Source organism: Uloborus diversus, chromosome 1, assembly GCF_026930045.1.
Source record: "Uloborus diversus isolate 005 chromosome 1, Udiv.v.3.1, whole genome shotgun sequence".
Lineage (NCBI taxonomy): Eukaryota > Metazoa > Arthropoda > Arachnida > Araneae > Uloboridae > Uloborus > Uloborus diversus.
In genome coordinates, this window is record NC_072731.1 from 235,135,885 (window position 1) to 235,280,063 (window position 144,179).

Consider the following 144,179-nt stretch of genomic DNA (forward strand, 5'->3'; position numbering starts at 1 on the left):
TTCGAATTTCGTAAAAATTCTGATTAAAATTTATGTAAGCAATTTAACTGGCTGGATGTTTTCGTTACAACTTATTGAACTTCAATATATTTCCCACTCTTTGAATGTAGCTCCAGGGATAAAAAGACATTTTAGATGACAAAATAGAATGTCACGATTTATTTTTAGTAAAGTAATAAGTTTCTTGTACATTTTCGTTTTCTATACTTGCTTTGCTTTTAAGATGATAGCCGTATATAAGTTTACGCTTATACATGATACAAAGAATAAATAAAAATATATATTTATGTACTTATTCAAGTATGTGAGTGTGTTTTTTATAAATAATGTCACTGAAGACAAAAATAAATATGAAGCCACTGCATCAGGTTTAAGTTTGAAATTCGCATCGGGAAGAAGAAACAAAACTACCATTTAAATGTCTGGTTGTAAGCAATACTTAGAAGAATAAATTTCTTAGTGTCAAACTTACGACATTAGTGTGCGAATCTAAATATTTTGTTTGCATCCTAAAATAAACTAAAGTTAAAAAAAAAAATAAATAAATAAAATAAAATACAAGAATGTGCAAAATCTGAATTTTTGATATGTTTACATCTAACGCGAAGGTAGTACTTATGGAATCATTTAACACGTGTTGTATTATAACACGAGTTTCATCACAAACCTTTATAATACTCGTATTTGTTGTGTTTTTTTTTTTTTTTCATTTTGAGGAAAAACTATTATTTAATGAGCGCAAATTGGTCGACTTTAGCTTTATACGAAAGTGCCTCAAAAGTAAGGTAACAAGGGATCTGACGATTGCGCAGATTATCTACATGAATAAAAATCAAGCTGATGGTAACGAAGATAATCACAGCTTTGAAGCGATACTAGTGGATGGAGTTAGGCGCCCGCTTACAGGACAAATTGTCAGTTAGAAGATGGCTGCGTTGTCGGAAACATAGTACGTCATCGAAAGATGATAAACTTTTTTCGGTAGGAGAATTTGGACCACCTTTCTTACAGTCCTAACCTCACAATAAGTAATTTCTATCTCTTTGGACCTTCAAAGAAACATGTCTGGAGGTCAACATTTAAAAACCAATGATGCGATTCAGCAAGCTGTATTGGTCGTTTCTCTTGTGGTTTTCTATTCTTGACGATGATTTGTTCTATGGCGTGTTTCGATGATTTGGTGCAATAAATGTCTCGATAGGTATGGTGACTCTACGATTTATACATTTCTATATGCTGCATGGGCATAGAATTACAAAAAAATGCATAAATTATAGAAGCTCACGCAGCTTTTTTTTATGTTGCATGGGCTTCTTACATTACGTTTTCAACCCCCTTCGGACTTACTCTTTGGATTGAAAGTAAAGTTTATTCGACAGAAAAGAAAAAACATGTTTTCGATAATTTGTTATGATTACTCCGTCAATATATATTCATTTCCGTAATTACTACACATTAAAATAACATTTGAAGAATATTCTGTGAAATGTTCAGTATTTCTTGAAGACAGGAGGGACATACGCAGCAGCGACTTTCCATGAACGTCCCAAAAATAAAGAAAAGAAAACGTTAATTCTTTCTTTTTATATCTGGAAAATAAATGCAAAAGGAAAGACTGCAAACAATTTTGCATATCATTAACTACTTTACATTTCAAATACTGTTGCATACCTTTTTAGGGGAAAAAAAGTTTTTTTTTTTTTTTTTCAAAAATAACTTTGAATTTTTCATGGAGCACCGCATGAATTTAAAAAAATAGCTTACACAAGATATTCAAGACATTGCACATGCAATGAATTGAACAAATAATCGATATAGAACAAAAGCTAGTGCCAGTATAAAAATGCGTCCAAGTAAGGTAATTTGTCCGCAAGTCTTCGCATATTTCTCAAGTTCCTGAATTTCAAAACAAAAGAATGTTCTACCTTCTGGCATAGAATTCTCCAAAAAATATACCCTGGTATTCTAGTTGGAAATAGTTCACATATATATGGGAAAAGTAGACCTAAAAACCAATACGCGAAAGCAAACTTTTTACCCAGAAGCTGAATAAATCTGTGTTATGTTCTTTATCTGGAGAACCTTTTTCGTTCACCTACCTGTGTTAGGTTGAAACCCAGACAACCTTTGTTTTGGAAGAAAAATATACTGCAGCGAATAGGAAATAAACAATTTTGTGTAAATTCAAAAAAAAAAAATATATATATATATATATTCTCAATGGTTGTAAAATAAACACAAAATATGCTTAAATCTTACATTTCAAAGCGAACTATGTTTTGAATCACTCTCAAATGTTCCTAAACAATGCAATATTTTTAAGGAGTTCTTAGGCGCAAAATTAAAAAAAAAAAAAAACATTTATATTCTTAATAATGCATTAAGTAAATAATAAAATGTATTGTAACACGCAGATCATGTATTGTAAAAAAGTAATACAATACATGATGCACACAACACGAACAACGTGTATTGTAAAAATACAATACAATACATGCTGTGTACAACACACGAACAACCTGTAGTGTAACTACATGATGTGTGTTTGTTCTTTCAAGTATTTGGTTTAGGACATGTTCTGAGGTCGAAGAATAATATACCACATAAGAGGGCACTACGAGCGCCACCAAATTTGAATCATTAAGCGATTTTTGTCTGCATTATTAATATGCTTAATGCTGCCCTTTCCGTCGTGATAAAGTGTGAGAGACGACCTGAGATGTCCGTTTTCAACAGTTAATAAAAGGTTAATTAAGAAGTGATACAGTCGTCCCTATTATTCTATTGCGTTATGTGTATTTATTATTTCAAAGATGATTGCACAACGTTATAATGCAAAACAGCAGGAAATATTTGCAGAATGATTATATATTTTTCCATAAAAATATACCTTTTAAAATGAATAGCCCAGTAACAATATCTAATACATATTTTGCGAATCGTATTAACCAACGTGAGAGATTTGAACATATAAAAAAAGTTGTTACATTTCAAACAGAGTCGATTATGAGTTATTTCGAATGTTAATGCAATTTTTTTTTGTGAGAGCTGAACTGTTTAACTGCTAAATAATAATTCAAAGTAAAAACATATTGCGCCAAATAATGAAAATAACAAAAAATAACGTTGAAGTTCTCTTCAAGTTTATTTATTGTCAGATATTTTAATTGATAAAATTATGCAAAAAAGTAATACTAATAACTAATTAAAGAACAAATAAAAATTGTCATTCTAAAATGGAAAATGACATTATATTACAAAATGGGTGCAATAATAAAGTATGAAATAAAATTATTTTTAGACGAAAACACATTTTTTTTATTATTATTTGTATTTATTTATTATACTTGGAACTCAAACAACAGTACGGTTTAAAAGCTGCTTTATTCAAATGAAATTCAACTTTACAATATGATATTTATTGTTTTCGCTGGCTATTCGTTTCGCAAATTGCAATAACAATAGAAAAACTGAATTTGAAAAGGACACAAGAAACGATTACAGCTTGCAAGCGTGAGAAGAGGATCATTTTAAACTACTCGCATCTCTTAACTAATTTCGAACTGCACAGAAGTACAGATAAAGTTGATATATGTAGCGCCAATAGTTTAATATGAGAATCTGTATAAACTATCACCAATTATCTCTAAAATGACATACAATTTGGAATTTCAAAATGTTTTTTTTTTAAATAATCGCCAAATGGTTTTGTTGATAGTGTTAATACAAAGTATTTTTAAAACCTACATTTTGTACCAACATTTAAATTTGTCATGTTATGAACTTAATTAAAACACACTTTCAAAAAAGAAATAAATAAATACGTTCGTACAAGAAGTAAAAATAAATTACGCATCTGCGCAAATTCGCAGATGCGTAATTTTCAATGCTGGCATTACGAGTTTTTTTTTTTTTTTTTTTTTGAACGTCATGGTTTAACACCGTCAGCTTCTTATGGCCTAAAGTTTTGAAGAAGCAAAATTTTATTGGGAAGAACTGTTAACTTTATAGCTTAAAAGTTGAACGACTCTATCTTCTTACAAAAATTCCGAGTCATCATATATCAGCATGCGCCACCACGACTTGAGCAGAGAATATTTAAAGTATCAGAGATTAATTATTACTTTGAATAGACATGCAATAGATTCTATTTTGCAAACCTTAAAAGCATAGTTTGTAAAAACCAGATTCTAAGAAAAGCGGAAGATACTACACAAAAATGATCTTAGAATATTTTTCAAAAGTATTTAGTCTCTAATAAAAACCCATAAGTAGTATGTTTCTTAAAGAAACGATAAAGACTTACTAACGATTTCCGTAGAGGAGGGAAAAATGGAACATCAATAGAACGATCTGACAAAGAAACTTCTGTTTGATACAGGTCTAACGAAGTAAGGATATTTATAACCTGCAGGAAATCTTACGAATTAAGGTAACTTGCTATTGCCGAAGTGATTCGTTCGGTAACGAATGATTTTAGGACCCATTAAAGAAAAGCTGGATATTTATAACGATATGCTTTAGCAATTCACTAAAGATGTATTTACCATGTTTTACATTATATATTAGTACAGAAGGCGACCAGTTTTATGCATTGATAAATATTCCTAACATCATAATTTAATAAAATTATCAATGCGGTTAGCAGATATAATTTTTAAACCTGATGTGTTTATTCCGTTTAAGAAGTTTTCAAAAAAATATATTTTGGCTTCTCAATTGTTGTTAATGACATAAATTGCAAGCATTTGTTAGAACTGTAATTTTAAGAATTCAATATTTTTCTCTTTATGTAAAGGAACAACTTGTGTATTATAATCTTAATAATGCATAAACATATATTTTAGAAGGATTTAATATATTTAGAAATTAAATGAGAAATGCATTTTATGATGAAAGGATTTACTTGTTTACGGACATTGAACAGTAGGAATTTTTTGATTTTGCTGCAAAAAAAGGTAGTTTTTGTTAGAGGAATTTTTCGTTACATATTAACCAACCATATATATTGTTGAAAACATTTTAGGATTTAAGTAAGTTTAATTGCAAGGCTAATTCAAAACAGAAAATGATACAAATAAAAGAAGAGAGCATTGATTGCTATCTTGTTAGATCATGTTGAGGTTCTTAAAAGTAAATATCAGTGTATAATGAGCCTGATATGAAACGCGTAAGTGATGAAAACAAGTTTTGGAAAACGCTTATAAATCTATGAATTGTATAAAGGAAAACCTTGAAATTCTGGGGTAGTTAAAACGCTTCAGAAGACGATAATCCACGATTATAGTCACAATTATGTACAGTCTTGAAATTAGGCTGTAAATTCTATTCTCAATAAACTTTATAGTTACCATTATTCATTTTTTGCCTTCAGCTGCAATGAAAATGCTCCACCTACCCAAAATAAGGTAAATATATACAAGCTAACAAAAAGAAGTTTATTTGTAATCTACGATACATAAATTATGCAAATGGTTTACTTATGTGTCAGTCTAAATTCTAATTTCATTAATTCTGACATTTCTTGCGAAAACCAAGTCTTTTTCTGCATGGAGTGATTGCTAATTGGGCACATTTCTTCAGAGTCAGACGATACATTAATGAAAACAATTTCACGCACACATTTTGGTCAGTATTTTATTACAATGAACATTTTAAAACGTATTATAAAGTTGACTTTTTTTTTTACTTTTTGCAAAAAAAGGAAATTCACTGATAGATTCATCTGCTTTCTTTAAATTACGTACTTCTGCAAGGAATTTATTTTAATACATTTTCGTGACAGAGTTAGTTGCCAGCATAAATATCCATCACAAATTGCTGAATTCGTTGCGCAAAAATTGAATAAAATAAAACAGACATTTTTGTTGTAAGTGAAAATCAGTTATTTTTATAACAATACATGATTTAATTTCTCATCTTGTAAACCAATATCTGGATGTCACTCAAAATTTTAATTTCCGGTTATAGGAAGCCGCAGATATTTTTGCGGAACATATGCTTTTTACGATGTCTGACTGCTAAGCTTTTAAAAGGTTATGCAAATTAATGCTTATAGCTATCACATTTGTCATGTCTTCCTTAATAACTGTCAGCATTATTCAGTAATAGATATTGGGGATGTAAATATGTTTTCATGCGGAAAAAAGAAAGCTTACCATCACATATAAATGAACACAACTGTAAATGGAAAATGTCTAAATGATGTAAAAATGATTCCTTAAAAGTGTTGCTTAAATAATTTATAGTTAACGTTGTAATAAGGAATAAAATCAAACAATTTATATTTAATTTCATGTAGTGCTAATAATTCAGAAAAATAATTTGCAATTATGTGCAATTAACTTGTTGTTTCAAATTCCTTTAATGTTTAACTCGTGTTTAAAATGTCTTATATGAGTTCTGAAAACAATCTAAAACTATCTTAATTTTATCTTACAAACAGAGGTTCTTTTTTGTTAAGAAATATTTTGTTTTAGCCAAAACTTTACAAGATCGTTGCATTTTTGGGTACAATACTTTGTTCTTGTTCAACGGTATACAAAACCGAAAAATGTTTTTTTTTTCTTCTTAAAAACAACTACATTATATTTTAGTTATATTTTTGACTTTTACGTAGTAATTCTTGTTAAAAAATCAAGATTCAACAAGATATTACATAGTTTTTTCAATACATAATCCAGCAATTAACTCCTCTTTGGGAGTTTAACCTGATTTTTTCTGAGCGCATTTGAAATTGCTATACTACGAGTACTAATGTTTGTACTACACGTGATTTTATGGAAGATAATACCTCATAATATGTGTTTAACATTCAATGTTTTGTAATATTAATGTGGAAATAAAAAACAAATCGTGTGGCTACACGAAAATTTGAACAACAGATGTAAATGTCACATAATATTTGTTTAACTTTCATGCCTGTGAAACATTAGTGTGGATATCTAGAAAGAAGTATCGTGGCTGAACTAAAAATTGCAATTTGTTTTTATTTTCCTGTATATCCTCAGATTCAAAAAAATCATGGGCGGACTGTTGTCTGCTTTTTGTGTAAAAAATATCACTTCTGAGCAAACAATATTTTTTTCTTTTTTTTCCAGTAGGCAAGATTGCTTATTGTTTTCTCTTGACCGTGGCGTTCTATCCTTTTTGAGGTCCATCTTCTAATGAGCGTTTGCTTCTCCTGGTAGTACACGCCCACCGGAATCAACTTTGTTCTTGCCCAACTCTTTTGACTTTTTACATAATTATCTATAGAAAAAATCGCTTATTACACACTTATTACACAATATCCAGCACCTGGCATTAGTTTGAATTCTGACCGTTTAAATTCAAATTATGTTTTCCGCAATTATGATTGCGTTAGAATCCTTTTATAGAAATAAGAACTCAACGAGTTGGGTCATACTGCTTAGGTCGTGATCGTGAAAAACATAGCTCGAACTCAGTACTTAAAATAATGCCGTGTGCTGAACGAGTAGAGAGGGATGCTAGATGTTCTGTGTATTACATTTTTTAAATAATTTTTTATAATTTCTATCACTTTTCTTATTTAGATGATTTTTCAAATTTATTAACTGATAACATAAATAAATTGTTCCATTTTGATAAAGACACAAGTGTATTTGTTGCTTTTTTCTCTTTTCAGAATTTCTGAGAATTTGGTCTGTCTTTATTTCAGAAAATACTATGTTTTCAATAGCTGTGTAAAAAAATAATAGGTGGATTATTTACAGATAATTTCAATTCAGTTACATTTACCAACATGAATATGATTTTATAAAGCAGTGATTTGTTTCGCTTGTCTAAGCGCACCAAATGATTAAAAATGGAATGAATACACATACTTACTCAATAAATGAGTATTTATAAAAGAAAAACTTTATTTCCAACGAAGAAAAAAAAAGTCAGTATTTCATATTTCAATAAAAGTTGAAGTCTTCGCTTTTATACTTGAGGATTTTACTCGAGTTACTTTCTTCCATTCGCCAACCATTATTCGATCTCAATATGAAGAAGGTAAATTTCTTCTTTTCTCAGTACCCCCTTTCAGTGTAGAAGAAACTCCATTTGTCTAGCAACACGGAGATGTTAGCTTTCAAGTGAACGGTTTGGTACTACAACACGTACAAGATTTATACGAATAACGTCCAATATATATCAAAGATATATACACAAGATTCTATAGCATTACGTTTTATTTATTTCAAAGAAAAACAAACTAACTGAAAAATGAAAGTATTTTTATCAGTGTTTATTTTTCACAACACACAGAACGTGAATTATACACAATTGAGTACTCTAATGACAAATCATTTGCAAATACATTTTTAATTTATATGCATCAAAAGAGAAGAATATATTCAAGATCATCACGGGCCGACTATTGTCCGCTGTTGGTTAGAGAGAGAGTATAGTCCGTTTTTAGTTGCTACAGATCTGATCATTTTGTTCTCTAATTATTTTATATTTATAAAAAACATATTCAGAAACATGAAGTTATATATTTTTTAAATATTTTCCACATATATGGCAAAGAACTCTATGAAAATCATTCAACATTTCGTGATAAGAAGAAAAATACAGGTGACTTAAAGATACTAATGGCACATATCAATGAACTCAAGATAGTAAGAAATACATAAAAAAAACTATCTATGAGGTAATTGAAATTTATTAACAATGGAAATAAGACATTTTGCTGTTATAACACATTTTGTTTTGTTTGCTGCGTTGTCTTTTTTTTTTTTTTTTTGATCGAAAGTTGTGGACCGGTTTATTTTAAGATTATACACTTTTTTAATCCTCTATGTAAGAAATAACAAGCGGAATAGCAGACTCGTTTCATTAAATTAAATTTTTAAGCATAATGATGGCCTTATAAGGCAGTGATCCTAATTTCTACACACTAGCTTAAGTGTACCGAATTTTAAAAAAAAAAAAAAAATGCGCATACTTTTTCAATACATTCTTATAGATAAAAAAGAAAACTTAACTTATCACATAGGAAAAAAAAAACAGTCATCAGCATTTTAGCTTTCAAACACAAATTGATATCTACGCTTACATGTTTGATGATTTCACCCCGTTAGTTTCTTCCATTTGCCAGTCATTATTTGATCTGAAGATGAAGAACGTGATGTTCTTCGATTCCCAGCACGTGATTTTGTTCCAACTTAAATCCTTGCCCCCTTCCAGTGGGGAATCAATTCCATTTCTCTAGCAGTACGGCGATGGAAAGATATGATTATTTCCCTCCCTTCATCTTTAGAAAATTTCTTTTCCTTTTCGTACCTGCCATCCAACACTGCACCACTTTTCTTCCGTGTTTCACGATATGGTGATCACAGAATTTCACAAGATCAAAAGTTGGATACATGATGTTGCTACATATATAACATGGACGTTTCTTCAGAAGATGCCTTCAAGGTGTGAATCCAATTTCAAAACCGTAAAATATTTTGAAAGTATTGCCACGATTCTTGCAATTTCCTACCGAGCGACTCATGGAGGGATATCACTTTAGGCAATTGGATCTGGCATTTATTTTAAATCTATTTTTAGTGTGTTACAAATCGATTGAAACTACTCTGTGCAATCAGGGAAAAAACGAAATATTTTATTAAATAAGAAAAAAATACATTGCCAACACCTTTCAATAAATAATTTATGTCTTGATAATGTCAATCTAAATAATTTGTTGCCCACTCAATATAAACAAGTTCGAAAATATCATTTAATTGTTTACTTGTGAAACATAATGGAATCAACTACATCCTCATTAGTTGTACTTTATTGCAGAAAAATTAATAACATTAAACAGAATCATATAATTTAAATATAGAATATATAGTTTATAAAAAACTAATTCAGTGTTTATTGTCTTTGTTTAAAACATATCACGTATTTTGATGAAAAGTAACTAAACATGTTATATATGTTTATCGTATCGTATTGCTACAAATTCTGTAAATAGTATGTTTATGATTAATTTGTTGTAATCTAGCTAAATTTGGCGTTTATTCCATTATTTTTTATCTAATATTATCTTAGTAACGTAACCTGTTAAATAGTTTCTTGTAATGTACATACGATGCCCTAACATTCGACTGAAGTATATGGTAAACGGATAACATTTGTGAATGAAATAAAAAGTAAATACGAGAAGCATTTTGAATTTTGTGGAAATTTCTCTAGGATTTATAAATAGCCTCCGCGCGTGATAAAGTTGAGTTTTGCTTTTTTGAACTGTCTGAGCCGTTAGCTCTGTTATTGTGCCTTCGCACTGTGTTTTCGCGTATTTCGATGTAAATACGTGTGTAACCGTTGAATTTACGGTGTTAATTGATATTTGCCTAATTGCTATGATTGATTTAGCAGTTGCAACTGCATTTCCTGTACATAGTTGTAAATAAATCTCCTGTGCTTTTCTCAAGAACTGTGTCGTCATTCCAAGAAAGTTTGAAGTTGTATCACGAACTCGCAACAGTATTAATTGTAAAATCGAAATTTTATCACTTACATCGTCACCTCAAAGGAACGGTAAGATATCTTAGTGTTATTTCTGGGATTAGATATCATACTGATGCTCTGAGGCGACGATATGTGCCTTAGTCAAATGTTTTTAATGCATAATTATTTCAGTGGTTTGATAACGTTAATTACGTTTTGCTGACTTGAGCCATAATAAAAGTGTTTTGTGGTCTGAATCTTGAACGCACATTAAGTGTTGTAATATATACAAAATATTGCAAACAATGTGTTTATGACATAAATAGGTAATTATTTAAAGTTCGTAAAATCAGGCTGCTGATAAAAAAATTAAAAAAAAAATAAATAAACGAGTTATTTCTTTCTAAAAATAATGCCGTTTGGAAACACTAGTGATCAAACCGGTATAAATTCAAACACTTGTTCAAGGTATGAAAATTAAGTCCTGTATTATTATTGATTTAATTCGGAAAAAAAGGTAAGTATCGTTATTTATACTGCTGCTCTGACTTTTTTCCTTTGCATTTGGTTTGCCCAATTTAAGAAGGAAGTAAAAAAAAAATATAAGCACACATTCAATTTTGTTTTTAAACGAGCTAAAACGTATGAGAGAAAAGTGTTAGGTGGAAAAATTTCTTTTCCTTTTTATAAGTAATTCCTTAAACTAACAAATTGAAATTTTGCAAAAAAAAAAAAGTTTCATTACATATGATACGTTTTGTAAGTATATAAATAAAACTGAAGCATATTTCATGACCTTAACTTCATGACTCATTTTTTTTTTAATCTACAGTTGAAAAAAAAAACAACTAATTTCCACTAGAAGTTTCCTTAAGGCATTAATCTTGTTTATTAATTTAAATTTTTTGATTTTCATTAAAGAGGAAAACATTAATTTAACTTTTTTGTTAATTATAAGGCGTAGGAAAAACTTCTGATTAGAGTTAAGCGAACCCTTTTTTTTCCTTCCATTAAAAATATTTTTTTTTCTTATTTCAAAACTTTACGTTCATTGAAAATAGTCAATAAAATAATTTAACTTGTACCTATGCATTAAAAATTTGTTGCGATGATGATGGAATTACAGAATACTGCCCACAATTTCAGACAATTACGACTCTTAAATGCTTTCCATTAGCAATACACACGACATAGCGTTTAAATTGAAATGGAAACCACTTTATATGTAACGCCTTTTCACGAACAGTGTTGAAAAATATTTTAATTTCTCTCCATGAACAAATGTATAAGCTACTCCAGCAAGAGTCCTCAAACATTTGTGCCTGTTAATCCTCACCAGGGAACGTTGTTTTCTATTGCTCCAGCATAGTTTCCCTTATCGCCTCTGGAATCCTACTCTAACTTATCCCCCAGGAGATGAAAATTTCCTCATGCTCAGCGAAGCGTCGAAAGCGACATAAGTTCAGCGCCGGTAACGCAGTAGTTTGAGACTGATTGGTATTCTACTCCTGGCGTGATTTGTCATTAGCTAAGGGTTTCCGCTTACTTAAATATATGCTTGCGAAAGGAAAAGCGAAAACTCTGACCTGTCATGCTCATTTTCGCATACCCCGTTTCACCAGGATTTCGGCGCTGGTCATTTGATTCGTGCCGGAAAACCCGTTGAAATGTTTCTTAATTAATCCTGTATTTCAAATGAGATAACAGAAAACTGAATAAAGAATTTGAATCGAGTCTGATTTGCTGTTGGGGTGTAATGAAGTAAAGGAGACTTTTGAGCTTATTTAATAGGACTCCATTCGTGAGTATTTTTATGCACCTCATGGATGAAAGTGATTTTTAATTTTAATGCGATAAATATAATTGTTTAATATAATAGCTAATACATGGGAAGGTGATGTACCTTTGGTCCACTTTGTTTTGTAATTTTACCTGGATTTTTGATCTGTTCATTTCATACTGGCCAGAAAAATCGTTAAAATATTTAGCTCATCCTGCGTTTTGAAAAAAAAAAGGAACATAGATCTAAACAAGAAGTTCTGTCTAGAACTAGACGAGCCTACTTTCCCGTATACCCATACTACATTCTAGTACCCGATCAATGTTCTCAAAATAGCTAAAATCGCAAATTGTTTCAAACATATTTTTCCAATATTTTAAGCTACTTTCTAGGAATAAAATATTCCTCACTCATCTAAAAAAATTAGATGCGTAAAAAAAAGAAAAAAAAAACGAACAAATAAAATAGCAGCAACTTTTAAACAAAGCAGCTATTACACTTTTTTCCATTTAAAAAAAATTCTTCAACAGCTTTCAAAACGAAAAAAAAAATAATAAAAATTAATAAGCTCATTAAAATAAATACATCCTATCAAAAAAAAATCGTTTCTTTTTCCCCGGTTGCCAAAAATATTTTTTTAAATGAATTAATGCACTTATCAAGATAAATAAAAACAATAAAATGTCAACGTAAAGAAATACTTTTCATTGTCAAAAAAAAAAAAAAAAAAAAAAAATCGTCTGCGCGTATCTTTATGTAGAAACATAAATGACTTCGAGTTTATTCACCGAAGACTCAATGCCTAAATAAAAACTTTAGCGTTAAAATAAAAACAAATCACATCAACAATAATTATTTCACAGTTAAAACCATAGCGTCGGAGTCGGAGTCAATCTAATTTTGGCATGAAGGAGTCAGAGTCGAATATCCAAGAATCGGAGTCAGTCATTTGTCCGTGTATAAATTTTTGCCAAAGCTAGGAAGTCATAGTCGAAGTCGGGGAGTCGGAGTTCGATTAATTGTCGGGCACAGGAGTCGGATTCGGATTCAGGTGCCCCCAAATTCTCGGAGTCGGAGTCTGGAGTTCGGCGTCAAGAGCTATTTCCAACAAAATTTGTTTAAAGTAAATCCGCCTTCAAGTACGGAATCTACATTGACTTTCAGTTTCCCCGTAGGCGCTAATGTTAAGGGATTTGAACTGTTCAAAACTGAACAGAAAATTGTTCAAATCTAAAAGATATTTTATATACAAGTTTTTCATCAAAAGATTTTTCCTACAAAGTTTGTTTGAAGCAAATTCGCCTCACAGTTCGGAATTGCCTTGAATTTCCCCGTAGGAGCTAATGTTAAGTTTTTTTGAACTGTTCAAAATTGAACAAAAAATAGTTCAAACCAAAAAGCGAAATATGGGAATGAGGTGTCCTTGCCGAGATCTTTCGAACAAAAAAAAGTTTGTTCGAATCGGACTATTCATTCAAAAGTTATTAGGGGGGGACAGACAGACAGACCGACAGACAGACCGACAGACAGACAGACCGACAGACAGACAGACCGACAGACAGACAGACAGACCGACAGACATTTTTCCCCATCTCAATACCCTACTTTCCAATTTTTAATTTTTCGATATTTATTTAATTATTTTATTTATTTTTGACTTTTTTTTGTTTTTCGGGATATTTTTAAGATGCATTAAGCCTTCTTTCATGCTTTTTTCTTCTTTTTCTGACTTTTACTGGGAAAGTAGGCTAAAAATGAAATGATTCGGTTCTGGTTTGCTTTTGTGGTGTAAAAAGTGAAGAAAACTTGAGAACTTATTTAATTGTACACCGCATGGGGGCGCAATATTTTTATACATCTAATAGACAAAACTTTTTTTTTCTTGCAATGCAAGAAATATAATTGTTTTATGTAACTAATAACTAATAAATACAAGATGGTGTACCTTTGGTCCACTTAGCTTTGTGTTTTCACTTTGATTTTGGATCTGGTTATTACTGGATCTTATTGGATCTGTTTAATTTTTCCTGTATTTTGTAAAAATGTAACATAGAACTGAGAGAAAAAGTGAATCGGTTCTGATTTTGTGTTAAAGGTAGTTTAAAGTTTTTAATTGGACACAATAAATAGAATTAAAATTTTATACATCTATTTCTTTTTAAAATTAATGTGTTTTTCTATGCACAATGTAAAAATGATTTTACATTTTAACTCTATCTTCTGCCAGCAGTAAATTAGGTTCCAAACAACAGTTGTTGTTTTTTCGTTAAGACCTTTAGCATTGGCTTGACATAGGTCGCTCGCATTTGAAAATCCTTGTATTTGTAGGCTGCTAAAAGGACGGTTCAGGTTCAAAACATCGTACACACACTTCTCGTTGTCATTAGCCCTGGCCATTTCTGGACGTACGGAACTATTGTTATCGGCAAAGAATTCTTGACCCTTCTTGAAAACCGTATAATTTGGACCACTTGGGATCTTGCAATTAATCATCTTTTAAGACATGCTAAAGAATCTGGTATATTTCGAAGCAATCTTCCCTAGTTGCATCCAAAATATTATTCCTCCTCGTTATTTGAAAAAATCCTCCGTGTTACAACTTGCAGAAACAGGTTTTTCACGGAGAGGTTTCCTGAAACTCCAGCTGGAACGAGCTAACAGATCTTGCTTGTGTTTGGAAGGGCAGACACCGTCCCTTACTGCTGTTTCCCGCTGGTTGGAGCTTGCTACAATGAAGAATCAGGTCAGAAAAAACGTGCTCATCACTTTCATAACGCACCATGAATTTCCTAACTTATATACGAGTTGAAACTGTTCTAGGAAAGAAACAAAATGTTGATCCCCTGTTTCGTCCAAGTTTTCTGTATGCATTTAACTCCAGTGGTATATCGTCATCAATTTTGGCCACCGCCACTGGTAAGTTCTGCTTTGTTAGTTAAAATTTTAATCAGTGTGCATGTTACCAATTCTTGCATTTTAATACTTAGGCTATTTTTTTTAAGTTCTAAATTCATTTCTAATACATTAAAATAGATGTCATAAATCCCCCATTAATCATTTTAGATTTTGATAACGATAGTAATGATGATTATTCTTGCTGATAATATAAAAAAAAACTCAATATCAACAGTCTAACCAAATTTATTACAAATATAAATTAATAAAAACATTCGTTTTAACCGATATTTTTTTCAAGAAAACAAACAAAATTGTATTATATCAAAAAAGGTAAGATTATCTTTATTGAAAATAAGGGTCATTCCATAGTGACTAAGGTAACATTCGCAGCTGATTTTCAAACTCTTTTTACTTGCACTGGGAATAAAAATAAATGTTTTTGTTTAATATGCAGATTTAAAATGTACAAGGTGACTATTTTTCATTTCTATCAAGAATTTGAAGCAAAATAAGCGCTGACAAATGTTTTTCACCAAAAAAGGCATCGTCACTAACGTAACATTTTTGCAACCCTGAGAAACAATGCTTGTGTTACGAGGCAAATTTTTCTGAAACTTACGCGGACATTTAAAATTGGCCAATATATTTGTAAGAAGTAAACAGTCTATTTTCAAAATTGTACTACAGATTCGTTACAAACGAATCTTTTTTGGTCTTAAATGGTACTTTTCCGAAAAACTGTGTGTGACTAACGTAACCATCGAATAACAAGCAATGGATGCATATAAAAAACTTTTTATAGTTAATTTCTTGCTCCTATATTACTTTTACACTTTTAAGGAACCTTCTTTGTGTTGTATTATGGTTCTTACTTTACTTTTTTTTTTCTGTATTAGTGTAAGAAAATTGAATGGAAGAATTCAGTTCAATTAACTCAATTTGAAAGTGCGAAAAAAATAAACAAATAAAAAAACAATGCTTTTACAAACTGAATAACATCATTCTTGGGCCCTAAATATAAATCCTAATAATCTCTCTTTTAAAAAAATTAACTTTTTGCAAAATTGGTAGTTTTACTGAATTCTAGTATTCTGCTAATATACTAGTTATCGTCATAAGAAACTCCGTGGCATATCATTTTTAAGGCATAGTATTTTTTAAGGTTTACTGATTCATCGAACGAATAGTGTTGTGCATCCTTTTGAATTAAAATGTAATATTGAAAAAAAATATTCGAACGTTTTTGCACAAAGAATTTTAGTTCCAGATAATTGAATTTCTAAATAATCGTTCTTGCATTTTCTGAAATATATGGCAGCAGCGCTTATTGTCACTGTATCATGTAACATCTTCAAATATTTTCCAACGTTCAGCCGTTACCTTATTTCAATAATAGGTGGAGATGTATTTTCTAAAAATAGGGACGTTCTTCTTTGTTAAGATTGTATTTCTATTATCTTAATTCTTAAGCTTGAATGCACATTCAGCAGAGTACTCATTTTGCTTTACTCACCTTTTTTTTTCTTAATAGTTCTTTAAATTGGAAGTATCTTTATAAAGACCTTTAAAAAAGTATTTTTCTAAGTAAACAGAAGGTCTGCAATGTAATATTACTGGTATTTTTCACCCTTTGTATTTTTAATCCATATAGAAGGCCTACATATTCAAAATTGTTCATGAAAATTTACATTAAATTAAATAAGTTTTAAATATTAGCAGTAATTTTTAAAATGTTACATTAGTCACATGCAAACAGTTACGTTAGTCACAGCTTAAATGTTACGTTAGTAACACTAATTATTTTATATCTACTGATACTAAAATAAATATTTTGCACTTTTTAAGTAGATATGACACAGATGTAAGAAAATAAAAAGTGCTATTGGGTTCAATCATCTGGTTTAGTTTTTAAGCAGAAAATAGTACATCTTCGTGACTAACGTAACGTAAATATTTTCAGTGAAATAACCAAACTAATTAAAAGACTTATCTTATAATGTATGCAAAAAGAACAGTCAATTTTATTGGGCGAACATCTATTCATTTAGAATAAACATAGTTCATTTAAAAATTTGCAAAAAAAATTACATTACACAAGAAAATGTAGACGCATGTTTTTTGCACATGCTAAGCCTTTTCTACAACCTCGCACGTTTAGAGCCAGAAGAAAAACACCAAATGAAATTTTTTCAAACTGTTATTGGATTTATGTACTAGAAAGTATGCTGAATGAAATGATAGGTCACAATCAAGGCTTTGTGGGGCAAAAAAATTCTGAGGTTGAGGTTGACATTTCTATAAAATGACCCATAACTAAAAAAGGTTCTATTTGTCTTTAAGCGTGTCCTGTCAATAGAAACATATTTACAAATGTTCAAGCATTTCTAGTTACTATAAACTCGTAAATGCAATGCTCCATAATTCTCACGGTCAGTCTAAAATAAATTAGAAGCATGTGGAGTCACACATAATTTTATTGCGGTGTAAACTTAACGTCATTGTTTCTGCTATACGCGTGGGCGATTTAATATCTTAAAAGATTGAATAGCTAAGTGAGAGTTGCTGTGAACTATAAAAAGCAATAAATTAAGTACAATATTTATCCAGGAATGGTAGTTAACAGCTAAAAGTCCCATAACGATAGATAAACGGATGCCAATGCAAGTGCTTCTTTTCTATATTTGCCTTTTTTTTGGTCACTGAAGTACAAAATATAGAAAATTAAGTGCGGTTTTTTTCCTAACTTCCGGGTCTAGTCATTCTGCAAAATAAACATCTGCCAAAGGAAATACAATTTAGGAAAAACAAAATTAGGTTTTACGTTACAATTTTTTAATTTTACTTTCATTTTCAAGGTAAGAAAATGTTCCGCACTTTATGATTCTAAATTTTGAAATACGTCTTTTTTTAACCCATTTTCTTGTATGTGGAAAAAACGAAGAAAACAAACACGATGGCTAAATGAATCTTAAAAATATTATTAAAAAAAAGTCAAAAATAAAATGAGTAATTAGGTTAATGCTAAAAAAATCTATTAAAAGTAGGCTTTTAAGATGAGGGAAAATGAGAGGTTTGTCCGTCTGTCGACTAATAACTTTTGATGAACCTTATAACTTTTGAGGGAATAGTCCGATTTAAACAAACTTTTTTCTATTGTTTGAAAGATCCCTGAAACTAATATCTTTTATTGCCGTATTTCACTTTTTAATTGGAATAATTTTTAGTTCAATTTTGAACTGTTATAAAGTTTAACATAAGCGTCCACGGGGAAAATTAATACGAACATATATCCTGAACTTAAAGACGGATTTGCTAAACATAAACTTAGTTGAAATAAGCTCTTGATAACGAACATGAAAATAAATGTTTTTATCATCATTTAACTATTATAAAGATATTTTTAAAGATTTCAAAAAATTTTAACATTGACCCTTACGGCAGAAATTCAGACCTTTTTTTTTTAAAGTAAACAAACAGCACCAAAAATCATTTTTCATAACAAAAATATCGGAAAAAATGTGCCAATTGAGAAAATATTCTTAATTTTTGGTCTCAAGAAATACAAAAAAATGGTTATTAATAAAAATCAAAATACCATCCCTTGTATACTTTAAGATTGTTGCAAGTCAGGGAAAAATTTGACTGAAATTAAAAGGAATTCTAAGTGCTAATTCCCAACCCTGACTCCAACTAATACAGTTTCAGACCTTTCGCCTCCGATTTCGTCAGACTCTAGCATTCAACTCCTAATTGCGACACCTTTATCCCAAAATCAGTCTGATTTCCACTCAAAGACTCCGACTCTGACTCTGCTGTCCTGTTTTTTTTAATTATTTTTTTTCTTATTTTATCGATGAGATAATATGTTTTTATTTTCATTAACAAGTGTAGAATATATATATATATATATATATATATATATATATATATATATATATATATATATATATATATATATATATATATATATATATATATATATATATATATATATATATATATATATATATATATATATATATATATATATATTTCAAACCCAATATGCTTTATTTTTATCCAGAAGAAAACGCTACAAACGATTTTTTACTAATTTCTATCTATATTAGCGGTTTATTTCTTTTTATTTCTTTTTTTAATATTTTTTTTTGTTTGAAAACGATTAAAGAAAGTTATTGTTGGAGAAAACAAAATATATTAGCAGCTCGGTTTAAAAAGTAAGACCACTTTGAGTGTTTGTTTATTTTTCTTTTACGTATCTATTTCATCAGATGATAGCAGTGCATTGTTTTTAGTAATCGGCCTGAAATGTTACAAAGCTGTGCTTAACATAAAGATAATATAGACTAGATATTAGAAAGTCGATGTGAGTATACGGGGAAGTAGGTTCGTTTAGTTCAGGAAGTATAGTCTTGTTATGTCTTTTTACATAGTAAAGGAAGTGTTGTATTTGCGAAAAACATTTCACTCAAATATCGGCCTTAATTTCCATTTAGCTCACCCTCTTTCCATTTTGCTCAATTTATTCTTTATGCCTACTGCTCTAAGTAATCTTAAATAACTGAACAATAGCTGAAGAATTGCGGTTTTCAGCTAGTACTTATTTTAAATAGAATTGATATATAACTAACTTTAAATTACTACACCATCTAATTAGAGTAATAGTAGCAAAAATATTTTTGACAATACTAATTGCAGAACGAATGAAAAATCTTTAGACAAAACGTTGAGCATTTGAATTCGAAATAATAAAAGCTAAAAAATTCAATTGCCGAAATAGTACAAAAACTTAATATTGGATGAAGATTCTCTTCAAAACTTTATTTGTTTTTAGTGCTGTGTAAGGGAAAAATCAGATGTATTTCACCAAATTTAGCTAATCAGTTAAACCATTTTTAATTTATTTTGGTTAAAGATATGCAGTTTACAGAATTCGATAAGTTAGAATAACCAATGGTTAATCAACTAAAAGAAAATTATACCATACAGTTGTGAGCATCGAATGAATGTTGAGTATTCTTTTAGGCCCGACCGCACGTGCATATATACGTAAGAACGTATTAATCTCTGAAACATCCATTTTGACAATCACCGAGTCAATTACCACGAGTTTTCTCGTTACGTATGTATGCGCGTAAGTACTTACGTTGTACGTATATCACCTAACTCAAAAACGGTGTGCTGTAGGAAGTTGAAACTTGGTATGTATACTTCTAGCGAAGTCCTGTAGCGCACCTTTTCTTTTGGTTGCATTCAGATGTTCCAAACGGATCCCTTTACACCTTTTTGGGAGAGAATCAGTATTAATTTCAATGCAAACTCAAGTGCTGTTAAAAAATGGCGAACACTTGACAATATGTCCCTAAGCTTTTGGTAGCCAAATTGGTCGCCAACTTTGCGGTATATCGCCAAGATGGCGGCAAATTTGAAAATTTGGTGAAATATTTTTTTTTTTTTTAATTTGGTTTCAATTTGGTGCTAGTTAACCATCGAATCACGTTAAAGTTGTCGTTATAGGAAAACATTATCTCTGTAAAACGCTTTTTTACTTTGGTTCAAGACAAACTAGGAGAAGAAATAATTAAAGTGTTTTCTTGCTTACTCTAAGGTACTATTCTTAAAAGTAAGTCATGCGAGGCACACATTAATTCATTTTTACTTGACGTAAATATTAATTCTCAGCCCCGGAGCTCAATGCCTTGCGGCGATTTATAAATCTGCTGCAAAAGGTAAAACGTTGCGTTTCATGTGTACCTTTTGGGTTAAACATTTATGTGGTGATGAGATATTTTCTAAGACATTTTATTAAGAACACGAACTCTTGTGAACTATGTTTTTATTATTCCTACGCGCGTAGAAAGATTGAGCACGACGCGACAAGTGTTGGCGGGAAGAGTGAAACAGAATGATGTGGTGTGTGATGGATGAAGTATGGATGTGTTGATGTATTTTTGATTGATGCTCTATGTTTCTGTATTCGTCTTGTGCTGTCAATTATTAAATGTTTATCAGCGTACGATGTCTTCATATTGTTGTGTTATGAAATCCCCTAGACCTACCGAAATTATTGCATTTATATGCGTAGACAGATTTTTTTTTATTTACATGATTTATTGTTTGAAACATAATCCGCAGTATCATGATCTACAAATAAAATTTTTTATGGCTACTGTTCTAAGTAAACTCAAATAACTGAACAATAGCTGCAGGATTGCGGCTTTCAGCTTGTGCTTATTTGAATAGAATTCATATATAACTAGCATTAAACTACTACATCATATAATTAGAGTAATAGTAGTAAATAATATTCTTGACAATTCTAATTGCAGAACGAACGAAAAATCTTTAGAGAAAACGTTGAGCATTTGAATTCGAAAGAATAAAAGCTGAAAATTTCAATTGCCGAAATAGTACAAAAACTTAAACTATTGGCTGAAGATTCTCTTCAAAACTTTATTTTTGAGTTTTTAGTATTGTGTTAGGGAAAAATCAGATGTATTTCAGCAAGATTTCGCTCATCAGTTAAATCATTTTTAAGATGATTTGGTTAAAGATATGCAGTTTACAGAATTTGATAAGTTAGAATAACTAATGGTTAATCAAACAAAAAGAAAATTATACTATACAGTTGTGAGCATTGTATTGACGATTTACATAGTACGACTGAACTAAATCATTTAATTGAACTACATTTGTACGCTTCCTATTAAAAAAATAAAGAAAAGAGCAAAATAGATGTAGTCTAGTTATGTTTTTCTGCCTCCGTTTTGACATTTAAACTTCGGCCAAAAAAAAAAAAAAAAAAAAAAAAAAAAGAAAAAGAAAAAGAAAAAATAAATAAATAAGTAATCTCAATAGAAATTTAACGACAGCAACTCTAGTTTAAATAGACTATTGCAATTTATCAAAACTATTCCTTTTTTTATTTTTTGCTTCATTAGGTAACGACCTTATCTCTTATATCAGTAGATTTCTTCTTCCCAGCCCATTATCTCTAAAAAGCACTCCACAAGGAAGTATGGCATGTGGAGCACGAATCTAAGCTTTGAAATCCGATCAACTGCTCTTCAGTTTTACCCATTGGTAACATGCTTCTTTGAGATGAGTCGAGTAAAAAAGTTTCCACTGCAATCTTTTGTCCTGCCATAAAGAGAAGTGCACACAAGCCTCGGGATAGAAGGACTTTCTGCCCACTTTTAAAAATAGCCTGCGGCCAAAAATTTCTATATTTACTGATAAAGTCTTTTTCTGTTCACGTGTAACCATCTTATCATCAGACTGCCCAAGAAATGTAGGAATTCGGTTACTTCAGAAATTATCCTCTCAGCTGTTTTCATCGGTTATTTAAATATTTTCTTAAATTGGATAAGAAGGGACACTGTCGGAAGTTATTTGGAACATAGGAAAATGAAGGTGTTTTAATGAGTGCAAATAAATAACATTTTAAATACTTTTTTTAAAACTATTTAGTTTTATGAACGGTACTTAAGATGAATTCAACAGTAATCAGAATTTATTATTATTATTATTGTTATTATTATTATTATTATTATTATTACTGTTATTGTTATTATTATTATTGTTGTTGTTGTTGTTGTTGTGTCAATTATTATTCTTAAATATTTTTACGATTATTTTTAGTATTATTATTTTTATTTTGATGTTTAATAGGGCACATATGGAGGTGGAATTTATGTTCAAAACTAAAAAAGAACCGGGTTCTTTTTTTTTCTAATGATTTTTTTTTTCTTCAAATATTTTAACGTTGAGAAGGTACGTATTTTCTAATTATTTATTCACTTAACTATGCTTTATTAAAGAAAAAACAAACATAATTGTGAATGCAACTAAGATTTTGTAACACCAAGAAGAAACAAGTCTTAAAGTTATTGTTTCAATATGTTAATGCAAAGCTCAGGTTTTTTTTTTCTTTTTGATTGAATAAAACAGATTATTTTTTCCTTTTTGATACACATTTATTATTTTTTAAGTTTAATTCTTAAAAAAAAAACTTTTTTTTTAAAGAAAAATGGTTGGTAAAAAAAAAATAGTTTTACTTCTTAGATAAAGTAAGTTACCCCACATATGAATAAATTATGGAAAACAATTTGACAACGTTCCTTTTTAAAGTTCATTTGTTTTTTAAGCACAGCATGTTCTCATAAAAAAATTCAAAAACGTAATGAGGACTGTGCTGAAGCGCTGAAAATAGCATAATAAGGGCTGCGGACGTTTTAAGATGCAGTTTGTATATGTGACGTTTAACTGGATTTTTCTACGAAACAAATATTAAAAATACTAATTATTGTTCAGAAAAAATGCTTTAGTAAGAGAACATTACTTCGATGTTACATGTAGTTTTAATGAACCTATTTTCTTTCTTTTTTTTGCGACCTGTTTTTCTTGCTGACTATTAATTTAAAAATATAATTGGTCATCAAAATGTTAAAAATAGCATTGATGCAGAAGTTGCCCAATAACACTGTTGAGAAACGCAGAAAAATTGCTATTTCATTTGTTTTTTTCATTCGCACACACTTATACATTATACAAACAAGCACATACATATTGCTACGTCGTAGGTACGAAGTATGTTACTGATAATTACTATTTTTAGCATTTTCCACAACTGTGTGTGTTTTGCTATTTCTGCAGGAGAAATGTATTTCGAACGTATTCTTTTTATATTTTTATTTTGAACGTTTTTGAGGAATATATTTTAGTAGAAGCTCAGAAATAAGATATTTTTAAAGATATAAAATTGTTTTGGTCAAATACCAATAATAACTTAAAAACAAGTGTATATTAATCACGATATCTATGTTAGTTTTTGATCTACCTGAGATCGTCTATCATCTTCTACATTAAAGTAGTTACCGAAATTTATGAAACACCCTGTATTTATAAAGTTAAGTAAATACCTTTGTGCATCTTTACTAATAATAAAACTGAAAGTCTCTCTGTCTGTCTGTCAGGATCTCTGTGACGGGCACAGCGCCTAGGCCGTTCGGCCGATTTTCATGAAATTTAGCACAACGTTAGTTTTTAGCATGGGGGTGTGCACCTCGAAGCAATTTTTCGAACATTCGATGTAGTTCTTTTTCTATTTCAATTTTAAGAACAAAATTATCATAAGAAGGACGAGTAAATTACGAAATTATCATGACGTGCAACCGAAACATGGGCACAAGCCAATGGCGAGAAAATTCACCATGCATTATTTGTAAATATCCAGGCGAACCAAAAGACCTTTTAATTTTTTATTACGGGCAAAGCCGTGCGGGTATCACTAGTAAAACATAAAGTAAGAAATAGCAAAGTATAATAGCACAGTATAATAGCAGATTACTGCAGATACGTGTTGTTGGCGGTCATATCCAGAGCTCACTTATCTTGCATTAGAAAAGAAGTTCCTTGTTACCCCGAAAGATGTGTCTGTAGTAATCTGCCATGTGTATTTGTGTGTAAGTACTGTTATACGTCGTTATTTCTTATTTTACCCTAAATATAATATAGGAAAGCACAAAAAAATGGTTTTCTAATTTGTATTGAGTTTTAATAGGTAAACGAATAAAAAGCACAAAACATTACTCATGAATTATTTTAAATCCATCATGAAACGTAAAATAGATGAATATATATATGGATAATTAAAACAATGTATCAAACTTAACAATATAACTAGACCAGCAAGAATCAAAATTTATCGTCAGTATTAATGGTCCTCGAAGATTATATTACATCATAGGAGAATAAGTGGACGAGACTTGATATTGGGGATTTAGAGAGAGATAAAGTATCTGAAGAATGAATAAGGTGATTTCTGATGCAAGGCTTAGTAACGATTTCCGCAAAGGGGTGAAGAAACATCAATAAAAAGATCTAACAATCTAGAAGAGCGAGATCCGCTGATCAAGATATTGGGCTAACGAAGTAAAAAGATTTATTGCTCTTAAAGGGAAGAATGAGTTTCAGCAAGTTCACCTTGGAAGGGCTTGGAGTGAAAAAAGATCATGCTGATCTCTAGAAATTTTGACTTTTTTTTGCGACGGAAACTTGAAGAGTTTTATCTATCACAATGAGATGTTTCCAATAATATGATCTAAAAAAAACTGAAATTCAAGATTTGTTTGCATTTATTTATTTTTTTTCTCTTTTTAAAATCTCTTTCAACAAATCACTTTTTGCAAACAAATAAGCATCGTGCTTTTTTATATTCAGCAAATCACTTTTTACGTAAACTCATAAAATGTATGAAGTAGAGAATCTTTCCTTCTAAAATCCTTCTTTTAAGTTTTTAATAAGAGTTATTTTATTTACGTTATAATTTTTTAGCAAATCAAAATTTTCAAACAAATAAGCATCGTGCTTTGTTATATTCACCAAATCAATATTTAAGTACGAATATAAAAGTTATGAGTTTGAGAATCTGTAACTGGAGAATTCATCTTTTGAGTTTTTAATAGCCCTATTTTTAATTAAGGTACTTTTATCTTTGGTTTACTTAAATAACACCTAACACAGTTAAACAAGACTTGTGTCTAACTAAGAGAGATAATTTAGAGTCGACAATTTTTAGATTAAATGTTTACATAAATGTAAATGTATTCATTCAGCTCTTTACTTTTTAAATGTTAATAGAAATTTTAATCTCAGATGAAATACCACATTTCATATTAAAACTAGATATTCCAGTCACGGATCTTTCCGTGATAAAGATTCGAAACCAATCACGTTCGACTACAAAAACATCAATTAAAATAAGATCAAAAAATCTTTAAATCGCTCAGGAGAACAAAGTTAATAGCTCCTAAAAAACTCCTTTGATCCAACCCCCCCCCCCAAAAAAAAAAAGTCCCAAAAAATATGCGTTACAACACAAAAACATCTGAAGATCTCTGCGAGAACACAGGAAACATTTCTGATAATTTTTATTAGGAAAATGACAAAAGGGCCGTAGTTTTTGAATGTAGAGGAAGGGAAGGGGGGCACATGTGAAGGATTTTTTTTTCTTTGATTCTTAATTTCTCAAAAAAAACATTGTGAAAATTTTCAGAGCAAATGTGTCCTCATGATTTAATTGTCTTTTTTTTGCCCTGGACTTTTTTTCAGATTTAAAGAAATGTATTACTTTATTTCTTCATTTAATGGAATTTTTAAAAAAATGTCTTTAATTGTTTACGTGTGTCCTCATAAGGAGGCACATTTGAACAAACCTGGGGCACAGATGAACACGATTAAAAAAAAAATCAGGACAAGCATTATATTTCCATGAAAACATCTTTACTATGAAACATATACATATATAGGGGAGACTGGGGTAATCGCCGTCAGCGGGAAATGGCGGTCACAATGATTTCTTTTAAAGTGAAAACCGCAGAATTAAACTGATTTCTGCAACTATATCTACCATTAATATCTACCTATAATATCTACCATTTCATGGTAGCAGCCATAAATATATCTGCTGCCATTTCATGGCAGCGATCAGAATCTTACGAGTCGTCGTTTGCCTGTTGTGTAAGAAAAACTGTTTCGACGTTTCGCTTTATAAGAAAGAGAATAGTTTAATCCAATATCAGCTCTTACTGTTTACTTTTTCTGGAACAAAACTGATCGTACAATAAGAAGTTAAGCCATATATTTGCAATACGTAGTGTTTTATTAAGATTTTCTGCAATGATATTTGGTTTTTTAGCGGATGAATGAAAACATGCGGTTGAGAAAATGGTGGTAACCATACTCGGAGTAATGGCGGTCACTTTTTTAACTGAAACTAAAAAGAAAAGAAAAAAATACTAATCGATCAAAGAAATTATTTAATGAAGAAAAGAAAACAGCTGCTGTTGATAAAAGAAAAACTTATAAAGGGAAGCAAGAAAAAATGAGCAGGAAGCTCTTTGAATCTGAACTGAATCTGACTCTGAAACTTCTATTGGTGAGGACAAGATTTGCAACGACGAATCATAAAGTAAGTCACTTTTAACGGAAATGAGTAAAGATACCTTTTTTCTATTGCGAAGACACCGGCAAAGATGGGAAAATGTGGTATCGGTGCACTTCTTGTGCATTATTGGCACATCAGGAATGTTCTGGATGGTGCACTCCTGAGGGGAATTTCTGTGACATGTGCTCTGGAAAGTAAAATTAACTTGAATTTCTAAAAGCTCATAAATTTACGTAAACATATTGGCAGTGCCCTTAACATTTTTAATCCCTTTTTTTGTACCATGCGGAAATAATGTTTCTTTAAATCATTGACTTCATATTATGTCCATGCTTTCAATTTCTTTTTGTATTATCTTAAAAGATGAACTAAGTAATAAAATAAACATAAAGATTTCAGTTTACAGTGTTTATGTCATTAGAAATCTTCATATTTCTTATTTTAAACCTATTTTGTAGTAAATGACATTACTAACTGCCAGGGTACGGGTAAAAACGGTCAAAGCAGATTTTGCAATATTTTTCAAAATACCTATAGTTAAGATTAATTAAGGCTCAATTTGAGTCTAAAATTGGTAGAATATACTATATGTAAGCAAGTTTACATGATTGCGCTTCAAATTTTTAGAAAAAAGTAGTTTTACAGTAATTTTTCCTTAGATGACTGCCATTACACCAGTTTCTCCTACACCAATATCATTGAAGGGTTGGTACCCTACACTGGGTCAGTTAAAATTCAACTGCTAATTAGTTACTGTCAATACGAAAATATTTTTCCGAAATGTATATTCCAGCTCACTCTGAAATTTTTAAATTTTGTAGCATGTTCTAACTACTAACTGGAACGACGCGAAAAAAAAAAAAAAAAAAAAACTTAAGAATTAACAAGGCAAAGAACATTTTTTGAGTAAAGTTTTTTATTGTTATATAGTATGTTTAAGCTTTAAACATAATAATAATGATGAATTAAAAAAAATTTTTAACTTTAGTTTTTAGTTAAAGGAAACATTTTTGTCATTTTCCCCTTGCAAATATTATATTACCCGACATTGTTGGCCAACTATTTCGTATCAAAAGAATAAAAAATAAAAACAAATAATAAATAGTTAATTAATAATTATGTGGTCTTGGTTGTCTAGGGGTGTTCTTCGGAATCAAGGATAAGGCCATGTTGACACATTTAATTATGCGGACGAACACTAAACATATCTTCATCCAAATTGCGCCAAATCTATCGCGTTACATAACTTTCTGTTTGCGTGATATCACTGGCCGTATGAATATTAAGAGAGATAGTTCTAAGACTAAGGGTTTTTGGGAATGTTTATGGGAATGTCTCTAAAACTTCACAACTGCAGGCTCCAACAGACTGACTGTGTTTCTGAGGAACTGACGGCTAATTAGTTTTCCAGAATGTCATGTGTTTTTCTCCTTACATCCCCCCCCTTTTTCTACTTTTTGTATTCCTGTTCAAATCCCGCCTGGAGCCTGATGATGATGATCCAAGCATGCAACTGAGATCGTGCTGCCTTCAACTCATCCTACTAGGAAATCAAGGATAAGATCATCTTGACACAAATATGCATTTAAATATGCGTACAAAACACACAACGAAGAAGTACAAACATCACAGCGTCATCTTTCACGCAACTCACAGCGTAATTCGAATCGTGCCAAATCTAACCGCGTTACATCACTTTCTGTTTGCGTGATATCACTGCGCGCATATGACTATTAAAATGTATAGTTTTAAGGGGAGTCAGTACCCTAAATACTTTTAAAAATCCGATTATTTTATTTTTATCGTAATGTTCATGGAAATGTCTCTTAAAACTTCACCACTATTGTATAGTTAACGATAAATTTAAAACTGATTTTAGAAAAATAATTATAAACCTTTAAACCCTCTTTAAAAACTTAAAATGACCCAACCCTAATATTTATAATACGGAGAGGATATGCCATAGAGAGAATTGTTCACATGTACACCTACATCTTGTGTTCGCAAGTTCCCCGTCATCTACCTTAAAACCAATTTTCAAAAATAAAGAATTCTTAATTTAATTAAAACATGTAAACATTGTTATACTTTTATTTGAATGTTCGTATAATGGTTTTCAATAGTTAATTTTAGCATTTTAGTTAGCTTAATACATATTTTACGTGAAGAAGAGACTGATAAAATTACATCAGCATCTGCTAAAGCAAAGAAGAGCCCGTTACCATAGAAACAGAAACTGACTCCTTGCACTAAAAGTTTGGCCAAGAAGTAGGACTGGTACAGCCATTATTTGAAATTTGTTGCTTGACGTTATCCTAGTAAAACGTATAAATTTAACATTGCCCCACTATATCGCACTATATACAGGGTATCCGAAAAGTCCTTGAAACATTTTAAAAAGTCATAGAAAAGAAAAAAAAATGTTCGTATAAATGTACGGTTTTCTCCATAGTACTTCCCAAGTTTACGATTTTTCTGTAACATCGTAGGAAAAAAAGTGTAATTATAAGAGTAATTTTCACTGACGACTACTGTGTCACGGTACAAAAAACAAGCGTCATGAGAGTTGTTTAATCCTTTCATCACACTGTAAAAAAATTCCGAAACGTTGCTGAGTATTTCCGTGTAACGTTTCGGAATTTTAACGGTCTGATGTAAAAAATAATTTTAGCTCCCAGTTTAAAAGATTAACAGAAAGTATTTATAAGGTGTATCGCCTTCGGTTCAGCTGTGGCTCGTCCATGCTGATTAAACTCTCAAAGGGAGCGAATAAGTACGGATACGTAGCTTTGCAAGAATTGCAATCAAGTGATATGTTTGATACGTACTTGCAATTCTGGCTTAGCTTTGGCCATGGCTGCAATACTGTTTTGGAACAGTCTTGATAAACCAGGAAGGTGCCAGGCTGTTATATTATCTCTACTTGAGATCACTCTCTTCCATAGACACAACTGGCTTTAAACGAGAAGATTTCTTGATTGTTCAGGAAGGTTACTGAATTTCGGCGGAAAACATTCCGGGTTTTTGCGAGATATGTTACTGGCAGAAATTGGGCACATCAGCTGCCCATTGTTTTACAGGAATGTTTCTGAAACGTTTTTACAGTGTAATAAGAAAGCCATACTTTTCAGTATCGGAATTCAATGTTGGCACCGTACGTTGTTCAAACACACTCACGGACTCAATACGTGGTACTTTAATTCATCCCATATCAACAAATGGTGCATACATTGAACTTTGGTAATATAAGGTATTACGCTTTTTGTGTAATAAAATAATTAAACAAACGAGATTATGTTTATTTTTCAAACGATACTGATACAACCGTCAATGTAAATAACGTATACGAGTAAGTATTTATTTCTTTTCTTTCTTTTTTTTCCCAGTTGTTTACAATGTCATATAAAAGAAAACATGAACCTGTGAAGTAATGTAGCAAAAACCCCATACATTCACACGACAATTTCTTACTTCTTTGTATAATGTGTCAACGACTTTTTGGACAGCCTCTATAAATATGCCAGTAACCACTTTTAGAGTGCTTCTTAAAGAAAATACACTGGTTGAAATTATCTTAGTAATTAAATCCCTGTCATCAGAAAGTAAAGCAAACAATAGTTAAAATCACGGAAGAAAAATCGCCTCTTAATATTGTAATGAAGACAACATTGCTTCAAAATAATACAGATAATTATGTCAACAGTTATGATATATTGAGGATAAACATCAAATGACAACGTTTTCCGTTATATATCATTGTCCAATAATATTGTACACCGTACCATGGCACACTTTTATTATATTTAGAATAAGCAGTGAACTACAATGTTTATTTCGAATTGCGATTGCAACATTACATTCCTAGACCGAAGGACAGTTCGTTTCGCGCGAAGCAAATTCCAAATGATTCTATTGAAACAGAGAATTCCAAGACAGTGGATTTGATAAAGGCTCGGGAAGCTATTTCGTTGGTTCTAAAGCCCTCCGCCAGAGAGAATCTGGCATTCCAGTTTCACTGTAAGTCACCGTTAGTAACAATTTTGCTAATGTTTAAATCTGCGATTGTCGGTGTCGATAAGCTCAATTCTTCTGAAAGAGTTGAGTTGCAAAACTACGGAAGGAGGCCAAAGTCTCTGAGTAAATAGAAAATCCTTTACTTACAATGGAATATAAAGCAATTAAAGCAATTAGATCTTTTACTGAAGCTAATTAGAACGAAAATAGAATAGGTGTTTCTTTAACTTAAAATGCATGACTGAATATTTAGCATGTTTTACAGGTGATTAACTATATTATCAGTTTTTAGCTCAAAAGTATTAAATACATGTTTAAGGCAGTTAAAGAGTTTTGGTTTTAAAAAGAAGGAAATAAATTGAATAGAAATATTAGTTAAAGATTCTGTAATAAATAAAATTTTATATTTTTCAGTAGAAAGTAATGCATATATTATGTGCAATTTTTAAAATTTGTTTTAACAAAAAATAAGCTTCATAAACTTAAAAAAAAGCTTCTTTTTTTATAGAAATTGCTCTTATTTGTATGTGAAATATATATTTTTAACTGACTAAAATGCTTTAGGTTTCATTTTAATTTCATCGAACCAAATCACGGCCTGAGAAACTTTCAACTTTTAGTCATGAATCCAAGGCATATTTTTTTAAAAACTTTCTTGGTGTCTGCAGCACACGATTTTACTATACAGTGAAACCTGTGTAAGTTCGCCAGAATCGGGTGCGCGGGAGTAGGGTGGTGGGTTCGGTACCGGCTGTTCGAAGATCGACCGCTTGACCAGTTTGACTGCTGCACGACCTATCATGGTCATAAAGTCCTCCAAGTTTATATTGCAAATCGATCACTCCGACCTGATTCTAATTAGGATCAGAATCCTGCATGTCCAAAGCGTTACGTTTTGAATTAATGCTTTCGCGAAAAATCAAGTACATGTAAATCCAAACAGACAAATATTGTCCCAAAAAATGACAACATTGATTCGCACACATTTAAAATACATTAATCACACACATCTTCCCAAATATGAAAATGTTCATTAAATCAATACTCTCTTTTTGAAGAAAGTAGTCAAATGGTTTTCCTTTTTCAATTTTATGATTCTACTCTCAGTCTGATAGATGAAGAATTTATCTTCTAGTCATAAGTAAATGGTGTTTCATGAGTTAAAAGTGGTTAACTAAGAAACTAAGGATTCTTTGACCTTACAACTCTCGAAAACGGTGGTTTAGCTACTGCATCTGTATTTGAAATATTACTTTGGGTGCCTGATTTCGGTTACGAGATAAGTCAACAAAGTACAATCTTCATCAGCGGTGCCCAACCTACGGCCCACAAGGCAGACGTGGCCCATGAAACTGAGCTGTGGGGCCCGTTGTTATGTTTAATGATACGATTTGAAAACCTGCCAAACTTCTTAAACCTAGCAAAACAGCAGATAGTCTTCTTCAGGCATTACGAATATTTTTTACAAGTTTGAATCCAAAAGGTTTGTTTTTGAAACTGAATGTAAACTTAGCATCAATAAAATAAGCACTTAATTAAACAGCTGGTTTTTGGTTGATAGTAATGTTCTGTTGCTTTCACCTGTCATCTACTAAAAATGATTTAAATAGATTGTTTATGTTAATACGTGTTCTGGCTGGCGAAGTTCACTTTGACTGAGGTAGGGACCTCAGATAAACAAAAGATAGACACTAAGGTGGGCCAAAAAAAGGAACTTTTCGAGAAGTACTTTCTAATAGCAAAAAACAGTTGTATATTGCCACCCTAAACATGGGAAAATAATGAAAAAAATTAATATTTATGTCTTTAGATCGCGTATGGCCAGTAAAGTTCGGAAAAAAGGTAAAAAGGGTCAATTTTTAAATATTTTCATAAAAATCCAAATGTTCAAAGCTTTTGTTCTAATACCGTTTACATGCTTCCTTTTAATACTTTATATATCTTTGAAAATATTTACAATCCTTTGCAGTTTTTAGTTCGCGCATAGGCCGCAATGTTACGTGAAAATTAGCCAAAAATTGACCTTTTTAGCTTATTTTGCACATTGTATTATTTCTTCTTTTAGATCCCAATTTTTTTTTTTTTTTTTTTACAATAAATGTGCCTGAAACAGCTCTTGGCAGAAAATTCAGTTGTATTTTATTGCATTAACAACCCAAAACCCATCACAAGTAGATGGTTGCACTTAGTGTTCCACCCTGTTTTTCCCAAAAGTAGTTTTATGCAGGACTTATATATTTGCAAAGTAACTTACATTCACAATAATTATATGATTTAAAAAAATCTACGTTTGGAGCAAGATTTGAACTTAAACTTGCGACTCAGTTTTGGCACTGATCTTTCCGAATAAAAAGTTTTTCAGATAAATCCATCTCTTCCGCCTAAAACCTCAAATGGATTTCCACAGATTCACTAACCAGTTCTGCAATTCTTTCACCTGCCAAAGCACTATATGGGAATTTTAAAAATGCATACTAAGCAAATGTATAGTTTATAGAAGTGATAAAATATCCTTGTTTTACACATAATCATTGAAGTGGAGGGAAAAAAATAAGTTGATCAATTAATCAACTGTTATATTTCGAAGCTTCAAATCTTTATATTGGTGGATTAAATTTTCTTGAAACTATATATCTGTTTCATGATGGGGAATCTTTTGCATTGTGGTCCCTACTGTAATCCAATTCCTTTATGTTTAGCCTGTTGTCTACTCCCATGCCCAATAACTATTTCTCAAAAACAGCCAAGTAAGCATGTTTTTGAATCACCAGATCCATGATGTTTAAAGGATCATCAAACACCTGATTTGTAGGTATTGTCACATCAAATAAGTGTACAGGTCCATGTTTCACGGACGTTTGTTCTTTTCTTTAAAGTTTAATTTTATCGAACAATAGATGCATATTTTTAAAGATAAAATATACAAGTGTCCTCATTCCGTTAGTATGACCAATAGTTCTTGTATACAGTCCCAGTACTCTTTTAGCACTTGTTAACGAATGCTAATGACTGATAGGTCTTTTGGGAGATCGAGATCAATATCACTTTTTCATTTCTGTATTACATTGACAATATACTTCTTTTCGCTTTTTTAGTCAGTTTAAAAGTTTCAATTTCTTCCGAATGAGTTCTAACTAATTTAATTGTATATAATTATACAAAAACAGTTGAAGCTTTACCCATTATTCAGTTTTTGTTCCTCTTTTACACTCCGGCTGTTAATAGGGTTATTTAACTGATAGTTGAGTCAGTAGATCTGATGTTTTGGAATGCGACATGATATGAATTAATAGGAGAACCTTATACTCGCGATCATCAGTGCAAAAATTGAGTTACAAGTCTAACTTCAAACCTTGATCGAAATTTAGAAACTTGTTTAACATAATATATCCATTGCGAATGTATTTTTTTAAAAAAATGTATAAGTTTCTTAAAAAACTAGCCTTCTTGGAGATGGCAGTGTTTAACACGAAGTTCAACCACCTACTTGTGGTGGATTCTGGATAAATTGCAGTAAAACATAATTGCATTTCCAACAAAGAGTTGTATATTGCACATTTATTGTATGAAATATTAAAACTGGAATCTAAAAGAAGAAATACCGTAATTTGCAAAATAGGGTAATAACGTCGATTTTTGATTAATTTCACGAAACTTTGCGACTTTTGCTCGAAGTAAGAACTTTAAAGGAATGTAAATATTTTGAAAGATATATGAAGAAATTATTAAAAGGAAGAATGTGAACGGTATTACAACAAAAAGTTTGAGCATTTGGATTTTTATAAATATATTTGCAAATTGACCATTTTGTTACCATTTTTGCAAATTTTGCTGCCAATCAGCGATCTGAAGACATAAATATTTTTTTTTTAAATTTTTTTCCCATGTTTAGGATGGCATTACACAATTTTGTTACGCTAATAGAAGTTGCTTCTTGAAAATTTCCATTTTACGGCCCACACTAATGGACACTACTGATCTATATAATCGGAACTGTTAATGTATTTTTTTAAGCAGTGACTTCAGATTTGAATATGATTAACGTATATAACCCTTATAGGACAGGATAATTTAATTTCAGAAGCAATTTTGCTTTACAAAATCACTTCATAATATATGAATAACTTGAAAAAAAAAACATTATGTATTAAATGTATTTATTGTACATACACACATACAGTTCTAATATAGTTTACACGTATATTTATAAACAGCTATACACATTCACTCAGCAAGATAATAATTAAATTGATTGCTACTCGTAACATTTGAAGGAAAAAATATGTCCTCTTGAACAAAACTAATTTCGGTTAAGTTATATTAAAGAACCTGGATAAAAGTATATAAACAGTTACTTTTCATTCATAAATTATGTTGTCACCAAATGCAAGTTGTTGAAACTTGCATTTAATCTTAAAATGCTAAGAACAACCTGATGCAGAAACGGTTCGGGACAAACGTGGCTAAAATATGTCGTTTCTTTTTAATTTAATTAAAACAGAATGTTTTTTTAACAGTTAAGAAATATACATTACTGCACTGAAAGAGCAATAAAATGTCTTCTATTGTTCCTTAAAGTTGAAAAGTTCAAGAAAATATGCGTAATATTTTTTTTAAGCTATGCTCATTTTTGTTTTTTTCCTGTTTCATCAAGAAATAGGTATATAATGAATATTAGAGTAGTGATTATTATAATTGTTGATTGCATTGATTGTCACGCAAAACATAAAAATAAAATCCCTTTGAAAGTTCGTAAAATAATTTCACTTTCATTATAAATCTAAAACATTTATTTCAGTTATCGTTTTACTCTTCTGTAAAAAAATGAAGTAATCAAAAATGATAAGCGTCTATATTTACCAGTGTATGACAACATTAATATCTGCAAAGACATTGGTGATAGATCGAAAATTACCAGTGGATCATCGGTGAGTGTTGGTATTCTCCAATTTTGGCATTGCTTAGCTGTATATTATCAAAATATTTGGACTTGAAGAAAACGCGCTGTATGTACATAAACAATGTTGGCATGTATTTATTTGCTAATATATTGAACTCACAACTTTTCATTACTTTGGACGACATTTAGATAAATACAGTCAACTCTTGATAACTCGAAGTCCCAAATGACCAACTAAAACTTTCGAGTAATCTGTAGTTATCGGAAGTTCGTTTCCCAGCCTTCTCAAGAAAATTTTTCCCTTCCTTTTACTAAATAGTGCATAACAGATAAGACTATACTACTTTTGAGTTGAATAAAACTACTTATTAGTACTACACGAAAATATCTTTAGAGAGAATAAATTATTATTAAGATTTTGGGAAAGAGAAGTTATTTTGATCGACTGTCATTTTTTGTTCATTGCATCTTAAAACGTTATTAAGTATGTAATCAGAATTCAACAAATCCATGTTTTCGAAATTTTTCAGGTACTGCAGTAAAGTATTTGTAAAAAATGATCTTTGCTAATTAGTTGAACGTGGTAAAGTAGGCAAAAAAGTAGCACTATCGGCTAAATTTCACTCAATCTTGCAACACTGTAAGCATTAAAGAGCGCTATTGTAAGTAAATTGTATCCCTCCATACAAGCTGATAAGCAAATAAATGTGTTAAAATAAAAAATAAAAACATTAAATATATTTTTTTTTCTTTTGAGCGCAATTTTGTGAATAAAGAGAAAACGAAACTTTCTTAAACACTTTCAGACCTAAGGAAAACTTTGAGATAAAGGAATATTCAAGTTATAAGGCGTCGAGTTATCGAGAATCGACTGTATAACAAATAATAGCAATAATGAAATGCTACCGTGGTACTACTTCTTAATTCGTCAGCTGTCGAACCTTAACGTAAGAATGCATGTGTTGTATTGTATACAAAGCCGAAAGTCATGACTCGGAATTTCAGTATTTTGTATTGTTACGTTGACTCTTTGAGGTGTTTTTTGCCAAAATAAAAACAATGAAAATGTCGCTAATTTCCGTTTTTCTTACTAAGTTTGTATAGTTAATTTGCTATAACTTATCACAAGCTTGCGAAACCAGTAGATATGGTCACATGGAAATTTTCAAGTCGCAAGTTGACTTTCTAAGAGAAATCTCTACGTCTAAAAAAGGTTTTACATTTTATTTTATCTCCATAATTCAAAGGCGTGGCATTAAAAATTCACAAAATTTGAAATAACATTCTTTCAACCTTATAAAACAACAAAAACTTTGACAAAAGTAGCATCGCTTTTCCTCAATGTAAGGCCACTATGTAAGGGAAGCTGACTTATCCGACATCTTGGTTCCAAAATTTTCTAGGCACAAAATTAGTTTTTGTGCGAAAACCTCGTAGCAGAAAACTAGTGCCCAAGCTTTAGATATGTTGTCTGATTAATGCTTGATTATTTTATTCTTTAAATGAAAAAGATTTAATTAACACAAATTAAAAACAAATAATGTGTAAAAATAAGGTTCATTACAGTAAACATTTCCCGATACGTTTTTGTTGAACTTGTGAATTAAGTGCTTTTTTAGATTTACCTTAAAGAACATTTTACTCAACTTATCATCCATTGTTTTACGACGTAGCAACCAGCGAATATTATAACGTATTTATAAATAGTAGAAATAAGGTTGATCCAACAGCGTCTTGGAACCAAAATGTCGATAAATCAGCTTGTCCTTTTCTAGGGGTTCTACATCCAGTGGCTCACTTCTTTTTGCAAACAAAAAGAGTTCATTATAATCCCCAAACTCGTGAATTCAGTTCTCTGCAGCTTTGTGCAAATTAACGTTGCAAAAATACCTTTTACTTTTCTGTACAAAAGTATTTTTTTGAGCAATCACGATTGCTTATTGCTTTCATTTGACTGTTTTTTGGCGTTCCTTTGATTTTTCCCACCAGCACCCTCTGCCAGCACCACCGTCGACCGGCCGCCTCACGATGCTGCTCCTCTAGCGAAGACCGTCTCCATGTTGCATCCATGTCCTACACTTACACGCATACATACACGCACCTACACACACACCCACCCACACCTACACACACACACATACACACAAACACATACACACACTCAAACACACACACACACGCATACATACAGACACCTACACAGACACAAACACATATGCCTACACACACATACACATTCCCCCCTCCCACACAGACACACACTCATACACACAACTACCCACACACTCACACATACACATATCCCCTACACACAAACACACCTACCCCCCACACACACATAAACACACAAGCCTACATACACACACACTCGTGATTGCGAAAAACATAATTTGAATTCAAGAGGTCAAAATACAAATTAATTTTCTTTTTTTTTTAATTTCTTACAGCAGTAGGGGAATTTGTGCCAAAGTAAAGAAGCGGAGAAAGGAAAAGGTTGAAATATTTACTCTGTTTTAAGCACTAAATATCTGGTAATATTTTAAACCAGAAAATCGCCCGTGAAGGTATGACGGGTGAAAATGTCTTCAAAATTTAAACGAAGCAATTTCCTTTTTGGCGATATTTTGATCTTTGAAATTCTGACTCTAACTCCAATGGATGAAACCTAAACTCCAGGAGATAGCGTTCATTGTTGACCACTTTTTCGTTTCCTTATTCTCTCTAAATACCAGTACCTTAAAATACCAGTGTTATCAGTAAAACAGTTAAGTTACCGGATTCAAGTCAGCCTTGTAAAAAAAAAACACTTTCCCTGCATATCAAACAATACCAAAAAATATCATTAAAGTATCATGCTATGTCACGAGTTTTATTGTTGATGATGTCAGAGCGTTACTCGATCAGTGAATTCGCTATTCTATAAACGAGGGTGTCGTACCACATTTAGTTTATTTTATACATTAAAAGGCTACTTCTGAAGATTGAAGCATATGCGAATACAAGAGCTATTAGAAATTGAGAGCTATTAAAAATATAAAAACACCTCATATTGTGATATTTTGCTGTACGTCAAAACTTATCTTCGTCATCATAAAATGATAAAATTCATGTAGTTTATAATTTAAATTTAAGTTAACTGCAAAAATTCGATGGAGCATTTTTTATTTAATGTACAGCCTTTTTTAATTTCTAAATGTTTTAAACAATTAGTCAAGCACATGCCTATTTCAGCGGAGAAAAAAGGTTGGGGTTAAAGTCGACTAGTTCATTTCGTTTACTTATTCAATCGTGTATAAAATGAATTGCGTATTCATTTATTAATTCACTTACATTCTTTCATTTGATAATGGATATTGTTTCCTTGTTTTCTTATTTCATTCACTCATTTATTTTTTTCATACATTATTTGGTTGCTTTATTTATCCTTCTATTTTTTCATTATTAATGTATTTGTTTATTCATTCTTCTTTCTTGTTTTGGTTTACTTGCTCATTTGATGAAATACATTTTTATTAATCAAATAGAAAAAACTTTATAGGAGAAACATTTTATTTTTTCTTTTGAATATTGAAAAAAATAGTGAATGTTTTAAACTTTTTGTGAAAAAAGAAAAATTAATATTTCATCGCAAGTTTTATTTAAAAAAAATGAATACGTTTTTCTTTATTTAACCTAATTTTCGAAGTAATTATTCAATATTTTAATCCTAAAAAAGGCCTCGACTATTTTACTTTGTCCCACATTCCTCTACTACATTTACGTTTCAATAATCAGTAATTAGTTTGTACTCTACAGTCTACAGTTTACGATCGATCATCTTTCAAAACTACATTTAAAAAATGGCTCTTTTATCTGCATCAGAAATACAATATTATCGATTAAATTTACGGGTAACCCTTAAATATTCATAAAATCATTAAATTCAACCGTTCGAATTTAAGCAATGTGATGCACAATTATCCAAAACTACTGTTTCCCGAACTTAATTATAAAAGGTTTTAGCGTTTCCTTAGAAATTCTATGGGCTTTCTCGCAGCAAGATGAAACATAATTATTCTTCCATACAAAGTTTGTAAGTCGCAACAATAATCAGATCTGCACGTCACCGAAAGTCGAGGTCTTTGTGCAGCATTAAACAACGAGTAGCGAAGCAGTTCTCCCAGGCAAAATTCCTGGGTTTAAAACATACCATTTCGCCAACCCTGAGCAAAGAACCCAAGGGTAAAATGGTATAACAACGGAATTTAATATTGAGCGTTTCCATAGGGCAGTAATTGTGTGTAGCATTGCTCGCTGAAGATAAAATTCAAATTTCACAGTGTGCTGAATTCAGATTGTCGCCTTTGTTAACATTCCACTCTCATGCTTTTAGATTGAAAAGTGTAATAATAATTTTAAATTTGGGCCTTTTAGTGAATTCATAGGCATAACAGTATCTTATATTTAAAACTTTCTGCATTTATTATTTCAAACCCATTTCTTCCAATAAGAAATATAGTATTTACTCGTATAGTAAATGATAATGCTTTTTATCAGTTTTAATACCTGTAATATATTCGTGAAATAATTTTTGTTTGACTACTAGTATTGTAACGATAACTGATTTTTTCCGTAAATACCAAACTGGTGGCAATAAATTGGGCTTTACATATTTTTTTTTTTTATGTCTTAATTTTTTATTTTTAAAGATGATTATTTAGTGCAATTATTATATTTATTTTAGATTATTTTATTTATTAGATTTTATTAGATTATTATTTTTAGTTTTCTCTCACCTATCCCTAAGATCATTTTCCATTGTTCAACAAGAAAAAATATTTTTCACCAGGGCAGTTGCATTACAAAATACTAACGATCAAAATAGCGAAAATGCCTTGATGCTCCAAAAATTTTTTTTTAAATTTTTAATCACATTGCATTTGATGACAGAAGTGAAGAAAATATTTATTTATTTTCTTCCAAATATTTATAATCGTTAATTATAGTCAACAAAAGGACTCCTTAAATGGACATATCTTAGTCCACACTTAAGAGGTATAGATGTTAAGGCATAATTGGCATGCCTATTCTTTAAGAGACTTACATATTAAATATCAATTTTTTCTTACTTTATATGTACCCCAATTAAGTAAAAAATAACTGAAAATTATTCGTAAAAGCATTGTATAGCATGCAAAAGAGATTTGGAAGTAACTCTGTCACAAAATGCATTTAGTGCCCTATTGTGAACTTAGAAAAATAAATTATTACGTTTGATCCTTAACACAGAAAAAACGAACTAACTGCCTCAGCTTTAGATATATTTTTTAAATATTAAGTAACTATGGGGAAAATGAATGGACATAGCTTATGTACTATAAAGCAGCAGTGCTCAAACTTTGACACATGGACCACACACAAAAAATAAAAATTAGGCCTTTTTTCTTGTTTTCTTTCTTTATCAGTTATTTAGTTTTTGTTATTAGTAAGATAAAGGTATGCTAGTTAAAAAAAGAAAGTATTCTAAATGAATAAGCACTTTCCAAATTAAAAAAAATGTTTTGAAAGCTTATTAATTGAATGCGAAACATGTTTGTGTTAGCCAAAGGTTGTACATATACTCATTACATCATTTTTGTTTCGTTTAAATGTGAGAAATATTTTTACTAAAAATCTTTCTCAGTTGAGCAAAAATATAAATAAGATTTTTGTGCAAAAGTGTTTACTCTTATGAACTATAATCAATGATTTTTCCATTCACATTAAAGACTGAGATTGTGTTAAGATTTAAATGTACTCCTTGAACTAATTTGCATAAACAAATGTTGGGTTCGAATTTAAACGAGTGCTGAAGTGTTATCGATTAAACAAGTTCGACAACTTTTGAATAATGAAATACTTCAAAAGTCTTGAATTGACAAAGTAAATTATAAAGCTTTGAATTGATTTACTCATCATCTAACTACAACTTAGTCGCTCATTTAATTATTTAAATTGGTGATTACGAAAAAGAAACAGTAGAAAGTGAAAAGTATTCATTGTTGAATTACTGACTGTTCTTTTGTTTAATTAAAATTTCTAACCGTCTTGATTGAGTGGAAAATGCTTTCTAATTAAATAATAGAAACATATCTGATTGTTTTGCGAATAAAAGCTTTTAATTGTTTTAATGATTTTTACAGCGGTGAATGATGAAGACTATATTCATAAACATTTAATTTCCCTTGCGTCATGCGAAATCAAGTATTCAATTCTGAGTATACAGGGTCCGGGAGGGAGGATTTGTGTTTAGATTCCGCTGTTACTTAGCCGGTGAATAAACCCTGCTTTCAAAGAAAAATAAATGGAAGACATACGGCACCAACACGATATTTTTAAAGAATCAAACTATGTTAGCATTCATTAACAGAAAAACCGAACAGAATTGAAGCAGTGAGAAGACAAGGAATGTAAGTACATTTTCATATTTTGAGTAAAATGCATTAAAAGCATTAGATCCTAGGTAGATTATCATTGAAAAGTTTTTTTGGCTTTGAACTGTAAAGTCTTTTTACAGGATTTTCAATAGAATGTCCTTTGCCTTGTGCTATTTGACGCAGTGTTGATAAACCCACTGATGGCATTCCATACACTAAATGATGCTTTGCACTTCATCTCTACGGCAAATGTTGCAACACCAGTTGTTTTGTGAGGTTTTCACCCGTTTCCAAAAAAATGGAAGTTATGATTTCGTCTTGCGGCTTTTTATGTATGTTTTCGTATAGCTCCAAGAATACTGGACCGATTTGAAAAATTCTTTTTTTTTCTTTGTTTGAAAGGGTATACTTTCCAAATGGTGTCACAGAGAAATCTAAGAAACGTTAAATTTCATACGTTGTGGCTACGTAGACCAGCTTTCGTCAGCTGCGCGATACGACAAGAGTCAAGTGGTTGTGGCGTGAACGGTGCTTTCTTAGACGGAAGTTTGATTTTTACGGCGCCGCCTGTTAATTTTAATTATAGTCCTACTAATGTTTTTATCACTCATGTAGCAAATACGTAAATTAAATGTATTTTAGTACGAAAATAGTTGAATTAATTTACTATAAAAATTTTTTTGCTTATAAATAACTTCAGTTCGTCATTAAAAATTGTTTTTAATATTTCAGATTCGAAATGTAATATTTGGTGTTCAATTCAAGGGGAGTTGAAGACAAAAATCTCCCCCCTCCCTTCAACGATTAAATTTATATTCCTTAATAAATATATCGTAACTTTTGTTCGATTTCCGAAGGTTGACAAGTATTCAAGATTTAATGATTCATGACGCTCCAGTTATTTACAGTTATGGCAATACTAATGAACAGACATCGTTGGAATTTTTTATGTACTATGATCCCCGATTACTAGAAGACGGCTGGACCGATTGGGACAATTCTATTTCTGTTTGAAACGGTACACTTCTCCCGGTCGTCTACTGGTGTTCAAATCCGGGTATGAGAGATCCTGGAGAAATCGAGGGAACTCTTCAAATTTCATACTCGCGCTTTGTTGTATGTAAATTCATAGCGTCTCATTTAGTGAAACGATTTGTATGTTTTTTTTTTTTTTGTTTAATGGATAGGAGTGACTTAGGTCCCCAACCCTTCCTTCACCATATATTTTCTTTAGAAAAAAGTTCTGGACAAAAAACAGTAAACTTCATTTAATTTCAATATTAAACGAGAATCCATTGTTAAAGAAAGTGCCCATAAAACAAAGGTACTTTCTTTACTCAGTGATAAAGAATCTAACATAAAACATTAATATTAATCAGATGAACCCCCTTAAAGTCGAAGGTGGGTGTTTTGAGGGGTATTTTTCCTTTATAGGGGGGCTTTTGCTTTGGGGGAGTACATCGCACTAAATATTTCCCCTGTATTAATCAATAGTAGTCATATCGCAAATTTAGAATTCAAATATTCCTCTGAAGCAAACAGGAACCTCATTTGGTTTCATTGCTCTAATAGTAGTTTGATCTCCATATATACAACATCACAGTAGATACTCTGTTTCTAGTGCTGAATTATAAGGGGGCCAAGTAAAGATAAATGTGACTTTTTTCACGAGTTACGTAACGCGTATTATTGTGAAATATAAAATAGTAGGAAACTCACTGACATTTAAATGACTCTAATTAAGTTAGCGCACAAAAAAATCTTGGAGAGGAACAAAGATCAGTTTTTAGTAAAAATCGTATAAGATGTAATGCACATTAAGATTTTTTGTTTTTTTTTAACCGACTTCAAAAAAGACGTCTCAATGTGTCGGAATCTTTTTATGTAAGTCCCCCGTAAACTCAAACACGCATAGACCAATACGGATTTTTTTTTCTCATTTAAAAAGGTATATACTTCCCAAGTGGACCCAAGAGCAATTATTCCATGGTCATCAGGTCGGTATCTGAAGATGGGATCCTTGAAGAATAAAGAAAACTCTTCAAACACTATGTTACAGCGGTTTCTGTTGTTTTAAAGTGACTCGTGAATCTTTTTCCGAAGGTATACTTTGATAAATTCAAACTGCTGATGAAGACAATTTTCTTTGTAAATAATTGCGCATTTGAAAAAGCCTTTAACTACAGTCTTCGAAAGTCTCCGATACGTTGTATTTTATTTCTTTCTCTACTTTGCTCATCTTAGCTGTTTTCAGATTTCTGTGCTTGACGCTTTCTGACTCGAGATGTACGTAAGGAGTACCAACATACTCTACCCTACGTACTTATTTTATATTTACACCGCCAAAGGCAAAAAAAAATTTTTTTCAAATAAAAAAAAACGAATTAAAAAAAAAAGAGGAAGGTCATACTTACATACGATTTCCTGCCCAAACGTAAGAATCAAATTTATTTTACAATGCATTTCTTTGACACCTGGCTAATTATATACGATCTCTTAATTTTTAATAACCATTTGAAGTCGGGACCTCATATAAACTACTACCTAACGGAACTGACAACCCACCAAATCCTGAGTAAAACACCAATTTAACAAAACGCGAAAATCATTAAAACTAAACCTACTCAGTTACGTTAGGTAGTAGCTTATAGAAGGCCCCGACTTCAAATGGTTATTAAAAATTAAGACATCGTATATAATTAGTTAGGTATTAAATAAATTCATCGTATAGTAATTAATATCAGTGTTTATTTAAAATTGGGTGTTTGATGTAGTTGATTTTTGTACTAGAATTGTAAAATAAATTTGATTTATACGTTTGAGTAGGAAATTGTATGTAAGTATGACCAATTATTTTTCAGTTTTTAGTTCCTCTTTGTTTTTTGAAGTCGGTTCTTTTTTTATTTGAAAAAAAAATTATTTAAATCATGCTTTATAGCAGTACCTACTAAGGCTACCAGTACTATCTCTTGCTCCAAGAACAGAGGGGCGGTTCATGTACCATTTGTGTACTGGTTACCTCCAAGTTTTTAATTTTGCCACTTACATGCCGTTGCTTCTATGCGATCGTTATTCCTGGCCGTTTTAGTGGCTATTGCCTCTGTCATTTCAGTAGTCATGGCCATTGCAGTTTCAGTAGCCACAGTCGTTGCCATTTTAGTAGCTTTGACCAACTGATCAACGCATATCTGTTTATGACATTTTTCTGTCAACTATTCACTCTGTCGTGCTTAAGCAGCAGGAATTACGCGATCACTTTTTCCTAAAGGTCTACAAAAAACTTTCTTTTACGGTAAAAAGCATGGGCTTGTGAAGCTTTTTCTATTTACTACTTAAGAAATTCGAATTGCGATGCTTAAAAAGGGTATGGACATTTTTTTTCCAGTCGCTTGCATTTATGTTTGAACCAGAAAGACCACAGGATTGACGATAGCTCTTTCGCATGTGAATGGATATGCATCCTTGTTTGTGATTAATGTTTATTACAAGACATTGTTTTTATAATCTTTGAGAAAATCTAAAATTTAGAGTTATAAATAAAATTAGGGTAATTAGAATTTTGAAAAGCAAAGAAATATCCCTGCAGGGCTCATTATGAAAAAAGTAGCTTTGGGTAATGTTCGATGAAATTTGTTTACTATTATTATACTTTGCCAAATATTTCTGTGCTCCAATACTTTTAGTTAAAACATTTCTTCGGTAAAAATCAGCATAAATGCGATAGTAACAAAGAGAAAACAAATTAAATTAAGCTTAATACAATTTAAACGGAACAAGAACACAAAAAAAAAACGGATTATAACACAAGATGTCTGAAAACGGTCAACTTAAAAGATGACAGTGCGAAGTAAGAATATTTTTTTGTAAGTTTACGAAAAGTTTAAAATTGATTTTTCGCTAAACCATTTTCTAAATGCTCATTATATTCAGAACAGTTAACCAGCTTTGATAGTTAAAATAACTGTAAAGAATGTGCGAAAGTTCACTTATTGTTTAACATGATAATGAACTACTTCCAGAACATTAAACCGCTGCCTCGAAGTTATTGGAAACTGTTAATTAGTTGAAAGTAATATTTAAAACGAAGAAATATTAACATTTAACTGCTACAGAAGCTCACACATAGACAAGTAGAGGGAACAGGTCTATACGGTTTTTTAATGCTGAGAAATTCTGTTTCATAAAAATATTTAATAAGGTATCACACTGGATAAATAACATTTATGTTGTAACATAGTTTCCTTGGTTCAACTTCGTCTCCAAAGTGGAACTTTGGTTTTCAAATAATTAAAATCGTGTTCTAATTGCAACAGCTATATTCACTTAAGCTAAGTTGTATTTAATTCTGTTTATTAAAAAAATACATGCTGAGTAAAATTAATAATTAACTAATTTCTGCTTTTATAAGTTAATATTAAGTGATTTTAAACGGAGGATGTATCTTAAACCTAACCTATGACCCTTTTACCCCATATAAAGTTCTTCGAAGTTATTACACACCATTTATCCAACGTATATGTGAATAAGGAAGTGGTATGGCGACATGTGGAAAGCTTTCTGTGCAGTCAGTATGATTAAAACTCTTTCTATTAAAAGAATGTCTCAGATATATTTAATCAAGTTCTCTAACTTTAAAATGTTTCATAAACAAGAAAAATAAACTTTTTAACTAAATAAAATACTACTGGTACTTAAATTTCAAAAAGAAAACTAAATTCCTTATCGATAAAGCTTAAAATGAAATTTGTCACCTATTTCTTCTTTATTTTAGAGATACAATATCTAATTTTGCTAGAGATCACTTTGCCAACCTGAACATTTGTAACGTCAACATAGTCATATAAGTTTCTCAACAAGAAATGTCATTTCATTCCTTCATAACTGCACATTACCCAATATTTAAGTAGCTTAAGAACATCATACCCAGTAGAAAAGAGCATTCAAAATAACACAGCACAAAGTTAGCTTCAAAAACCGATACTGAACTGATGCCTAACGAAAGGTTAAAAAGAATCCCCAAACCCTTACATTCAATTCGTTTAAAACCCAAATAAATCTATAGAAGCGGTCCTAAATATGAAAATTCCTCTTCTTCAAAATTGTATAAGACAGATCAATGCCACTATAAAAGAATCCCTCCTAATGTTGAAATTGTCAAACGATTTTCGATCAAGAATAGAGACTTCAAAAGTTCATTTTAACAGCATGCATGCGAAAATACTCTATAATCCATCAAGGAAGCTGGTGCAATAAAATTTTAAAAAATGCCGCCTCTTTTTGTAGGATCTCTGTTTCCTCTCCTTTATCGAAGGATTTTCGAGCTTTTTCAGCTTGACTTTGGTTTCAGAGTGTCATCAATCATGTAACCGCAGCCACCATCATAAGGTTCCAATCTTTTATCCCGTTTATCATCTAGACGAGGAGTTTAATTTCTCGTTTGCCTCGCTTTTTATTTTGACTCCATACAAATCGTTAAAGCTATAAAAACAAGAACTTTTTTTTTGGAACTGTATTGTCTCCTTTCTGGATTGAAAGGTGACGTGAAATCTTCAGAACAGACAAAATATGTCCAGAGTTTTTTTTCTTACATTTTTATTTAATTTCTTTTGAAACATGTTTAGTGGTACATTTAAATATTGTTGCATTTAGGATTTTGCTTGAACTTGCGCACAAAGAACATTCATGAACGTTTTTACATTTTAATTTATAAATTTTGGTTAAATGAAGAAAAAAAAAGATTTTGCATTTATTAAAACAGTAAGTGAAATGAAACTCGATCATCAGTTATAAGAATGTGTTTCAGAATAAACAATTGGAGTTGGCATTCTTCTATGTCTTATTCGTTTCGAATTATACATTTCATAAAATTTATTAGTCTGAGATTTGTAACACGTTATCCTTAACTAATTATAGCATCTATTGGTATGAAAAAAAAACCTTTTGTTACTAAATTACTATATTTTCTAACTTTTAATATTTTGCTTTTGGTTTTTGTACTCCAAAGTCAGTCAAATGTCTTAACTATTAAAAAATACATGTATGTTTAAAAGTCGTTTAATTTTTTTAAGAACTATAGAACGTTTTCTTCATCACTTTATAAACTGTAAGATCATCCTTAAAGTTTTGAACTAATATTATATAAACAATTAGAATAAATATCTGTGAAGCAAGGAACAGTACTACAAATATAACTTTAACTGGAAGAATACATAATATGGCCAGTAGGTAGAATGATTTGGAAGTCCGTTTACCATTGCAGAGATAAAATATCATTTCAAAGTAATACTTTGAATAATATAAAATTGACAATAGATCTGGAAATTGGCGAAACGTCGCTCAATCATTTCTTTTTTCGGTGCTTAATTTTAAAACACTGTAACACCGTTTCATGAACAATGTAGGGATGAAAGATATCCCGGTTTTCTTCTATACAGTTATTAATAACACAATGGATAATAATATTATATTAAAAATACTTTCTAAAATAAGGAAGTGGTCGCAGTTTATACATACCTTTAAATGTTTAGTGTGTAGTTGAGAAGCAGAAAATATTATTGACACATATCGCAATCATTCAAGACTTTATATTTTAGATGCAAACAGCTTCTAGTAAAATTTGTTCGACGTAACTAACTCAGATCTTTAAATGAATCTTGCAGTTTGTTCAAATGTATGGTTATACATGTTCTACGAATGTTACTGATGTTGTAAGATTTCCAATAACATTTCAAGAATGGACTTGCGCTAAGAAATGAGGAGAAATTTATTGCTTTAAATTATATATTTATTAAAGAGTATCCAACGCAACAGTTTGAAATTTAAAGCAAGAACTTGTGCTCTTCGGAGATAAAGCAAAAAAAAGTAACTTTTGAAAGCAAAATTAATTTGCAAAAGTTTGTTTACATCCCCAGTTTTCGCTTAAAAAATACTATTTCAAACTGTTGTGAGGATTCAGTTTACCGTTGCAAAATGCATTCGATGAGTTGAAAACATTTAAAACACAAAATAAAAAATACAAAATGCGCAATGTTATTTATTTATTTATTTGTTTTATTTATTATTATTATTATTATTATTATATTATTTTTTTTGACTAATATTTTTTCGACTAAAATGAATTGCAAAATTTACTTTTTGGTTTATCTTTCCAACATTTGCATAGAAATGTTGCTAAATATAAAATTAATTCGTGTAACTTTAACTTACAATTCTGCGTGTTATTAAGTTTAACATTTATAATTAGGGATTCGAAGCCAGTTCTCTATTTAAATAACATTTAACATAATTGCTTATTAAAGTGTAATATATTATGCGAAGCTTTGCTTTCGTTAAAGCTTGAAACTCAACAGATCATAGTAAAAGATAAAGTCAGGAGGTTTGCTTTAAATAGACAAATCTGCCATAAGTGCAATTATTTTCGTCCGCTTGTATTGAATAAAGTAATTATGTCTTTTACAAAATTGAATAAGTCCGTGTTTATATATTCACGCCGTTAATTACGGTCGTTGTTAACAAGTGTTTCATTTCCGACATAGCAACAGCTAATAACTCACTTAGTTTCGAAATTATTGGTGGTGTTTGTGATGTGAAGGGAATTTTATTTCAATAAATCCATTTTAATGGTAAAGTATGCGACTTTATTAACTCAATATTTAAGAAAATATACGTGTTGTAATAGGCAAAACATTGTCAATTAAATCAAGGACTTTAATTACAAAATCTTTAAAATTACTTTTATGTTTTACTTAAACATCCGAGAATTGATTAAAGCCAAAAACAACTGTTTTTTGTCTATTATGAGTTGCACACAGCAAAGTTGAAGAACCATTCCATTTCAAATCAAACAGATTATTGCACACGTTTTTTTTTTTTCTGAAAGAAAATTCAGTAGCTACAGCTACTTACCTTGATATTATGCCAAAAAAATTTAAAAAATAAATTTACTCCACCAAGTTACATCCATTTAAAATCCTGCTAAAAATCATTTAAAACGATCAGCAAAACAAATATTTGGTTATGGGCACAATTTGAAATGTATTAACAGGTTTTGATTTTTTTTTCTGTACAAACAATTTTCTGGCCCTTATTTCAATTTTTCTTATTTCGAAAATTTAGTTGGCTTTATTAACAAAATATCTATACATGTGTGGTAAAAAACTATTTTACCGACTTTAAAATTTTTTCTCGAAGATTTTTTAAACTCAATACAGATGGAAATATCCTTTTATATAGAAGTTTTATAGCATATTTCATTGTAACGCTTATAGTCCGGGATCTGACAGCACTTTTGTAGGAGAGTTTGAGTAGGAACTGTTAGAAGTTTTCTTGAAGTAGAGTAGGCACTGTTAGAAGAAGTTAGAATGAGTAAATCATTTTATTCAGGCGTTTCTTTTTCCATATTCAACTACCAACACATAAAACAGTGTTCAAAATTGTTTTGTGTGAAAAATGTTTACATACCTTGTTTGTCTAATCTATCAGGATATTTATTATTCGCTCCGTTTAGATGTCGTCCTTTAGGGAGCGAAAATCACCTGGTGCCAAAATAGAGCTACATGGGCATGTTTCATTTCATTTAATATTTCATTCTTTTCTTACTATTAGTAAAATAATAAGCTTATACAAAAAAATAAACACATATTTTTTACTTTAAAACACCAGCTGAAACATATTGCAATTAACCTTCATTTACGAGAGAGAGAGTAGCCGAAATCTTTGATGACATTAGGGGAGAGTACATGAAATGCACCGCCAGCTCTCTCAGTCATTCCTGCCGAGGGGTGCAGTTTCGTGCTTATTAACACTCATCAGCGCGGCATAGGATGTGATTAAGCTGGAGGTGAAAAACCTCTTAAGGAAGCCAAGAGCGCCAAACAAACTGGTAGCTTATATAGAATTAGCAGTGACCAGACGAGTGACCGAAGCAATGATTCGGTTCAACTCGAAGATTGTAGGCAAGGCATGGAGTTTTCAGTAAGTTACCACCCTGCAGCCAGGGCTAAGGCAGAAATACATAAAATACACCGCCAGCTCACTCATTCTAGCCGATGACTGTAGTCCTCGGCTGGAATGACTGAGTTTTATGGGTACATGGAATGGAATGGAAAGGAATGACTTGGTAACTTACTGAAAATACCATGCCTTGCCTTTAATCTTCGAGTTGAACTGAACCATTGCTTTGTCACTCGTCTGGTCAGTGCTAATTCTATATCAGCTACCAGTTTGTTTGGCGCTCTTGGCTTCCTTAAGAATTTTTTCACCTCCAGCTCAGTCACTTCCTATGCCGGGCTAATGAGTGTTAATAAGCACAAAAGTGCAGTCCTCGGCTGGAATGACTGAGCTGGCGGTGAATTTCATGTTTTTCTGCCTTAACCCTGGCTGTAGAGCGATAACTTACTGAAAATTAGGGGAAAGTGTTGTACTTTGGGACACTTTGCATATGGTGTATGGCACCATTTAGTGGTATAGGTTACTATTAGATATTACAAAAACTTGGTTGCAAAAAATGGATTCTTGGAAATTAGCAGTGTCCCAAGGTACAAGCGTCCTAAGGTACAACATTCTCCCCTGTAGCAGGAAAACGTACGAGGCAGTGAGTGTCAAAGTACTTTCTAGGATACCTCCTAAACATTTTTGAAAAGAAAAATCTCCCTACTCAAACTTTCCTACAGAAGTGTTGTCAGATTCTGAAGTATTAGATGCATACTTTTTAAAAAAATCAAATTTAACGTTTCAAAAAATTTCAAACATTACAATTCTTGAAATGGATTACTCAAAAAGTCAACTTTTAAAAATCCGAAAACTCACTAAATTAAATCCCTTTTAGTGCTGTTGACGCAGGGCCATGTATTCTTAGAAAATATGCAGTTATAACTTTTTAAAATGAAAATTGCAGGCTCAAAGGCACTTTTTTATAACATTATCTCCTTTCATGGCATTTATGTTACACTAATAAGTTTTTAATAAAATTGTTTCCCATTAACTTTTGAAATAAATGTATTAACATTTTAAATGCTGATAAAATTTAAATCAGGTCATTATGCTCCAACTAAATTGTTAGAAAGAAAAGTACTTTCAAATAACAGATCAAACAAATTTAAAAACTGCAATTTTGCTATAAAACTGTACAGAACTTTTACACATATTCAGTATTATTATTTTAATTCACGCAAAGCTCAAGCTAAATTAGGGCAATGCTTCAATTGGGATTTATGATTAGCTGAAAATTTATTTAATAAAATTAGTTTAGAATCCTTCGTTTCCATTAAAAGTTATAAAAATTAGCTTAATAATAACATAAGACATAACGCTGCAAAGTGTGCTGGAAGTATCTGAAACAATTCATGATTGTAATTAGTTTTATCAGCTTCTATTGAATTAAGTAATTATCTCCCCTGAAATGAAATAAATTTGATGAACGCATTCAACGCAAATGATTCGGTATTTGTTCGCACATGTCCCGAATTAGGATATGATTGAGTAATTGCACTGTTATTATGACTAGGGGCACCAGCACGGCTTTGCCCGTAGTAGTAAATTAAAAGGTTATTTGGTTCGCCTGTATATTAACAAATAACGGATGATGAATTTCACGCTAATTTGCTATGTTAAATGGCTCGCACATGTTACGGTTCCACTTTATGATGATTTCGTAATTTACTATTCCATGTTGTGATAATTTGCTCAGAAAGTTTTTTCTTAAAGTTGGAATAGAAAAAGAACAAAATCGAATTTTCGAAAAATCACTTCAAGGTGCACACCCCCATGCTACAAACTAACTTTGTGACAAATTTCATGAAAATCGGCCGAACGCTCTAGGTGCTATGCGCGTCACAGAGATCCTGACAGACATAGAGAGATCCGGACAGAGAGACTTTCAGCTTTATTATTAGTAAAGATCATACAAGCAAAAGCGTAAATTATAGAAATGTATACCAGCTATAGTTTTTGATGTAACAAGTTTTGTAAACTGCTACGTCTTAAGCTTTATCCTTTAATAGCTAGACTAGGGTGTATGTTGAAAATGCGCATCAATATGTGCTGCAGTTTGTAACATACGTAACGGCTACGACTATAGCTAAAACTAAGAGTTTTTAATAGACTAATCTTTAATTCAGCAGTGCATTTTTTTTTTTTTTTTTTTTTTTGAGACTAATGTGACAAGTGGTCAAACATTTACGATGCAACTTATAATCTTGAAATCAATACTTTATGATGAATTTGTGCTTTTCAGAGTATTGCACGTAATAATTTGAGAAAACACAATGCGGGACTAAATAGTCTTTCAAAATGTTTTAGCATTTCGTAGTGTTAAGAACATTTCACTTCTTCCTCAGCGACTTTTTTTTCAGTACGTTTTGTATATTTCATTACCATAAACTCCTTGAGCACGAACTAATTTTAGGTTATTGTAGCTCAACCCCACATTAGGGTGCTTTATTATTATTTTTTTTAATTTCTTTGATCTTACCTTGCAGTTTTTTTACACTATTCAAAATTATGACGTATGCAAATTTTCAAGTCAATAGAATAATATCTACAGATGGCGCAACACGATCGAAATCTGTTGAAAATCAGCAATTCAGACAAATGGAGTGTAGTGCATAATGGCATTAGTCTAAACAACATTTCATTTAAAGGTGAATTATTTCAAAAGTTCTTTTTTTTATTATGCACGGCAAACAATCTCCGATCAGTCAATAAAATAGTGCCTGACTGTGAAGTGACCCCATCCCCTACCCCGCCGTGTAGTTGCATCTTTTCTTCATATAACTTTTGCATATGAAAGGCATTTGCAATTTCGGGCAGCTACAATAGAAAGTAACGGTCAAAATGTGGATGATTTTATACTTATCCACTCGCCCGTAAGAAGACAAAATCAAACTATTAGTTCTAAATTAGCCATCAACCTACAAAAAACTTTCCAATCTATGACCACAGCTCTCTTGGTAGTTCACTGGGACGGAAAACTAATACAAAATACGTCTGTAAAAACAAGGGAGGATCGTTGCCAGTATAAGTATTAGGACCAAACATTGATGTTGAACTGCTGGATGTTCCTAGATTAGAATCGGGAGCAGGAATTGCTACGAAAATTGTCGATGTAACCATTGTTGGTGACATTGATCACGCAAATTTAGGCTATAAGTGGTGTTTAGGAAATGAAGAGGGACATTTCTGGAAAGGTTTCGTCAGTGAAGTCTGATAGACGCAATTTCAGGCTATGTTTGGAGACGTTTAGGAAATTGGAAGATTCGGAAGATCTCTATGAAATATTTCAGCAACTAAGTCTTAGTCAATCTTAGTGTAGTCCGGGAATTCCCCCGAAAAGTTAACAATGTTGAAGTCCTAAAAACGAAATTTTCAGCTGTGTTTAAAGACATTAAGCCTACATTCAGGTATTTTCTTCAGCAATATTTGGGAATTAAAATCTTGAGGAGACAATTTATACTATGTTTTATAGTTATATTAGGAAAAGAGAGAGAGTTCGGAGATCCTTTCCAAAATTTTTTCGAGTTCAAAGTGCTTAAAACGCATTTTAGGCTATCTTGGACAATATGCAAAAATGCGTCAGGGTTCGGGGCTGTCTTCAAAACGTTTTTGACATTGAAGTTCAGAAAACACAATTTGAAGTTTTATTTTGACGGTATGGATTGTCTCCCAAGGAAATGTTTCTAGAGTGAAGACCTGAAATTGCACCTTTTCACTCACTTAAAGGGAACAGATAGTTTTTGTGAACTTTCCCTACAAATCTTCGACAGTGAGGATGCAAATACAATATTAAACACATTTTATGGTGATATTAGGGGAAGGAGTTGGAGATTCGGGAGCTCTTGTTCCTCCTAAAAACATGTTCTAAATCTCCCTTAAACGACGATAAAAATAGATAGGGAAATTAAGTTCCTTCCTAGAACTAGTTTCAAATTGATTCGCAAAAATACCATTTTACTCTATGTTTGTCCAAATTAGTGGTTAAGGTTTGAGCAAATTGGAAAGAAAGTTAGAAAATTTCTTCTCGAAATGATCGAATTTAGAGCGCTAAAATGCAATTTTCAGTACTCTTTAACGAGAGTACGAGAGGACGAGAGGAAAATGGGATCTCACCTAAAAATTTTCAGAAATTAGAGGCCTAAAAACTGTTTCAGACTCTCTTTGTAAAACTATTGCAGTATTTAAAACCCCCGAAAATTCAATTTTATCTAGTTCAGGTTCTGACCCCATAGAGGAGGGGGCTATAACCCCCCCCCCCCTGTCCAAGCAGAAGAAAACATTTCATGAGACTAAAAAGTAGCGATAAAAAACAGTTGTTCGCTATTCCAAAGTCTAAAGTGCCCTCTATCGACATTTTTAAAATATATCTTCAAAATTTATTTTCAAGAAAATACTGATAAAAAGAAAGATTTTAGCGATAACCGAAAACGAATCGGTCAGTTTTTCTGTTTCTTCATGATCATTTGAAAATTTGAACCCTAAACATTAATGGAGTTTACCTAATTCGGAAGACTCTTGGGACACTTATTTTGGACATTATATTGTTTGTCCTGACATGTACTATCACCCTTTAAAGTTTTGCCCAAGAGTTCAGAAACACGCTGTATATTTATTTAAATATAATGCATATTTAAATTCGCAAAATATTGCAGTACTAAAAATTTCTGAAACTTTGATTTTATCTAGTGTAAGTTCAAACTTCATGGGGCGGGGGTATAGCCCCTTTTGCCCCTCCTGGATCCACCAATGTGTATATATTTTATTAGGGTGGGCCGAAAAAATCGAATTTTTGCAGAGCATTTAGCCTTAGTGTGGAAAATTTGAGACTCCCTAACACTAATTACAATGCAAAATATCGTGACTCTGAGTTAATGTTTTATGCTCTGACAAAATACTTGCATTTTTGAGATTTTTAGAAAAACATCAAATTAAGAGAAAATTTACAAAATATTTTAAATTCCGCTGAACTATATGCCTTATTGCCGTAATTTTTTAACTTCCTAACACAAACAACTTAGTAAAATTTCAAGCCTGTGAGTTACTTTTTTCTGCTCTGACAAGAGGATTCAATTTTGAGAATTTTAGGTAAAAATTCCTTAAATACGAGTGACACATTAGAAATTACCTACATTCCTAATACCCTGCAATACTTCGAATTTTTAATCACATTAAGAACATCAGTCCACTCTTTTAACCTAATCAGTCATCATCAGATGATTGCGAATATTTTTCGGAACCTAGACCTCACGAGAAAACGAAAACAATGTTAAATGAAAAAATGCGGAAATAAAACTATGAACATGTGTTCTAATTGCAAAAAGACAGCTTGTGGCTCTGTCACTATAGCAAATGAGATGAAAATGAGCATTTGTAAATATTGCAAAAGGGATTAATGTAGGTATATTCTGTAGTTATATTGTGTGTATGCTGTACGAAACCAATCCCATGCCTGCTTGAAAATACTGGTTAGTTATTCGCAACTCCAATAAACTATGGGGGGCGCTGTAGCTATTGTCTAATGGCAGATGAAAAAGGTAAAACAAACAAATGTCGTACCTTTTAACTTGCCTTGACGCTTAGTGAATGACAGTAATTTTTCATCGTGTTTGGGGGAAGCTTTCTTTCCTATTCTTCTGAAATTACATTGCACCACAAACTGTCTGAAGCCTGTAATTTATCCCAAAGAAAACACGTGGAATGGACTGTTTTACCTTTTTCGGTTGTATTGTTAATCACCGCAAGGTAGCGTATTCGAGCTCTGGAGTTGCGAATTACAAGTTAAAAAAATTTCCTCTATTTTGTCCAAATTTAATCTTTCTGAATATCAGTTATGTAATGTATATGAGTATTTCACTTGATCGAACACACAATTAGGAGAAAAAAAGCTTCCTCAGACTGATTTACAGCTTTTTTATGATAAAATTGTTTTATTAATGTATGGACATATCAAAACAAAACTATTCCATGATTAAAAATTTCAAAAGGAAATAATTTCCCATCTTTCAAGCATAGCGGTCAAAATGAACGCAGCTAGTCTTTCTAGGTATACGGAAAACGCCGTATTTCTAGTGTTAAGGAATTTTATGCAAAATTCTCAAAATTCAAGCCTCTTCCCACAGCAGAAAAAGGTAACTCACAGGCTTAAAATTTTACTCAATAGTTTGTGAAAGGAAGTTGCCGCACGTTCAGCGGAATTTAAAATATTTTGTAAATGTTCTCTTAATTTGATGTTTTTCTAAAATATCTCAAAAATTCCATTATCTTGCCAGAGCAGAAGACATGACCTCAGAGTCATGGTATTTTTCACAGTGCTTAGTGTTAGGGAATAACAATCACAAATTTTCCGCACTTTCTGCGGAATACCATTTTTTCTGCACGGTATTCATTTACTGCTCTAATACTCTCTACGCTAAAATGAAGAAAATATTTTGAGCAATTTGTTGCCAAATTTAGTTCAGCTACCAACTTTAACTACCAACTTAACATTTTGCGCTGAAAATGTTTGAATTATTTATCATCCTTAGCATCGTGTACTCGGCGTTTCATCAAAAATAAATTCAACGAATTTAATCCATATGTATTGCTGAGATGCAAATTTGATGACAGAAATTCAGTTGCAAAGACTAAGAAGTGTAAGAAATGTATTTTCGGTTAAAATGAAAACTGTTGAATAATGATCAAATACACCAGAGAAAGGGGGATCAAATGACATTATTATTGAGTTTTCAGTCAATGTGCAAATTGCGGGTTTGTTGAAATGTATTAATACAGCGACTTCTTTCCGCACAAAAGTAGTGGTGAACACTTTTAGAAGATGTTTAATTATTAACTGTATCGTTATATATAGCAGTTAAATGACTTCTTACTTTTTTTATGTTCTAAGCAGAAATCTATACTGAAGTACATTAAACTCTTACTTACGGCATGTATTAATATTGCATCACTGGTTTTGATTTTCGGAACATTTTAACATATTAAAATAAAAAAAAACTGGACACAAAAAAGACTGAATTAAGTAATGACAGAAACAAATTGTTGGGATGTTGAACTAACGCATGTTTAAATAAGCCTTAATGATTCATTTACATGACTTGCAAAAAAAAAAAAAAACAATAACATTCAAATATAATTAAATTTTGATAATATGCACGGCATAATTAGACGTAACTCTGAATTCTTGTCGGAAATTATTTTCTATCACATTTTAAAAGTGTCACGTAACTCAAAAGCCCTTTTTCTCGTGTTATTTACGCAGATTTTATTCAAACGGATGAATGACTTGAAGACCTTGATTGACAGAACAGTACGTTTTACTTACATTAAAATGTCTAATCATTTTTTAAACAGAACAGGAGATTGAAGAGTTTGAATATACAGTAACTTGTTTTTAAAAGGAAAAATTAAGAAACATTATCTTGAAACACATTGCAATGTCAAAGACTTGTCATCATAGATAATGGAGCAGTAACTTAATAACAGCACGTGCAAAAGCCATTAACGATCCCATGTAAAATCATTTTTTGTAAACTATTGTTTGAGTGTAAAGTTGTATATCACATGTATTTACTACTTTAACACTTTTTCTCCGGTTATTGTACTAATACTGATCATGCAATAGTCATAACTAATTTTTGAAACCGTATTTTACGAGCTTTAAGCGTCCATTACGTCATTAGCATGTTTATTACTTCTGTAAAGTGGACCACAAAACACAAAATTACAAAATGTAGTAAAATGCGAATGGCTGAACTCTGCTGGCGTCCTCTTTTTTTCAAATACAAAAAATGTAATAAAATTTCAAATGCATTTAAATAATCTTCCAATTTTAAGATCCTTATTTTATGTTTAAGCGTAATTCAGAAAGATCCACATTACTAACCGCACAATAAAAGTGTTTATTGAGGAAGCTCCAAACAATAAATATTATGTTAAATAATAAAAATAAAAACTTAAATGAAAGCGAAAATCCAACCATCATTATGTTTATGCCTATCAAATGGCCCACGTAAAACACAATTGCAAAGTACCTCAGAAAACGTCAGATTAAGTTCTGCTAATTTCTCTTTTAAAGTAAACTTAAAAGTATAGTCTAATATAGTCTAAATTTTTCGATCACACATTTAAAGTTTAGCGTGTTTTTGAATATTACACATTACCAACTGTATAGTTGAACAATTTACTGAGGAGGATCTAAACTCTTAACATTTCATTTTAAAAACCTTAAATGAAAGCCAAAATCTATTGCGTCACTAACATATATTTTTATGCCTATCAAATGGTCCACATAAAACGCAACTGCAAAATATAATAGAATACGTTAGGTTAAGTTCTGCTGATGCCTCTTTTTACTTAAACTTAAAAAAAAATCTAAATTTCTAGATCATACATTTCAATTTCTGTGTATTTAAGAATATTAAAAATTATTAATTGTATAATAAAACTCATAGAGAAACATCAGAATTTTAAATATTCACCTTGAAAAATAAAAAAGGAAAAAGACATGAAGGCAAAAATCTTAGACGACGGTAATGAGCTTAAAATTTGCAAACATTTTGTTTCAACTATTTATAAATTTCTTTTGCACTTAAACTGCATGCATAATTCCAAATACATCTTAACGCATCTTAACATGTGTTTGGACTTGCCGTAAAATGTTCTTGCTCAGTTTTCCGTCTCCTGCCATCGCTCAAACAGTAAGTTTTCCCACCAAAGGAATACGTCACGCATATCTTGAGAACTCCAGATGGTGTTTAAATTATTTCCACCAAGGTGACTTTAATCAAGTCGTGAATTATATACCGCCTTTCAGTCTCATTTAGCTCGGAATTGTGCTGCACAAAGACGTCTTTCTATTTCATTGTTTGAAATTTATTTCAGAACGTCGTTTGAACGTTTTAAGTATCCTTAAAGAACAAACATCTTTTCAACTTATTATGGTGGTAATTAGTTTCTTCTTCACCAAGAGTGCAATACTTCTAACTTTTTGTAGTTTTATTTTTGTTATTGTTATTTTTTTAAATGTTGATCCATTTTAAATAAGCATGATACAATTGTATTTCTTAGGCTAATAAATGGACTTTCATATTTAGACTACGATTCCAGGCTTAGAATGCTAAAAATGTACAGTCTTGAGCAAAGAAGAAACCGAGGGGACATGATTCAGTTGTTTAAATTTATTAAAATGAAAGATGTTTTGGGGCTAAAGTTTAGCATTGAAAACAGGACAAGAGGTCTTTGTTTTAAGATATTTAAATCTCAGGCTAAAATGGATATTAGGAATAATTATTATTTTAGCAGAGTAGTGGAACCTTAGAACAGCTTACCGGAAGGGGTGGTAATGAGCTAGGGAGTAGATAGTTTTAAGAGGGCCATTGATCTTAACAGGGGTTTGTAAATTGACTAGAACCAGCATAGCTGGGCCCAGAGCCTGTTGCTGGTCATCACTTTTGTATTTGTATTCCAATTTGTATTTATATATTTACTAGCTGTACCCGACGCGCGTTACTGCGCCAACAAAAAAAATACATCATTATACTGATTTTCATGACAATCGGTTGAACGGGGCAGAAGTTGCTACTCTGCAGTGCCACCTGATGGCGAGTGTCTTCAATGAGCATATTATGCACCTTCTCCGTGGAAAAATACATATATATAGCAATTTTCATAATAATCGGTCCAGGTATCAAATGAAGCCGTGACTATACGCAAATTTTGTATTCACGCAGTTTGCAAGATCAATCAATCGCTAAAAATATCAAATAGAAAAAGTTTTAAATCCCCCCGTTGCATGAAAAGCCATAAAACAATAAAGAAAGAATTTATTTGTTCAAACTCAAGAAAAATGGCAACAGCTAACTTCTTATCAATGAGATCTTTCACGCGAATTAATTTCAGCAGCCGATTATTTTATTCGTATTTATCCAATGGATTGTGACTTAAATTGAATAAAAAAGGAACTATCGATCGGATTTTTTTCGAACTGGTCTATAAACATTCCCAGTACCAAAAATGACAAACGGTGAAAGTTTCAGCCAAATCTGCCGGGTAGTTTTTGTTTTCATGGATGACATACAGACAAACATTCATTTATATATATATATAGATTTATAAACTAGGTGCAGTAAATTTTCAAAATCTTACTTACTGTTCCTTCCAAAAAAAAAAGTAATTAAGTCTGTACATTTAATGTTGAATTTAGCAATCGCGTAGTATGAGAAAAGAGCCCCCTATACAGGGTAACGTATCCCTAATATCTGATGCACATTCCCCACGATTTTTTTCGCTCGCAGTTTTAGTTTGCCATCAACATTTGGTATTAGAATGCAATAAATACTTAACAACCGTTTACTATAATATTATTTTTTATTATAATCATTTAGGTTAATCATTTATTTATTTAAAAACGTTTGAGACATTATTTTAAGATCTGAATATAATTAATAAGAATGGATTTTATATTGTAGATTAGAAGATTTACAACATTTTAAAATGTTAATATTTTTTAAACTATGATTTTTAAGTCTTTTTAGAAGGACATGGCATTTTAGCCCTAACACTATCATTATCTGAAAACTGTATCTGTTAATATTTAAAAACTTGTTTAACATTCTTCACAGAAATTGGCCTCATCATTTGAAGAAGGAGAAATACTCTGTGTATGCATAGATCTTTCTACTATGCTAAAACTATAGCAGAATGGCATTCTCAAATTGCAGATTCAGTTGCGCATTTTTAATTACCAAAATGCGGGTTCATTTTTTTCACAACTAGTAGATTAGTTTCAATTGTTTTCCTTCAAAATAATATTTTAGAACATTTGCATGCCCTTGTTCAGCAACATCTTTGAATATATAATTCACTTACAGTATGAACATTTATTAATTTATTTTGTGCTTTATTTTTTAATTAATAAAATATATCTGAATATTTTTGTGTATTGAATAGAAGCTAACCATAAAAGTCTTTTATCGTCAAAAGTATATTGTAGTAAACTTTTTTCCCTAGAAAAAATGCGGAATAATATAAAACACACACACACAAAAAAAAAAAGAACATGTTGCGCAAAAGTACGTTGCTTCTTTAAATGATATATTTTTATGTAATTTATTTTTTCATAGCAATTAAAAAATTATTAAGTATTTTCAGTAACTCTGAGTTTAAAAAATACGTTTTACTTCAAATATGCTTTTTCAAAAATGTTTATTTCTTACTAAAAGAAGAAAAAAGGTTCAGTTCTTTATATTATTCAAAACCTTTTTTTTTTCGTTGCAGAAATGCAACACGTGTGAAATTAAAGATTTTTACAGAGTTATGTATAAGTTTGGAATAAATAAACCCTTATCAAAAGTTTTTTGTTAATACGTGTAGCTCTTTTTAGTGGGTTTATCGTTTCAAAATGTTATATCCGGATTTTGGTAGAAAAAAAAAGAATAACTGTTCTTCAAAGACTACTGTGCTGCTTTTATACATTACCAAAATATTTTTTTTTCCTTCACACAGCTTCTAAAAGTAATTTTGGGTCTGTATTCAACCGTTTGGCAAATCAAGTTAAATTTCTTATTGCTCGAGTCTGTTACAACTGATATATTTGTAAGCAAATTCTGATGCTCAATATCCAAAGAAAATCAAGTATTAAAAGGAGAAAATGTGTTGAATAATTCTTGAACGCAATCAGTTCCTACATTTTGTCAAGCAGAAATGTTATTTCGCAGGAAGCAATTTTCTTCCCGAAATGAAATCTCAAACTGCGTTGAACGACAAGTGCACTGTAAATGCAGTGAATGGTCGTTTTATAGCGATGGTTAAGGAATTGATGTAAGATCATTCAGAATTTCCTCTTTGAATTGACGTATCGTTCGTCACGGCTCTGAATTAGTTTTCAGTTTGGATCGATGGTGAGAGTCGCGATAATAAAGAAGGGGATTTGGGAATGTTGAAGTTTGTAATTCTGGTCTCATTCCGGGTGTTTTCGTTTTTGACGTAATTCCGCATTTATCAAAATGGGAAAAAAAAACATAGATAAAAGAGAAAATTATAAAGAAGGCAAGAAAATACTAAGGTTTCAATGAAGCCCTTTACTTGTGCTAAAAGGAATCAACACAAAACAAGAAAGTTGAGAATGAATAAAATTCAGAAAAAGAAAAAAAAACAGATTTACCAGCCGACGCATTTTTCGCAATTTTCAATGACAGCTCATGCTGATATGAATATAATTCCAACAATTCAATAGTTAGAATTCTGGAAAGATAACAAAATGTAAATTTGAAACGACTCCAAGAAACCTGTTGTTATAATAAGTTAGCATTCATATCAGATTTTTAAATGAGCTGTTGAGCCAAAAACCATTGTACTAGTTTAAGCGCAGATTACGTTTTCAAAAAGCATTTGTATTGAATGTTGTATGAACATTTTGTCTCTGAAATTATTTTGCTGAAGCTTTAAAAAAATTAACTATCAACTGTTTCCAGCCTTTTTAACAGTATCTTTTCAAAATAAAACAAGAAAAAAAATAAAATTTAGACGAGAAGTCTAAATACGTAAACGCGGGCTACTTTGACCCTAGGGTCCTTCTTTGGCCCAAATTGAGAAAAGATACAACGTTCTCTATCAACCTTCGAAAACAATTTTGAAACAAATTTTGACAGCATAGCTAGATAACATCCCCAAGCACTCAGTTATGTATGTCAAGCAGTTCAATAACTCTGTTCTAGAAGCAATACTAGTTGTTCTGCGTTCCTTGTGCTAAAATGTGTCTTTATAAGTTCTTAAACGTTTATACGTAGAAGCAGTTCTACCCTAGCTAAGAGTATGTTAAGTACATACAGGGTGCGATTGAAAATTAACAGAACTTTTGCCGCCGCGCGGTTACAGGCTTCAAAAAATAATGAGTGTTGGCGGGAAATGTGCGTCTGTGTGATCTTGTTTTTTAAGTACCCAACACGAGTCAGTGCACTGCGAGCAGCGGTTGAATAAATATCGCCCTACGCGCGAAGGTTCTTTTTGCGGTCAGTGACGTTTTCCGAGTCGTGAAATGCAATCAAAGAGATTGATCAACGTTACGTAATCAAATATTGAAAAAAACTCAAAAAAACCTTTACCCAGACCCAGGACCTGTGTTAGGAAGAGTTCGGAAATGATGTTCTGTCCCGGAAACTAATTTATGAATGACACAAAGCGTTCCAAGACGGCTGGGAGGACGCCGAAGACAAACAACGCGCAGTAAGGCCTTTGACTTCAAAAACTTGTGAAAAAGTCGGCAGGGTTCGTGATTTCTTGAACATCTACCGTCGATCAAGCATCCAGGAGATGAGTGAAGAGTTATACAGCGACATCTATACAAGAGAGTACAGCGTTCAAGAATTTGTGACCGAAGAATTGAGCATGCGAAGATGTGCGCGTACTGATTGCGAAGATTTTGACCACCACGCAAAAGGACAAACGTGTGCAAAAATGTCACGAAGTACTGGAATCCCAGACATGTCTCTCTCGGACTTCTTTTTGTTTCCGCTCATCAAAAGAAATCTGTGGGGAAGGCGTTTCCAGTAGATAGCTGACATTCAAAAAAGTGTAATCAAGAATCTAAATGCCATCCCGGAAGATTCGATTAAAACATGCTTTCAATAGTGAGAGGACTGCTACCACCGGTGTATCGAAGCGTAAGGGATGTATTTCGATGAATATTAAGTGCATTTACCGAAAGGTTCAATAAAATTGTTGTTCCAGCAAAAGTTCGGTTATTATTCAATTTCACTCTGTATTTATTTAAACACTATTTAAAACTTAATGTAATAGCATAGTTCAACTTTTTATTTCTGTTAAGGTTTTTATTTAAAAAATTCACAATAACGACATATCTCCTAATCTAAAAACTACGGCCTATTTTGGCCCAGCATTAAAACTGAAAAATCCGTCAGAGAGATATGGAAAAGAAAATAAAAGCTAAAAATAAAACTTTAAACAAGAAAAACATAAGAAAAAAACCAGGAATTCTCAGCAACGGATGAAGGGAGCGTTTACAGTCTCAAATCATTAGGTTTTAGTTACATGGTTTTACTATGAAAGTTGAAGAGGAACTGAAAGTTGTAGGAGGTTTAGAAAAAGCTGACCCAGTTACATCTAAAAACTTCTTACAAATTATGCTAAATTTGTTGGAAAGTGCACATATGTTGCTGTTGTAAAATGGAATGAACTCATGTTTCCAGGAATAGCTGTTGATGTGAGAGAAAAAGGAGCTAATATTGAAGCATGGAATGCATCCGCAACTTTGGAAGTGGGTGACAGTTTATGATTCTTTATTTTACGAATAGTGTTCTATCAATAAAATTATACAACCTCAGAAACAAATGAAAAGATGACTGTTCTCGATCGGTAATTTCCGAGACAATAACTAGGTAGCACACACATTTTTTTTAATTTAATTTTCGTTAAAACAAGTATGTGTGTCTCAAACTCTGTTTAAAATACATCGTCCTTTTAAATAACTAGTTTTCCCTATAAACACACGACTTTGGGTCAAAGTAAGCCAAACGCATGGGTAACATTTGCCCAAATAAAAAAAAAAAAAAACAAAAAAAAAAAACCTATTAAAAAATTTAATAATACTTGAAAACAAAACGATCACTATTCAAAAATTAAATTAAGATAACTCAGCTTAATCACAGCTTGGAAATATGAAAAAATTACAAAACTTTTGAGAAAAGATGAGGAAAGTTCAAAAATGTAGCCAAAGTAGTCCCTGTTTAAGGTATATTAAACCATCACAATTAAGTTTCTAACATTTTCAGTGCCAAATAGGTATACAGTCGACTCCCGCTACAACGCGATTCGGCTTACCCGAAATGGCTATAACGCGATTTTTTCCCCAGTAAAGAATTTTTGATCTAACGCGAATAAATCGCCAGCAACACGAAAATTTTCGGAAGGGAACAGTGGTGCGTAAGTATCGACTTTTATCATTGGCTAATAAAAATATTTTTTTCGCAAATGAACCTTCATTCTATTAGCATCGCTGACAGCTGAAGTTCCTACAGCGTACTAGTATGTACATCGCTTTGTTGATGCATACAAATAACTACTCCTCATTTTCTATTTATTATTTTCCTTCTAAATACGAAAATTGATGAAATGTAATGACACCTATAAGACCGCTGTTTTAACTAAAGTAAGGTAACACGACAATTAGGTATGAGTGACTCTTCTATACGCACAATTAAAAGTCAAGAAAAGGAAATCCGTAAAAGTTCGCCGAGTAGTGACTACGCAAAATGCAAAAATGATGAAAATAGAAGTTATGCTCTTGTATTGTAATTTAAAAAAACCTGCAAGAGGGGTGTTGCCATAGATGGAAATGTTATAAAAGAATTAGCGATGCAACTGTATTTAAAATATATATTCGAATAACGATTTGATCACGCAGCATAAATCATTATCATCTTCATTTTTTTAAGGTGCGAATATCATTACTGGATCTATTCTACAGTACAATATAGTGCATTATTTTATTAGTATACTGTACCTGCCGTTCTAGTTTATTGTATGTCTCTCTTTCACATTGATCATTGATTTTGCATCGTAACAATATTTTATGTCGAATAAAAGAGGTTGTTTAAAAAAAATACGAAAAGAATTCCGTTCTTGATGTAAGAAATTCTAATGTATAGTTAAGGAATGGTTTAAAACAGTTTGAGGTGGTGTTTAAAAGTGTGGTAAATATTTGGGTATGTTTGGAAAAGTTTTTACGCATACCTTTTTCCCCAAATCGAAATTTCGACTAACGCGAGGGGTCTTGGAACGCATCCCTCGCGTAAGTCGGGACTCGACTGTATCATTTCTTACAAAGAAAATTGAATTCCCTACATTGACTATAACACTTTGTATTACTAATATTTATTTTAAAGTAGAACCATTAGGAGAAGTCCATAGAAACATTAGGAGAACAATGTAGTAAGAATTCAATGAAATTACAGAATGACAGATATGAATGAAAATATACGTCGAACAATGTACATCTGAAGTAGAGTCTACCTAATGTCACTAAAAATATATACAAAGGATTCTACTTTTTTTTAAATGAGTGTCTTGTGCTGCGAATATAAGAAAAATAACTTCTCTTTCACGATGTTTCAAACGAAAGACATGTTTTCAAAAGAACGTTTCTTCTTCTCATAACAACAACAGAAAAACATACTCATTGTAAAGAGCAAATGGACTTCATACACAACCACTTCACTTTTTTACAAATAGACCATTCTCGCGGGCCATTAGTATTCCTTGCAGTGCTTTAGCACCCTAAATAAACCGTCCTCGACTACTTTCTCAGGTGGTTTAGATGATCAGAAGAAACTGCTACCCTCCTGCTTCGCTACAGTTGCTGAACGTGAGCTGTCTTAGAATCTGAACCCTTTTCTGCAATTAACTTTTTCTAGAACTTCGTGTAGTGCAATAAGACTGGTGACACGTTCCGTCTTTACGAGCCGAGTTATATTTGTTCTCTAAGGCAATTTCTGTTTACTCTTTCAGTTGAAGTCCGTTAAAAAACGTTTAACAGAAGATGGCTTAAATTGCATTAACAGGCAGCTGTATTTAATTACATTCCTGTTTTTTTTCCACTTCGGAGGTTTGCAATAGTATGCGTTATCCTGTGATGCCTAGAACGTAGATGTAGCATAATTAGCTACAGGACAATTTATAAAAGCATACTTATTAACATCAAATAGTCGGACTTTTTTTCAGTATTGACTTTAATTGCAGAAATCTCTTGAGAATATCAATGCTTCGTTAAGTTTTTTGAGCCAAACCTAACAGCAGTTTCATCTCATATATTAAAACATGTTTTTTTCCGTTTTTAATAGGGTAGAATATAAATATGCGCGGTATGTAGTAAGTAAAAGCTATACCAAATGCACGTAATTTCACTGGAGATAAAAGTACGATAACATTCATTTTTATTCTATACATGAACGTTTCCATACTTTTCGAGAATATTAGATCAAAGTTAAAACACCTTTTTTTTTTTTTCAATTTAACTATTTCAAATTAACCCTTAAAGGTTTCCGCGTTGTTAAAAATTATGTTTGGATTACAAGCACGCACATTAAATATTTTTTACAACAATTCTGAAATCATTTTTAACAATTCAATTCAGTGCACCAAAACTCAAAGACAGAAAACGGACATTTTAGATTTTGGTTTTTATTATTTAGTTATTTGGTTAGATTGAACTTGAACTAAAATTTTATATAATTTTGCAGCTATGCGTACAAAAAGCGATGAAAAGTTACACAAGAAACAATATCAAATTAATAGTTCGCGACAGACAATGTAACCAATTTTTAGTTACATAAGGGTGACTTGTCCTCTTTAGTTCTGGATGTTTTTTTCTTTATATTTCGGATTATTTATTTCATGATATATAATTTAACAATTATTCTGTTCCAAGAAATCAAAAACTAATCAAACAGCATCGACAAGTAAGGAGTGGAGGGGAATATCGGAAGGAAAGGGAAATCTGCATTAATACCGAAAAAATATATAAAAAAGGACTCTTTTTTTTAAATTCTTATTTCATACATCTTCTGAACAGGAAACTAAAAATCTCGTTTTAATTCGTCATATATGCTGCTCTCCCAAGTCTCCTACCCTCACATTCCTGCCAACTCTCCAAAAAATAAACAAGCTAAGATATTTGTTTAGTTGAATTTTAATAATGACTCTTGGTTCAATTTCTTAATACCTACGTTATTTATGCAAACACATTCTGGTTTACGAAAAGGAAAAAAAAACAAGTAGAATGTTTAACAGTTTACACTAAGAGCATTCTAAAGTTTTTTTTGAGCAATCACGATTGCTTATTGCTTTCATTTGACTGTTTTTGATGTCCTATCATTTTATTTTCCCACCGCCACCCTCTGCACCATCACCGTGGACAGGCGGGCTCCTCACGATGCTGCACCTATAGCGAAAGCCGTCTCCAGGTTGCATCCATGTCCTACACACACGCGCATACATACACAACTACACACACACGCGCGCACATACACACACACACAAACACATACACATATACACCTACACACACAAACACATACACACGTACACCTACACACACATACACCTACACACACCACCACATACACCTACACACACCACCACATACACACACAAACACACACGCATACATACACACACATACACACAACTACCCACACATTCATGCCTGCACACAGACACAAACACATATGCCTACACACACATACACATACCCCCACACACACATACACATACCCCCCACACTTATGCCAGCACACAGACACAAACACACATACCCCGTACACACAAACACCCCCCCACCCACACACAAACACACATGCCTACATACATACACTCGTGATTGCGAAAAACATAATTTGAATTCAAGATGTCAAAATTCAAATTAATATTTTTTTTTTAAACTAACAGTCCAAAATAAACAAATAATTTTTTTCATATGTTTCTTCTTTTTTACTTCCCACATAATACTAGAATTTCTCCTTTTGTACTTATGCGCCGAAACTCTCCTTACCCTTGATGCTACTTTTCTTGATTGCAGACAGGAGAGTGCTAATGGCTGGGTGGAAATTTCTGGGGTAGAACAGCGAGGCGGAAGGTTTTGATGCCTACACTACAATTTTCGGCTTTAAGAGTGAAAGAGAAATTGCTGTGGCGGTGATTAATTGTACTCGGTATAAAGAAGTTGCTGAAAAAACAAAAGGTAAATGATCCACTAGAACTCATTAAAGCAACTAACAGGCGCCTACGCTATACTATAAAGACAAACCCAGATAATACGTTTGAAATAACACATTACCATGGTACATCAAAGGAATATAATCATTAGTGAGCAACACTCTGATCTCCAATTATAAAAGCTATAATCCTGTGCTTTATATTTTCTTTAGTGCTGGAAAATATTTCATGGAAAATAGTATTTTTTTTCTTGCTTTATTTTTCATTAATATTTTTTTTTACATTTACGGGATAAAATATATGTTACGATAAAACAGAGTTACACTTTTAAAGTTATAAATGTTTTGCTGAATGTTACTTATTTATTTATGCATTTGTTTATTTTATCTTATTTAATAAATTTATTTATTTTTTGATCATAAAACTGCTGACATTTACTTAGGCAATTTTGGTTCAATTACAAAATTAAAATAATTTTCTGATGTTTAAATTAATAAACTGCCACGCTAAGAGCAAAAGTCGTATCTGCACCTGAGTTCGAAACGAGAAAAAGCCGCTTAAAGTTTTGGTCCTCCATGTATTTGATTTAAATGTAACTTTTTAGATTTATTTTTAACTAGTGATACCCGCACGGCTTTGCCCATAATAGAAAAATCAAAAGGTATTTTGGTTCGCCTGTATATTTACAAATAATGTATGGTGAATTTTCTCGCCAGTTGGCTTGTACCCATCTTACGGCTGCACGTTATGATAATTTCGTATCTCGCCAATTGGCTTGTGCCCATGTTACGGTTCCACGTTATGATAATTTCGTAATTTAATCGTCCATCTTATGGTATTTTTTTTTTCTTAAAATTGGAATAGAAAAAGAACCACATCGAATTTTCGAAAAATCGCTTCGAGGTGCACACCCCCATGCTACATACTAACTTTGTGCCAAATTTCATGAAAATCGTCTGAACGGTTTAGGCGCTATGCGCGTCAAGGACATTCAGACATCCAGACATCCTCCGGACAGAGAGACTTTCAGCTTTCTTATTAGTAAAGATATATATATATATATATATATATATATATATATATATATATATATATATATATATATATATATATATATATATATATATATATATATATATATATATATATATATATATATATATATATATATATATATTCACAAATGACCGTAAAACGTAGTATGTGTGTGAAATACACTCATGTCCAAAATTAAGGTCACAAACATGTTGAAAACATGTTGAACATGTTTGGGATCGACTAGGAAGAGCCATTGCACAGTGTTACTCCCCCCTAATACTCCGCAAGAGTTAAAAAGCCACGTTTATGGGAAAAATGAACTTTGTTGCCCCAAGTATTTATGGACACCCTCATAAACAGTAAAAAAGCTCGTTGTGAAGGTCGTATAGAAGTGAACGGTGGTCACACTCCATATTAACAGCGGTGTAGCTAGGGTGGGGCGGAGGGAGCGGTCCACCCCGAGCGGAATACCTTAGGGGGGCTGCGAGTTTTAATGAGAAAAAAATCTAAATAAGGGAATCAACTTTAAATCTATTACTGTAGGCAAAGAAAAAAAAAACTCCATTGAAATGTAAGGTTTTGGTACAACTACAACTGCGCTTTTCAGTGTTCGAATTTGGAATATTTCCGTAGTGAGCCCCTGAACCTTCCCCATTCTCTTAACCTCTTCAAAGACAGATTTAACTTGTAATTAAAAACTTAAGTTTTTGAAAATATTCAAGAAAGGGCTCAAACTTCCTAACGAATCCTTATACGATGTATATTTTGCTTTCAACGTTTCTAAATACTAAATATTTTGCTTTAAAAATGTTAGTCTCGTTCAGTCGCAGTAATATAAAGTATAGTTATAAAAGTGAGGTGTTCAGAGCGCTCTAGCAAGTGAAGTAGTGGACGAAACATTGCCAAATTTCATATGCATACACAGTAGACCATAGGATTTCGATTTCCGAAAAACAAAAACTAGTACCGAAAATCGCCACCAGGGGAAATTTTGGCATTGAAAATGTGTATTACTGTGACTATTGAAGAATTAAATGCTAACTGATAAAATATGCATCAATTTTATTCACAAAATATGATTTTTACCAACAAGTGAGGTTCAATATGACCGACATCTAGATTTTCCACAATCGAGATCAATGCACAATATTTTCCACACCTCTAAGGGGGGGGGGGTAATTTTTGCCTATAGTCTGACCACGGATTGTATGGAAAGACAAACATCCGTTTTACAGCCGGAAGTGGACGAATCTATTATTTTTTAGCGATGCCAGCTTTTGCAGAAGCAGAGTCTCATTCAAATGAGCGGAATACCGGCATCACATTTTTACTTTTCCCCCTCATTCAGATATATTCGTCTTGTCTGCACGTTTGAAAATTCCATACAATCCGTGGTTGGACAGTACCTGTAACATTTTTCTAGTTTTGAAAGTTGATATATCGGGAACATGTCGCAAATACACAGCGCCGTTACGAAATCTCCATGGTTAAAAATCACAAAGTGAAAGATTGGGCGACCATGGTCTCCATACCGTAGGAAATGCATAAATAATAAAACTGCTATCAAAGAAATGTTGCCACCATACACTCAGTACCTGAGTCCCAACATGGGGTGGTGCACCCTCTTACATGAATATTATTTAGAAAGAAATCCTTGCTGCCGCGCCAAAATTTCTTCTGACGACTTTTGGTAAAATTCTTGTCTTGTTACAAATTGAAATTTCTTGCTGCTTTATTGAACCTCATTTATAAGCAACAATTATTTGAAGCAAAAAACTTGATATGTGCTTTTAACTGGCATTTAATTTTTCAGTATTCGCAAGTAATACACATTTGCAGCACTAAAATTCTCCCTAATGGTGACTCTTTTTTTTGTAGAAATCGAAATCCCATGGCTTGATATGTACGCCCATGAAATTTGGCAATGTTTTGTTCAATACCTCACTTGCTAGATGGCTCTGAACACCTCACGTTATTTTATAACCACCCTTTATAATAATGCGTTTGTTAAATGCATTAAAATAATGAAATTGGAAATATTTATTTCCTACCAAGTTGTTTATTATTTTACTTCAAAAAAATCACTCACGCTATAAAAATTGAACTGATATGATTCACTCAGACTAATGAAAAGTAGTACATTTTCATAAAAGCATCTCATTTGCTCCATAGTGTTACAAATTGCTCTTACATCAAACACTACCTTTGTAATGAACACCTGCTATTATGGCTCAAATTACATTTTTTCCACACCTCAAGAACAAAAACCCTTCTCGCTTTCAGCCACAAGAAGATTAATGGAAAAGGAATTACTTTTGGTTTTAAAACATAATCTATAATGGGTGTGTACCGATTATCGATTTTTCACGCTTCAAGCTTTTGACATTATGACAACATTCATTCAAAAACAGTGTTTGGATTATCGATTGGTGTGATGTTTGCCGTACAAAATGATAACTTTCCACTTTCCTTACTTTGGTTCAATTTTGTGCAATTACCTTCGGGTGGAGATTATTCGAGGCAATAAAGTGAGAAGGAAATTCTGAGTGTGAGCTGTATGCTAATAATTATGAAGCTGTTCTTAAATCTTGGTGAAATTTTAAAGTAGAAAAAAATTGGTACACATATGCAACGCATTAAAAAAAATAAAAAACGAAAAGTTAAAAAAAAAAAAATTAAATTTATTTTGGGTTACAATTTTTAAGAAATCATGTTTTGTTCTACTAGTTCTACTAAATGCCTCTCAAAGACGTTTGGCAAAAGTTTGCAGGTCAAACATTCACACATGTGCACAGTATTTCACAATGCATCAACTATAATTGAAAGAATTGCTTTCAATTGATCTCAGAAGTAATCTTCTACCAACAAATTTCTCCGTCTACTGGCCGTGTCACTAGTTCTCAGCAGATCACCTCCCTAGCTATGTGTCCAAATTTACCTATGGCCATTTTTGACCCATCTTTTGCTTTATTTATTACTTGTTCCAAAAAATAGAACATTCAGTTCTGATAGACACCAGGAATGACACCAGGAATATATTTTACTTAAATTTAGAACTTATGCATTTAATGACAGGCTTCGTCCTTTTTTTTGGCACAAAAAACTGTAGGAAAGTAGATGCATTTGAGTTTATACACGCACACACACACCTTATTTATCTTGTTTTAATCAGTATAAAACTATCCTGACTTAATAGGCAGCCTTTTCCCAATTTTGAAAAGAATAAAAGAACTTAAAATAGTTCGATAAGTGATCACATAAAAATAATATTGCGTAAATTGTGGTGAAAATAATTTTGGGACTGGCAAGATTTGTTTCTTTACATTAGTTTTTTTTAATTGAAAATACAGACATATGATTATGAATGTATATTTACAGATGACCATTTTATAACAAGTGCTTACAAATGCACACATCTAAAAAATAAATATCGTAACTAAATATGTCCTTTAAAGTAGCACTGATTTTCAATTAAAGACGGAGTTAGAACAAATATCGCACACCAGGTACAACACTGCCACATCTGCAAAAAATACTTTTCGAGAAATGACAATTTAAATTTAATGCGTCTTAGCTTACATTCTTATAGTAACACACTGCCCCCTCCCACCTTTTTTTGCATATTTATGGAACGAATAAAAATGCACCTGGACATGTATATAGGGGAGGGTATTCCATAGTGGGTAGGTCGTCCAAAGCGGGTAGGCATTCGTATGCCGCCGCATGTTGTGTAAACTGCGATATACGCGTATGTGCTGTTTAACCGAACATCTCCGAGTTTCAATCAGTCACAACGAAGCAGCAGTAAAGCGTCACCAGGCTGAAAATAAGAAAAATGATACATATCTCGGAAAAAAAACCTGAAGGTATGCAACTTGTAATTAGTCGAAGACCAGTTTCTTTTTTTAAAGATCAAACGTTATTCTGACATCATCCACCTACAAACTACGATGTTCATTTTGTTTGTTTCATTTTTAAATTTAAGGTTATTATTATTGAAATAAATAACGTGCCTGCGGGCAAAAAGGGTATAGGATTTAATCATACATTTATTTATAATGTCTTGACACATGTGCTGACTTAGATTTTCTATTTTAATAGGAGAAGTATAACTTTAAGAAGTTATTTTTTATGATGGCAATTAGTTCGTCTCTTATTTTAATCAGTTATATCTTTATGTTTTATAAACAAATGTGCTGACTTGGATTTTCAATTTACATTGGATAAGTATAACCTTTTTATATTTTTTTCATAGTGGCAGTTAGCTAATCAATTAATATAATCATTTATAACTTCATATTTAATCGGCAGCTGTACCAAATGGCAATTAGTTAAGCTTACCCGCTTTACCCGAACGGCTTACCCTCTTTAGGCTCCCTGAAAGCGTAGGCAAAGCGGGTTTTTCAATTGTTAGTAATGTTTGATAATAAATAAATATTGGGTTTGAAATAATACAAAAATATTTTTTTATTTTGAATTTTTCAGAGCCCTTCTAGGAAATAAAAACAAAATTGTTGCGATACAAATTTAAAAACTAAAACTTTCGAGCATTCTTCGTTAATCTACCCGCTTTCGGTCACCCTCCTTTAACTCAAAATCGGCAACTTTTGACTTGTGGCGGGGTTGTATTAAGTGTGCGATATAATTTTACTAACCTACCCATAAAACGTGCTGCTTCTAAATATTTTTGTGTCAGTTTAATTGTTTATTTTAATTGTGTGTGTGAGTTTTGATGCATTCAGTTCCTTATTTTCATTGTTGGTTCATCGACTTACTGAAACACTATGATGTATGAATTAGACTTTGACATCATGTCTAAGTTTAAAACTTACAGAAAAATATTGAATATTGCATGCTTTATATTATCTTTCTCTAACTCACAGTGTTCGTGGTGCAAATATTTTTTGCGGCTTAAAGAATTTACGGAATGAGTCGAGAGTACTAATTAGTGAAATAAAAGACTGCGGAGAAATGGTGACATGAATGACCTAATATCAATTTTCACGTACAGCAAAGTAGAAATTTTTAGCTCTGAACAAACTTGTTGACATCCATTTTAAAGGTTAAATAGTTGTACGTACTATCGCGCAAAATAACTTCCCGACGTACAAGATAATTATTTGAGATGCTTCAAAAGTATGTTAATTGTCAGAAAGACTCTTGACTTAAGTCGAGAACAACGGAATATATCTTCGTGAACTCGTCATGCACTCTTAATGAGGGGCATTGTGGAAACTTCACATTTGCGTGATAATAATTACTCCTATAGCGCGTTTGTTTATCTAACAAAGGTTGAAGAAGCCAATTAACTCCTGTTTGGTAAACATCGTAAAACTGCGGTACTAAGCATGACAGATAATAAAGTTAAAGCCAGGAAAATAGGATTTTATGTAATATCTAGGCGTTGATATTCTAAACTTGACTTAACTCTCTTCCGTATAAGGGAAGTGTAATTTATGCATTGCGCCATAAGATAATTAAGCTTATAATTGAAATTCTGGAAAAATATTGGTGAATCTTAAAGATTAATCTTATCAGTTTGAGCTAATATTAAGTTACAACGTAAACTGCAATGTTTGCTTCTAGCTGTTTGGGCGCAATAGAGCTGGAGTTTCATCTTTTGCTCTTTCATTATTTACTAGCTACGTCTCCCCGAGCTACACAGTTTACATCGAAAAAAAAAGTGGTGTCAAGTAAAACACGTTTTAACCTCAGGCCTGCATAAAAGAGATGAGCTTTAGGGTAAACTTTCCTACCAGAATTCAAATCCCTGTTGGGTTACACCGTTCCTGAAAGAAGAAAAAGGGTACTGAGGTACTGTGAATGATGTGCACAGTTTTCTCCTGTATAAATATGAAGAAATATTACTAAAACTGCCATCGAAATCGCGTCAAAAGATCCCAAGAATCTGTATTGAAGAAAAACAATAACCACCAAATTAGGGAACCAACAACTCTCCCGACATGCATCTTTAGGAAAAAAAAAAAGACGCTACGTGACAACAACATTCCCAGAAAATTCAAATTAGTATTGGGACAATAATCATAGCCCAAATCTCTTATTTGGAAAAAGGAAAAATTCCCTAAAAATAGTTTCTTAAAATACTTCATAGAATAAAGATAACAGCTTTCAAATAACGATAACTGTCGCTTTAAATGTTTCCATCTTGGCAAGGAAAATAGTTCCAAAAAAAAAAAAAAAAAAACACATTTAGAAAAAGGGGAAAAAACCCTTTGGAATATGGAGTATTTCCCTTAAGTCCACATTGTAGCATTAAAGAAAAACTTTCAGCAAGAATTAAAAATAAATTTTTCAGCGATCTTTCTAGGCTACTTAATGAAAAAATAAATAACTTATTAAGTAGAAAAAACATAACTAAGAGTTAGAAACCTTAAATCCCACGTTCTTGGATTTACCTTGGACGACCCAAAAAAAGTTGAAGAATTTCTTTGTTTACAATCTTGCAAAAATGGCAGCTTCGTATTTTTTTTCTTTTTTTTTCTTTTTTGCTGAATTCTAGCTATAAAAAATTAATATGTCACGCAGCCACTTTTAAATGTTCAACTTAAAATCGCTTTTTATTAACCTAAAGATCTTATAACTCCTTTCTAAGTTGATTTAGACCATTTGAGTTTCGGAAAGCAGGGAAAATATATTTTAACTAGGTATTTTATATGGGGTTTCTAACACCATGAAAATCGAATCGCTTAAACATTTATCTAGAAAAATGATAAACAACTATCTTGTATGCCATTTTTGGGTTTTAAAGCTCAAGTTCAAACGATTTGGTACTTTAACTTTTGAAATTATCACTGTAACTGAATCCGTTTAATGAAGTTCATCCCTACCGAATTTGGATCTGATCCGACGTAAACTGGAAACGTGCAATGCGAACAAACATACTTACATTCTCTACTTGATTAGTATAGAATTATTATTTCTTTCAATTCGACCTTGCAGTTTTTTAATCACTCATCTTTTTTTATAAATTCGTCTAGTACTTTGAAATAAAAGGTTTTTTCTTTCTTTCTTTTTTTTTAAAGCTTCGCTCGAACTATTTTGTTTTGCACGTTTTTTTCTAAAATACGCACATTACTTTTCCTTCTATTTCCAAGCACGGGATTGATCTATTAAATTAAAAACTGTGACAGATGGGAATGCAGAACTATCATCCGAACGGAGTAAACACACCACAACTCTAATTACTTTCATCTGATAATGATGAATAAAGCAATTATTCCCCCTCAAGCAAATTGAATAATTTTCTGTTTATATATTCATACGGTTAATTGCATCATGATAAGCAGATGTTTTCCCAACTAATCTTCAATGCCGATTTAATCATATTAATCTCGTTTTCCGTGAGCATAACTGAATCTCTCACTGTAGAAATTTGATTAATTTCTACAGATGCCGTTTTTCCTTTCTAGTGGCTTTAAAAATGCGCTAAAACTTGTTATTTGGTGAATTATTGCTGAAAACAGATATATTTTATCTGATTAATCCTTCTGTCCCACAAAAGTCGACATATGTAAGTCGAAAATGTTGACCCCAAATTGGTACGTTTGAAAACTGGTGATTTTATAATTTTAATGAAGGGCCATTCCATTATCGCGTGTGGAACAATCAGACGCTTAAATTTCGCCAACACTTTGTCACATCTGTTAATATTTTAATTGAAATGAGCTAAACACATTGCTTAATCTACACATTTGATACAAAAGTACTCCTACATTTTTATGAAATGATTTTTTATTGAAAATTTAACTTATTTGTGTTCGTCCTTTTAGTGGAAAGAATCTAGTTCTACACCTATTCCATCACGCATCGTTTTGTAAGACCTTTTCTTCCAATAATAATGGAAAAAAATGATCGTCTTGCTAATGAATTGCAAATTCATCAGAAAGTAAATTGATCTTGCTAGTTAAGGGATGGTAGAGTTCTTAAAAAATGAACTGCTACGAGTTGTGGAATCTCAATATTAATTTGGTACTGATTTAAGTAGGAATTTCTCGGTATATATTGACGGACTAGTACACTAACGTTTCAAAAAAAAAAAAAAATTAAAACTTTTTAAAAAAAATCGTGACAACAGTAGTATCAATAACCTGTTCAAAAAAAGTTCAATGTGTCAACAAATTTGATACGAAGAGAGTAGCTAAATTTATGCCTTTTTCATTTCAAATGAACGCAAATGAACAAATGTAAACGGTTAGCTATTTTTAAATGCAATGTATTATACATGTATGTGTGGGTATACTACGTGATTGGTAATTGAGTAGGAGTACACGATGTATCTTCTTTTATTTACGTTATTCGCGTCAAATATTAAATGCTAATTTGCACTCATGGCGTGAAAATTACTAAGTGATTAGCTTACAAGGCGTGTAACGAAAGAATGCTCTTGGATTTAAAAACACATTTTAATGGCACCCGTTCAAAAGATCCTTTACAATTCATTCCACTAATAAGCACGTCGAAATCATAATCATTTACTCGTACGTGGGAGTTTAAATTAGTCACATATTCATACCCAGTTTACTTAGTCAGAACATTATTTACTACCATTAAATAATTTAATTCCGAGTTATTTAAAGCATTTTGGATCTGAAGAGGCACTGTGGAATTGCATCTATGAATACATAGCTACATTAAATGTGATTCATGAAGTTTTAATGCTTCTCTGCTACCAAGAAATCCAGATGATGACAAGCGTTCACTAGAAATTAGTAATGCTAAATAAGGACGCACAAATGTCATAAAATGTCTAATTTCAATGATGATAACTGTTAATGCACCACGAGAAACAACATTTATTCACTAGGGTGCATCTTCTAATGCTTACCTGCGTTTTGAAGCAGCATTTTTTATTTTTATCCGTTTAGAGCCCTTACATAAAAATTAGTTTAAACATTTTACAGCAATTTAGAGTTTTAACTATTTTGTTATTCAGTAAAGGTTATGTATTAAGGAAGAAAATCTTAGGTTTTAAACGGAGAATTAGTAAGTATCTTTATATATTATTTCTGTAGCCTGTTTTTTGTCGGTACGTGAGAACGTCCTCAATTCTTAATGCATTTCCTTGATTTACCCCTCGTTTTGAAGCTTATTGTGCTGGCTAATGACAAAAAATCGACCCACGTTCTAAAAATTATTTTTTCTGTAAAAAAAAAATGTTAAAAATTACCGCACTGAGTTTCTCGATTACATGTATAAGTTTAACTTGCGCTGTGGTCGACAGAGCTAAACAGCTAAATCGGCAGAGCGTTCGGCTGGTAACCTGCTGGATGAGTGTTCGGGCCTACCTCGGACGATCTGTTTCGAAAAATTAGACCAATAAATCACACATTACATGAACACTTGCCATACAATAAGTATCACAAGTAAGGCAATAAAATAAAAGCTACGGTAATGCTTCAGTCTGCTGAAAAAATAACTGTCATTGAAAAAGTTTTTTATTTATTTTTTTTTATTTTTTTAAGCTTAAGCTTCGCTTAAAAAATTAAAGCATAATATAAGCATAAATAGAAGAATCAGGTTTAAGATTTCAGACCATATAAAAATAATTTTTTGTGCAGATTTTTTTTTAATTTTTTCGCATTCTGAAATGCAGATGTTTCTAATGGCAGTTTTAAACCCACTATAAATAGAGAAATTAGTCTCAAATCAAAATTACGCTTTTCATAAAGTTAACATAAGAATATTTATGAAAATACGAAGGAAAGCATAAAGACTGCTATCAACTTCATTGGTAAGATATCTTTTTTTAATCTTCTGCTTTCGGCCAAAAAGAAAAATAGCCAGTCACATTTTGACTACATTCAAAATCTACGCTCAAAAAACGTACTTAAGTCAACTGATTTTGTATTTTAACCGTTCAGTTGAATGACGAATTCGTGCTGCCATCTAAGCCATAACGGTTCATCGCAGTGTCCTATGTCAAATTGTAATAATTTTTAAAAATAAACATTGTGAGTGCTAAAAAGCACGACACTGCAGTCCTCGGATGGAATAACTGAGCTGACGGTGTATTTTACGTATTTTTGTCTTAGCCCTAGCTTACGGCCGGTAACTTACTACAAAATATCATGCTGGCTAATTACAAAATATAGACCCGTGATATTTTTCTTTCGTTTTTATTTTGGTCATCATTTTTTTTTTCTTTTGCTGCTTTTTATAACACGTTGCTTCAATGAATTGCATTTGAAAATGAAGACACATTTGATCGGTTGGTTGGAGTGTCGAGCTTATAATCAGAATAGCGTCAGATCGAATCCCTGCCAATAAATATCGTTTAATAGGGTTTTTTTCCCCCGTCAATGGCTCACATATAGTCCAACCACGGATTGCATGGAATTTTCAAACGTCCAGATAAGACGAATCTATGTGAATAAGGGGGGGGAATAAAAATTTGATGCACGTATTCCGCTCATTTGAATGAGACTCTGCTTCTGCAAAAGCTGACATCGCTAAAAAATAATAGATTCGTCCATTTCCGGCTGTAAAACGGATGTTTGTCTTTCCATACAATCCGTGGTCAGACAGTAGGTAGGATTCTATTTGCCACAACCCGTTTTTCACACGCACACTTTTTGCTTTTTCTCGAGTAAAAACTTTTAATAATCTTTGTATTAAAAATACGTACAACAAAAAGTCTGCTATGATCATATTATCACATTTGTATTCAAAGAGTTTTTGTTACTGAAGTCTTGAAATAAAACGCCTACATTTGTGCCAAAATCCACTTACTTTTTTCTATTCTTCTTCAATATTTCCTTTGTTTCAAAATTTAAAAGGGTGGATTTTTAAAGGGATTTTCAAATTTTTAAAGGGGTACACAAAATTATTTGAAGCACAGTGCGGAGTTCCGCCAGTCTATTAATAAAAGATTCCAGTGATTGCTACGTGAGATTTAATATTTGTCAGTTAATAACAAATTTGAGTTTTTAATATTTCAAGACAAGGTTAGGTATATACTAATTAATCAATTTAAGCGAGCACTGATATTAATGTGGCAATAAACATGTTACCTGATGTATCAAATGTATTATTTTAACGGGCGTCAAACAACATTTCATAACTTTACATTCTAGTTGTTAGAAATTTTCCTTTTGTTTTCGCTTGATTCAAAATGGGGTTGCTTCTATCATTCAAAAGTACTAATTTTAGTCGCAGATGTTGTAGAATAAGGAAAAAAATAATAATAAGTAACATGGAGCAAGGAAAATCTTTTATTTTCAAAACATTTAATATTTAATTAATTTTTCAAAATGTCCGTTTTTCAAACAAGGCGTGATCTTTATACCGTCACAAGTGATGAACATTGGTGCGTACTCCATTGGCACGCTGAATGCTTAATCTTGCTTTTACCGCGTTTCCGGATTATGATAATTCAGAAGCAAGTTAAATATTGCGCTTTACGGTTGCCATCAACAATATCGTTGCCAATACGTGTGAGTAAAGGTGAGAATTAGATATTGTGCTATGGGCTAATTACATCAGTGAATTGCATTTCACCACTTGTGATGTGATGTGCAGAAGCGTAAAAAATAAAATTGAATCTGCGCACCAATTATTATTATTTTTATTTTTATTATTATTATATTTTTTTTTTTTTGAAAATCTTAAATTTTGTCAAATTATTTAAAAATATTGTCAAATTCTATGTTTATAAGCATGCTCTTTCAGAAAAAAAAAAAAAAAACTTTTGAAATTTCGGAAACGATCCTATTTTTGAAGCTGCCACTTTTTAAATAACAGTGTATTACACATATGAGGCAGTGAAAAGCAAAGGGATTGTAAGTGGCGAAATTAAAAATTTCAAGATAACCCGTTGAAATGATTGAAAAACTTATCCTCTGTTTCGGGGCAATAGAAAGAACTAGTATGGTAGATGCTGCTATACAATACGATTTAGGGGGAAAAAAACTAATGAAAGCCTACAAAGGAAATAAACTTCAAATACGTTTTTCGCAAATCTTTAAAAAAAAGTCCACTTACATCCCATTGCTTCTCACTGCCAATTTTTTAAATTTGAAAGGATCAAATGCTAAGATAAATTGTAGAGTAAGAATAACTTATGCATTTATTATTTTGCTAAACCTTAATCATTTGGAAAAGTTGCTTGTACTTTATTAATGAAATGATAGCATTTCATACCATTACAGATAATTCATAATAAATATGTGATAAAGAATGTAGTTCTTATTATTTACAATGCATAACTATGTTGGAAAATGTAATTGGCATGGTGTAGTTGCTTAATGATCTTAAGTGTCTAAAGTAATTAGTGTACACGCTAAAACAGGAGGAAACAATCGCAGAATTCCAAGAAAATCTCCATCTGCTGGAGGCATAGCTCTTGTGCTGCTTATGATGTGGAAGTGCCGGGAAAGGTTTTAATGGCTAATTCCATGAAATAGTCATTCATTTGAAATTCGTGCTAATTTAGTTTATCTATTGAGCATTCGAGTACAGTGTGATTATTTTTGAATTTTGTTTCTAACATTTTTTAAAAACAAACTTTTAGATTTTTAAACATTATTCTGTTAGTCATTTAAAAAAAGGTAAGTTACATTTTTAAATGCATTTAAATACCAATCATGTTTCAAAATCTTCTGTTTTTTCTTTTAACTCAAAAGCACCAAATAATATTTACTGACACGAGCACGAAAAACATACATTTATTCATGCATGTAACGTTTCTTTTTATGTGAAATTTCTACAAATACATAAATAAGGTACATAAGTAAATTGAAAATTAAAAAAAAACAGGAAAGAAAGGTTTCAACATCTTCGTTGATACTTCGTAATATTACTAAAAACAAAATCAAAATCAAAAATAAATAAAAAAAAACTAAATGTCTAAAAACTAAAAGTTGGAAAGTACTTTTTTGCGGTAGGGAAAATCAATGTTTATTGGTCTGTCTGTCTCACTTTCTGTCCTCCCTAATATCTTTGGAGGGAATAGACCAAATTGGATAAACTTTTTTTTTTCTGTTCGAAAGATCTCAATCCCATATTTTACTTTTCCATTTGAACAGTTTTTGTTCAATTTTGAACAGCTCAAAACAAGACATGATACTACACACTCCATAACTCGTGTAACTTTAGACCCATCAATATTGGTAACATTTACCCAAAAGAAAGAAAAACAAACAATTTATTCTATAAAGTAAGGTAAAACAACGTCAAAAATCACAAATTGCCAATTTTGACGTTGTTTTTTCTTACTTTACTGTTCAGCACAAAGGTATGTATCTTATCTTATAAATTTATCCTATGTTTTTTTCTTTCTTTCTTTCTTTTTTTTTTTTTGAGAAAATGGATTTAATTTGGTATACATTTTGTTATTTCTTTTTCTTGAAAGTGATTAAATAATTTTACTGAAAAAATATATTATCTGCATTGGTTAAAATGTGCTACTTCTTTACTGCTTTGTTAATTATTTTTACGTATATATTTCTTCAGACCAGAGAGACATATTTTTTTAAAAATGGAGATTGGTAGCTTAAATTGTTTTTTTTTAATGTGTTTTCATAATTTGCAGTCTTGGTTAATTAAGAGAATACTTTTTAGATGTTAGAAATTTGAAAATGGTACACAGGAGAATAGACTTGTTCAGTTCTGGACAGAACTCTTTATTTCTTCTTCTTCTTGTAAGTTTATAATTCATTTTGGCTTGCATTTTGTTTTCTTTCTATTTTAAAAAATAACATGTGCGTTTTTTTTTTTCAACTATTTATTTTTTTTAACTATTTAAGTCTATTCCGTTTTCTCTTTTTTGCAGTTCTTACCCGTAAGAGAGTAGTAGGGAGTGCAAAAAAAAATCATTGAATGCTGACAAACTATTTTATAAGAAGAGAACATTTTGGTCATATATGTCAAGTACAGTGTCTTTAAGTTATCGCAGCTTGATTTAATAAACGAATAAGACAATGAAAAAAAAGCAAATTTTAAGAATAATTTTACAAGCCAAAGATAAATAAGGTAAGGAAGTAGCTAAACAAAGAATAAAATTTATTTAATTGAAAGCTTTTAAGCATTTTTCTGGAGAGATGTTACATTTTGTATATCTTAGCTGTGACCTCAAAATTTGCAGCTAAACTTAAAAAAAAAAAAAATGAAATAAAAGCTAGCTCCAAATTTCTTTGTGTTTTTTTATAAAATAATAAATGCTTGCAAAAAATATCAGTACCAGAAAATAGAAACAGATGGGAATGCATAGCTGCTTTATATAATGTGTAAAAAACTGAACTCAACTTAAAAACCATTTTTTATGCATATAATTTTGACTCTATATAAACCATCCAATTACACTGTGCAGCTACTACGAATGCTAAGTCTGGAGTGGTTTGGTATTCAGGGAACATCTGGTTTTCTCAAGAACTGCGTGAGAGTCTTCTGTGGAAGTTAGTTTCAAACCATTTAGCGAAGTGCACAGCTTAAAATAGGTGCATTTTGGAAGGAAATTCTATACCGTCTAGTTTCGTTGCATGCAGATTTCCACATTTTGTTGAGAAAGCTTGTTTAAGGATATTTACGCTCTCTTCTCACGTTTAAGTTGTATTCATGTTTTATGATCAGGGATGGAACATAATTCCTGAAATAGTCTTCGTTTGTGAATCATAGTTATACATGATTAGATTTCGTGTGTTATTAAAATTTTGAGAAGTTTATTCGTTACTCTAATGAGAAAAACGTGCTTTTAAAAGTCATTTGTGATGTTTAAGCAACATATAATAATAAACTTATTAATATTGATGATATAAATGTGTATGATTGCATTTTAAGCGTCCTTAAGCAATTTAACTCATGACTTTTGCAAACGTTTTTAAATTTACTTTTTGTAAGTTGATACTCCTTGGTTAAAAATATCGTTCTCCAAATCGATTTGGAACGAATCGTTCTCAATTAGGTGGATAACCGGTGCCAAAAATATGTTTTATATCTGCCAACGCTACTCATTCTTTAACTGGAAAAATCTTCAGTTGAGTATGACGTGAATAACATTATTATAACACATAACCAAGCCCCGGGGATGACTTGTAGTTTGCTGATTGGTTGGTTGTCGTCTCATTTCGCCAGTTTTTATTTGTTGACCCATTTGGTAAAAAAACGGTGTCTAGGTGGTTGAAGTTCAGTTCTTTCACGCTTTTCTGGTTGTTTGGTGAGTTTTTGGCTATATGCAGAATTTTCTTGAGAATTTGGGTTTTGTTTATGTTGGTTTTTCTCTTTAATTATATTGTAGCACTAAGGTAATTTGATAATTTTTCATTCAGCTAAATCAGCTGCCATTTTTTCTAATACAGGCTCAAAATTGAGATACAAAATGAATTTATTTGGAATTGGAAATTGAAGGAAAAAAGAAGTCCTATTTATTTGAAAACTAGCACAATTCATATTAGTTTTGTCGAAATAATTAAACGGTAATGCATTTAAAAAGAAAACTAATAAGAAATATCACCATATCGTCGCCTCAGACCTATAGTATGATATCTTGGTATTATTACTGGGATTCGGTGTTTTACTGTTGCTCTAAGGCGACGAATGTTATTTACATGAAAATTAAGTTAGTTAGGATAAATAGTGGGCGGAGCGTGAAATATTTGTCGTATATCTAATATATTTTCATGTATTGACAGTTTTGATATTAAACGCCTCATTTTTTCAATTCCATTTCCGAACTACGATGCATATTATTTTCAATTTCCTGATGGACTTGAAAATGCTTAAATCAGCTACCAACGAAAAACCATTAACAATTCAGGCTGCTATTCATTGAAAATTCGTCTTTATTTTTCGATCTTTATTAGTAGAACGTGTAAGTATATAATTGCCTCAAACGCTGAGGACTGTCAGTGTATCTCAAAGCCGAAAAGTCAACAGGACATAATATCAAAAATTGCATAAAGTCACTCCGCCGGGTCTCAGGCATTCAGCCAGTTATAAAGCCGGATAAATTAACTGCAAGCAATAAAAAGAAATTCGGTAGTTTTGTCATCTGTCATCCAGTTTAACGTCAAATTTGACGACATATTGCTAAATCTTCCAACGCTTATACGGTGGATGCCGGTAAATTGAATCAGTGGTTAATTGAATCAAAATATCAAAAACAGAATAAAATCGAGCTTTATTGAATCTGCCACTTTATTGTATTAGTCACTTTATGGAATCAAAACTGTTTAAAACAAACGTGATTCCGATAAGCGGCGGCCACCGTACCCTATGTGCAAATCAGATGATTATGTGATTGATGTTTAAATTACTCGTTATAGTTATGAAATCAAAACCAATTTTCTTTGATCTTATAATGCAGAAACAAGTTTAAATATTAGAAGACCTTAGTTTTCGTTACGTAACTGACACATCGGATAAGTTATTCAAGTTCCTTCAATAGGATCATTTTCTCAAGTACAATTAGTTTTCTTGAGAAAAAACGATCCAAAACATTTCCAACCATGAATAAAAATTTTAAAAAAATTAGGAATGTCGGAGTTTGAAATAATTCATTTAAATAAATACGGTTCGAGAGCGTTACACAACTTTTTTTTTGTAGTGGAACAATCAATAAGATTCGTTAAAAATTGTCGTTTGGCTTCAAAAATATTGCTTGATAGTAGTAAAGCCGCTGTTTAAGTAATGTTTTACTTTTAAATATAGTTTACATGTGTATGAATAATAGATTTTTTTTTCCACAATTCCGTTTTGAAATTGGTTTAATATTTCTTTTTCAATCATTTTTCGCTACATTGCGTTTTAATCTGTGTGTTTGTTTGTCATTTGTACCATTTTAGCAAACATTTTTACTGTTATGCGTTTTAACCCACATGTGTTGATCGACTTATAACATTCTTACTTTTAGTTTGGTTGTTGTCATGATGCCTTTAATTTTTTGGCTTTGTTTCGTATTATAAAAGTCTTTTACACATTTTAATCTACAAATTTGAGCTTTTGAACAGCTAAATTTAAGCTTTAATAAGACTTGTTGCTTTATGTGATTCAATTGATTCATGTAAGAAATCTTGTCTGGCAAAGCATTTGCTTAACTGCCTTTACAAAGGTTTTCATACCTGTTAAGTACAAAGCACACAAATCGCAACGCACAGCTCTGTTTACCTAGTGCTTTCTTCACTTTACACATTCACAGCAACTCATACATTTTTCGCAGTTCTAGATCATGGATACGCCACCTTGTGATGACTTAAGAAATTAGCCAAAGAAGTAAAAAATTGCAATTAGGCACGGACAAGGCAGATCAATGATTAGATAGGTGTAAATGTTTGGGTCTTTGTTTTACCTCTTTCAGCAACCATTGGTCAGAGACTACAGCGCCTCCCAAAGATTATTTGGATTGCGAGTGAACACTCTAAAATAATTTCTAGTGATATTATATAGCAACGATAGGCGCCACGCAAATCGAGATCATACATTTAAAAATTTTTGTGCAGGCGATTATTAATTTATTTTAAAGGTATACCTCTGACACAATAAATAAATTTTCCCACATATTTGAGACTGCACAATCAAGCAGGTAAGAATTTTCAAAATAATTGATCATATTTCAATTTTCTTAACATGTCCTTCGTTAAAAATTGAAATACGAAATTCCCTTAGCATCAGAACTCAGTTTTCTTAAAGTGCTACATTAGCACTGCATTAAAACATTTCATTATATCCCAGACTTAAGATAAGAGTTTCATAGACGTGAAAGCTCCTCATAAAGATTTACTAAAAGTGCAATAAATAAATTAACTATTCGACAGGGAATCTAATGACGAGTCTTTAAAGTCATATCCAAGTTAGAGAAACCATCAAATTGCCAATGCATAACTCATGATTATTATTAGGCAATAACTCCACCAATAAATTAACCAACTGGGAATACATTATTAGTTTGGCAGCCATTAAATTATGTATTGCCCTGTTTGATGGCTCCTGGAAAATGACGTCGCAGAAACAACCAATATTTACTCCTCGCTCAACTTAGAATATTCTTAACGAATTATTGTAATTCGTAAGTGATATTTTATGTACTTTACCCATTAATGTCAGAAGATCTTATAATTTAATTTGCGGCAAAAGTATTTTGACCTTCTTACAAGATAGAGGTATTTTATATGTACTTGGCCAGTATTAAAGCTACGGAAAAGAATATCGAAGATAAAAACATTTTGCAAAAGCGCTTAGGAAGTAAAATGCTTGTAAGTGGTAGCATTGAACAAAGTGATAAAGTGACAAAAAATCAAGCTATTGGCGATGAAAACTATTATGTGAACGAAGTGTTAAAGGTATTGCATTTTATAAGTTATTTATCGATTTAGGTTTTCCAGTGTTCTGCTTCAAGATAGACAAGATATGCGAATAAAGTGTTTAAAAAATATGTTTTTACGAAAAATGTTATTTCACTTGTTTTGAGTCACATTTATTCTGTTCCGAAATTTAATATCTTCCCGTTGTATTATAGGACATTAAAATATAAGTATAACCATTGATAATGAAAATCAAAACATTTTAAATTGATTTAGAAAATGACTTGAAGTCTAAGCTTAGAAAAGTTTGAACTAATAAATTTTTAATACATTCAGATACTTGATGACAAAAAAAAAAAAAAAAATATTGAAAGATTATTACCGGCTCGTTTTCATTTGAAATAAAGTAAATGAACAATAAATATTTTTATTGTGTTTGCTCTTCTTATGCTTCTTTTTGTTCTTCTTCTTTCTAAATATACATTTCATTTACTCACAGTGTTTCAATACATAGTTTAAAAAAAAAACTTATTTAAAAAAGTGTGCTGACCTAATTATTTTACAAGCGAATGTGGTTACATTAATTCACCGAGTTGTAAACAGGCAATTACGGCACGTCATCGACATTAAATGCCACATTTCCATAACTGTAGTATACGCAAGTACTTAATACACGCAGCTATACAAACTAAAATTTAACTATAACATTTTTTTAAAATCAAAATGCTTATGCAATTTTTTACGCTTCGTATCATGAAATGTTGAAAGTGTAAAATTGTATTTTAACGTAGATGATATATTTTCGGACAGAAATGAAAATATCTGAAAACTAGTAGGGAAGGAGTGGATACAGTGAGACAGAGAGAGCAGTGAGACAGCAGAATTTTCTTTTTTAATTTCTGTTTAGCCATTTGCAAACTGGCAACACTTTTGTAAAGTGAAATCAGCATGCTGCGAGCATTATTTCAGAAAGAAAATTGCTTTCAGATAAATTAATTACGTCATTTTAATGTAAGCCCATCAAAGTATTTTTTTTACATTGCTTGTTGTATTGTTTCTAGCCTTGTTTAATATACTTTAAAAACTGGTGATATTAATCTTTTATTAGCCTATTATTTAGTGGTTCTTTTAACAGCAAAATTATTTTGTTACTTGTTTTTGTATGAAATTCGTGCTTACTTAATTCAGGTATAGAAATGAGGCAACATTTGTACATTCAATGCTCATAATTTGTAGGACTCGACCGATGCATCGGCCTGGCCGATGCATCGGCGCCGATGGTTCAACAATTTAGCCATCGGCATCGGCATCGGCGGCCGATGCTAACTTGCAGGAAACATCGGCCCATCGGCCTTAAAAAACATCGAAAAGCCGATGGAATTGGCCGATGTTTTTGAAAAAAAAAAAAAAAAAGATCTTTGTTGTTTTGCTTTTTAATACAACGTAAAGGGAGTTATTGTTTTCATATAAAAATTTTACTTAAATTTCAGTATGAATTTCTATTTTAGTCACCCCTGAAAGAGTTATTAATACTGCATTTAGGTACCAAACAAGTTAATTATTGCGTTGTTTCTTGCGGCTGGATGTACGTATGTATCTCTCATAAGTCATAACTCAAAAATGGTAAGCTGTAGAAGGCTAAATTTTCGCATGTGGGGTGTGCGTACATTCCAGTTGTGCACTTTCCTTTTTGTTTTCGATCGGGTGTTCTAAAAAGCCTATTTACTCATTTTTTGTGGCTATTAATTACTTATTTCAATGGAAAACTAATATAGCGTCTCAGATTGACGATCATTTGGTGATATATTGACAAATTGGAGACCATGGAAACAAATATGAGATGGCGAAACCGGTTTTGTTTCATTTTGTTAGATTCCCGCTGAACCGACGGTAATTTTTATTTTTTGGATATTTGTAATATAAATCACAAAAATGCAGTCTTTTCTGTATCGCTTCGGCGGAACTACAAGTTTGGGGCCCGTCGAAATACATTTTGGGGCCCTATTTCTCTATCACAGAAGTTATAGAACATTTATCATAAGCATTTTCCTAACTCCTATACGGTGCCCCTACGCCTTTGGGGCCTCTCGCGCAATTGCAACATTTGCTAAATTTCGCTACTGCACGTCAAAACAATCTCGGGTGCAAGTTTTAAAAGGGTTTTTCTGCTCAATGTTTATGATAATTTTGAACTCTATTTTTTACGACTATTTTTTGTATTTCCGAGAACACTTGCGTGCCCCTCCTCCCACTCCCTTAATTTCTGAAATTAAACTCTAGTTGTACTTCTTAGTTGTTTAAAATTAACACCCTTCATAAAATTAGAGATTTTTTTTTTCAAGTTTCATCTATTGTTTAGGAAGAATTTAGAGTATTAATGCAAGAAATTGATTAAAGACGTTTTGAAAAGTGACATAATTCGGAAATCAAAGGGACTTACGAATTTTTTCTTCAGAAGTGCTGAAGTAGATTCAGAAACTCTTCCGAGGCGTTGGTGGTAGCGGTTCTGTACTAAAAAAATGAGGCCGAAGTTGGGACCGAAGTTTAATGTTGTGAGTTACTCCAAAATCAGAGGGTGACCCCCCCCCCTAACCCACCCTCGTCGTTTCAAGCATTTCTTAAATATTAAGCGATTATTTATTTTGGTCAAGAAATGTCCTTTTGCGTATTTCTTATACTTGTTTCACCTATATTTCGTAATGCGCCATCTTTTTAGCGATCGATATTTTTTTCTGTTGTAAGTAACTATTTTTATGTATTTATATAAAATCAATGAATAAGTTATTTTTGTTTTCATCATATTTTTAATAATATGTTATAGAAAAGTTTCAAGGATTTTCTATCATGCAATTTTTTAAATTTCAGAAAATTATTGTTAAATTGAAAAATTTAATTTGAACTTGTTTGTAGTGCTTCATAAAAGATTAAGGGGTCTAAGGACCTTTAATCTTCAGAATTTTCGATTTTCTGGAAAAAATATATGTTATGCATAATTTTATTCTGAACAATTTGATACCTTATTTATTACCATACGCAAAAAACTTTTCGAGTTATTGTAAAAATGCGTAAACTTTCCCCGTAGAGATTTATGTTAAGAGCAGCTGTTTAAGCCTCTTTTTCTCAGGTGCCCATTTCTTCGGTTTTCTCGTTTTGCGCGCATGATATTTCAGAAAGATTTTTATATATTTCCGTAAAACTTTTCATGCATGTTTGTCTGATACATCTTAACGATCTGAACCTAAATTTCAACTAAAAAGTTAAAGTTAATATTTAAAAATAAATATTTTTTTACCCAAAATTTTGGAAATTTTCGATATTAACTTACCAAATTTCAAAAAAATAAATAAATAATTTTAAAAAGATAAATAAATTTAGGTTCAGGTCATAAATATAAATCAGATAAACATACATTGAAAGTTTTACGGACATATATAAGAAACTTTCTGAGATATCATGCGCGCAAAACGAGAAAACCGAAGAAACCGGCACCAGAGAAAAAGAGGCTTAATCAGCTACTGTTAACATAAATCTCTACGGGGAAAGTTTAGGCATTTTTACAATAACTCGAAAAGTTTTTGGCGTATAGTAATAAATAAGGTATCAAATTGTTCAGAATTCAACTGTGCATAACATATATTTTTTCCGGAAACTCGAAAATTTTGAAGTTTAAAGGTCCTTAGACCCCTTAAACAATCAAATTGTTCAATATTACGTGTGCAAACATCAGATCAAGTAGCATATGTATTCCGTTATTAACTTGGTGTAAATATTGAGTTTATTTATTGTAGCTGCGTTTTAAGAACCTCGCTCTTTTCATGGCTATTTCTTTTTCCGCAAAATTTATGTCACTGTTATAGCTTTTATGAAAAATGCAAACTTTTCTATTCATAAATTTTAAACAAGTATAAAAATATTCCTATAATGATTTAATATTGTAATTTATCTGCTACCTTTTTTGTTTAATTTGATGACTAAAAAATGTCTACGTGCAATCTTTCCACTTTAATTCCGCAATTTGTTGACGGTTTCATAGTTTTATTCTTTTTTTTTTTTGAATGGTTAAAAAAAAAATAATTTAATGTTTTCTAACTATGTTTAGTGAACCTAATCCATACATTATTACAATATTACTGAAATCTTAGTTATATGGTCAATTAAAAGAAAGAAATCAATTGGTTATAGATTGTACGTAGTACGATCCAAAAGTTCGGGGGACAAGCTGTATAAAACCTTACCCAGGATAGTTTACATTACCGAAACACATCCACCTTCAAAAGGTCACCTTGAGGGACTATGTACTACTTCTGCCAGTGTTCGTATAACTTTTGGAAACACTCCTGGAAGCCATTTTTTGCTACCTTCTGTGATGCAGCTTTATCTTCTCCTGACGGAAGAAAGCGGCGTACATGCAAATGTTTTTTTGCTGGGAACAGGTAAAAGTCACACGGAGCTAAGTCCGACGAAACGTTATGTTATCTGTTTGTCATATCAGAGTATTGACCAATCGAACCGTGCATCCTCAACATGAAAATCGCCTTCTTCCCCACGATGAAATTAAAGCATCAACGCAAGAGACCTTACAGGAGGTTGCGATAAATGTCTTCCAGGAGTCCTTCTAAAAGCTATACGAACGTTGGCTAAAGTGCATAGTCGTTCAAGGTGACTTTTGTAGATGTACTTCGGTAATGTGAACCATTCAGGGTAAGTTTTTATACAACTTGTCCTCGAACTTTTAGACACATACTACGTACGTATGAGTTTTCAACTTACTATTTCATAGCGTTTTTCAGTGACGCAAGTTTACGCGCATGAAGACATCACAAGAGAATTTGCGATAATTAACTACACACACAGAGAGACACACGCCTACGTGTATGCACAGGTCTACGCACACTCAAGCCTACACATGCTTGCGCGCCTACACACACACACACACACAGCTATACACACGTAACCGCCCGGGAGAAGGGGCAGGTTTGGGGGACAGGAGCAGTTTCTAGAAACAATAACTCCAATGAGTAGGGTCCTGTCGCAACTCGTGATTGCGAAAAACATAATTTGAATTAAAAATATCAGAATTCAAATTATTTTTTTTTTTTACTTTTTTTTTTGCCATCGGCCTACGGCATCGGCCATCGGCAATCAGCCTTTTGGGGAAAAACAATCGGCCATCGGCCATCGGCCATCTTTGAACAATCGGCCAACAATCGGCATCGGCCCATCGGCCAAAAAATGCCATCGGTCGAGCCCTAATAATTTGCTACGAAACTTAAAATTTTACAATGAGCAGATATGTGTTTGGAAAAAAAAATACTTCTTTAGTGACACAGTTACAGTACAATTTAAACTGACACAATTCAAGATACACAGCAAACTCTTAAACGTACTCGGTATATACATATATTTCCTATTCAGGACTGTTTTGTTGAATTATGAAGCATAATTTATACTCAAATGCTTTCGTTTCAGTTAAAACATTTAATTTCTTTTAATTCTTTGAGAAACGTATTCTTACTTTTTGGGCATAAGCATATGTGATTCGTTTACTGTAACAGTCGACTAACGGAACCTACATCAGTTCATCAGTATACACAATTATTTTTGATATGAATGCTTTTCAAGTATTACTGCCATTTTTTTCCGCACATCACGTAATGCACATGAGTAAATTTTCAATAACTGAAGATTGCTTTTTGTATTTCAAAATTCGACAATATCAACTACCTTTTTAACCTTAAGCTAAATTCCTTTATTCTAAGTAGGTTAAAATTTTTAGCCTGAAGAATTTAAAAATATATAGTATTATTTCTTTAACAAATGAATATCTTCTTGTAATAAAACTTATGCTGTTACACACTTTATAAAGACCGCATCCTTAAAAAATTGGTCATAGTCTGAGCCTCTTGCGTTTATTGTTTTTCACAGCAATTTCTCAATAACAGGACATAATCTTCTTTCTCAACCTTTGGTCATCTAGAGATCTCAATTACCCGCTGAACATGCCAACTTCGGGGGACAATGGATGACACATTTCGGGGTCTGATAAAGGGTAATGTGTTGATCAGCGTCAGAAAATGTCTCTGATATCTTGAAGCGCAATAAGAGATCCGCGTGTTTCCTGTCGTTGACACACAGTTTTATTTATGAGCTGCGGAGAGGGAGTATCAGTTTGTTGGATGTGGAGTAATGACGTTACGGCGTCAACCTATACCTTCAAGAGAAGAAGAATTGAGTACTTGATTTTCCTGTGTAGTCAATAGATTTGATTTGTTTTACTAACTCTCGGATTTGAAAATAAGATTCGTTTAAAATCGGAAATTTGATAGAGTGTCATGATGTATAATATTTTATTATTAGACTCGCATGCTAGTTTGTTGGTATTTTTCCATTTTTTTCAGCAGGTTAAAAATGATGAATATCAGAAGCTACATTTTTCATTAGCATTTGACACTTAAATTATTCTTTTAATTTAATTTTTTATACTTATGAATAAACTTATTTATTTCAATAAATGATTTTACTAAGCTAGTTCTGGCAACAAAAAAAACAAGTATTAAGTACCAACCAAGTGTTAAGTTAAAGTAAGTATTAAGTCATGAAATACACCGCCAGCTCAGTCATTCCAGCCGAGGACTGTAGTTTCGTGCTTATTAGAACTCATCAACCCGGCGTAGGAAGTGACTGAGCTGGAGGTGGAAAACATTTAAAGGAAGCCAAGAGTAACAAACAAACTGGTAGCTAATACAGAATTGGCATTGACCAGACGAGTGACTGAAGCAATGGTTCGCTACCAGTGGGTACCAGTTCGCTGCCATTAGCTACCAGTTTGTGTATTCTATTCCGAATGCTTTGCATTTGGAATAGAATATGTTGTTATGTACGTTTATCGCACAATTGTTACCTTTTTTTCTCAACCAGCATATACAAATATAAATATAACACATTTATCAGAAATAATATTTTTTTAAAGAATAATTTTATTATTAAAAGTATATTTATAATTACTTATGTTTAAGGGCCCAATAAAAACCGTATTGTGTTGAGAATATTTATCTCCTTCTAAAAACGAACTGTATCTTCCTCAAAATCAGTAAGGTTTATTTACTGACAGAAAAAGGATAGCTGGCGATTTAATAAGACTTATAAATAGCTGTAGTAATGCAGATAAGTATCACTTTCTCCTGAAAGAGGGAAAGTGTAACTTGAATATCTTTACAATAGATCCTTTCTGTCCTGATTCAACAAAGCTTGATCGGCTTAAACTGGCTAAAGTGCTATTCATTTAAAGGATTAATGTTTAAGCCCGCTGTTAGCCTCCAAGGAAAATTTCTGCAAGTTATTTTTCCGAGGAGTAGATAGCAAAGCTCTTGATTCTTCTAGATAAGTTTACTGTTATTAACTTTACACGGCACTTTGTGTAGATAAATATAAATACACATTGAAGTGTCTTGTGTAAATTGTATTTAAAAGAAACAGGATGTTTTCCCAAACTGATTTTTTTTACTACTCTAACATGACCAACCAAATGTTACAAAACACATTAAATTGCTTCTTTATTTATTTATTTATTTATTTATTTTATTTATTTATTTATTTTTGTTTTGAATTTTTTCTCTTGTTAATGTTATTACAATGACATGTCCTGCTAAATTCTTTCGAGATTGAAATTAGTGTTGGACTGTAACAGATTTTATAAATATGTCGAATTGCCTTTCAGTCAACAGGTCTTACCTACTTCTCGTGAGTTGTCAGAACACCATTGAAATTTTGAGAAAGAGGTCGAATACCAATTTTCTTCGGACGTGTGTTTGCAATTGAAAAATGTGTTGCTGCTGCTGTTTTTTTTTCCTTTGAAGTATTTTTTGCAAATATTTTGATTTCATATTTCCGAGCTTAACTTGGAAAAGAGCTTAGCACGTTATTAAGAATATATTGCCATCATGTTAAATGAAAACAACTACATTAACAATTATTTTTACAGCAAATTTATTAATTATTTAGTGAAAATAAACTGATTTTAGACTTAACATGCATTGAAACATTTTTATTTTAAGAATAAAAATAATACCTTCTGTCAAAAAACTAGTTATTCTTAGAAAAATATACTTGCATATTTTTCCTTTTCTTTCCTTTTTCAAATATGTTTTGAACTAGATAGATTTGACCTTCCAAGTTTTATTCTGGTAAATCTAAAAGAAGAGTTTTCAAAGGGAGAAATGTATATCTCTATAAGTTTTTTAACTATATTTTTTTGTATATATCCCATTGTTAGGTAATGAAATACATAAGCAACTTTCAATGTAAATGAAGCACGACCAAAGCAGGTACTCTTAGGATGATAAAAAATAGTTTATATATTTACATTTCTTTTTTATCAGCATTCACATATTTAAAGTATATGTAATGCTTTGTTTTTAACAAGCAAACAAATACTTCTATTAAACACAAACATTTCTACTTCTGTTAAAATCTGAACATTTTCAAATAGCAAAAACATTGATAACTAGAGAGTTTTACTTCCTCTTACTAGTATATTGAACTGTGCACAAAGTATCCAAGGTTCACCTTAATTTTCAAATAACATTCAAATTTGCGCAAAAACCTCAAAAAAAGAAGTGACTACTGCAGCGAAATGTACAGTTGCAGTATCAGTTAATGTTTTTTCACATGCTAGACTCTAGGTAAGTGAAATTTTGGGCTAAATGGTAAGGAATTAATTAGGGATCATATTAACTCGTTTTGTTTTCGTTCAAAAAAACAAATCAAGGAATAAATTGTTCCTTAAAATGCAAAATGCCAAAAGCAAGCCTAATCGTTTACAGAATCCGCCTACCCGTGTAATGGGGCCTAAAAAGGATAGGGGCTTTGGTCAACGTGGATAAGACTCATAAATACGGGGTAAAACCAACATGGACATTAACATAGTTCGCAACTTTGGCTTAAAACAAGCAACTTATGCTTTAAACTTTGTCAACAGCTTGACATTTTCCCTCATTATTCCAATAATAATTGTTGCTAAGATGTTATAAAATGTCGTGACACATATCATATTAAAGAACCTAATGCTACTATGAGAAGTGCAGGTCTCATCTGCCCACAAACACTAACTAAAAAGTTAATTCATTCTGCTGAAGGTGAATCGCTAAACAGTTCGAATACCAAGAACTGCCACTCGGGAAGAAAAAAAAAAATATGGTTTTGCCATTTTTCATCTTTTTCAACCCTTTTTTGTCATTTCGTACTTGTTAATGTTTGAAATTCCGTTAAAGGCCTTTTAACTATCAACATTGATTTTTAAGAATATGTCTGTTTAGCTTTCGTGTGACGCTGCTTGTCTTTCTTTAGAGTGTGCGTATAAATTTCTGCTATCTGTATTCTATTTTTCTTGTTGTTTTGTCTGGCATTTATTTTGACTGATGTTCAAATGGAAGTTATAGTAACGTCTGATGCTGCAACTTTAGATTTCGTTGCAGTGCTCCCATCAGCTTTTCTTGTTTTTGCGGTACAAACTTTAATGTTCGTCGACAACTAAGATAAATCTAGGAGAGTTTGCGCACAACTCAATATAATAGTAAAAGTCACTCTAGTTATCTTTGTTTTTCTAAACTCTTCAGGTACAAATGTAACATAATTTGTAGTTTACGTATTTCTGTGCTATTTTGCCGTTACGGTTCAATGTAATGAAACAATTGCTACACAATCATCAGGTTTTTTTCCCTTTTCTTTGCGCAATCTGTCCTTATATTATAGGAGAGATTGCTCTTAACAATACCAATACAATGAAACAACTGTAAAACGTTGATGCAGAATATCATATGTGCGAAGAAGCCTTTTTATAAAGACAAACATTGAGAAATACGTTGCCCGCAATGCACCACTTGACAAACACAAAATGTGCTCCGAGGCAAAGAGCAAAACAATCATTTGTCAAGCTTGTTGGAAAGTTAAAAAATCAGTCATACATTTGTTAATAAATTATTTTGTAATAAATGCACAATTTGGATATTTTTCTTTAATACAATTTCTGATCCCATTATCATCTCCTTTGGAAGGTGCATTGGAGGGGGGAGGGTATAAAACAATATTCATTTTTTGTATAAATGCCGGTTTTAAAAACTTTTTTAACGGAAAACAAATCGCGTGTAATGCATTTAAGCTTTAATGCCGGGTATACGGTTAATATGTATTGTTATATATAAATATTTTGAATTAATTGAACGCATTGTATATTAATCAGATGCCGAAATGTGGCACCTTTACCCTTTACCTTGACCGTAACATACGTGCTACCACAGCAAAAACATTCATCCGTTTAATATCATACATCTTCTTCGCACAAATATATTCATCACTTCATTTTATCACTTTGTTTTCTGAGCATAAAATTTACTGTTCTTCTAATAAAAATATTGAGACATTTTATAACAAGTTGTTAAATCCGGTCTATTTCCAGAAAGTATATAAAAATTACTATTGATTTCCAGTCACCGTTTATTTTATTTTATTTTATTTTTTTACAACACGTTACGGTTTTAAACTTTGACCGAAGATTTTAAAAATTTACAGCACATAAAATGCTTCAAATTTTCAGTCATGTTTTTCTGCAAGTTTTAAAACTTCAGGACGGAGTTTTATAGCTAGTCATTAAATCCAGTAGAAATACCAATAAATGGAAAAGTTTTAAGTGAAATTTAGCAGCTAGCTTTATCTGCGTTTTATTCTCTTTCCTGAAAAAACAAAATAATTAAGTTCAAATAAAAAGTCTTATTTTATGAGAGGCAACCAGATATGCTACCGGAAATTATTTATGCGTTAAAAAAGCCCCTTATTCTATATTACGTCTGGTAAATAGGTCATGAAATGTATAGCAGATACTTAACTTTAAATATCACATAATTATAATTCTTTAAACATTTCTACACTTCATCTTATAGTTTTACTAGATTAGAAATGCAGATATTGCTATATTAAACTTAACTACGTAATAAAACTAATTAGTAAGTTTAAACATAAAAGGATTAATTTATGGAGGGAACCAGGGGTCTTCCCGAAAGTTCTTTAAATGTAGAAAAAGCCTATTATTCTGTTTTACACTTCAGCTAAAATAGAACAACAAGCGTTTCATATAAACTTTCATATGTTATGAAAAGTTACAAAGAATATTAAACAAAAACACTTCACTGAATCCTATTTATGTATTACGTAGACACACGTACGCATAGAGAGATATTTTTTGCATCATTGGCATTTGTATTTCGTACTTCGAAACACGTATTTTCAACCTTCTGGATTTATCACTAGAAAGACTGAAATTTTTTGTAAAGGACCACCCAACCCATTTTTTGCGTGAATTCTTTAAAACATTCTGAGTAAGTTCACATGCTCAATGTATCTTCTTTCATGACTAATCAAAAACTCGGCATGTAATTATTTTGCAGTTTTTTAATCTTTAATCGCAAAATGGTAGAAATAGTTTCTCTTTACAAAAAGAATGGCTACCGTTTTGTTGGTAGGCAATCGGTACTGTCCACCTCTGAGAAGTTGAGCTATGGCCTTGAGCAAGTCCATTTTTTTCTAGGGAGAGCAATCAGTACGATGAGAAATCGTTAGGCGCATAGTTTGGCTACCATTACAACCATTTTATTTGAGAGAAAATCCTGTTCAGCTTCCTACTTCTTACTTGAGTTATATTTTTTGCCAAATGAGCAATAACACTGCAAACTAAATCCGCAAGTTTTTAAGCCGTTTTTCTTCACCCCTATTTCAACAAAAGGAATCGTTCAGTCGGTCGGGCAGCGGAGCTCAGCTAGCCAGAGGAGGACGGTACTGTTTATACCATTTGGATATCCAACCAACTGCACAAAGAGGGTGTTAGAAGTTAAACTTGAGTGAACAACATTTTTTATGCTTCAAGAATTATGAGAAAGGAAGCAAAATAAATTTTAAACTGTAAAATAGTTTAGGGGCCTTTGTGGCCCCTTCCATTATTCTAGTTATACAGATCATTATTTACTTTACTATAAGGAAAATGAATAATGCTTAACTAGCACATAAAAAAGTGTCACATAATAAAAAGTCAGAAAGTTCCACGAAACTCCGTCAAATATAATTCGAGTTATTGACCACCATTTCCCTTTCATCCTTAGAAATGGAGTTTTCTATGGACATTCCTCTAGCCCTCATTCACTAGACTAACAACAAAATTATTATCATCATAAATTTAACTGTGATAGAATCTATAACATTATCCTTGTAATACATGTAGTAACAAGGATTATACACAAATAATTAAAACGGAGTGAAACAGTTATTTAGAAAAATACCCATTTGTCATTTTATAATTGCCTCTTTTTTTAAATAAATATTTACAAAAAATAGTGTGGCTCATAACTTTTTTACTAAATTAAAAGATGTGCTAAATGTTAATAAACATGATCTATTTGTGAAAGTAAACTTTTTGTTTGTCAGTACTATTAAACAAAATGTTAACTTTTGTCGGATTAAAAACTAATAAAATAGTTATAAATGTTATTTATAGTTCATTTGGGGAGAGGAGGACTGAGAGAAATATTTGTGAACAGCACGTGCACTGATTCTTAATTAGCATCTTTAAAAAAAAAAAAAAAAAAAAGATCTATATCATATAATATATTTTCTTCTTACAGCTGAAGTCCTATTAAAAGTATTAGAAAAGCAATTGTTCATGATACATTTATCTATATTCTCCTTTGAAAAAATATTGAAGAAATACATCTTAGGCATTGAATGTCCATCATCGAAAGTGCAGTAGCTTCTTCAAAAACAAAAACAAAAATTACAAATATTTTCATCATGTTCTTACTACCAAGTAATCCATATTTACTTATTCAAAACAAAATACCACTTTTTGAGCTCCCATTCCTCTTAAACTGGAGCTCTCAGCAACATTTTGTAAATATTTTATAACAGCGTAGTGTCACGACAGTAATTCAATATTAAAGGAAAAGACCTTTGGACCATATTGGGCTCTCTATCTTAACTGTCAATACACCGCCATCCCACGGTGGAGCTATAAAGAATAAAGATCAATAATTTAATCTGTACATTATATCATCAGCATGAGTCGCCTCTTTTGCGGTTGCATTGATCATTGATCAGGGTAAAGTCAAAAACAAACGAAGATTCTTCCAAGGCCGATATTTTATGCATTAGTTTATTTTTGCCCAGTAATGAAGGATTATCACGTGCGCAATATTTCATGCAAGTGAGGGATCCAATTCTTTGATCTTTTGAGAAAAAAGTGTTTTGCATTTAGATAATTAAATTAGGATTGTGTGTATCGTCTAATGTAATTTTCTATTGATCGTGTTTGGTTTGTGTACAATTTACAGCGAGTTCTGTTTTCGTTTATGTTGGAGTCCGTGTCTAAAAGTTTGTTGGCGGTTTTCTTCCTGCTATAGCGAGAATATCTGAAAATCTGGGTATAAATATAATTACAAGAGCAATTGGATCTACTGTTCAAGCGTGACATAAACTTATTGAAAAAAAAAACATTAATGAAGAACCCGTTTATGTTATAAAATAAAAATAAAATTTAATATGTTTACCTTAATCATTATTATTTCTATGGAAAACCTTTTTTGTGCAGAAAAAAATGCAAATAAAGTAAATGAGAAATAATTTAGTGTGAACTGACTACTTAAACATGTTATGTTTCAAAACAAAAAAAATCATTACGTAACTTATCAATTAACCACTAAAAATATACTTGGCATAAAATCTAGGAAATTTCATTATTTAATTTTCGCAAATAAACAATATTTGGCTATTATATCATGTATATTACACACACACACACACTACCACACACGTGCGAACCAGTATAAATATATATATATATATATATATATATATATATATATATATATATATATATATATATATATATATATATATATATATATATATATATATATATATATATATATATATATATATATATATATATATGTGTGTGTGTGTGTGTGTGTGTGTGTGTGTGTGTGTGTGTGTGTGTGGTTACCAGATCTACTTTTATTCGACATTCCCAATATCATCCTAGACATTTTTCTTCGATATATCTCTAACCGGTATCCGTAAAGACAAGTAGAAGAAGCTACTCATTTTAGGCAATACATTTAAATTGGTAAATATTAACGTTAGTAAAAATCTGTAAATCTTCTTCATTTTCCAGTTCAAAACGTTGTTATAACTGGAGAAAACAAACCAGGCGGAGTCTTGCCCCAACTATACTAGTTTCACAATGCTAAAAATTTGCAGTTCAATGCTGAAACAATTTTTACCAGCTTTCTTTATGAAACAGTTTATTTCTCCGATGCTCTAAAAAAATGTTGCATCGAAAATTATAAAAAAAAAAAAACATTCTGAGGAATCCTGTCTAGTACAAGTAGATTTCAATTGTAGCCGACCGGTGGGCCAGCCTCCCTTCCCTGAATAGAAATAGTTTCATTTACACATGAAAATAATCTGGACCCCATTTCAAATACATATATTCTAGGTGCAAAGCATATTTGCAATGCAAATATAAAAAATGTACATTTTGAACAATTACTACATTTTTGTAATTGTTATTTATTACTTATCGTCTGCAATTATTTAATTTTAAACCGTACTTATTAGCTACTTCTACTTTTACTTAGTTGCTGTTCTTCCTCCTTCTTCAATAGAGCATTTATAAGTGAGTCTATCTGCATGTATGTAATCTTTATACGTCTATGTTGTAAAAATAGGGCTCTGTCACATTATTATCCCAGGAATGGCAACAACATAAACGTAAGAAAAGACTTAATGCTGAATATTACAACATCAAAAGAACGTCAAAGCACAAATATATATATACAAATATACATATACTTCTTTTATATTCTATTTAGTCTCTTATAAAATCCAAAAAAAAAAATTTCTTCGTCCAATAATATGCACATAGACACTTTTTCTTTACCTTTATTCATTCCTAAAGAATAAAGGAGAAGGAAAGATTTTGATTTATTAAATTTTTCAAGAAGAATTTTCCAGTGACTTAAGTTCCAAATTCTTAAACGTGATTTGCATCTCTTTGCTGGAGACGCGGCAGAAGAACTGCTTCAATTATGAAAGATATATGGACCATTGTATGAGGTAGAATGCGTTCTTATTACGGAGGACGGGTGGTTAAAAAGATACCAACTTTCATGATAAATGCACTGCAGAATGTTCAAAATGGGCTTATATTAACATTCAGGCACGTAACAAGGCTTTTGCATAGAAAAATATTAAGATTTGGGTCCCGAAAAGAAGGAAATAAATAGCCAAAGATTAAATAAATCTCGAAGGTTTCAAAAAGCCTATTTGATGAACTGCTTTTTCAATGCAAGCGTATTTTAATTTAGTCGAATCAAGTATGTATAATGTATAGTTAGATTTAGTAATGTATTATACTTAATTGAAAATAAATAATGCATTATGTCATTTTAAATAGCTATTTTACTAATTCATGTTCATGAATTTAATCTTATAAAGCCTCAACTAAAACGTATGTAAATAGTGTAAGCGTATTTGGAGCTGCAGAGAATTTTTATTCTTCAATTTACTCTCGGGATTTTTCTGAAAGAGATAAAAGCATATTTATATTCGATGTTGCATTAAAATTGCAATTTGAACGAATGGTAGGGCATCTGTGATATAAAGCAATATATGAACTTGTAAAGTTTACTGTGAGTCTGTAATTTATATTAAATTGGGTTAAACAGAAAGAAAAATAACAAAGTAAGTTCGTATCAGAAGGTTTAACCCTTTGACTGCTTATCCAGTGGTATGGACGAACACAGGCATAAAACTTTAAAATATGACTCTCAGCTTCAATGAGATGGCATCTGACTTCAGCATGGTTATTAACTATTCCTGCTTGAATATTTTAAATTAGAGCAAAACTGCAGTCTCAGGATGTGATTACCGGGCTGTCGGTATATTGCAAGTAGTTCAGCCTTAGCCCTGGCTTAGTGGCGGTACACAATAGGGAACCCCGCTCTGCTATGCCACCTGGGGCTTCCAGAGAACGGACCTTTCCGCCGGGGCCCCCTTACCCATAAGGGAACGAGAACTAAACCACTTACGACTCTAGACACCGTGGACCCAGGTACGGACCTGACTCCGGTGGTGCCCATTGCCTACTCACTGTTCCACTCGATAGCCACTGGGCAGATACAGATCTGCTCAAGCGTAAGTAAAGAGTTGGAGTTTTACATGCGTGGATGCTACACCATCGCAAAACCCTCCCCATTTTCCCGGGCTTGGGACCGGCATAGGGACGGGCCTGCTCCCCCAAAGACCAAACCCCACCTACGGCTGGGTTGGCTTAGTGGAGGTATCTAAATGATAAATACGGGCATAGTAGTTCAAAATTTGTTCACCCTTCTATTTAAACGTGCATAAAATACATTTGAAACTCATAGCGTTGTTGTTGTTTTTTTACGTTCAAATATCAGTAATACTCTTTTGAAATGTATGGCTTCGAAGATTGATATATATATATATATATATATATATATATATATATATATATATATATATATATATATATATATATATATTATTTTAAATTATATCTTAATAATCTTTTTGTCTTTAAACTTTCCGAAAAAGAAATCTAAAAGTATCAAAACAATCCGCAGATAATACGTGTTCAGGCGTAGATCAAAATACAAACTCAAAAAAACATACTTCACTATTTCCTTAAAGACTGCAGTGAGAGTCTTTAAGTTATATGTTCGTAAAATACATTTCAAAATCTACCTTTTTCTGGATTTTCGTTAAAAAACCTAAAAAAAGCGATTTTCTGTGAACACAGGTCCTTTCGTGCAATTTCACGGTCTTTGAGTATGCGTTCAAACATTCATGGAAATACTTTATAGCGGATGAAACCGCGAACACGAGCGGAATAAAAAGCATCATTTTCAAGCGTTTCAAGTTTACAAAGCATTCAGCCGTGCCTCATGATTTTTAATAATTCTAATAACAGGTTTTAGAGAACGTCCCCCTATATAATGAAGCGCGGAATATTTTGGTGAAAAAAGGTTACGCCAGTCATATTTCCTCAATTCAAATATTTATCTTTTTCACTATAATTCTATTTTGGATCAATATCACCACCCCACGTACGAAACGCCGCTATGGCTTCATGATATAATGTGAAGATTAAATTATCGATCTATCCGTCTTTAATGTGGGAGTTTAGGGAATTCAATCTTCACGCGTTTGGGGAGTGAACATAGTTCTTGTTTATAAAGTCCTTCCCATTTTCTTTGTTCCATCGAAAGTTCGTAAATTAAGAGGGATGTGGTACCATGAGGACAACTTCAATGGCGTGATAAAATCACGAAAGCTCCAGCGAAGTGTCATAAACGAAATTAATGTTGCCCTTTATAGCTGGTCAGAGTGAGCTGTGTTCTAATTCTGATGTAAAAGTACAGTGAGGGAAAGTTATGCGAGTCCTTGGGGTATTGAATGAACTGCTGTGAAGCTATTATTTATGTATGTTTTATACAGTGCGTGCAATGTTTTATGGCTTTTAAAATGATTTGAAAGGAAAATTAGGATGTTCGATTTTGCTATATATAACTGAAACTCACCTAAGTTATTGAAATTAGTAAGAGGTTGAAGTTTCAGAAAACATTAATAACAAATAAATAATTATTTTTACCAACAATGCAAGAAAAAGAATCATCTCAAATCCATATGTGCATTTATTTATAAGAAAAACAACATTTACTGTCAAAATGTAAAATTAATGCTGCCCGATGCTTTGTTTTGGATTTTAATTTCATATATTTACTTATACACTGCGATGCAAAAGTTTAGACAATGACGTTCTTTAGCTGTAGAATGTAGAATTGCGATCGTAGAAATTCAAAAGTCTGCAAATATATTCAAAAACTCTTTTGAAATACTATAACCAAAATACAATTGTTTGATATGCTTTAACAATACAGTTTTGGATGAAAATAGAAATTTGCTTGTTGCAAAAGTTCAGACACTATTACGAGTTTCTGTGATTTTTTTTTCGTATATGCAAATTTAAAAGAGATGATATCACAGACCTCTTGTACTGAAGGTCTGCAACGATAACACTTGGTAGTCGAGATGCCTCGAGCTGAGCAGATAGCGGATGAGGTAACTAAGATTTGGCAGTTGAAAGTTGAAGGTAAGCTTGTTCCTGAAATTTCGGCTATTATTAATAGATCAAAGAAATCTATTTATCGAGTTTTATCAAGTCACTGCAATTATAAAGCAAAACACCGATCTGGGAGGCCGCGTATGACGAATAAACGGGATGATCGTCAGATCCCAAAAATAGCAAGTACCCAACAAATGACTGTTCGTGAAGTTCAAAGCTCCTTGGGGCTTTACGGTATCAAAGGATACGATTCGTAGACGAATTTTGGAAACAGGGACAATGGTTCACTGCAAAATGAAAAAGAAACCAGTTCTAAAGCCACATCATAAATCACAACGAATATTGCGGGCTCGAAATCATATGTCATATGGATCGAAATGGAGATCAGTAATATTTAGCGACGAAAAAAGTGGAATCTAGATGGTCCAGATGGCTGGACATCGTACTGGCATGATTTACGGAAGGAACCCAGATGTATTTTTAGTAGCCGACAAGGTGGTGGCTCTGTGATGGTTCGGACAGCGTTTTGCTACAATGGACAAGTATCTTTGAACTTTACCAGTGGTCGCCAAACATCACAGCATTACACTAAGACACTAGAGGATAATCTCCTACCATTTGCTGAGCTTATAGGGGGCCTTCAGTGGGAATTTAGCAAGACAATGCTTCGATTCACACAGCAAGAAACACAAAATCTTGGTTAAATTCAAATAATGTAAAAGTTCTCAATTGGTCAGCGTGTAGCCCAGTCCTCAATCTTTTAGAGAATCTTTGGGGCATCAAGTGTCGCAAAGTTTACAGCAATGGTAGACAATACACTTCAGTATGAGAACTTAAGAGATCTATTGAGGAAGTATGGTATGAAATTAAACCCCAAACCATGCAAGATTTAGTTTCTTCGATGGAAACTCGCATTTATAAACTGATAAAGAAGAATGGATGCACAAGCAGGTTTTGAAACTGCTTTATTTAATTTTTATTTCGTTTGTGTCTAAACTTTTGAGACAATGTTAACTTTTTGTTACAATGTAAAAACTTGTAAAATGCTCAAGTCAACTTTTCATTGCTATAAATATTATATAGTATGCATAGCACCTTAGACTAAAGTAGTCTTAGGAAAACTGAATAAATAGATTTCGAAATCTGTGTGAATTTGCTCATTGTCTAAACTTTTGCGTCGCACTGTATAATGTTTAATAACCAGTTGATTTAGGGCTTTAAAAATTCTGTTTCAGGTGATGTTTCAGATGTATTTCTGTTATCCAAGTCAGTTTGAGATACATTTTCGTGGTCACTTACAATGATGTAGGAGAGTTAAATAATTTTAATACACCATCACTAAGATGTTTCTACGCTTTTCTGACGTTACTGCATTTTGGCTTGCTTATAAAACAGGCTTGTGAAACTGGAGACATTATTTGCGATTGGTTCCAAAGCTCTTTCCAGACATGAACTATTTAAACTCATACAATTCAAAATTCACTGGAGGGAGAGGTTTTAGAAGTGACAACGAAAAACGAAACCAACGAAGATACCGATTCCGAAACCCAAAATCTTCAACATTGAAAAATTTGAACCATTTCTCGACGATGTAAAATAACCTTGTTGATTTGTTACGGAAGAAAAATCCCGTCATTGGAATGATGCGAGTGATCATGGATGCGACAACGCCCCACAAGGAACTACAGAGAAAAATAATTAAAGAATGCAAAGATTATCATAACCAGCACTTTTACTTATAAACACTAAGCTAATTCATGGTTTCTTTATGCACGTTGAGCATATGTATCTAATAAGAACGAATTAAACGTATTACATATATTTTGCTTTCAACTAGAATGCAGATTTTTTTAATCTTAGCAACTTTACCCCTATCAACGCTGTATTTCCATAGAACGTTACCACTTCGTAAAACGAGTATTTGTTTTACGTCTTTATCTTGTATGTTCTTTATGGGTTATTTTTTAACCCAAATACACTACATTGTTGATGGTAGCAACGAACTAAATATTAAACCATCAATTAAACGAAAAATTAAACGTTTAATCTCTGCGCAGTATCCCAAATGCTGAAATTAACTTCCAATTGTCAAAGCATGTAACTAAACTAGATGACATTCGAATATCTTTTTTCCTGACCAGTCTAAGGAATTTATACTCCCTTGGTCCAGTTATTAACTGGCCGTTTGGAAATACATAAAACATAATCATTAGTTGATTTTTACTGCTATGTTACACGATAAGTCACTAATGTGCCGCAACGAAATAATGTCTTTATATTAAAGATGTACACCATTTAATCTTTCGAACAAGGCAAATGCACCCAATTAAGCCAACCTAAGATTCATGTCTTAATATCTCACTTAGTTATGATTCAATTGGCTCCAATTTTGTACATTCATGACTTGTAGAAAATAAGAAAAAAAAAATCATTCCATGTGAAAATATTTAATTTTAAACTTTGTTTGTCAGCAGTTTAACAAAATAGCAAAACTTGCCACTATTAAACTGAAAAAAAAAAGGAATATCTTTTGATGTCAATGTAAAAACATATTAAATCACATAAATTTAACTCAAAATCGTTATCAAAGATTCCACATTTACTAGAAGATCAATCGCTCCATCCAAGTCGTCTCACTCATAAGTCGTTATTTTCTGTTCACTAATGCTCATACATGTATATCATATGCATCCGACAGTTCGGTTTCTTACCAATAAGGACGGCAGAGTGCTAACAATGTCGAGAATGGCCTTATTAGGCAACAGTCTACTTTTCTAGGGTTCACAGGAGATAACATAGTGGTACACAGGGGCATTTTTTTCTCTTTGAATTTGTCAACAACGTAATTATGTTTTCGAGAAAAACTTAAAAACTGTTTTATACTAATAAACTACTGTGAACCATGAAGAGAAAAAAAATACTGAAAAATGTGATCAGGTAATTTCGACAAGATTATTTTATCATAAATGTTGCTTCACTTTTGCCTGTTAAAAAAAACTGTCCTATTGATAATGCTTTATCACAAGTTAGGCTTTCTGATGAAGAAAAAAAATTCACGATCTAACGATTTTTTGCTATCCTAGTACACAGAAAATTGGATGGTTTGTCTTATTGATCTGCATAGCCATATTAAGCGGACAAATTTTAAAAATGGCAAACATACACACGTTTCGGAGAAAGAAAAATGCTTGTAGATGCAAAATGTTGCAATCTTCTCAAATTAGTACTTATGCAAAGGAGTTCCTTCCTACCCCGAAACAGATGTACTCAAATTATTTTATACATTTGCGTTCTGAGTAGATTTTAATTTGTGCCGAAGTTCTAACTCCTTATACCTTATTAAACCCATACGTACGGGGGGGGAGCGGTTCGCTCCGTGTGTCACTTGTCTGAGTAGTGACACCCAAAGTGAAATTGCAAGCATTTGAAAAACATAAAGATAAAATTCATTTTTAAGACTCCAAATTCAAAAAATTTCTTGGTGGAGGGGGGTGTCACCACAAATTACCTCCTCGGGTGCCCCCCGTGCTACGTACAACACTGCCTACGTATATCTTATACTTCAGTTATTTTTTTTTTAAACTAGACTCTCTTTTAGATTATTTATGGATAACGCAATTCTGAAAATATTGGTCTGCGCACTTTCATTTGTGTGCTATGACTTTAAAATGTTCGGTCAGTTATCCAAACCTTTTTCTTTAACTTTTCGTGGAGATTTTTTTATTAGTTAAGTATCCACCTACATAGTCTAGAAATATTCTAATCAATTTGTACCATTATATTAGATTAGTTTTTTTTTTTTTTCTAGATTCTGATTTTTATACAGTAATAAGTATGTTGAAATATAGCACCTAGTAAATTATGCGAAATAATTTATGATTTCCAAAATAATAGGTTATAATGTGTAATAAATCATTGCTTTAACCCATTGAAAGGATCATTCGCAACGCTTTTGAGCAGAAGACAAACTATTATTGTAAAATCGATACTTAAATATGGGATCTCAAATATCATTAAAAGAGCATGATAATTTTATGTCTCATAAATCAGTGAAAACCTTAAAAATTACAAGTATTATTGCAGTTAAATTACCCTTTTTAATGGCCTTTTTCCGTTTTGTTTTTCAAATGGATTTTGAAATGATAAAGTTGTACAGTTTGCGATAGTTTAAAATAAGAAAAAAAGTATACTATTACACTGGAAAACATTGATTTGGCTGTCTTAGACTTGGGATATGTTTTTGACTAACTTAAAGCCTCTGAGCCCGAAATGGGTCTGAGTTTTAGTCTATAATGCCAAGTTTTTAAGCTAGAAAAAGTTCAAAAGTACCACTTCATAACAGTGCTGACCAATTTATTAGACTAAGACTGTTTTAAATGCAAATTCTTTATTGATTACATAACTATAGACACATTAACGAACCGTGAAACAATTATCTAATACTTAGTATGCATTCCCTTGCTCTTGATGAGCATTTTAGGTCTCTTTGGCATACTTTTCACAAGGTTTACACCATTTCTTAACGCTTTTTAAGAAAAGAGGTAAAAAATGTTTATACTCACTATTATATATACTCACCTATACATACTCACTAATTACCTAAAACCAACTTTAAATATAACAGAACACACTAATAAAAAGAACTAGTGAACTGTTTAAGCTGATTGAGGTTATGTTCTTGGTAGGTAGATAAACAAAGAATATAAACAAAGCAGACAGTGCTGCCACCTGCAAAGATTAAATTAGGCTGAAATAACGTAATAATCAGTGTACAGTATGTACTGCACTTTAACAGTAAAATAAATAGTATTTTAGTACAAATAGTGTACCAAAAAACAAAACAAAAAAAAAACTCTTTAGTCTAATAATTTGGCCAGTGCTGTAGGACAAAATAAAAGATTTTTCAAGTTAGTAACTCAATATAAAAAAAATGCCTTTTTTAAAAACTAATAAATTTGGAATTATTATACATTTCTTACTAAACATTTAATTTTTTTCCCGTGAGGTAAAGTGAATTAAAATTTCTCAGTTTTATCATTTTGCAATATATATATATATATATATATATATATATATATATATATATATATATATATATATCAAATATAAATCAAAAGAAAGAACGTAAAACAATCAAATTCTGACTGTTTTACGTTTCTTTCTTTTGATTTAGAGTTCAGGTATGAATTTTGTTTCTCTTGTAGTTTAAATATTGTTCTATATTCTTTATATTCTTTATATAAATCTTGTAGCTTAAATATTGCTCTTTTTTCTTGAGATAAAACTTGTATTTTTTCGTTTGTAAAAGGTTCAATGTTCTTCTTTCTTATCATGCAGATATTCTGGACTTTTAGTACCCCTATTGCTAGTTTTGTGAGATGTCGGGGAGTAGTGCAGCTTTTTTAGGCAATTTCGCCAGCAGCACTCACGAAACATCTCATGTTTTTTTCCCTACCCTTGGGGAGTACCCCCTGATGAGGCCCTAGGGTATTTTGGGATTTTTTTTCATTTTTTCGTTCTTTTAAAAGAGTTTTTCCTTCTTGTTTAATCCTTATATTGCTATCAAATGTGTTGTCTACCAGTATTATAGAGCAGCCTATGGCGCCTATTGAACTGAGTAGTGAAGATCATTTTGGTTGACTTGTCCAGATTATAAATACAGCATATGATAGTGTTTCTTTATATATATATATTAGGGTGGTCCTTATTTTTGAAGTTGCAGATATTTTACACGACGCCCCCTCAATTTGTTCCATTATACAAATAAATGATCCATGCAAAATTTTAAGTCAATTCATGAATATTAACACGTGCCCCTAGGGCCCCCTTTTTTGAGTTTCGAAGAAAAATTGCGGATTTTCTCAAGTTTATGTAAAAATATTCCTAGGTTTCATAGTTAAAGTAATTTTGAACCTCAATAGATGTTGCTACTTCCAGACCAACCATTCTCTCACTTTCATTCTGTAAAATTTTACATATTACATAGGGTACATGTACACCAATGGCTTTGGGACAGGCATACAGCTATTCGCGCTCGTTTCAAACCAAGAGGTAGGGGGACATTTCTTTCCACCAAGATGCACACAAGGGATTCTAAAGGCCATTAATGAATGGCCTAGGCCATTAATGAATGATTTTTGACAACAACAAATTGCCTCCTCCATGCTTTGGGGGTGTTGATTTAGAAAACTTCTGTATATGTAAAAGGTGTGGCAAATAGGGTCACTAGGTTTCCATGCTATAAATATAAGTAATGACAATTATATTTTGATTCACTGTTCTTTAGTTATATACTTAAATATTTATGCATTCTTATAATTCAAATTTTGAAAAATCCTTGATTACCCTACCATAAAAATAAACTTTATTTTCCATATCTAAAATATAAATTTAAAAAAAATTCCAGATCGGAATAATGTAAAAATCTATATTTTAAACTGTCTTCTATTTCAGTACATAGTCCTTTATTATCATCAAATTCCTCTTGCAATTCACAAGATTTAGAAACCGAAATGGGTATCTATCCTAACCTGTTGAACCATTTTTCTATACCTGGTCTAACACAACGCAAAACAGCTTGCTTGACAACTATTGATATCTGCTCGCATTTCATCAATATTAAACAAATGCCATATTAGGGACAAAGATGCTGCTCATATATTAACAGGCAATGTAGATGCAGTAAATTTAAATCCAAATAACCTTATGATCAATCGTACATCCCTTAAGAGAGCAAGAGAAAATCTTCGAGAGGTAAAATCAGATTTCTTGAATTTAAATTTAGATTTTTTAGTTATTCCCTGGGATACAACTGATGTAACTGGGGAAAAAAAAAAAAAAAACGCCGATAGGCTTAGCATGATAGCGTTAGGTCCCAATGTTGAACAGTTACTCAGAATTTCTGAGATATTTCTTCAGTTGTATATGATATCTTAGATTATTGTTCTATTGCTAACTGTTCAAGCTGTAATACTTTATACAGCGGCTTACAATACCGGTCGTATAAATTGTGCATGTAATTTTTTAGAGCAAAAGCTGAACGGTGATATATTGCATTTGTATTGCTATCATCATGCACTTGAAATCGTACTGCAGAGTGTCTTTAAAGAAGTTCTTGCCTTTCTTAGTTCTAGATTCGATATTCCATTATTTAAGCGCTTTAAAATTCAAAAAGTACACATACCACTTGAATTCTAAAAGAAGAATTTGATGACATATTATTGTTCGTAGAAAGCGGAATTAAGAAATATTACAGAGAATTCTCATAACGTGTAATAATATTGATTGGTGAAGTCCTCCCTCCTACAGGGATATGTTTTTGGCAACCTGGAGTTTATCTGTGAGCCAGATGGGTGGCAAAAGGAATTTATTGTTTGAATATTTATATATTTAGGAAACAATTTAAATTGACCTTACATGAAGAGAATGTCCGTAAATGCTGTTTTACAGTTAAATGTTGTATGAAGATATAGTTTTTCGCAGCAACCCATTCTAGGCATTTTAAATTAATATAAAGTCTAGTGTCTAAAAACCTGCAGCGTACAAAATTATGACAAACATGCAGCAGAAGCAGTGATTGAAAAATTCATAAATCACTTATGGTACTTAGGGGATGAACTAGTAGTTTTGTAAGTATTGGACGAGGGAATAAACTTTGAAGATAGGAAGAGACTACTTCAAAAAAAAATTCTTGCTGAATAGGAAGACGTGTCTGATGACTGTATAAAAAATTTCAGATAAAAGTAGATGATTTGAAATATTTTCTTAGTAAAGTTCTTCCTCTTTATGAAATCAATTACAAGTCAGTAAAACTGTTTGATAAGTTACAAACACCAAAAGATGTTTTCTTATTTAATCCTGATTCATGGAAAAAGGAAGGAAACTATTTAAAGGGAAGAGATATCGTTAAAACGCTGAACGTTGTGAATGATACAATTGAAAGAGGAGCACAATTAATCGAAGAATTTCACAATCAATTTACCAAATATGAGTCACAAAAGCAATTTAGTATTTTACAGACAGTCCAAGACTATCGGGAAAAAAATGCACACGATTGAGATACATTGAGAAAAGCGTACAATTAAGGTCAAGTTTCTAAAGCACTATTTCATTCTTATTTAATGTAAAATCTTTAGACGATATGAAGTAGTTAAAAAGTTAATTTTAGTGCTACCTCGCTGTAAAAATATTTTGCAAACGTAGGAGAAACCATGTTACGGGGTCTGAAGTAAAAACTTGAAGATTTGTGAGAAAATTATCAAAAGTGTTAAAGTTCAACGTCCTAGGGGCACGTGTTATTATTGACCGATCGAGTTCAAATTTTGCACCGATTACTTTTTATTATAGTGTCACAAAACTAGGGGGCGTCACTTGTTGAAATCCGAAAAAAAAAATTTCCCATATAAATAAGGACCACCCTAATATATATATATATATATATATATATATATATATATATATATATATATATATATATATATATATATATATATATATATATATATATCCTATTGAAAGAGATTTAGATCAGCCACTATAGGAGGGCATTACTACTTTACTACTTCCTATGTTTCCTATGTTACACACTCTCCCACGGAAAGTGGTCACATTCACATGAGGTGCGGAAAAAGAACCTGACGTGATATAAGAACACGAACTACAGTTAAAGTCAGACCAAACAACGTAAGTAGAAGCACAAATTTGTAAATTACAGCAGACACGTGTTTCGGCGTTACAGGGAACGCCTTTTTCAATGCAAAAAATAATGAGCTTATGGATGAAAAAACATCCGACAAGATCCCTTTTGTCGGATGTCTTTTCATCCATAAGCTCATTATTTTTTGCATTGAAAAAGGCGTTCCCTGTAACGCCGAAACACGTGTCTGCTGTAATTTACAAATTTGTGCTTCTACTTACGTTGTTTGGTCTGACTTTACTATTCAGCACAAAGGTGTTTATTTATCTTACGAACTACAGTTATCTGTAATCCTATTTTACTCTAAAACTGCATAAACACTTAAATTCACAGAAATTGTGTTGCACATTGTTCTCCTGTATTAAAAACCTTTAAGTGTTATTTTGTCGTACATAAAGATCATTTTGGGCTAATAATTTATAGAAGAGATGACATTTGTAACAATCAAAATAATTCCTTTTTCTTATTAAATACAGTTTAAAATATTTCACGCGTAATTTTACGAGTAGCTGATAACGTAAAATTAAAATTATTTTATAACATTAAACGCTCTTTAAATTGTTAAGAAGATTTTTTCTGGTTTATTGTCTCTATTAAAGCTAAACTTAATTGTATTGAACTTAACACATTTTGTATGAGTTAAAAATTGTTAAAAACATGATAGTGTTGACTTGGTTGCAATAATGTCATTCAATTATTCCGTTCTTAGCTATTTTTAGTCATACAGAATGTGTTTTTAAAATTTAATTTTACGTTAAAATTTGATTTTAAAATGATTGCCAAATTTGAGGGAAAGGTTTTCTATATAATGTAAATATTATGTTTGTTACAAAATACTTGTTTGCTTGCATTGTTAAATTGTTAGTCAGTTAGTTACCCATAGAAATGTCCTCAAATATTTCATTTAATTTCCTTGTAATCTATCTGATTATCAGTACATTTTTTTAACCAGGAAACTTACTTATGGATCAATTAAATGATACAATTATAACGAAAATTGAATGTAGCAAAGATTGAAACGAAAAAAAAAGTATTTGACTATGAAAAAAAGTTTCTCATTACCTGCTCTTTTTTTAGCAGAATTTATCACTTATATCCATTAAGAACACTTGCATTTTTGTATGTCCTTATGAGATATTTCAATTATAAGAAATATTCTGTTCCAGAAGTATCGAAACAAAAGATTGTTTTTTATTGATAAAAAAAAGAGCAATTTCGATTTTTATCCGATCCTTTTTCACTTCATCGGCATCTGTAATTAATACTAGATCTTCCAAGCCCCAGGAGTTTTATACATGTGTGAGCAGTTCGGGTTGGCCAAGTGCCACTTCATTCTCAAAGCCCCAAAACAAGAATGCCCTGAGGTAGGTAAGAAAGAATTAAAAAGAGTAGATGAATTATAAGTGTTTTTCCTTTCTTAGAAAGAACTTTTTGCAACATTCAGCAGGATTTCTCTCGTTTCTCCGTTAATTTAATCAAATATTTTATCGCTCATCATTATTTACCGTCATAAGAAAAGTTTTCCACAAAAATATTCCAAAACAAACGTTTTCAATTAAAGTTTACTGCAACAATGATCTCAGAGCAAATCCAATGTCTTTCATTATGATATTAACGAATATGTTTTTACATTTTACAGAACATCGAATTAACATTGTACTAAATTTGGGATTAGTTAAACATATCGTTGGAAAATAAGAAAGGAGCATATTAATCGTGTTTAATAAAAGTCATTCATTTGAACAAATACCATGATTTATATTAAATCCTAAAAAATAACTTGTTTTGTTAAGAGTACGCTAGTGTTATGACGATCCAAAACATGGAGAATCGTCTTTTTAGATCGTTAATCGAATCATCCAATTACGATCTTATCATTTTGTATCTGGTCTTTTAACTGTATGGGTGATAAAATATTTATTTAAACATAACAGCTGAAACAAATATACAAACAAACAAGCAATGCAGTTTTCCTTTCTTTTCTTTTTTTTTTTTTTTTTTTTTTTTTTTGTTCACCGCTATAAAAACGTAAGTTTAAAATGCAAGCCAATTAAATAACTCATTTGGGAGATGATAACTTGAAATATTTTTATTTGCGTGCATAGTACAATATACGGTCTGGTGGGGTAAAGTGGTCATAAAATCGTAGGTTTTCAACTTAAAAAAGTGAATATTAAATAAAATAAATTCTTTAAACACTTAAACTTTTTTTGTTGTTATTTTACATTGCATTATTAAAGAACACAATATATAGAATTTCAGGGGAAAAATATTGATTGAAGTAGTTTTATAACAGTTTCATTTCCCTATGTATTTATGACCACTTTACCCCATGGGGTGGTGGAAAGTGGTCATAGCATGGGGTAAAGTGGTCATAGTTAAAAATAGATGCAAAACCGTTACAAATAGCCGTAATATTTGTATATTTCGGTTATTTTTATAGTTACAAGTATATGCGGGTATACATAAGAATGTATACGTGGTTACCTACAGTATACGTGTCTACAAGAGTATATACGCGTACAAACGAACATCATATGCGTGTATGCACTTGTATATCGAGTATATGCATGCATATCTGAGTATATGCGTGTATGGTAGACATATATACGCCTATATAGGTATATATATACATATATATAGGGGTATACACGAGTTATTTCGAGGATACATCCAGTGCGTGTTTGTACATGTCTACTCACGTACATACATATGGAAGCAACACGTATACACGTATGTTTACGTGTAAACACGATTATGTACCAGTATACACGTATATACGTACATTTACGTGTATATCAGTACATGTATGCTTACAGACTGAATCCAAGCTCTGGGGCAAAGATCAAAGGTGTGTGAGAAGAGAGGATACGAAGCAAAGAATCATAATGAACTTATGGTCGCTGACGCGCTACATGCACACTAAGCCAGAAACTGATGGATGTAAAACAGGTCAGAAATTTGTTGCACAAAGATGATTTTACCTGACCAGCTGGTGGCGTGATGGTTAGGCGCTGGCCTTGTACGTCTGTGGAATCGGGTTCTGACCTGGGGATGCCGGTCGGTGGATTTCCGAGATGCAGAAACTCATCAGCGCCCATGTCTTATAACTATGCGGCATGTAAAAGATCTCTATGGTATTCGTTTTGATTAGAATTTCTTAGGCAAAATCAAATTCCTACTGCTATTTCGCATCAAAGAGAGCCCAGGTGCCTCCCCCTGGTGGAAACTGGGCGTCAAAAAAACTGTGTCATACATCAGCGCCTTAATGGTGACACATGAAAGACTGATACATTGTAGGGGAGCGCACTAGGTCTTGTTATGGCCCATACGCCTCTTCAGGTAGGACTCTTATACAGCCCCATTGGTTAAAAAAAGATGATTTCAACCAACATTTTAGTTTTTAAGAATTATTTAGAGCATATGTTAAAGTTACGGCCTGTAGTAGCTCTAATACACGCATCGCAACAAAGGCACAGCGACTGTTGAAAGTTTATCAAAAGTCTCATTATTGCAACAGAGAGTGCTTTGTGATTGCGACGCATGTATTACAGCAACCGGCCACAAAGTTCATCAATCACTTTAGCACTTTCTTAAGACCTAAAATGTTGTGTAAAATTGTCTTTGTGCAATAAATTTGTGACCTGTTTTGCATCCTTTAGGTTCTGATTTTGCGTGCATGTAGCGCGTCAGCGTTGTGTTTGCGAATTTATGTTTCTTATGATTCTTGCTTCTTCTACTCCCCTCTTACATCTTTTAAGAATTTGCCCAAGAGTTTAAACTCGCCCTCTATACATGTATTATCTGCTTATGTGTAAGTGTCTGCTCGAGTTTCGAGTACGTACGCGTATATACGTGTCTACCTGAGTATATAAGTGTTCGTATATGTGCGAGTATAAGCGGGTATATACGTGTATCGGTAGTCGAATGTATATCTTTATAGACGAAAAATACTTGCAGTTACCCATATACTACGCGTTTTCTGGTGCATTTATGTTAATACGTATATATACGTGCCTACACGAGTATATGAGTATGCATATGCATATACTCGTATATTTAACCTTGTTTACTGTAAAAACAATACATATTAAGTGAAATTAATATTTCTTTTATGTCTGCCTCATACTTAAAGTTTAAGTGACGTTAAAAGGACAATATTCGTTAAGCCTAATATTATGACCACTTTACCCCATCTTACTTAAATTGTTCTAAAAAATTAACCAAAATAGAATCAGCTAACTGCTAATGAGTAAGAGTTCTTGAGACATGTAGGAAGCTTCCTGTGCAGTCAATCTGTTCATAATTCTAACAAACAAATTTTTCCAAGAAAGTTAAAAGAGGCGTTTAGATTTTGAATTTTTCATATTCACACAAAATATTTTATTTTACCAAATAAACTTTTGCCAGTTGTTAAATTTTGTATTTAAAATCTAGTTTTTAACTGCCTTATCGTAAAATAAAATTTTCACATTCATTCGAACATTTATTTCCAAGCTATATCCATTTATTTGACGCATGACCACTTTACCCCATTGACCACTTTCCCCCACCAGACCCTAGGTTATAAAATGTTTTTTTTAGAAAATTAAAAACGTCATCCAGAACTAAACGAGCCCAAATTCCGACCGCAGCTTTTTCTTTCTCTTGATGGTTTTACGTCACATTTTCATATACATTCAGATTTTATCTCGAAGACTGATACTTTTCTCCTGCTATAGAATATACTTTTTATCATCAGTTTCGGTTTTGAAAAGAGTGTTGTGTAAAACTCATAAATTATTTTAGCGTTTCTTTGCAGAACATACTTAGTAATTAAATTAGATGCAATGACTAGTAAGCGCCTTAATTGAACAGAACTGAGAATCAAGATGAAAAATCGATTTCAATTTATGGGAAGGTAGTCCCGTTCCGATCAGCACAAAATTATTCCCTCTCTTTTCAACTTTCATGGTTTTTTTAAAAAAAAGCAATGTTGAACATTTTTCCCTAAAAATCAGACTAACAACTGCAGTCAACATGATAGTGAGTTTATTTTCTTTTATTACAACTTTGTGTAAAAATTCATAAATATTTAAAATTTTTAAACACATATTTGTAATATTTTCTAGCATTGGCATAAACTAACTTTTCTAAGGGTATTACAAGTTAAACTGTAGTTTTAAAACTTAACAATGAGATAATTATTTTTGTTATTGATTTACGCGGGAGAAATTCAACAAATACTTTGTTTTGTAAAAAAACGTGAACTTTATTACTCCTAATAAATTCAAAGGAAGAAATGAAAGAAATATATCTTTCCTTTGCAACGGAATTTCTCTTCTGGAGTAGCAAACGTTTTTCTCCATTTTATGTTTGCTTGTCACCTTAATTCTTTTTTCACTTTCTCTGGAGGCTGCTTGCTTTGTATGGATTTCCGTTTAGTCAACCTTAACGGCAAAGCCGTTTACTATTCTGGCAATAAATTTCCCCCTTTCGGAACAGCTTCGATAGCCCTGGGAACGGATATCGTAAAGAACTCGATATGCATTCAGAGCTTCGTAGGCAAATTTATTCGTTGGCAAATTTGCAGAAAAAGCAGAGGGAGATAAAAAGAAAAAGAAGAAAATAAAGCAAATTTTACTTTTTCGATTTCATTTTTTTAAAAAGTCGGAAGTCTTTGGTTTTTTGAAAAGCCGTAATAATTAAACAAAAATGTTTCAAATGGTTTTTTTTCTTAGTTTAATTGTTAAAATGACCTTATATATTCATATGAAACCTCTCGTGAAAACAAGTATAGACCAAAACTAAAGTTTGACCACCTTCTGTAAAGTATGGGAATATGCTTTTTTTTACATGTTCTTGCTTCAATTCATTATTCCAAAAATGCATTTATCAAAACTTTTGAGAATGCGAACTATATGCACACAATGTGAAGAAGCAAAAGTAAGCTCAGGGGAAAGAAAATGTTAGTGTCATTACCATTTTTTCCTTCTGAGTTATCCGCTTGCGTAATCGCGGATCAGCTTTTGAACTATCGCCAGCTAACACTTGGCGATAATATTCTCTTAAAATAAATTAAGCATTCAAGCATTCAACGAATGTATATCAACACTCAATAAAATAATAATTCAAAACTGCAAACTTAAGAAAGGTTACCAAACGTATAAAACTCACAAGTTTTGTAATCTTTATCGTGATGATAGATAGGTCGAGATCCTCCAAAATGGCCACCAGTTGTGCTGCCAGACTGTTGAAAAGTCCTAGATTTTTAACTTAGATTTCTTTATTGAGATACTATTTATTCATCCAGGTTTTTCAAGAGGACTTCGATGCTCTGAAGTAAAGTCAAAATTTATTACTTTCATGGGAGACATCTGCGAGAGCAGTTATTGGCAATCCGGAAATTGGCAGGTGAGAGAACGCTCCATGCAATAAGAATGTGTAAACCAAAATGGTCTTGGCGCAAGACCATATTGTTTTAAATTACCAATTGAAGTTAAATATTTGATTATTAATTAGGAAGATGGAATAATAATGGGCAACACTCCCAACGAGGTGAATAAAAAGATATTCGAGGACAAAACAAGTGAGGGTTTTTGAGATTGTTTGTCACAGTTCTATTTCCACTTGCTTGCGGGTTACAAAGTTCATCATGGAACAAAGTTATGGCTGAACTTCTTGAAGTTAAAAAAGCTTTTCACGTAACTTAGCGGGAAACGAATTCTGCGCAGTGCCGGCGGACCTAATGGATACTGGCCTGAAAAGATGCGAGAATAATCACATTACATCTTAATACAGTGGTGGTAAAAAAAAATTGCATCACCCGCGCCGCAAAGGAGAGGAATACCATCCCAACTGCATTCAACACACAGTCAAGCATTCCGTATCTCAGATGATTTGGGGATGTATTTCTGATCAAGGAGCTGGAGGGCTTCACTTTGTGCAAGGAACAGTCAACGCTTAGGTGTGTATTGGCATTTTGGAGGATAAATTGCTTCCTACTATCCGGGATCACTTTACTTCAGTTCCAAACGTCATTTTCCAGGATGATTCTGCTCCGTGCCATAGGGCAAAACTGGTAAGTAACAATTTAAAAACCTTTATCCTGCCATTAGACTTAAATTGACATGAGGTTAAGTAATTTTTTTCTCTAAGCTCACACGCAAGTTCAGAAATGGAAAAATGAGCATGGGGTCAGCAGTTTGCCTTGGCCCGGAAACAGCCCCGATCTACGTAAACAATTATCGGGTTCTGCTATTAAATGTTTATTTCATCAGTTTTGCAGAATTTCACATACATTCATCGTTAATCGGGCGACCAAAACTTCTCACATAATCCCATTTTTGAGTTTAACAAAAATGACAACAAAACTGTTTTCTACTATCATATTGGAGAAAATATTTTTGCATATAACTAACCTTTTTTATACGCATTTTATCTAGAAAAAGCTTCATTTTCTTTTAAATTGCAAACGATGAATCTACTGTAATTCTTTATTTTTCAAAACGTTTTTTTTTTTTGTTAGAAACATTGATTATTCCTTAGAAATACATAACCAACAGATTTATTTTAATCAATTTATTTCTTTAAATAATGCGTATTGAACTTCATTGGTTGAAATTATATAAATAAAACAAAAAAGTACTACTTCAAATATTATTTCAAGCTTTAAAATTTTTTATGCTTGAAAGAGAAATTTTGTGGAATCTTGCTTACATTTCGAAATAGTACCAGAAAAATTCCAAATAAATTTATAAATTACTTAAAAAATAAAAGCATTTTCAACTCTAACACAATGAGAAACAAGCATTAAATTGTCAACGTAACGTATTGCAGAGTCATTAATGGCTTTTATAGTTTCTTGTAAGAAGTTCAAAAAACTAAATAGCAACAATTACCATTACTTCTTAAGTATCGGGGTAGTTTTAATTTTAAATATTTTTTCTCTACTGCTGGAATTCCAACGAGATATATTTTTTTAATCCCAAAATGAGAGCAATTAAAGCTATTTAAGTGTACAGCTTACAATTATGCTTTTTTTCGATTGAAAAATATTAAGAGACTTTTTTACATGGATTTATTTTGTGTATTTAATATCTTGCTTCCATTTTTATTATATATAGGTTTACATGTTTGGTTATTTGGCTACGTAAATTGACATTTTAAGAAGAAAGTTAAGACATTACTAAATATGTCATTTCCAAACTGGAGGATAAAAATATATTCTAGAATTAGAAATACTACAAAAACATACCAGCAAAATGTATTCCCTTTCGATTATTTAAATCTTATTACTATACGCATGTAAGCAATATCAAAAACAAACAAATGTATATTAAAAGGCAAAACAAATACATTATAATATAAGTATTTTAGAGAAAAAAATAATCAATGTGTTTAAAGTTTAGGTTCTTATACTTTTTATTGAAACACACTTGCCCCCAATGTTAAATTAGCTCTTAATTTGTAATTAAATAATTATGTGCTTAAAATGACATATCCAGTCGGGACCCAACATGATTTTCTTTGATAAATAAACTTTGTAATTTCTGAATGAAAAAGTTGGTATTGAACACAAAAACAAATGTACCAAAAAGGAGAAAAAAAAGTTTTTTACTGAATGGTATGGTAAGTTACTTTTGTAGTTTAACGTGCACAGAATCGTTTTAGATTGTGGATAAGACTTTTAAAGCTTGAAATTGTGCTGTTTTATTACCTTTTTTGGTGCATTTTTACCTCTTACGTTTCCATTTTATCGCTTTCACGTTCCTAATATTTTTTGTGCAGCGTTTATGATACTAAAAATGCAGAATGAAAGTTGAAGTGCAAACAAAGTATCACGCTCAAAAGTTTATTTCAGTTGATTTTTTTTTTCTTTGCTGCAAACAAAACATTTACATCAAAAATTTCCACGTTTTTATCTTTCTGTAATATCATAAAGTTGTTATTGATAGATGCTTATAAAATTGCACTTCTGAGAGGGATGGATTTATAATTATGTTTCATTTTAAAAACACTTTTAAAAAGTAGGTAATAATATTAATAGGATAAAAATCCACTTTGGACTCTTAGTTTTACGGAAGCAAGATTATGTTTCAAAAACAAGCAAATAAGTCAAAGCTTGTGTCTGCAGAAATTTAACTAATTTGTTCTTATAGTTTCCAAAGGTATCAAATGGGATTTTCAGTAGGGGTTAAATTGTTTGGACGGATTAGACTACTTGTGGTGAAACTCAAAACATCTACAATGGATGTAAGGATGGGTATCGGTTCCTTTTAGGTTATCTATTAACGGAAGGGTTTAAGTTGCGAAGAAGATATGAAGCACTGAGAAGCAAACGGATGTAAGGAGCAAAACTAAAAATTCAGAGATAAGCAGTACAAATAGAAGGTGAACTTTTTCTTTGTTTTGGAGCAAGATATAGTACTAGTAACCCTGGTAGGTGCTGTTATACAGTATGATTTATAATAAATTTTCAATAAAAGCCTACCTAGGACCGAAACATAAAACACTTTTACTCAAAACTTGAAAATGACTACTTGCTTCCCTTTTCTTCCAACTGCCTCATTCACTGGGCATTAGCAGAACACAAAAATTGTCCTCTGGCCAACCTGATGTGCTGTTCAACTGAGTTTAATAGTTGTGTAAGACAGGTTTAATGCCAATGAATGGTTTGATGGTCAGACTGTCGTGATAGGAGGGACATTTGTATTATGTACCTTTAGACGTTGCATGTATTTGATTTCCTTTCGTAAAAGGGGAATGACGGTCGTGTAAGTTATTCAAAGTTATTTTAGATTTTTCAATTAAAGCAAAAACTCGTGCATCATTAATAAAAAAAAAAAAGAAACTTTCTGACTCTGAAAAAAACTTTTTTCATAGGTTTAAATTAAAAATCACTCTCTTGAAATTCAAATTTATGTCTTGATGTCACGCAAATGTTTTTTTTTTTTTCTTAAAAAGCTTTGATTGTTCGAAACTAATTTCGGTTGATGTACACTTCTCTTATTATAACCACGACCATTGTTATGACAAGTCAGGGTGAGATAGACCTTACATATATATTTATTCATAAAATCTGATTTAAATGCATACGCAAACCCAACTACGTTATTTTAAGCATGTATTTTCAAGATCTTAACAATACAAACGTTTATTCTCATCAATGAAAATCATTTCTGAAAATTAAAACTTGACCATTGAAAAGAAACAAACATGATGTTTTCATTTTAGTGGCCCTTTTAATAAAAGTATCAATTTAAAGGGATAAACACAAACATACCTTCTATTCCAACCTGATTGTTTAAAATTTATATTGCAAAAAAAAAGGCTTGAGGAAGGGAGGTATTGTGCTATAAATGAAGTGAGAATAATTTGATATACTGCGCAAACGGATTTTTCTTTTTTTTTTCCATTTTCTACTCGAATTTATTGATTTAAAATAATAATTACTCCCTTTCTCCTTCAATAGGAGATTGTTTTGTAGAATTTGAAATGCATACACACACAGAGAAAAAAGTACAAACACTAAGAAGAATAAGATAAGTAAATACCTTTGTGCTAAAAAGTAAAATCAGAAATTTCTTTTGTATTGAAAAAGGCGTTCCTTATAACGCCAAAACAAGTGTCTGCAGTTATCTACAATTTCTGCTTTTTGACGTTGTTATTTCTAACTTTACTAAAAAAAGTTCAAAATGTTTGCTGTTAAAGTATCCACAACATAGCATATTACAATAAAAAAGGAGCAGAGAAACTACTGCGTTTTTTGTATACTGTTTCAGTGCTAACTATAAATTATTCAATTGAATTCCTTAAAACTATAAGGAAAAATATATCGATTTGATTTTTTAATGTGCAAGTTATTAGTTTAAGCTAATTACTTTTAATTATGTACCGTTTTGATTTCAGGGAAAAAATAAATTGTTTCGAACATTTTCCTTTGCTCTCCATTTCAAATAAAACTTTTCTTTAAGAACTAATTAAAACGAGTCCGCATGTGCCACTGTGATTTCCGACGTTATCAAGTATTTAGCTTTTCTGCGGAAAACGATTATTTTTAATTATGCTCTTAAAGAAGCCATTTAAATGCATTACCAGAGATATCACTGGATAAATTTAAACTTCATTTAATTTGTTCTGAATGTTTTGTTCCTTTATGAAAGTCTTTAAACGCTTGGGGTATAAAATATATAATTGTGCGAAAGTTACATATATTTCAGAGAACTCTGTTTGCTTTCTTTTTTCTGATAAAAGTTCAAAGATAAAGAACAGTTTTATATGATTCATGATGGCATCTGTGTCACTGGAAATTAATGACCTGCTGGGAGTACGGTAATCAATAAATTGTAATTAAGATTTGCTTGTTTTGAGTTAATGCTCATTTTGCTGAGGTATTTTTGTTCCTGAATTACATTTATGCGTTTCATATCCTTTATCTGTACCAAAAAATTATAAAGTCGCCTTTTTTGTGAACACTATTTTCTTTAAACTGCTTATATGTATCAAAATGAAAGTTTAATTTTACTTAAACTGTTTCAATTCTTAAGAAAACATGATGTGCATTTCTTCCTCAAAAGTTTGTTAACTTGATGTAATATCCCCATTGCATTTTTTTGAAATGTTGAGTAATTGCATGAGTGTTTGAAAAATAAATTAATATATAATGTAATTAAGATATTGTTTATTGTCTCGTCTTTATATATCTTCACAAAACTTTTTTCACTTGATATCCTTGTCTTTTGAAGGTTTTTACGTGTTTTTAGTCCTTTGAAACCAAAAAAACAATAATAAATAAATAGTTAAATAATCGTGATTAGAGTTAAAAAGAATTAATTTGCAAAAGTGGTCCGTTATATCAGAAAACTTCGATTTGAGATATTCATTACACTATTTGCAATATATTAATTTATTACTTTATTATTTTTGATTTTTTTGACATGGAAGTTTTGTGGAAGAACTATGAAATAAATAACAGGTCGGTGTACCAGAAACAGTTTGAAGCGTATTTACTTATGTAATAAAAAACAAGTAATGAACAAATTTCCTTGCCCTACTTAGAAAATTGTCGAAATATATATCAATTTCCATTTTAAGCAAACGTTTTTTTACGATTACCTATTTCATGTTTTCCTTAACTGCGCTGAATATTTAAAAACTCTCTCTTTTAAATTCAGAAGTTTTTTTTAGCGTTTCAATAGTTTTGATATCTGATTATTCAATTTAAATTTTTCTTATAGAGTTTAAAAAAATGCATATGTGTTATAAGCTTCTGTAATCGGCTTAGTGTTAGGAAGTTTTACTTTTGTTGATAAGAACCAGAACAGACGACAAAAATCACACAATCAAAGAGGAAAAAAAAATTAGAAAATCTTGATTAACAATAACTCTTAAATCTCCCTTCTGTTCTATAAAAAATAATGAAAATATGCAAATATTGATTTAATGTCAAGATCTGAACTGAAAAATAGCACACTCTTTCAAAACGACTGCATAATGGTTTCGCTAAAAGCGTGATTCGTTTCACCATTTTAAAATGATAAAATGACTGTGAATGAGCATCAACATTCACTTCATTCAAGGCTTTAACATCAAGTACATTACGTGAGAAAAACTCAAACTTTGACTCATGTGATTTACAAAAAGAAATATTAAGGACTGAAACATAAATTAAACGTATGTCCTGAATTAAATTCTTAGATATATACCTTATAGTTACTGCTAAGTAATTGGGAAATTACTTTGATGAAAGTTGAAATTTAAAACTGCCTCAGAAAATACTGAAATGTTTTCTATTGTGATCATTGCTTTCTGAAATTTTTGCGTAATGGGTAATATTGTTTAAAATTTGCTGAACCAGTAGCAACATAGATCAAAAAGTTTTATTTATTTATTTATTTATTTATTTATTTATTTATTTATTATTTATTATTTATTTATTTATTTATTTATTTATTTATTTATTTATTATTTATTTATTATTTATTTATTTATTATTTACTTATTAATTTATTTAATTTTGAATTTAAAATAATGTTTTTTCTCAACGATACTTATGGTATGGGATTCTTCAATACGTTATGGGAAAGTTCGTGAAGGTAGTTTTAATGAAAAACAATTTTGTACTATTTTTCTTTCGTCTCAATCTACATCACAGGAAGTGAGTGATGTGACTAATTACGCCAAATAATATGATTGAAGGTCTCGATTTTTTCCCAAACCATTTCAATTTTTGTCAAACCGATTGTGATTACATGATAAAAAGCCCAATTGCAATGTATTATGAAAAACTATAAACGTTGTCTTAAAAAGGAAAGGTACACTCGACTTTGTCAAAAAAAATGTATGTGGTAGGGGAGAGTGTTGTACCTGCGGACATTTTTCATATTTTAATTTTTAACGTGAATTATTTGAATCAAATTTAAAATCAAAAAGTCACATTAAAATACCGCAAAATACTTCTGTGTAACATATATATATATATATATATATATATATATATATATATATATATATATATATATATATATATATATATATATATATATATATATATATATATATATATATATATATATATATATATATATATATATATATATATATATATATATATATATATATATACATATATATATATATATATATACATATATATATATATACATATATATACATATATATATATATATATATATATATATATATATATATATATATATATATATATATATATGTATATATATATATATATATAAAAATCTCGTGTCACGATGTTTGTTCGGGGTAAACTCCGAAACTACTCAACCGATTTTTCTCAAATTTCATATCAATGTGTCATTTGGTCGAACTTAAAAGATAGGATAGTTTTTATAATTTTTTACGGCAAATTTCATATTAATTATGCAATAATAGTGTGAATTAATTTTTTAGTTCTAAAAATTCTTAATAGATGGCGGTGTAAGTTAATTAATCGATATAACTCTAACATCGTATGACTTACTGCTAAAAACACCATGATAAAAAAAGCTCAGAGATGTTGCTTAGAATTTCCATACAACGTTTCGGGATATTACAGTTTATTATTTACTTCCTGAGAAAATCAACTATATTTTTCAAAACGTTTCCTTGAATTGCTACAAATTGCAGATTTCACAACGTTGTGAAAAGTATTTTTCTCCACCAGTATCAAGATTAACTAAACGTATTTAATAGGTAAATCGGTTTCGGAGTGATTACGGTTTGTCTAGATTGACTCAACACACAATGAGTGCGAAAAGTTGTCTGGATCACGAAGCTTTGCAAGAGTTGCAGAGGAACTACATTCGAGCTACTTGCTTGAGAGTCTGTCTTCGCGTTGGCAATGCGTGTATTAATGCTTTGAGAACTTTCTTAGAAAAACAGGAAGGTTTCAGGCTATTATATTAATCATGCGTTTGGCTTCTCTGCAGGTGCCAGAATCATAACTGCCTTTTTAACCAAGAAGACTACTGAATTCTTCAAAAATATTCCAGGTTTATTTCAGGAAAGTTAATGAATTTATGCGGAAAACAATTATTTTCTTTATTTTGTTCCCCAGGAAATTTTTAATATCATTAATTCTTGGAAAGATACATTCGCAACAGAAAATTGCAGTGACAATTGCATCGTCAGGCATTGCTGCTACTTTTTTTAGATGGTACACGGACAGCACATTCAGCTTTAAAGTTGCCTATTAGATATTCATAACAAACAAAACACAATGTGTACAATAAAGAAAAAAAAGACGTGGTATGGCTGTAGTGTTGCAAGAGAGTGAAATTATAATTTGGGATGAGAGTACTATGTCTCATGAGTAAAAGCATTCATTCGAAGCACATCATAGGATTATGCAAGATTTGAATGGCAACGATAAACTTTTAGGCGAAATTGTCTGAATACTGTCTGGGGACTTCCGGCAGACATTACCAGTTATTCCGATGAAATCAACGCATGTTTAAAAAAAACGTTTTTTATAGCGTAATGACGAGATACTGCGATTGGCCATGAACATGCGAGTATAAACGCAAAATAATCTAATCACATAAGTATTTTTTAAGCAATTGCTGAGTATTGGAAACGGTGAAATTGAACTGTATCAAAATATACAGTACAACAAATAGCCAGACTATTTCTGCACTGCCGTTGAGACGAAAAGTGAACTAGTTGAGAGTCTATTTCCAGATAAATTTATTTTTTTAAAAATCATAATTGCCTCTGTAATCGCGCTGGTTTTGTAGCACTTTTGTTTTCGGTAAACATTCCCGAACAGACAGGAATATTTGTGGATCGTCAATTGTCGGCTGTCAAATACATATCCTGATGCATGTCGCAAGTTGTATTTATTGGTAGCACAAAGTCATTGGGAGTTGACACTTTCTAATGCAGGTTTGACATAAGGAGAAACAGTATTCGTCAACTGTTTAAAACAATTTTGACGACATACTATCCAATACAATCATTATTTTTTTAGGAGAAACTATATTACTTTCACGTTTGAAGACGTATTTCATAAAGTTTAACAAACACACAAATGTCCAAATCCAGATTTTACACCAGAAATGAATATGAAGCTTTAGTTTTAACTGAAGGTTTTTGCGTTTCAATTTCAAATTTGCCACTTAGTCATTATGATATGCCGTCACTTGATAGTTGGGCCACCGACTTAGTTAACACTGATTTGCAACGTATAACAACAGAGCAATGACTCTGTCTTAGCTACAATTATTGCGAATAATGAGCCATTACTGACGGCTTTAAAAAAAAGCTCTCCATTGATGCTGAACAAGTTGCCGATGAAAACAAAGCAGTAAACACTCCAAATAAATTTTTAAATTCCCAGGATACACCAGGAATGCGTCTACACGATTTCCGGTTGAAAATGTTTGTGTTGCCACGTAATCCATTATTAGCGTCATAATTTTAAAACACATTTGAAAGGCTTCAACTTTTGATTCGTTTAGCTTTTGCAAAGACCATAAATAGATTTAAAGAACAAAAAATGTCTTCTTTCGGTTTGTTCTTGAAACATAAATATTTCTCTTATGGGCAACGAAATATTGCCTACTCACACGTGGAAAGTTATCATACTTTTCGTATTAGCAAAAGACTGGTTGATCAAGAACATTGTGCACAACTTAGTGCTTAGACAGTTTTCAGTTTTCAAATAATAGAAACAATAGTTCGAAGTCAATGTTATCTACTTCATTGAAAAAATTTAATTTTTATACATTTTTAATTTAGTTAGTGTATTTTGTAAAGAAGTTATTGATTACAAACTATAGAGAAAGCTAATGTGAATAAAATGTAGTGTAGAATCTAAAAGTGTATGGTGGTTTACGCTCAGTTTCTACATTCGGTTATTTTACAATCAGTTTCGATATTTACTATCACTTTCAGTTTCTTTTTTTTTTTTTTTTTGCGGAAGTTATACTTACAAAATTTACTAAGCGTAAGTATAGTGCTTTTTCCATAGAAAATTTAGTTAGTACTTATTGAATTCAATAAGTACTTTCTTCAGCCTGCACGGTAAAAAAAAAAAAAAAAAAAAAAAAAAAAAAAAATCCGAAATGTTACTGAGTAAAAATTTTCGATAATTGCTTGCAGTTCTGGCTAAGCTTTGGCTATGTTTGCATTACTGCTTATAGAAGTTCCTTAATAAATCAGAAAGGTGCTAAGCTTTTTTTTTTGTATCCCTTCCTAAGTTTACATTAAAGTTCCAGAAACACGACTAACTTCAAACGGGAAGATCTTCGAATTTTTCAAGAGGCTTCCGAGGTGATTTCAGGAAGGTTATTAACTTTTATCGGAAAACTTTCCGGGTTTTGGCTTGACATGATACTGGCAGAAATTGGCCACATCAGCTGCCCATAATTTTCCAGGAACATTTAGGAATCGTTTTTAAATTGAATAACGCCCATTATCAATCTCATATGTTATAAAATCGGCTATACTATTTTAAGCTCTATTAAAAATATTTATTTGATTCTATCAAAATAATGAGTTCAAGTTTATTTTAATCCAACTTCTTTGCCACAGCAACGCGTGGCTGGGTCAGCTAGTATATATATATATATATATATATATATATATATATATATATATATATATATATATATATATATATATATATATATATATATATATATATATATATATATATATATATATATATATATATATATATATATATATATATTAATTCGGACTGTTTGAAAGTAAAATGTTGCCTGCCATTTTTAAAGTAAAAATTCTAAGCTTTCCCAAGGTACAACATCCTATTGTACCTTGGGACACATTCTGTTGTACTATGGGAAAGTCTTCATGATTCACGGAAAAGCCATAACCTTGAACCAATTTTGCACTAGAAAACAGAAAAATATATATATATATTATGGTAGTGAATTTAATCATGAATAATTAATAATATATAATGAATAATAAATTATGAATTATTACCTAACATTAAATGTGATTAAAAGACTCCATAATATTACAACATTGTTCCATGTTCCTAAACATATCTCAATTATTAAGAACCATGATGTATGTGTTATACCTTGGAACGTGTCCTAAGGTAAACAAGTTTTGGCTGTGCCAAGGTACAATCACCACGTGGTTTAAGAAAAACCAAAATTATGATCAATCTAGATGCACTACCATTATTTTCTCATAATCAAAATATTTAAAGTACTTTTTTTTTTCTAACAAAATTAAATTTAGTTGATTGAATTTACAAATACAAAGACAGAAAATGAAATAAAAATGAAGAGAATATTTACTTTTGAGTCATGACATTTTCTTTCTCTCACAAAGTAATCAATTTTACTTATTTGATGCTTATTTTTACTATGGCACCATTTAATGGTGAAGGTTACAATTTTAGATTACTAAAACATGTCTGCTAAAAAAGATTCCTAGAAAGTAGCAGTGCCCCAAGGTACAAACGTCCCAATTCGCAACACACTTCCCTATCCCTATGCCATCTTAAGCCATCTTAAAAACGCAGCTGAAACGGTAACTTTAAGTGTACTGGTTATAATTAAAAGCATCTGTCGTGTAAGCACTCCGATTCTTTCAGAAAAAAAAATCAAAACTATTTTTATTTCGAGGAAAGAAAAAAGTTTTCTTACATATTGTTCAACAAAAGATTTATGTCTTTGGTATTAAACTGCATTCGACAGAAATCAGAAAAGTTTTAAAAAGAAAAGAGAGAAGTCGAAAGAATATGTTTTAAGAAATAGGACTCAAATTTTGAGAAAATCTAATGTTTGCTTGATATATACACTTATTCCTTTTCAGTTTGCAAGTTTTTTGCAAAAATGTATTGCTCACATCCTTAAATTATGTCATGTTTAATCATTTCTTTTAAATATTGTAACGGATTCGGTGAGGCTTCCAACTTCTCGAAATGAAGACACAGTTCTTGATAAAAACACAGGAGCTTTATTTACACTATGTACAGGAGAAATCGTTAACAACTGCTAAATTAATCATCAGCAATTAAGCAAATATCACTCAACACCGTAAACTTAACAGTTACACACGTATTTACTTCCAAATACGAAAACAACACAGCGAAATGCCTCGCTATATACAGAGCAAATACGCTCTCCGTTCGAAATCTCAATCGAAACTCCCCTCTTTATCCAGCGTAACGGTTTATATGCACACCGAAAAGAAATCTCTCAAATATTCCACACGCTTCTGGAAAATAGTAGACCGTTATCAAATTTTATCAATGATCAAAAAGGAAATAGGGGGTTCGTATACTTTAGCCATATGAAAAGGGGTTGTATATTCATTACGGGAAACTATTTCCAGGTTACGTTACTGCAATAATTACTATTTACAGGATTTGTAACATTGCCCCCTTCCTAAGGACTGCACGTCCCGGGCAGTACAATCCCCAGAAAGGGTGCCAAAATTCTATCACAAGTTCACAATTACACACTAATTAATAACTAACAGATACAGAAAACACAATAATAACAAGAAATATTACTAAACATTAAAAGCAAAAATTATCTACAACTTTTATGTTATCAACCATGGTTGTTTACGTAATACTCATGAACTATGGCCATAGTAGGGGGATAACCGATCATAATGTACAACCCTAGGTTTTGCATCAGGTGATTTTTGGATCCTCACTACAACGTCATTCAGTCGGTTAAGGACTTTGTAGGGTCCATCCCAATGCGACTGCAACTTGGGTGAAAAACCTTTCCGTCGGATGAGATTCCATAACCAAACCTTGTCGCCTTCGTTGAATTCATGTCCAGTAGACCTTGTGTCGTATCGGGTCTTCATCTTCTCCGCCGCGATGTTGAATCGCTCTCGTGCGAAGTTATGAACGTCTTCCAACCGGGCCTGGAGATCCTGGATGTACTCCTCAGGCGACGAAGGCGCATCCGAAGGACAACCGAAGACGAGATCACAAGGTAGCCGAAGCTCTCGTCCGAAGAGCATCTGAGATGGGGCATATCCGGTAGTCTCGTGGACAGCACTGCGGTAGGCCAGCAGGAACAAAGGTAGCTTCTTGTCCCATTCCTGTTGATTTCTGGATATCATCAGCGAGAGATTATTCAGGATTGTGCGGTTAAATCTCTCCACCATGCCGTCCGATTATGGGTGTAGTGGTGTTGTCCTAGTTTTCTCAATTCCGAAAATTTGACATAGGCCCTTAAACACAGCAGAGATGAAATTCCTCCCTTGATCGGAATGAATCTGCAAAGGTGTTCCATATCTCGAGATCCAGTGTTGGACTAGAGTCTCTGCTACGGTGGTAGCTTCTTGATCTGGAATGGGATACGCTTCGGGCCATTTGGTGAAGTAGTCGATGGAAACAAGAATGTATTTGTTCCCATCAGCAGTTCTTGGTAGAAGACCCAGGATGTCGATCCCAATTCGTTCGAAAGGAGCTCCAACGTTGTACAGATGTAGCTTCCCTCTGCTTCTCTTCTTCGGTCCTTTACGAGCAGCACAGGCGTCACAAGAATGGCACCACTTCTCCACGTCATCCTTCGCCTTGCTCCAGAAGAAGCGCTCCCGAACTTTATTGAGGGTTTTCAAGACACCAAAATGTCCTCCAGTCGCACCACTATGTATTTCTTTCAGAACATCTGAAATCCTTGATCGGGGAAGTAGTAACTGCCACCTAGACGTTTTGCCGTCATCAGATTCCCATTTTCGGTACAGTACGCCGTTTCGTAAATGGAGTGAATTCCATAAAGCCCAGTATCTTTTTGTTGCAGGACTAAAGATGGAAACGTCCTGCCAGCTAGGTCGCCGACTGTCACTCTCCATGAACTCCAAAATTGGTTTTATGTCGGGGTCTTCAAGTTGATCTTTTCGAACTTGGTCGTCACTCCATGGATCAGATTCTGAAGATGTTGGAGTCACTGTCACCTGATAGGCAGTAGGGCTAGTCGTTCCATACTGTTTCTCGACTCGGGAACAATAATTGCAGTTCTCAGGACAGGGTATCCTTGATAAAGCGTCTGCATTACCGTGAGACAACCCTTTTCGGTGCTTGATCTCCATGTCATATTCCTGGAGCCGCTGTATCCACCTGCCTATCTGGCCTTCTGGATTCCTGAAGTTCAAAAGCCAAGTTAACGAGGCATGATCTGTCCGAAGCAGAAACTTTTGGTCGTAGAGGTAATGATGGAAGTGTTCTACAGCTTTCACTATGGCCAGTAACTCCTTTCTGGTGACGCAGTAATTTCGCTCCGACTTTGATAAGCATTTGCTCCAGTAAGCGATGACATGTTCATTGCCGTCAATTTCTTGGGATAAAACAGCTCCGATGCCCTCGTGGCTCGCATCAGTGTCCAGGATGAAGGATTTTTCAGGCTGAGGATAGGCGAGGATAGGCGTTGATGTTAAAGCCTCCTTCAGTCGTAGAAATGCATCTTTGCATTCTTTGGACCATTCAAACTTTTGCTTGCTCTCCGTCAGCTTATGCAAAGGTCGTGCAATGTTGGAAAAACCCTTTACAAACTTCCTGTAGTACGTGCAGAGCCCCAGGAAACTTCGCAGCTGATGGATGTTTTCGGCACGACTCCAAATCTTGACTGCAGATACCTTTTCTGGATCGGTTTGTACACCTTCAGAAGAGATGATGTGACCAAGGTAGTTCACTTCCCGGTGGAACAAATTACATTTGGACGGGCTTAACTTCAGATTGGCTTCCTTAAGCTTCTGCAGCACCTTCCTAAGATTTGCCAGATGTTCTTCGAAACTGCGTCCCACGATGATGATATCGTCTAAGTAGACCAGACAGGATTCGTAGGAAAGTCCTCTTAACACTGTCTCCATTAGACGCTCGAACGTAGCTGGTGCATTGCAGAAGCCGAAGGGCATCACTTTGAACTGCAATAATCCTTGTCCAGTTGTAAACGCTGTCTTCTCTCGGTCATCAGGGTGTATCTCAACCTGCCAGTAGCCGCTCTTCAAGTCCAGGGTCGAAAACCACTTGTGTCCGGAAAGAGTGTCCAAGGTGTCGTCTATCCGTGGAAGAGGGTAACTGTCTTTCTTGGTGATTTCATTCAGCCGTCGGTAATCGACACAAAATCTGGTGGAGCCATCTTTCTTTCGGACCAAGACGATGGGAGACGCCCAGGGACTGGATGACGGTTCGATTACATCGTTCTTCTTCATCTCTTTCAGGATGGTCTCAACCTCTTCCTTCTTGGCGAACGGTAGTCGTCTTGGATGCTGTTTAATAGGGAGGTGTTCTCCAGTGTAGATCCCATGCTGCTTAAATTCGTCCAGCCCACATCCTCCGATGTAGATGAAAACAGATGCTTGAAGTCGTCCACCAATTGTTCCGCAGCAGTTCTTTGATATTTCGATAATGGCGCACTCCTAATTAACTTCGATGTCAATGACTCAGAAGACACAGTCTCGGGGGAATTGATTCTTCTAATGATGCAGTTTACTGGAGTACAAGTTACCAACACTTCACCTTTTTTGATATTCCTTGGCTTTTCACTCACGTTGGCGACTCTCACAGGAATTACATCCTTAGAAAGGTCCACAAGCGTAGATGCTACCAGCACTCCTTTTAGGCTATTGCTTAGGTTAGGGTATTCAGTGAGTCCAAATCGAAAACTATTGCTTTCTTCAAGGGAGCCAGGTATTAATGATTCTGACCTTGAGGGAATCGATAAATCTGTTTGGGCTATTATTTGATGAGCGGATTTTACGTCACTTTCTGCAGGGAAAGCGGCTATGTCTTCTCTCATCGAGTGCAGTTCATTAGTCTTGAAGTCGAGAGTGAAGTCATATTTCTTCAAAAAGTCCAATCCGAGAATGAAGGGGTCCGTGATATTAGCGACGAATGCCGTATGATGGTAGGTGGCATTCCCAAACACTATTTCCAGGTCCACTTTACCGTCAATCTCGATTTTGTCACCTGTCGCAGTCTGGAGACTTACGCGCGGCGATGTCTACAGCAGTTTCAATCCAAATTCACGAGCCACATCTGTCCTAATAATTGTCACATTGGCTCCAGTGTCGACAATCAGTCTGCAGGGGTTCCCATTTACATGTGCGTAAATGAAAAGTCCATCACTGCCACTACTAGAAGAGGAAATCTGCAGAGCTCTGGTGGTGGTGATTTCCTTCCCTCGCGGAGCTTGGCGAGCCAGACAACTCCTTCGCAGGTGTCCTTCACTACCGCATTTCCAGCACTTCTGCTCTTGTTTCTTTTGGGCTGTTATGCTGTTCAGATGTCTTGCCAAGTCACCGAGTTGTCTCTCAAGTTCATCGAGATGGGACGACCTGGAATCAGACTCATCAGCTTCCAGAGTTCGGATGGAATGGCGATTCACACGGGTTGCTTGCTTGGCGGTCTCCAACTTCATCGCATACACAACAGCAGAATTCAGGTCTTTGACATCCGCCATCCGTAGAGCTTTCTGGATTTCTGGATCTCGAACCCCGTCGATGTAGTAGTTGAGTGCCAGGTTGTCTCGAACATCCGCAGGGCAGTCGCAAAAAGCAAGATGAGACAGTCTCTCGATGTCCGGCGCAAGCTCTTGCTGGGTTTCCCTAGTTTTCTGGAAACGGGACTTCAACTGGAGTCGGCTGAAATCTTTCTGGCACTTCTCCCCGAAGCGAAGCTCCAACGCAGATGTGAGGGCGGCGAAATCCAGGCGCTGGCTGTCCGGAAGGGTCTGAAGAATGTCCGCTGCGTCACCTCTCAAGGATGCTGCAAGATGGCAGGCCTTGGTAGCAGAGTCCCATCCGTTCGCTTCCGCCACTATCATGAATTGAGTTTTGTAAACCTGCCACGAAGTTTTCCCATCATACGTGGCAAGTTTAGTGGACGGTCGAGCAACCGATGTGGGAGCGCCAAACTGTACAGAGCTGCTTTCCGCGGTCGCCAATCTCCTTTCCAGGTCTTTAAAGATGTCTTCTTTAAGTTGATGAAATTTTCTATCTTCTTCTTCCAATTTATTTTCTACAGCATTGCATCGGCCTTCAACGGTACTCAATTTTTCTTCAAATTTCTCTTCGATTTTATTTTCCACTGCGATGAATCGGCCTTCAACTGCTTCAAACTTTCCTTCAATAGCATCAACTCGATGCTCTATCTCATTAAATTTATTTTCCATCAGTCTTTACCGAAGTAAGGTCGTTTTAATTTCCTCTTGGTTAGAAGCTAAATCATTTTTCAGCACCATTAAATCACTTTTCAATTGTTCTTGATTTGCAGTAAAACTTGCAGTCAAATCACTTTTTAATTGTTCTTGATTAGCCGCCATATCATTTTTTAATTGTTCTTGATTAGCCGCCATATCATTTTTTAATTGTTTTTGATTAGCCGCCATATCACTCTTCACAGAGTTGATTGCGTCAAGAAGTTGATTTAATTGTTCATCCATTGCGCGAATAATCGCCATAAAAATAAAGTCCAAATTCAAAAAGTTTTTATGAAAAAAAAAATGTCCAAAGTCACACTTACTCCAAGAAAGTCCAGAAAAAGCCCCACGTTGGGCGCCAAATTTTAACGGATTCGGTGAGGCTTCCAACTTCTCGAAATGAAGACACAGTTCCTGATAAAAACACAGGAGCTTTATTTACACTATGTACAGGAGAAATCGTTAACAACTGCTAAATTAATCATCAACAATTAAGCAAATATCACTCAACACCGTAAACTTAACGGTTACACACGTATTTACTTCCAAATACGAAAACAACACAGCGAAATGCCTCGCTATAAACAGAGCAAATACGCTCTCAGTTCGAAATCTCAATCGAAACTCAACACTTTATCCAGCGTAACGGTTTATATACACACCGAAAAGAAATCTCTCAAATAATCCACACGCTTCTGAAAAATAGTAGACCGTTATCAAATTTTATTAATGAACAAAAAGGAAATAGGGGGATCGTATACTTTAGCCATATGAAAAGGGGTTGTATATTCATTACGGGAAACTATTTACAGGTTACGTTACTACAATAATTACTATTTACAGGATTTGTAACAATATGTTGAATGTTGAAAACATATCAAAATGTTAACAGGTAATTTAATACAAGCTTGTTTGTTCTTCATTTCTTTTTTACTGGCTAATTATACTGGCTTTCTCTATTTTTTTTTTTTTTTGGTGTGTGTGACTGGCTGTCCTAAATACATGTTTTGCAACGAAAGGTTTAAACTATAACTTATTGAAATTCCGACCCTGTGTCAGATATGTGGGCAATTCCATATCAGATGAAACACTTTTTGATCTCACCATCTCCGATTTTAACGAAAATTTGTGAGGGACACATATGTCAAGATAAGTTATCCTGCCGATTTTTTGAATTCTACTTTAAATATTTTACGAAATACAGAGCTGTTAAAAAACTGAAAAAGTACGAAAAAACGAAAAGTTGTGATATTCAAATGACTGTAAATTTCTCTATTGATTATAGTAGAACAAAAATTCAAATACCATTGTAAAGCTAAATAATAGAGCTTTCTGTTGATTTAAAACATGAATTTCTTATGACAGGTTTAAATTTCAAGGTCATACGCCGTTACTTTTGACCTTGAATATCTCAAAACATGCCCCCTTAAAATTTCTTCAAAAAATATATATTTTATAGCTCTAACACTATTCTTCCACTACACCAAACCTAAGACTGGGATCGCAAAGGCAAGGTATTGAAAAAAAAATCAAGAATGTTCACATATTTTGTATTTTGGAATACCATATGTCAGGTCAGTCACTTTCTTGCCTTCCTAAACATTTCCGATTTTAATGAAATTTTGTGTTAAGGACACATATAACAAGATAAATAATCCTGCCAGTTTTCAGAATTCTACTTTAAAACTGTTACGAAATACAGGGCTGTTAAAAACTTTAAAGTGCAAAATAAACGGAAAGTTTAGACATACAAATGACAGTAACTGCTATCGTCCTATTCTAATTACAGTAGAATAAAAATAAAAAAATATTGTAAAGTTAAAGAATAGAGCTTTCTATTGGTATAAAACAAGGCTTTCTCACGACAGGTTTAAGTTTCAAGGTTCACCGTGCGTTAACGGTGTGAACGTTTTCATGTGCTCACAGTGAATTTCAACCTTCAATGTCTAAAAACAGGCCACCTTAGAATTTCTTTAAAAATATACATATTATTAACATAATTAAAACAATAAAATTAAAACAATAACATTAGGACAGAGTGAATGTAAAACATGTAACAAAAATACGTTACAATTTCTTTTTTCTTTTCTTTTTTTTTTTTTTTTTTGTAGTTCCTTGCCATTGCGACCCCATCTTAAGTTTTGGTGTAGTAGAAGAACAGTGTTGGAGCTATAAAATGTATTTTTTTTGAAAAAATTCTAAGGGGGCCTGTTTTGAGATATTCAAGGTTAAAAGTCAAGGTGAATGACCTTGAATCTGAAAACCGTCATGAGAAAGCCATGTTTTCTAATCATACAACTTTCGCACTTCCCGTAACTATCAACAAAATGTAAAAGGGTATTTTGTTCTAATGCAAGATTTGCTGGTAGGACCAATCTGCATATTTCACCAAAACAAAGAACCATCATGAACAATAGGTAATACAACACTTCGTACTTTCGATGGAAAACCGCAGGGTTGAAGTAGCTAGAGGTGAAAGAAACAATTTCATATTAATAATTGTAACTATATTTCTCAACCTCAAATACAATTTATGAATTAAAAAGTGTATTATTTTCGCACACTTTTCTGTTTTTCTGAATTAACTCCAGACCTGATGTTTTTTCTAATTAATTAACCCTAACTCATGTTTTGCATACACATGTTTGCTATTTTACACAAGTAAAAAAAAATCACTCCATTCTAATTTGTACTGTGATTTGTATTTTATGCCTGTGTCTATATATATATAGGATAGGGTGTATTTTAGAACTACCTGAAAGCAGCAATTCAAAAGTAAGGTTTAGAAAATTGAACTTTCGCTAATAAAGTAACAAAAAGTTAACATAAAATTAGACGTGTAAAATTTCCGGAAATTTTGAAGTGGTGAAAAAAAAAACGGTTTTTTTTCTCGGGATTTATTTTTGGAAAAATAGAAAAATTGATTTTTTATAATTGAAAAAAGGATTTTTCTTAGGTCTGTTTTTTTGGAATATATAAAGGGTTCAGCACTGAAAAATATATGCAATCCACACATCTTCTTTTTCTGCTTGACAGAAATACACATAAAGGTAAGTTTAATTAGAAAAAAAATAACCCTTCGGTTTTATAACTGACAGCTTTCTTGGTCAAACGCCAGAAATAAATCAAACAGTCGCTCAACCAATGAGTAAGGTGTGTCAAACACATATAATCATAAGAATTATATTTTCTATTTCAGATTGCCTTTGAAACCTGAAATAATAATAGCAATAATTGACTTTCAAACGTGATAATATTGTTTCAAAGAAAAATAAGTATAATTTCCCTTCCTTGCAATGTAACTTTACTGTCTGAAAATGAAAGCTATTGAGTTTTGATTTTTTTCAATCCAGTATAATTCTAAAAACTAAATTGGTTTTTCTTTATATTTGCAACAGAAACCCCAGACCTCAAAACCACGTGATGGTTTATAGAGCTGAACCAAAACTTAAAGTGGAGTTTCAGTTAACCATACGGCCGTACTAAACACAATAGTAAAAGTAGTCACTTTTGAAGAAAATTGAGTTATTGTAACCAAGTTGTTCTCTGTTTCGTATTTTACTTAATAAATAAAATGCTTTAGGGTCATTTGATCAGAAACTATTACAAAAAATGAATCACAAGTATATCGATGAGCCAAACTTTAAAACGCAATACGAATTGCCTATTGCAGATTCCACTTAAATGCTTAGCTTGGCAGTATACAGGGAAAGGCAAGGAAGCTCGGGAAAAGTTTGCATCATCGAATGGAAGTAAACTAGTTTCGTTTCAACGAGTGTCTTTACTTATTTTTGTCCCTGATTTTATACAAAAAAAATATTTACAACATAACTCCTAGTTTATGTAGTTTTTCGGTTTTGTTGGTTTTAAGCAAAAGACCTGTTATTTTAAGGTTGTTTAACGAAGTAGAACAATAGTTCGTATGCTTTTTACGCCTCGGGAAACAATATTTGAATCAGTATGTCGCCTCAAGTGACTTGAAAATGATAGCGATATCCAGGAAGCGTACAAAAATGAAGAGTGAGCATTTCCATTAATTAATCGTCAGGTCATCCTAAAGTAAGTTAAATGAAATCCTTGGGTGTCCACGAGAGAAGTCGTTTGTGAGCCGGGGAGGGGGGGGCATTTGTGACCAATCACTGCGACTAAGAACAAAAAAAGAGCTCAAACAGAAGCTTTACGAGTTCCAAAGTTCAGGCGTTTGCTGAAGAAATCATTCGTATGACTCCCAAAGATGCCAGAAACGTTTGAGACGGA